Source organism: Equus przewalskii, chromosome 4, assembly GCF_037783145.1.
Source record: "Equus przewalskii isolate Varuska chromosome 4, EquPr2, whole genome shotgun sequence".
Taxonomy (NCBI): domain Eukaryota; kingdom Metazoa; phylum Chordata; class Mammalia; order Perissodactyla; family Equidae; genus Equus; species Equus przewalskii.
This window is the reverse complement of record NC_091834.1, coordinates 92,923,770-93,067,948: the sequence shown is the minus strand read 5'-3', so window position 1 is coordinate 93,067,948 and position 144,179 is coordinate 92,923,770. Positions and strand designations below refer to the sequence as shown.

The 144,179-nt window shown below is 41.0% G+C and overlaps 1 protein-coding gene and 1 long non-coding RNA gene across 2 annotated transcripts in view; one reads left to right on the top strand and one right to left on the bottom strand.

Moving 5' to 3' along the window:
* The window catches only part of LOC139082917 (uncharacterized), an 18,349-nt gene extending 5,807 nt beyond the window's left edge, over positions 1 to 12,542 (bottom strand). Inside the window, exons 1-3 of the long non-coding RNA XR_011539278.1 lie at positions 12,316 to 12,542; positions 11,646 to 11,886; positions 4,741 to 4,801 (exon numbers count right to left, since the gene is read on the bottom strand). This is a non-coding gene — a long non-coding RNA (uncharacterized lncRNA). The remainder of the gene's footprint in view (positions 1 to 4,740; positions 4,802 to 11,645; positions 11,887 to 12,315) is intronic.
* A 39,218-nt stretch (positions 12,543 to 51,760) lies between these two features.
* On the top strand, positions 51,761 to 143,765 carry KDM7A (lysine demethylase 7A). Its single transcript, XM_070616624.1, has 20 exons — positions 51,761 to 52,159; positions 92,285 to 92,370; positions 97,384 to 97,501; positions 99,768 to 99,928; positions 101,960 to 102,101; positions 102,410 to 102,596; positions 103,787 to 103,949; positions 107,412 to 107,499; positions 108,738 to 108,844; positions 111,861 to 111,952; positions 115,069 to 115,158; positions 121,507 to 121,716; positions 123,240 to 123,364; positions 123,577 to 123,731; positions 124,954 to 125,051; positions 125,539 to 125,687; positions 125,826 to 126,034; positions 127,429 to 127,514; positions 136,293 to 136,566; positions 137,226 to 143,765. The coding sequence occupies exons 1-20, from the start codon at positions 51,966 to 51,968 to the stop codon at positions 137,318 to 137,320; spliced, it is 2,829 nt and encodes a 942-aa protein (XP_070472725.1). The 5' UTR covers positions 51,761 to 51,965; the 3' UTR covers positions 137,321 to 143,765.
* Positions 143,766 to 144,179: the final 414 nt, after the last annotated feature.

Genomic DNA, 144,179 nt, shown 5'->3' with positions numbered 1-144,179 from the left:
CATGCATGTATTTCATAGGAGTAAGGACATTCTTCTCATAACCAATATCATTATCACACCTAAGAAAATTAACGATAATTCTATAATATCCAATCCATGATCAAAGGGATCTAATTGTCCTCAAAATATCTTTTGTAGATTTTTTTTTCATTTTGGTCATGATCCAATCAAGATATTTCATATTCGTTTGATTGTTACGTCTCTCTACTTTCTTTTATACTAAAGTAATCCACCTTTTTTTAAATGACATTAACTTTTTGAAGAGTCCAGGTGTTAAAGAAAAAATATTCTCAAATGATAGGGGAGACTTTATTCAAGATTATTGCAACAGTGGAGAGAGATCAGGCTGAACACTGAATACAACAAGGACAAGTGGGGATTTAGAGGCAAAGAGCAGGCTGAGGGGGTCAGGGGATAGAAAAGTACTAAGAGGAGACATCAAGGGTAGGGAGACTCTTGCCAAACTGCCCCAATAGGATTCTTGCTAAAGACAGGTCAAGGGCTTAGACATCAAGAGCGGGGTATGAGGAACTTGATCAGGTATCAGGGGCGATCAGATATCAAGGGTGGAGGGATGATTTAGCAGGATTCTTGCTAACACTGGCCTGGGAAGGCCCAAGACAGGCTGGGGACCAAGGTTGAGACCTAGTCAAAAGAGGGTTCAAATGAGCCTGACTAAAGTCTGGTCAAGGAGAGAGCAGACAGTTGTCTTGCCGTGTGTTTCACACTGTGAACTTGTCTATTTGAGTCCTCTTGGTGAAATTTAACTAGTGCCTCTATCCCCATATTTCCTGTTAACTAGAACGTGGGTCATGAGGCTTGATTAGATTCATATTAATCACTTTTGGCAGGAATAATTCATAGGTGGTATTGAGTATTTTGGATTATATCACCTCAGAAGATACATAAATGTTGCACTATTAGCGATGCTCAGTTCGATTGCTTGGTTAATAGGGTGATCACCAGATCATTCCATTGAGGGGGAGTTTTTCCCTGCGATAATTTGAAAGTCATCTGCACGTGATACTTTAACCTCATGTGAATATCTTACTCTCTCTTACTCTTTCATCCAATGGTTCTATTGATAATCTTTGCCTAAATCACTTATTTTATTGGGGGCTGCAGAATAGTGATTTCTAATTTCTATCATTTCTCCCATTTTTATTAGCTGATATTTCCTTTCCTTTCCCTCTTATTTTGAATATCACTATGGACACGTGGATTTTATCTTATTCATTGTGTTACTAATTACAGTCACATGCCACATAACGACAGATCACATATACGGTGGTGGTCCCATAATATTAGTACCATGTAGCCTAGGAGTGTAGTAGGCTATACCATGTAGGTTTGTGTAAGCACATTCTATGATGTTCACACAGCAACAAAATTGCCTAACAATGCATTTTTCAGAACGTATCCCTGTCATTAAGCAACACATATCTGTAGAGTCATTATTCTTTTTTTTTTTTTTTTGAGGAAGATTAGCCCTGAGCTAACATCTGCTTCCAATCCTCCTCTTTTTGCTGAGGAAGACTGGCCTTGAGCTAACATCCATGCCCATCTTCCTCTACTTTATATGTGGGACGCCTGCCACAGCATGGCTTGACAAGCAGTGTGTAGTCCACACCTGGAATCTGAACCGGCGAACCCTGGGCCACTGAAGAGGAACGTGTGAACTTAACCGCTGCACCACCAGGCCAGCCTGAGTTATTATTCATTTTGATGCTAAAATTGTTCCAAATTTGGCCAGTAAGACTTACTTCCAGCTAGATCCTATGTCTTTGAATACTTCCTCATCTTCTGGCACTGTCTGATGTCCCAGGCTCACTTTCCTGCCCCAGACTTGGGATCAGCCATTTCTCCAAGGGACGGAAAACATGGTCACCCTTCTCAATTACCCATAAATACAGGTTACACCTGTATTTAGAGGTTGCTTTAGTTTTATCCACTTAAAATAAGCTTAATAGTCGCTAATGTTCATTAGATGTTGTGTGCCAGGCACTGTGCCACTGTTCCTGTGCATCACTTCATTTACGTCACATACTAATTCTTTAAGGCAGATACGCTTACTTATCCGCATTTCACGGATGAAGAAACCAGGGTGTGGAGAAGTTAAGTAAATTGCACAAGGCCACTCAGCTAGCAAGTGGAGGAGTTAAAATTGGATCAGATCATTCTGACTCCAAAATCAAGCTTGCAACCACCGTGCTCAATTGCCACTTTTGCTAGAAAAAGAGAAAACTCCTTAAGAGAACTGAACTTTATAATGTCTACAATTTTTTTTTTAAAAAGAACAAAAGCCATGCTTTAAGATGATAGGCATTAAGCAAAATTTAAAGAAAGAAATCGTTGAGAAATCTGGTACCTTTCTCCTTAATTCTAAATTGCCAATAATCACAGTTTAGGATAACCTTGTGTCAGCCTGGAATGTGATTAGAAAGCTTTCTTACAACTCAACCAGGAGCCTTATCATGGAATGAATTGGAGCAGGGACTTTGGACCAAGTTAATGTTAAAAGCCTTTCAAGCTTCTCATAGCTACAAGCATTTTTCTCTGCTTCTCAGGTGGTCTATTCAGAGCCTAAGCTGGCCAGGTTAACGAGAGGGGTGGCTGGGGGAAGAGAGGGAGAGCTGCTATAAGTATGTAATTGTGTCCTGGTTCTCATCGCCGTCCCAGGGTGCTAGTGAAGGGGGAACTTGCCAAGTCAAGGGCTGTGACTGCTGGGAGGAAGGGGTCCCTGTTTCTAATCTGCCCAAAGGTGCCCTATGCGATCGCAGAGGCCCCATCTGAGTAAAGTTCTTCCTGTACAAAACTGACTGTTCCGGGTTCAAGGACGGGTGACTCTATTAACTCTTGATGAGAGAAAACTTCCTCCTCCCAACAGGAATTTCCAGTTGTAGTTAAGAGCCTAGGTGTAATCTGAAATTTAACTGTAATTACATTCACTTAGAGCGAAGGTCGCTCCTCGCAACCTGCCAGCTTTCTGCTTTCCTTCTTAGGAGGAGAGTTGCTGGACTTTTCCCCATTTTCTCCTTTTCCACCTTGACCTTAGGGTCCAGTTAAGCCTGGGGCCGTGTTTAGTAAGGAGCCTTAACCCAAGTCTCGGGCCTGTCCTCTCCCACCCTCTCCCTCCTTGGGTCTTTGCCCAGGTCAGGGCAAGGTAGCTGAGTACCCAAGGGTGGTGAGGGGTATTCCAGGGAGAGATAGGTGGGGACCCAGTAAGATAAAGAGGAAGAATAAACAGAAGCAGATGTGCCTTCTGTCCAGGTCCCAGCCCATGGAAAACAGGAAACTGGGATGGCAGCTGCTCAGAGCCTGTTTCCAGGGCTGGGCCTGCCGCCTCGGAACAGGAACAGGTGAGGCTTCTGGGTCCTCATCTCTCCGCTGGATCCTGTTTCCCTTCCCTGGGGACAGGCCAGAGGAGCTTTCCCTCCCTATGTAAACAAATCAAATATATTCACATTCTATCTATTATCAATGCCAATGATTCCTCTAAAGTTTAAAAGATACACACAGACAACCATTCTCACATGAACTACAAAGGTGGAGACTACAAACACACACACACATAAGCACAAACACAAGCACCCATCTAGGTTGAGATTACAAAGGTGACACTAATCCCCAGGAGTGATCATCCCCCAAAACTCCACAGTTATGGGGCCCCTCCAAAGGATGAGTTGTCCAAGTTTTGCTAAAGAGCTTTCGGGCCAGGGTAGAATGCGGGTGAACAAGAAAACCTCGAGCACCCTTTCTGGCTCTAGGATCCTCTGGCTCTCAGGGCTGTTTTAGGCTACCCATCCCCAACCCAGAAGGGATCAAAGCAATCGAAACTCTGGACCTCACCGGTGTGGATGGCAGGGGCTGGGCCTTATCATTCTACAGAAATGCTTCTCATGCACCCTGAACTGACTTAAACTTTTTCATTTTTAATATTACCTAAATATGTGCAAATTTAAGCCTATGTATAAACTCCTTGTGCTTATAAGTAGTCTATAGTCATAAAATTCAAGCAGGAAGGAAGGGAGAAGCCAGGGCTGACCCACCCACTCCTGCCTTCAGGAGGTCTCCAGTCAGGGCTTTTGTTTCTCCCACAGAGATCTGCTGGGACACACTGTGGTTCCAGCCTGTGCTGGGTGATCCCTGGGCTCAGGTAACACCGCACCCCTCCACCCCTCCAGGCTGGCAGTGGCGGTGACTTCCTGCTGTTGTTCACCTCTGGGCTGTCTCCCCCTCCGCTGTTTGGAGTCTTAGTTTTTGCATCCTGGCAAGTGCAAGGTCGGGCGGGAGGCAGCGTTTCATAAGGGTGGGGAGTGCAGGTGTCATAGGCAGGATGCCCCAGAGCCAACTCTAAGAGGGAGATTTCTGTGTGGAGAGTTTATTGGAGTATGCTCAGCAGCAGCAGCTGTGAGAGCGAGGGAAGCAGGACTGGGCAGAGGGAGATGCTGAAATGCAATGCAGCCCGGGCCTCGACCCCATGAGGAGCTCTGAAGACAGGAGGGCCCTTCAGAGTCCTCCCGATCTGAGGCCAGGGTGGGGATTTCAATCCACATGGTTGAGCTGAATTTGGGCTGCCCCCAGGAAGGGGCTAGTGTTGGATGTTGGATGAGGCAGCTCCCTTCAGGCAGGGCTATTCCTGGGAAGGGACTGGCTATAAACTGTCATCAGTCCTGAAGGGGAACCTGGGCAGAGGCCACAGCATCCGCCTCAGGGTCAAAGCTCAGCTCTGAAACTTACCAGTTATGTGACCGTGACCGAATTCCTTATCCCTGTTCAGCATGTGTTTCAGTTTCCTCATCTGTGAAAAGGGAAATTGTGAGGATTAGAGACTGTGTTCCGTGGGGGAGAGGAAGCCTCCGCCCCTCTGCTGGCCTCCCTCCAGGGAGCTGCTGTAATCTGTTTGGTCAGCATCCAGGACGCTGGCTCAGCCACATTTATGAGGGGTGGGGCTCCTGTGCGATTAAGGGTCGTGTGCCCAGGTGTGGCCTTCTCTCCCACTTCCTGCTCCCAGGGGCTGGGCGGACCTTGCTCTCCTGGGTGCTCCCCAGCTCTGGGGAGGGAACAGGAAGCTGAACCAAGATCCTCTTGCGGCCTGGCCTCCTTGCCAGCCCTGTCTTCCTCCCAGGAGCACTGGCTGGTTGAGCCTTTGCCTCATGAGGTCCTTCCGTATGTATGTCCTGCTGGTCTCTGCTTTGCCCAGAGCCCAGGACTAGTAACTTGTATTGTGCATGGATGACAGCATCCTGTCCATAAGACATGTCGCTGGAAGGGTGGTATGGGGAGAGCAGAAGTCAGGAGCCGGCTGACTTCAGGCTAGATTTAGCTGCATTTGTTCCATCTAGAACCCAGTGTTGACCTTCATGACTTTTCTTGAAAAAATGGATACAGCGACAATGGGCCTGCACTCCTTCATGGCAACACTTGACTGGAGCTGAGCAGTATCTCCCTCAGCAGAATTGTAGGAGTGGCCTTGACCCCGGTTTTATGGGGAAGTACTAATTATGTACTCCAGAGTCAGTCAGCCTGAGTTTGAATCCTGGATCACTTACTAGCTGTGGGACCTTGAAAAAGTTATTTCTCTGTGCCTCAGTTTTCCCATCTGTCAAATAGGACGATGAAATAATAGTACTCATCTTACAGTGTTGTTATAAGGATTAAACGAGTAAGTGCTTATAACAGCACACAGTATGATAGCTATTGTAATGACAACAGATGAGTTCCCATTGGGTAGAGTAGACATTTATGTAAAGTTTCCATAAACATCATTTTATTATCTTAGTGACCCCCAGATTCCCAGCAACAGATTATAGCTGGTCTAAGGAAACTTACGTTGGGAAAGTCACTCTTTCATTTATGAGGCCCCCTCCCCTGAGCAACGCAATGGTCCAGGCTGCCCAGGGCGTGTGGGGACCTCAGCTTCTGGTCTTGCCCTGCTCAGAACTCTATCTCGCCAGAGACATGAAGGGAAGCGCTGTGAACAACCAGTTTAGCTCCCTGCCAGCGACCTCCAAGAGCACATCTTGATATCCCAAGACATTCTCAGTCCCCTTACTAAATGGTCATGATTTATCAACAGCAAAGTCTTCCAGGGCGTTTCTGGGCATTTTTATTTCCAGCCTGACTTGCTGGAATTTCCATCACTCTGCTTGGGGTAATGAGTTCCAGGAGCTTCGTACCCACCAGGTGAAGCTGGATTTTCTTCTGTTATTCCTGAATAATTCTCTCAAGCTTTAAACAGAGCCCTCTGGTTCTAGTTCAGGATTTGGCAAAGGAGTTCATGACTACCCTAACCATAACATTCGTGATCAAACAGATGTTATTCCTTCCTAGCCTTTATCTTTCCAGATGGAACAACCCTCAACATATTTACTCTGTATTTTTATGGCAGCTTCCCTATTTCCTTGACAACTTTGGCTGGCCCTTTCTCTAGTTTCCCACTGTCTTTCTTGAGGTGTTATAAGCACATAGGACAGAAGTCTCTCCCCAAACACAAATTCCCCAATGCCACATTCTATTACACTCAGGTGCATTTCCAAGGACCACATGAGAATTTCAGTTCAATACATGCAAATTACAGCTATTTGGTTGAAGAGGAATGGAAAAAGAAGGGATTTGGAGCTGGTGAAAGAAAAGAGAGTGAAAGCAGCGGGCAGAGCAGAAGCAGACGATTTTGCCCTCGAGGTGTGGGAACAAAAAGGAAGGTGAGATCTTAGAACTCCAACTCAGAACCCCACCCCAGAGCCACGTACACAATCGTGCAGGAAGTGTCCTACCCCATGACACCCTCCAAGGCGGCAGGTGGGGGCTGCAATCCAGTCCTCACCTACTCATGGTGGTCCTGGGGGCTGGGCTGCATCAGCCAGAGGGGATTACCTTTTCCCGATTTGCATAAAGACACCTTGTGGATGGGCGGCAGCATCAGCAGCCCTGCCCATTTCTGTGTTGGTCAATATGGGGACAGCTGTGTCCCCTAGATAGGGAGGGCAGAAAAACCCAGGTCAGAGCTCAGCTCTGGGTCCTGATGTGCTCTGCCATTGTCATTCATCCAGTGAGTACTTATTAGCATCTACTAAGTGCCCAGCACTGTTTTAGGTGTTAAGAAGACAGCGTAAATAGACCAGACATGGGTCCTGCTCTCATAGAGAGGACGTTATAGTCAGGGGAAAGAAATTAACAAGGCAAATTTAGACACCAAAGCATCATAACAGTCTAGGTCAGGGGTTGGCAAACTATGGCCGTTGGGTCAAATCCAGCTCTTGGCCTTTTTTTGTAAGGCCCATGAGCTAAGAATGATTTTTATATCTTTAAAGGATTGTAAACCAAACAAACCCTTTAGAGACACACAAAGCCTAATTATCTACTATTTGGCCCTTTACATAAAACGAAAAAGTTTGCTGAGCCCTGGTCTAAACAGTGACTTGAGGTGCTAGGGTGGTGTAGCAGACCCTTCTGGCTGCCTCCCCAGCACCCATCCGCATCCCTCAAATACATGGTAGCCTTGAGATGTGGGTAGCCTGGGGCTTTAACTGCTTAAGCCTAATTAGGGTCCTTCCAGCAGTGACTGGTTCAGGGTTACACCAATCAGTGTGTGGGGTTCTCCTGGGCTAAGTGATTGCGTAGGTGAAGCCCAGGACTTTCCTTTGAGTGTTGGAAGGCAAGAAAGTGTCTCTTTCTGCACAGGGTGGGATATGGATGTGAGCCCATGGATTGCTGCAGCCATTTTGCTAATGTACAGGAGGTTAGCATGAGCATAAAGCTGACCCACCGAAGAGGGGAACACCCAGAGAATCACAGAGAAAAGGATCCAGGGACCCGAGCATACCCTGGCTGGAGCCTGATTTGCTTCTGGACCACTTAGTTCCACATGCCAATAATGTTTAAGTTAATTTGGATTTCTTGTTTCTTTTGACCAAAAACATCCTAACCGATATAGATGGTCAAGGAAGAAGGAGGTGATGTTTGAGCTGAGGCAAATGAGAGTAAAGATCTGGAGGAGAAACCTCCCGGGCAGAGGAAAAGGCAAATGCCAATGGCCCCAGGTGGGCATGAGCCAGGTGCACTTGAATAGCAGGCGGTCAGTGTGCCACGGGGAGAATGGGATCCGGTGAGGTAGAGCAGAGGGCTGGGTCTTGGTGGCCAAAGAGAGGAGCTTAGCTTTTGCTCTAAAGGCAACAGGAAGCCATTGTTAGTTTGTTTTTTAATTTTTTCAACTGATTTTTATTTACATACAGCAGTACAGTGCACAAAGCTTAAGGGCACAGTTTGATGAATTTCAGCACCCACACACATACACATATGTCTCTGTCACCCAGATCAAGAGTGTTTTCAGCCCCTACAAGCCATATATGTAATTCTAAATTTTCTAGGAGCCATATTAGAACAAATAAAAAGAAACAGGTGAAATTAATTTTAATAACGGATTTGATTTAACTCAATGGGTCCAAAATATTGTTTTAACATGGAATCAGTATTAAAGGTGTTAATGAGCTATCCCATTCGTTTCCTTACCAAGTCTTTGGAATCCAGGGTGCCTTTTACAGTGACAGCACACCTCAATTTGAATGAGCCACATTTCAGGTGCTCAATAGTCACATGTGGCTAGTGGCTACTGTATGGACAGTGCAGGTCTAGAGAGTAAGGCGAGATAAATGGAAATGAAGCAAATAGCATCCACTGATCAGAAGTCATGTAAGATGTAAGCCGCTGACCCTATCTCTGTTTAGAGTACCGACTTTTAACTTTCATCTTAGTGAAATTAAGTTCCCACCCAATCTCAGTCCCCTAGCCTTATGTTCCTCTAAGGTCTCAGATTACTCAACCCAGAATTTTCCCACCATGAGGGGTTTAGTTCCCTCTTGAGCTCTCTTATGAATGGAGTTGTCATTCTGCACATTCTTAGGCAGTAGGAAAATCTGAATGATACGTTCCTCATTTGACCAGTAATTCACCAATTTCACCCTTGAGTTATCTCAGACTTTTCAGATGGAAGTCATTCTGCATCTGTGGGTTGCAAACCTGGCTGGTCATTGGAATCACTTCAGAGTATGCAAAACAAAACGAAACGAAACAAGTAACACACATCCAGGACCTCCTGGATATCAACCTGGAGATGTGCTCAGCGACGTGCATTTTTAAAAAGCTCAGCAGATGACTGTGATGAACATTCAGCCTTGGGAAGCACCAAGGATTATCCACTTTGCTGAACAGGCCAGAGACTATCTGGCACCATGGCAGAGACACAGTGAGTCCTGGAGTGACAAATCCTCTAGGAGCAGAACTCTTTTCAGCAATGTCCTCATGGCCATGGGAGGGGTGGGGTGTTTTTGTTCTCTCAGGGCTGGGACGCTGGCAGTGGCTGAAGTGAAGGCTTCAGAGGTCCCCTTGGGTGTATCCTATTTTAGGAAGGCAGAGCCCGGCCGATGGGACAGGAAGAGGCATCTCCAGTTGGCAACCAATATGAGAGAAGATAGAGAGGGCCATGGGACTCAAGTTGGCCTGAGGGGTGTGGGTAAGGAGGACATCCACGGTGGCTAAGACATCCTCCTCCCCCTCATTGTGTTTTACCTCTGCTCTTGGCTTTTCTGGTGGTGACTCAATGGAATCTCTTCTCATGCATAGGTGTCTAATAGCAGAGCCAACCTGTGTTTCAATGGGACAATTGGAAAGAGCAATGACTCAGGAAAAAAAAGAAATTAACCCAGCCCTCTGGTTTTTATTTTAATTGCTGGGTGTGCCCAGGGCACCAGAATCATAAAGCAGGCCTGGTTTCCTTCCTTTGATGAATTTAAAGGGCCCTGGATTTGCAGTTAGGACACCTGGGTTCCAGTCCCAAAGCAATCACTAACAGCCTCACTGCCCCCACTGGTCAAATACAAGTAATAAGGCCTGTCTTGTAGGTTATAGTGATTACCTGATAAAATCGTTCATGTGAAAGCAATTCGGACGCTGTAAAGCACTACGTGCACAAGACGCTAACGTTTCTAGTAGGGAAATGACCCAGGACATAGAACAGCGGGAGAACCCTTCACCAGCTTCTGAGACGCTCAGGTCAGGAAGCGCGTTTCCTTCCTCTGCCCTCCTCCCTTCTTCCTTTGCCCCCTCATTGGCCACAGGGCGTGCGCCTTACAAATGGCAGGCAGGCGCTCTAATCCAAATGAATACGTAAATGAACGCGCTCCCGGTATTTTTGGTCCTTTATAAACACCTGTCCGGGGCTTCTGGGAAGGCAGCCCCCAAGAGAATGCTGTTGGCCCGGTCTCCAGTGGCAAATGTTTCCAGTGGCAATTCCTCCGCAGCCCGGCAGGTTTCCAGTGGTTTGGGATCCCCCTGCGTCTATCTTTCATTGGCTGACTGCTGCTGGGATGAGGAGAGACAGCCCTCTGTGGTTCACAGCCGAGAATCCCTTAGGGCTGCTTGCGCCTTCGCTGCCCCCTGTCCCCAAGCAGCCCGTGAGGGCGCGGTCCTCTTTCCCGCGCTGTCTGTCCCAGGCCGCTCTCCTAGTCCTGCCGAGTCCTAGGCCGGGCACCTAGAACCTCTGCTCAAATTGCCTCCTTTGGGAAACCTTCTCGGCTAATGGGCATCTTTCTGGTCCTTTACTCAGAGGCGGAGCATCTGGGCCTCCCAGGGCCACGCACGCGAGCTGTGCCTTTGTCACTTTCTCAGGCCCCGCACCAGCTGCGTTAAAATGCTCCTTCCTAACGCCTCTTCTCTGCTCCCGAAATACAGGTCGAAAGATGCAGTAAACTTCCTGGCTCCTTCCTGAAGAACGCCAAGGTTTAAACACACTGGGTCCCAGTCAACAACCGAATAAAGTGGAAAATTTTTTCATCACTTACAGAAAGTATTTTCACTCCGCAGGAACAGCATTTCTAGTTCCTCAGAGCAAGCTTATTTTAGCACCACCGAGCAAGAGAACACCAGGGCAGTTAGGGGCGCTTTCTAGCGGCTTCTCCACTCCCCCGCCCCCATTTCCCACCGGGCTGTCATTATCCCCTCGCCGCTCCGGGCGGCGAACCCCAAGGGCCAGCCTGCGCGCCCCTGGAGCTCCGGCCCCTCGGACCACGGGCCGCCGCCGCAGCTCGGGACGCCGGTTCTCGAGCCGGGCCGGGCCGGGAGCTCCGCGGGGCGCGGGGGTGCGGGCGGGGCGGGCGCTGCCAATCGCCGCGCGCCGCACGTGCGGCACGTCTCCGCGCCCGCTCCGCTCGGAGTTCCAGGGCTGGGGGGAGGGGGCGTCGTGGGGGACGGGGTGCGCAGAGGGTTGGAGGTGTGACAGCGCAGGGGTCGGGGCTTTGGTCGGGGGTCTGGAGATGTGAGCGCGAGGAGGTCCGGATGTTCGCAGGGGGCGAAGAGAGTGTGAACGCGCGGGGCTGGGGGGCTGTGTGGGAGTCTGGGGAGTGTGAGCTCCCCGGGGAACAGGGGCGGGAGGGTGTTATCGCGCAGGGCTGGGGGGCTGTGCAGGGGTCTAGGGGGTGCGAGCGGGCGGGGGCAGGAAAAGGTTACTCAGGAATGGGGGCGGTGCGAGCAGGTCGGGGATGAGCAGGGTGTGGAGAGGGTGTGAACGCGCGGGGGTCAAGGGGGATGCTTAAGGGTCTTGGGGGGCGCGGGGAGGGGCGGGGGAGCACGAACGCGCCGAGGGAGCCCACCTGAGGTACCCAGGGCCCACAAGAGGGTCCGCGCCGATCAGCCGCCTCCGTGGCCAGTTAGAGTGCCAGGAAACTCCCCAACCCGTTTCAGCCTGTCTCTGCCCCTCTCTGTCCATAAAAACTGGGCCATAGACGGGTGGGGAGGGGTCTGTCGACCTGCGTGTCCACCGCCAGCTTAGCCTCCTGCCAATCCATGGCAGGAGGGCAGGGCAGGGGACTCCAAATGCTGGGCCCAGAGCACCTGTTGAGGAGGAAGCAGACCGTTTTAGGCACCTCCTTCACCAGCGCTCCCTTCTCTCCCACAATCTCCGCCATCCCCGCTAAAAGAGAGGTATTTTTTTTCTGGTTGTGATTTTCAAACACAGAACCATCAAATGTGTAAGGCAAGGGGCGGAAGCCCAAGAATCAGGGCTGTCCGAGTGGACTTAACAGTGAGCAGACAGGAAGAGAGGGGACTCCGCCTGCAGGGGACCAGACGTTATTGATGTCCACTCTGTGACAGGGCTTCCTGCCTGCTCGTTAATGCACAGGGCGGGGTGGGGGTTAGGGGGCGATAGGAAGGCATCGGGACCAACACGCTACACACGTCTTCATTGTCGGGTGTCCTGTTTGGGCCCCGGCAAGTCCCACGTCCCAGCGTGGAAGCCAGCTGGATGTAGCTGTAACTCACTGTGAGTCCCGTGAGCTGTACTGCTGTTTACTCTCCTTAAAAGGCTGTAACAACTTCCGGAGGAGGAATTCCCTTTGAAGTGTGGGCAGCTTTTCTTCCTCTGACTTCACTATTGTCTCCTTTGATGTGGGATGAGCCAGGCTTAGCAGAGACTGGCTACCGGGACCGGCAGATCAAACGCCACTTCAAGTTCATCTCCACCAGGAGCATGTAGTGAAGGGCAGATTGAAATCCTCTGGAAAGAATCTCAAATTTTTCCATTTCCTGCTGTTTTTTTTTTAAATTAATAGAGTACATATTTTTCAAATGTATCAGTCAGTTCTCCATGCCTATGAAATTACAATGGAAAACCTTGGGCTAAAGTGCTCCACTTACGTTATTTCATTTAATCCTCACAACAGCTCTGTTAGGTAGATAGCATCCCCACTTTGTAGATGAGAAGTTCAAGGCCTGGGTCACACAGCTGGCTGACTGAAAGCCTGCCTTCTTGAGCACTGCCTTCATTAAAAGTTAATTGGATGAATCAAACCATGCAAAACACCACGGTGCCTGCCTGGCACACGGTAAGCACACGGTAACCGCACGATGAAAGGTGAGCTATTCTTCCAGTCACTTATCATTACAAATAAGAAACACAGAAGTTCTCTCCATTGCAGTGACAAGTTCTGCAACAACCGTCGGCAGCAGACCTTGATGCGTTCTTTTAGAAATGTTTAGGGTTTTGCTTTTCTCTGGTTAGAGCCATCTCCCAATGGTGTTGGGCGTGGAGTCCTGAACAGGTTGCCCCCTGACTAACTATGCAGTATGTCTTCCCCTAGAGATTTGCTCCCAGACTTGAGCTGTCCTTCCCAGCTGAAGACTATTATCACAACCATGCTTTTGGGGCCTCAGCTGGGTGCTTTGATGTTCATGACTTTAGAATGAAATGGAGAGTGTGTGTGTGTGCGCACGTGTTAATAACATGGATAAGGGAATTTGATTTTGTCTTAAAATTTCACAATCAAGTCAACATTATTTATTAAATCATTTACTTTTTAAAAAGTGCTGCTTTGGGGGTGGGGAGTGTCCTCTTGAAGGCCCCACTAAGTTAAGAGAGCTACTAGGAATAATCTGAGGCAGTGCGTTGGGGCTGTCCTGTGGACAGATGTGCCCTGGGAGACTCAGAAGGACAGCAGTTAAGCTGAGCTGCCAAGTTGGTTGTTAGCAGGACAGGACGGGGAGGAGGCAGGAGCACAGAAGGAATTATAACTGAGGTGCACGGCAGAGCCCCAGTGAGGGCCTCTCTTTTGTTAAAGGCTGGTGGGAGGCTGAGCACAGCCAGGCTTTGCTTGTAACACGATGAGATCGAAGAAGGTATAAAGAAGTGACACAGGGGAATAATAGAAATGGTAACAAATGGTATTTATTGGATACCCGTTATGCTCTAGGCTCTGTGCCAGGGGCTTCACATGCTTTATGTCATTTAACCCTATGAAGTAGATTACTATTATTATTCCCCCTTTACAGATGGGGAAGCAGTCCCAGGGTGGTTAAGTCACCCAATATTACCCCACTAGTCAGTGGCCCAGTCAGGACTCCTGCTCTTGGCTGTGTAACTCAGCTATGTGGGAATGGAAGTGTTTTGCTCTTTTGTGCTGAGATTCAGTTTATAATTCTTGTCGTGGGGAAAGTTAGGGACTTCCTGGTCTGACTCCATCTGAGAAGACACTTTTGAAAAGGAGTTGTCTGAATCAGAGAGAAGAGGAGAAGGGAAGAGTCAGATGGCCAAGAAGGGATCAATGAGAGGAATTGGGACAAATGACACAGTGGGACAATGCAGTGATTGGTATCATTGTTGGGGAGGAGCAAGAGTGCCTTTAGTGGTGTGTGATCAGGGAGAAATAAAGAGAGATGGGACCTTGGCTACATTCAGTAAGCAGCAGCAGGCAGCGAGCTCATGGGTCGAGGTGTCAGAGGACAGGGTTCACACTAAGACGTAGGACCTGCAAGGTAGTCAGTTTGTTTCAAAGCATAACAGTAACATCTCACAGTTTTAATACAGTGTTATGGGCTGAATTGTGTCCCCTCTTAATTCATATGTTGAGGTCCTAACCCCCAGTACCTTAGAAGTGACCTTTGGGAATAGGTTCATTGCAGGTGTAATTAGCTGTTAGAATGAGGTCACACTGGAGCAGAGTGGCCCTGATCTGATCTGACTGGTGTCCTTATAAAAACAGGAAATTTGGACACAGACATGTCAGCATGAAGGGATCAGGGTGATATGTCTGAAAGCCGAGGAAAGCCAAAGATTGCTGGCAAACCTCCAGCAGCTGGGAGAGAGGCCTGGAACAGACTCGCCCCCACAGCCCTCAGAAGGAACCAGCCGTGCTGACACCTTGATCTCGGACTTCTCCAGACCTGTGAGACAATAACACTCTGTTCGTTAAGCTGCTCAGTTTGTAGCACTGTTGCGGTGGCCCTGGCAGACCGATACGCGAGGCCACATATCTGATGGCTACTCTGGCTGTGATTGGGCCCTCAGATTTTTGGAATCTTGCTTTGTAGAAGCTGAGAGGACATGTTTTATATAAAATGATCTCCTCTCTCTTTCTAACAGAATGATACATGTACACAGTTTAAGAAGTGGAATGGAATAAATACATAAACATTGTAGTGAAAAATAACAATGGCCCTCATCCTTTACCCTCTACGCTCTCTCCCCAGAGGAAGCCGCTCTCAACTCTATAACCTTTCTCCTGGTATTTACTTCCCTTTTTCCAAGTAATGTGCTTCTATTACTATTTCTTGATTTTTTGGGTTTGGACACTGCCTGTTGACTTTCAACCATGATCGCTGAGGAGTTACTCCCCCACCCCGTGTCCCTGTATCACAGTATTTAATGAAATGATTGGTGGTCACGTCATTAGGACTACACTATTAGACATATGCTATTAGACTCTTGTCCTAGGGGAAGCTGGCAAGCCACCATTCATGTCACCTACGTGCAGAGGTTCACGGTTCTGGTTTGAGCATGTTAATCATCTGCCGGGCTGAGCCAGGTCTGAATCCAGGGGTGCAAATGACTGGAGAACTAGCAACTCCTAACCTCACTCCTATGGAAATTGGTGTTTTTGTTGGTTAGGTTTTTGGGGAGGAGGGAGCAGAGATTTGCCAAAAGTTTCTTGCAGGAGATTCTGAGTGGACGAGAGTGGAAGGTGCATTTTCTCCTCCTAGACACGGAATCAGCACCGCTGGGTCATGCAGAGTGTGGGGGCTCCAGGGCATAGAAGCAGCCCCCTGGTCTGGAGCTTGGCAGCCTCACCACAGGCACTGTGCCATTAGCAGTGGTGGTCCCCAGGCTCCTACTGGTGGTTTGGGGGCTCTGGACCTCAGCCAGAGAAACCAGGGCAGAAGAAGGACACACTAATGGCTGGGACTAATTAGGGGCCCCTTTTGAGGACTCCCTGAAAGACCTGGGGGAGACTTTGCAGGGGTGGGACTGAGGACCTGCATTCATCTGGGGGCTCAGGATGATTGTGATTTGGAGTAACCATCTCAAGAGGATCTGATTTCTACCCTGGGCTCCTGGAAGCTGAGTGTACACGCATGTTTTCTTCAGAATGATTCAGGGAGATAGGCAAGGTATTTTTACTCCTACTTTATGGATGGGACTCAAAGTCTCAAAGAGGCTTATATCCTTAAGTGACAGAGGTGCAATTAGACGCCGGGTCCAGTGCTTTTCTACTTCCATTGACTATGAAACTCAAGTTTCAGGAAGGGAACAGGGGACATAGCTCCATTGTACAAGTTACTGGTCTTAGGTATGAAGTATTTATTACATTCACTATGGGCATCACATTTTAAGGGCAACAAGAATAGACTCGAGCACTCCCTAGACTGAAATAAGCTTCTTGAAAACAGATCAGGTCTGTCCTTTTCAACGTTATATCCCATTGCCCAACAAGACCTGGCATGTAGAAGGTGCACAATAATAATTTATTGGATGAATGAATGAATCCTGGGGATGATGAAAGACTTGGAAACCAAGTCCTTTAGGAAGGAGTTGGAGGAGCTGAAAGCATTTAGGTAGGAGAAAAGCACAGGAGAACTGGCTTCAAGTATGAAAAGCCACAGTATGAAAGAGGGATCGGATTGATTTGTGTAACTCCAGGGCAGAGCAGAGACAGCCCAGGGGGCAGGACAAGAGCCAGTGGGCAAAAGTTAGAGTAAGACCGATTTTGGTTCGAAGTAACAAAAAAGTTTGCAAGAATTAAAACTGTCAAAAATGAAAATGGAATGCTTGGAATGACCATAAGCCGTGGCGGTTTGTAAAGGAAAGACTGATTTGGGAAGGAGGTTGAGCTGTAGCCCTTGCAGCCGAGTCTACAGAGAAAACAATGCAGCCACTTAGTGCTGGAGAAGCCAGGGGTCCATCTCCCAACTTGCTCCCGGGAAACCAGGCTGTTGTGGTCTTCACTGGCCCTTCTGTCTGCCCCCAGGAGGAGCCAAGGACCTTTGGCCTGTCCAAAGGGACCCCATGAGCCTGTCCATACTGCAGAGGCACACACAAAGAAACATGAACAATGTAGGTGGTGCCCGACCACAGTAGGGCAGGGTTCCTGGGGAAAGGTACTGAGGATCGCAGGACTGGTGAACAGGCTGTGTCAGCAATTGAGGGGGAAGGCGCCACAGCCAGGGGGTGTGAAAAGGAGTGAAGACATTTAGAATGTCTCTACAGGAACCACAGGACTCCTTGGCTCACTGAATGTGGGAGAAAAGGACAGAAGGTTGAAAATAATTCTGAATTTTCGTGTCTAGTAGTTGTATGTTCACAGAAGAAATCGGGAAGGAGAGACATTTTAAATACAGACAGTGAGATGCTGCTGGAGAGAGGCCTCGCATGAGCCCAGGGTCTGGGGGAAAGGGTGGAACTGTGAACCACTGCGGTATTTGGAACTCGTCAGTAAAAATTGGAGAGATGAAGTCTTGTGGAAAGAAGAGCTCTGTGTGAAAGAGCTGGAGAAAGAAGATGGAGCCTGAAGAGCGTGCAGGAAAGCCACACTGTCCCAGAGCTTTAGGACACATTCTGTTTTCCTTCAGTACTTTCTTACACACAATAGCTTTTCCATTCTAAGTTCACAAAGCTGGTGTTTTCCAACGGCGGCACATGATCTCCTGGTCTGATTCTCCCTGAAAGCAGAGCCCGAGAAGAGGACTTGCATGCAGGTAATTTATTTTGAGAAGAGATCCCAAGGAATAGGAGAGAGGATTGGGGAATTTGAGACAGGAAAGGGGAAGATCAATCCAATTGGCTTTGGGTAATGGGGTTCAGTCCTGCTGGGGGGCCTTCTTTTTTTTTTTTTTTTGAGGAAGATTAACCCTGAGCTAACATCTGCTGCCAGTCCTCCTCTTTTTGCTGAGGAAGACGGGCCCTGAGCTAACATCCGTGCCCATCTTCCTGTACTTTATATGTGGGACGCCTGCCACAGCATGGCTTGCCAAGTGGTGCCATGTCTGCACCTGGAATCCGAACCGGTGAACCCGGGGCTGCCAAATTGGAATGTGCGCACTTAACCGCTGCGCCATGGGGCCAGCCCCCACTGGGGGCCTTCTGAGGAGCCATGTAGACCATGCCTAAGAATTATTCGCCCAAGTGAAGGGAGAGGAGAATATCCACTGGTTCTTGTTTCTTGATTGTCAGAAGTTGTCCCCCAGTGAGTGGGTTCCTGCAGGTTACCAATTCCACACGTGACAGCAGAGAAAACCCAGGGCAGAAAGCAAGAGATATGGGGTGCAGCTGAGGCAAGGTGTCATAGATGACACCCCCATGCAGCTGATGGCTGCCGGAACAGCTGTAGCAGAACGAAGATGTAAGGATGATGTCCCATTTGCATATTCAGCATCATTGGTGGGGGGGGTGGGGAGTGTCTCCCTTCTCAGCGCTAACAGCAGCAGGAAGCAGAGTTCTCTCTGCATCTTCCACATGAGGATCCCCAGTGTTGCCCCTGCACATGGTAGTATGCTCAGGGTGGTGGGCGAGGGTGCCTCTCATCTGCCTCCAGACCACCACCAACGTGGCTAATCTCTTCCACAGGCAAGAATCCTCTGTTGCCGCCTTTATAATTGGGATGGTTGCAAATGTCATAATTAGTTGACCTTGCCAGGAAGTAAACTTCTTTTTGACTCAGTTTCATAAGTATGGGGACCAGTACAGTCCTCCCTCCCACTCTCGTCGGCTTCCCGGACAGCTGGGGTGGACGCTAAGAAGCTGCCGTGTGTCTTCTTGCTGGTGGGTACAATTTCTGCATGCCACTTCACTCCTGGCACTGGGGCTGGGGCGGGAACGATGGTGTAGTGCTCGAGAGACTGGGCAACTGCTGATCTCAGGGGCTGCGTTTCCTAAGATGCTTCTCACCAGTGGGAACTGAATGGAAATTTCCTACACTCTGGTCTCTTCAGGCGAGGCTGAATTTATTGCTTTAATGGGAAACTCTTTACTAAAGTCTCGAGGATCTCATTCTAGCTATTTCTAATCACTCTTTTGGATTCTAATCTCTTTATATTTACAGATTTGTTTTGTCTGACTCACGGCTACTAAGCGTATTTTTACTGAGTTTCTTTGGACAAGGTTAAATAGTCTCTTTTCCTGACTTCATGTGATTTTCAGTGACCCCTGTTTGGAGTTCATAATCTCACAACCTCAGGGGTTTTCTGAGGTTAAGAGAAAACAGCAGCTCGAAGGCTCAGGAAGTGGTTGTGCTTTTGGAGTTCTGGAAACAGCCCAGGACGTAGACTTACAAAACCTTGATGAGCCTGTGTGAGTGGCTCGGGTGACCTGGTCCTCCGAGGACTGAGTAATGCTGCTAGGCTGGCCTCCTGCCTTGGGAAACTCAGCACCCAGGGGCCTCGAGAGTGAATGGAAAGCTGCTGGTTATACCTTTCCAGGCCCCAGATATGCATTCCAGACCATACGTTTAGGAATTATCCTTAGAGTTCAGAGAAAATAGTTGAAACCGTTCCTGATTTACGTCAACTAGTCTAGACCACTATCGGCCACAGCAGCAGCTTAAACAAGGTGTGTTACATTGTTTCTCATGTGCATAGTCCAGTTCTATCAGGTCAGCTTCACCATCATCAGAGACCCAGGCTCTTTCCAGTGCTCTGCCCTCTCTGAGTGCCTCATCTTCATGTTCCAAGTCGATGGCTGGAGTTCCAGCCACTATATCTGACTTCAAGCAGCAGGATACAGGAAAGGGAGAAGGGCCTATACCTTCTTTTAAAGAGACTTCCTGGGAGAATCATACTGTACTTTTGCTTACAACTCATTAGCTAGCACTTAATGGCAAGACCAGGTTGAAGGAGGCTGGGAAAATTAGTCCTCTAACAGAGTGCAATGCTACTCTGAGTAAATTTGGGGTTCTGTTACTGAAGGGGAGAAGGGACATTGCTGCTGGGTTGGGTAGGCAGCGAGCAGTCTCTCTGAGAAAGCTGGATTTAGTAGCTGTGAAATAAACAGGTTACTGGGATTTGTAATTCACCTAACTCTGTGTGACCCGAGGCAGGTCACTTTACTTCTTTGAGTTTCAGTACATGCATAAAAAAATGAAGTTAGACTTCATGACCTATAGCTATGATTATTAATTAAACTGTGTTCCAAGAAGTCCTGGGGTTTCTTAGAGGTGCCTCAGAGGTCAACGGGAGCAATTAGAGCTCAGACACACAGGAGCCCGAGCCAGACCAGCTCCTCTTTTATCTGCTTTGTTACGTCACCACGGATCTCAGCAGCTCTAAAGCTCCATGGCAGGAGAGAAACTTCAGGAGCAATTGTGAAAAGTTTCAGCATCTCAGAGAAGCAAATTGGACACGTTATGTAGGCTCAGGTTTCTGTGGTTCAGGATGCGTGGGATGTGTTTCTGTAATTCTGAAAATTCAGAGAAGTGTCAGAAAAAAAAGCTTGGTCATACTTACATGATTTCATAGGTAATCAGATATAATTTTCTTGACTCAGGACCATTAGAATATATTTCCCAAGGGCTGGAATGAAGAGAAAATGAATTTCAGAATAAGATCCAGGCTTGCTCTGCCATTTACTGCTTGTTACTCAATCTCTTTGAGCCTCAATTTGCTCATCTATACAGAGGGATAATGGTGCCTACTCTGAGGGCTGCTGTGAGAATTAAATGTAATCAGATCTGTAAACTTCGTAGGCTGTGAGGAAACATCCACTTCAAAGTCACCCATTCATCAGAGGGTCCCACCCAGGGGTTAAGGTAGAGTAGAAAGGCCAGTCTTAATGGTTCAGCCAATCAGTTCCCAAGGTTCAAAATAAAAATGATGACGTTGGAACCCTGGAGCATCACCCTGAGTGGTGTCTGGGCCCAGCCCCGATCCCATGGGGTTTGTTGTTCTTTCCAATGTGCGATGCCCTAGAACCAACCACATCCCACTGCTATGGTTTGCCTTCTCCCCAAATCTTCAGTTTTTTCCCTCTTTACTGGGGTTTTCTCCTCCCCATCAATTAAATATTGTGAATCTTTCCCATCTTAAAACAGATCAAAATCCTTTGTGCCTCTAGGCTGACGACTCTCGCACCTATGTCTTTCCTCCTTTCACAGCCAAGAACTTTGAAGGAGTTGTCTACACAGGCTGCCTCTCCTTTCTCCCCACCTCTGCTCTCCTGGCTCACTGTGAGCGTGTTTGTGCCAAATCTGCCCACTGCCACTGCCCCTGCCAAGGTCATGAACAACCCCAATAACCAATTTCACTTCTTATGTGGCCTGAATGTCCCTAGTTCCTTTGGTTTCCTGAGGTTATTCTTTAACAAAGGACAGTTCAGCACGTAGGTATAAGTAACACGTATAAGTGTGGTATGAATGCCAATATTTCTGAGGATCACCCCACCTCAGAGGGGATATGGGTGTGTCTTTAAACTCTTCCAGTCTTCTCTCTGAACTCCTGCTCCCATCCCCATTCCTGTGTCAGGAGTCAGCCCCATTTCTGGGGGCTGCCCAGCTCTCTCTGATTTGCATCATCTCCAGATACGAATACACCCCTTGTCTTCACACCCAAAGACACCACTCACCCAGTGCTACTGAGTGAAAGAGACCAATATTAAAGTCTATAGATGCTTCCAGGGAATTACAGCATAGAAGAGAAAATGAAGAGCACCAAGCATTCGCTCCCACATTCCTGAGGCCCGCAGCCAGAGGCTCCATCGAATCTCTTCCTAGCAGCCTCTCTTCTTGGCCACTGTCTCCTGCTTTGTTCCTGGAGCCTCCTTGCTCCCTACATGGAATTTCCTCCCATATTTTAGCTTCTTTTAGTCTCAAGGCCCATCCCAAAGTCCTCTCTCTGAGGTCACTGGAGCCCCTGAAAATAACCCCTTACTCTCTAGGCTGGGAAATTTCAGTTCCCTTTTGATTTGACTTTCCTTTTCAGGTGAGGGTGGGGGTGGATGCTGGGGGGTGAGCTCCCCTTGTACTTACCCAGTGGGCCCACAAGACCCCTTCTAAACCAAAACACGTCCACACTGGGCCTCCGCCTTCAGCCACACAAAACCCTGGCAGAAATCCTGAAGCCAGCTTTTCTTTCATGCAATCAGTGGTTTCAAAGAATATTCTAGGCTTCCCTCCCCACCCACAGTGCCTGTGGAAGGACGGTGGAGATCTTCTTGAGAGCAAACTCCCAGGTTGTGGTTTGTCTTGTGTCTCCCTTACATTTATGTGGCCTTTCTGCAGCGGTGACCACAAACTCCTGCTTGATCCTCTCCTCCCTAGGCTGTTGTCGCATCACAGTCTCCTGTTTTTCCTCCCATCTCCGTGATTACTCTTTCCATCTCCTCCCAGGGCTCCTCTTCTTCTGTGTTTTTCTTTAATTTCAGACTTACAGAGATCTGTTGCACAACAATGTAAATATGCTCCACGCTACTGAACTGTACACCTAAAAATGGTTAAGATGGTAAATTTAATGTGATGTGGTTTTTACCTGAATTTAAAAAAGAAAAAAATGATGTTATATGAAGGCAGAGTTACACCACAGAAGGGAAGGGTAGAGGTGGGAGTTGAAATTCATAGAGGAACAACTGACAAGACAATTTTCAACTCTATTTAATAAATATTTAGCATTTAATACACACCTCAACATAATTTCAGACTTACAGAAAAGTTGAAAAGAATGCTACAAAGAATTCTGGTACAGCTAAACCCAGATTCCCCAAATGTTAACATTTTGTCACATTTGTTTTATCCTTGTCCATCCACCTATCATCTATCTATCTAATTACTTTTTTCCTGAACCACTGATGTTTCCTAAAAAGTGCATTCTCTCACAGAGTACAATGATCAAAATTAGAAAAACACTGATAGTACTATTGCCTATATTGACTATAAACTTTTACTTCAGATTTTGCCCCAGTCATGGTGACATTTCCAGTTTCCCATTTTGAATTGCTCTCTCCTTGAGTTTTCACACGTGAAATCTGGAGTGCTATCCCCCACCTGAACCCATTCACCAGCTCGTCCATTCAGGATTCAGCTTGGACTCCACATTACTCACTGCGGGAGACTTTCCCTGCACCCCTAGACAGGGGATATGTGCCCTTCCCAGGTGTTCTCCCAGTACCTTGAACTTGCCCCAACCCTACTGTGACACTGTTGAAATGGATTACATCTATTTTGATGCCTTCCACCAGGCTGTGAGCTCCTCTAGTCCAGGAACCATGTCTTGCCCATTCCCTTTTGGGAAACCTCAACTAACACATTATCTGGCTCTGAAACACATGCTTCGTAAACATTTGTTGAGCGGATAAGTGGGTGTGTGAGTGGAAGGGTTGGAGGAAGGCAGGGCTCTGACACAGCTGCAGGGTTTTGTTGATCTAGGGAAAGAAACCAAGACTCTGGCAACTCAGAGACTTGGGTTCTGGGGACAGGGTGATCAGTTCTTGGAGTGCAGCTCTCACAGGCCTAGGACATCCAGGAGGAACACTGGGAACAAGACGAAATATTTCAGAGTGCGAAAGACTTAATTAAGGCAGGGCACTCATCAGATATCCAAGGTCCCGGTGACCCAGAAGGACTGGGTTTCCAAGTTGCACTTGACTCCAAAGGAACAGGTTTTCAAGGTCCAGGTGACTCAGATAGGGTTGGGCACCAGAGCTCAGGAGGAGGGAGTGCCAGGTAAGAAAACAATCAGCAAGGTTTCTGCCCTGGTGGCCAACCACATGGCCGAAACCCTCCATTGACTTGGCAGCCAGCTGAGCCTACAGTTTCCTAGGGAACCGAGGGCCAATCTGTAGTGCAGCTCGGCATGGAGCCGGGGACAGTTTATGAGGGCCAGATGGCCAGACTCTGGGCGTAGTCAGAGTTGCAGGGCGGGCGGCTGAGGGTCTTGGGGGTAGGACTCAGCACTAGGGCTGGGAATGTCTGAGGAAGGCTAGAAACTCACATGGGCCATGTAGATGAGGGGCGTGGGGACAGGTGAGGCCTGGAAATGTACATCAGTGTTGGCAGTTAGGAGAGTGCAGAACCAGAGCCTGGTAGCAATCTGGAGCCAGGGGTCATTGGTTCTAAAAGTCAAGATAAGAAAGTGAGTGGGAGTGACTACATGACTGGAATGTGGGTCAAAAACATTATTCACCCCATGAGAGCAGGAATCTTGTCTCTTTTTCTCTGCTGTATCCATACTGCCTAAAACACGACCTGGAACAGAAGAGTCACGCAGATCAGACTGAGAGCCAGAATTAAGAGGACTATTGAAGGACAGGGTTGATCGTGGCTCTTTCAGCCCCAGGAGAGAGAGTTCTGATAAGAGAACTGACTATACATCTTTTAGTTTATTTACTAGGATTAATACTGAAGTGAAGCACTGTTGGTAAAAAATCATAAGAAATTAACATGTAAACAGTCATAGTACTAGGCAGAAGGTACTCTTTGCTGAGGGCTGGATCTCCAGCCCCTTGGACACCTAACCCGGGTGTGAGGAGGTGAGGCAGCTCCCCCAGGATACCCTCTTGCTAAACAGACCTGGGGCAGGGAGGGGGAGTCAGCGGGAAGCTGAAGGGCCAGGAACTAATCGCTAGACCTGACTTGTCCTGAGAAGGCAGGAAATGACTAAAACTGAACCAATCACCAGACATTTTCTGTCTTGATCTTACTCAGTAGATACATAGGGTAAGGGAGCTCAGAGCATGCATGCAGATAGTCTGAATTAGGCTGAGTTACATAACAGGGAGGGGAAACCGTTTGTCATATGTGGTTGGAGATGGGCACAAAATGCTCCATCTGTTGGATTTTTTTTCCCGAAGGGAGCGAAAGCGGGGATATAGATGCATCTGGGCAGTGATCTGAGGGCTGACAGACAAGCGAAAGGGTCTGCACTGCTCACAGTCAGGAATGTGAGCTGGAAGTGCAGGCAGTGAAACCCTGCTATGGGCAACAAGGGACTCTGGACTCTGAGGCTCCTGGGAGCTCTGGGCAGGAAGCCTCTGACACACATGAGATGGGGCAGCTCAATGCCTATAGGTAGGGAACAGGGAGATAAGTTAGAGAACTGAGCAGACCAAGTACTAGGTCAGAGGCAGGTACTAGGTTGGAGGCAGGCATGAGAAGGCAGAAGAAATGGCAGGTTCTCCTACCACCCCAGAGCCTGCCCCTGGTTCCTCATTTTCTATAGTATCGTAAGTGACTGCTCTTTATGGGTTCCAAGGCTCACCATCACCATCATCATCATCAAAGTACCATTTACTGAGCACTTCCCACTTGTTCGATGACCTCACTTAATTCTCACAAAATGCTGTGAGGCAGGAACTGTTATGAGGAAACTGAGGCTCAGAGAGGTTAAATGACTTGCCAAAGGTTTTTGCTACTAGGTCATTACCTAGTAAGTGGCAGAACCAGACTTTGAGTCAAGGTCTAATGGACTCCAAACTCTGTAAGGTAGGCTGGAAGTTAGGAGCACAGACTGTGGAAATAGACTTGCTAGTTGCGTGGTCAGGGGCAACTCTGTGACTCAGTTTTCTCATCTGTAAAATGGAAATGATGGTGATAATAGAACTGCCTCCTCAGATACCACTAGGGAGAAAGTGAAGAACTATAAAATACCACTGCTTAAGCAGTAGCATTGCCTGATGTAGCAAATAAAAATACAGAATGCTCAGTTCAATATGAATTTCAGATAAACAGTGGATAATATTTTAGAACAAAAAGTCTTGCAATTTGGGACATACTTATCTTAAAAGTTACTCTTTCTTTATCTGAGATTCGAATGGAACTGAGCATCCTGTATTTTATCCGGCAGCCCTATGGAGGAGGCTCCCCAGGCTGGCCTTGACCCACTGCCCAGCTCGTTTTGCAGGACTCTCTGCTCTAGGGGGGCACGTTGCCTCCCTGCCTCCCTGCTTCTGGTCCTGCATGTTCATGCCCCCATGCCCCCTCCTTTCCTTTTCTCCTGGTCTCCAGGCCGTTCCTTCCTTCAAGCCTCCTCCTGGGGGTCTTCTGCAGTCTTCACGGTGCTTCCTCCTGACAGACCACATTTAGAGTTCCTATTGCATAATTTAGCCCGACTATGTGGGCCAGGTGCCCTTGTTCTTGCAGGTGAGTGAATCTGCCCTCTCTAACTGGGCCCCATGCACCTATCAGACAGGGCTCTGTCTTGTGTGTCTGGAGCATGTACAGGTTTTGGTAAATCTCTGCTGTGTGAGCAGTTGCAGAAATGGAACTGATTCCTGAGGGAGCCACTTCTATTTTCCTAGCCTGGCCGGGGTCTCGCCATCAGAGTAAACCAGAAAGTGACGTCTCCAGAGTACCTCTAGTCTGCCCTCCCACCTCTCCAGCCCGCAGCCCCGTTTCACTTCTCTTCCCCACGGAGGGGAGTGGCTTGGGCAGAAGTTTGTTTTTTCTCAGCTGAGGAAGTAGCACCCAGAGCACCTCCCTTCAACGGCAATGAGGAAACAACAGCCAGCCCAGAGACCCTTAGAACAGAACAGGAGGTGAATGCCAACAAAGACGCTTGTACACCTTTGTCACACCTCATCTCAGACAGTATTAGGTCTGTGCTGAGCATCAGGGCCTTCCTGGCTTTTCTTCCCCTGTCCCCTGGGCCAGGGTGGAAATACCGTGTCCTTGGATGGATACACTGACCCTTGATACTCTGTCCTTCCTGCTCCAGTCCTTCTCTTCTTCCCTGGCCAGGTGTGGGCCCGTGCAGAAGCATGAGTCATAGGCTGCCCCCACCTGCCCCCAACACTGGCCGTGCTACATTACTAAAGCCCTGCTTCTCAAACTAGGGGGCCTGAGTCACGAGGAGGGCTTGTTAGAACACATATCCCCAGGCGCCACCCCTGGAGTTTCTGATTCAGTAGGTCTGGGCTGGAGCCTGAGAATTTGCATTTCTGTCAAGCTCCCAGGTGATGTTGAGGCTGCTGGCCCAGGACCACAGTCTGAGACCCACGGCACTAAAGTTTCCGGGTCAGCAGGAGGTGAGGTTCTGAGAGGCGCTCTTGACCCTTAGCTCCTGATTTTCAGCGCTCTAGGAAGACAGGGTATCCCAAACCAGGATGACAGTGCTCTGCCTGCCCATTTATTGTGGCTGGCATCCCTGTATCATGGAGGACTTTAGATATGGTAATTGCAGGCCCCGTTGGTAATCCTATTTGAGGAGGCCTTCAAGAGGCAAGGCATTGTGAGGGATACTTAGAATTGGAAGCGCAAGGCTTTCCCACAACGTGTTTATCATCCAGAGTGGAAACAAAATGAGAAGTATCGGTAGTTATTGGTCATTTATTATGTTATCACTTCCCTCAGTAGTGGGTTCTGTGGGTGCTCACTCCCCTAGCTGCTGGGAGCAGGTGACTGATGGCTCTTGGTTGAATCCCTTTCCAGGAATTGCCCTCCTTGACCTTGCTCAAGGTCACCTCCTTCCCCTAGGACAGCCCACATCCACTGGCTGGTCAGTGCTTGAGTACATTCTGGACATTGAAGGACTATTGCAGCTCCAGAGATGCCTGTGGGGGAGCTGCGGCCTTTGTTGTGACCACATCACAGCTCAACTCCTCCCTCTGCCCTGGTCTGCTTCCTTCACTCCCCATCAGCGATGGCTCCTGAGGGCATTCCCAGTAAACTTCCTGCAGGCAGTGTCTGTCTGAGTCTGTTCGCCTGTGAACCTGAGACATCTATTTGTCCCTAAATCTGGGAAGCTGGTACAGAAGACAAATGCTTCTAGAAGTCAGAGGAGGGCACTATGGTCAGAACCTGGTGTTCATGTGGAAGAGGAAGTGGATGGGGCAGTGATGGGGTCTGATTGCTTTTTCCCACCCTGTATGAGCTGGCTCCTTGCTCTGAAACCCTAGGAGCCCGCTTGGAGGTTGGCAGCTTGCTCTCTCCAGGACTTGGACCCAGCCCATCTGTCCACTCCCTTCCACCTGGACTCCTGTTCCCCTCACATCCTTTGTTACACTATACAGCCATGACCTTTTGTCATCCCCATAAAAGCCACTTGCTTAGATGCCATCTTCAAGAAGAGATATAAAGGAAAGAATGCCTGGAAGAAAAACAACACTGACACAGCAGTGAATCTTGGAAGCCCCCTCACCCCCATAAGGTACTCTGAGAGTTTATGGAAAGCAAAGTTCTTTAAAGTTAAACATGAGGTGCCCAAAGGACTTCTAGATGTAAGGATCACTGTCCTTATGAGCATGACTTCTGGGTTCAACTTGGGGAACTCCCTGAAGGGTGGAAGAATAACAGCTCGGTGCCTAGTAGGCATTCAACAAATACAGATGGCGGGAGAGAATGGACAGGCTAGGCTGAGCATCTCTGTCACTTGCTTCTTAACAAACAACACTGATAATAGCAGCTAATTTTGAGACTGTAAAAGCATTCCCACCATGTTTCCATGAGGCCTTTGGGAGGAGTGGCCCCTGATGACTTCAGAAGCCCCCAGGCCCTACAGAATATGAAAGAAGAAGGGCTATCTGGAAAGTGCATCTGGAAAGGAGTCAGCCTGAATGTCATCCCCCGAAAGCTTTCCTAACCCTCCCACTAATGGGCAGACTTATCCTCTTCTCCCTTTGGACGGGCACCATCCTCAAGGACGCTCCCTACAAACGCTTAGTCAGACGCCGCTCTTGTAACCGTTCAGCACACGTACTCCTTTATGTTCTCCCTCTCGCCCAGCCTGTGAGCTCCTTGGGGCAGGGGCCATGTGTATCTTTATGCCCCTGAGCACAGTGCTTGGCACACTGCACGGACTTAATATTTATTGAGTGGACAAATGACATATGTTTGTTCTAGAAATAATCTGGGATGGGAAAGATAAGGCAATTAATTTTAGTTTGGACAAAATTTCATTCTTCCAAAATCCTTGAAGGTGATAAAAATGAAACAAAAAAGCAAAAATTTATGTCAGCAGCAGCACACAAAACAAGACTGATTAGAGCCATGGCAAAAAAAGAGAGATGTTCTCCGTGAATCTGGGTTTGCTTTATTCTCGGCTCCCTTTCTGGAAACCAGGGCTTTCTGTATCTTTTTGACACAGTGGAGGACACTGCGTGCAGAGAACATAATGACTTTCTTTGTTTTACTCTAAGGCTGACTTTCTCCCCAGTTCTTAGATTTTGTCAGATTCTCCTAAATAGGCAAAATCTGACAACTTAGTTTCCTTCAACATCCTGTAGCTCCATTCACAACGAGAAACCAAAGCATATAACAATAAAGTCAACCATAGGTTTATAGTTAATGCTTGAGTAAGCTGTGCTTTTACAGCTATTATATAAGGCATTCTAAGAGCAAGTAATACAGAGTACATTTTAATGTTCCCAAACATCAAAGTGATTTCAGTCTTTTAAAGGGCATTTCTGTATTTTCCCCATTTAGTATATTTCTCTTTCCCCTAAGTTTCCCTGTTCCCTTTTTTATTTCCTAGAAACATTTGTTTCATCATGGTTTCATATTTCCATAACAATCTACAACTCTACCCCCATAATTTCTTTAAACGAAACCAAATAAAGAAACATGCAAGGAGAAAGTTCTGGAAAATAATAGCTCATATTTACTGAGATTTACTAAGTACCAGGGACATTCTAAACACTTTACTCCTTGCCTCACTGAATCTTCCCAACGACCTCATGAGGCAGTGGTATTAATCTCAGCGCCACCTTGCACATGAGGGGCTTGCCCAAGGTCACACTGGTGTTAGGTGGTGGGGCAAGGGTGCAACTCTGGTCTGTGCTGCTCCGAGCCTGTGCTCTCAGCTACCATAACATTCTGCCTGCCTTCCATGACCGAGAAGAGAAAGAGGGGAAATGGGGCTCTTGATTCCACCTATCAATGCGAACTGAGTCGCGATTCCCATGTAAGATGTTCTCCTGTGTTTGCTGAGCCCGTTTGATCTGAGGCTGCTTGGCTGTCTCCACCTCAGGATCACTGATGTTGAATGTAGAAAAAAGAACCTGGTTCTCTCTCTCTCTCCCTGTATTCTGTTGCTTTATATTTTTGGGCTTTTTATTGGATTCTCATCAAAAGAGAATTTCTTCTACTTCTGCTTGGTAGACACTTGAACTTTCTCCTCCTCTCCTCCCCTGCTACTCCCAGAGAGCCACCAAAAGCAATTGAGAGGTCAGAGGTCAATGGCAGGAGTCAAAGGACACAGCCTAGTCCCCTAAACAATGGTTGAGGGTCAGACAATTGAAAACTGACAGGGTGATAAAAACTTCTGCGTCTGTGAAGCAATTAATTGGACTCCGTCCCTGTGGAACGAGGGCAAGACACCTCAGATCCAGCATGGCCTGAGCTAACGAAACACTTTGCTAAGGTGAACCCATCAGGGAGAGACCAAGCTTTCCAGGAAAAGACTTGGCTTCCCAGAGACCTTCTATTATCTCACTCATATATTCCACTCATGCTTCGAACCGTATTCGTGGTCTGCCCGCTGTGAGCAGGACACAAGGAGGAGGGAATGAAGGGCATTTTATCCATGAGGTCAGGAAACTCAGGATGTCCCTTTCTCCAGCAGGGTGTCCTGGGCCATCGCCTCAGCAGGGCTGAGCCCCTGTGACCTCTCAGATCTCTTCCCCTGCCATCCATCAGCCGTTTCAGACTAGACTCACTTCGCCTGCTACCAGACACCCTCGCTACTTTCCTTCCCTGGATGGGGAGTAACGATTCTTCTGGAAAGAGAGGCTTGGGGCCTGCCAACTTAGGGCAACTCACTTCTCAAGAGCTGATCAGCTGGGGCTCTATAATCAGACTCTGGTTGTCTAAACTCCTTAAGTAACCTTCCGAAGAAGCCGCTTCCTTGTTAAGCAGCCACATCCACCTGCTCAGCAGTGACTTGCTTCCCACTTAGGAGTAAACGGGATTCTCTGAGAATTCTTGTGCGTGTGTGAATTCACTGATATTCATTCAAAAGAGTTAATAATAATAACAATAATAGTAATAATAAATATTCATAAAGAGAGTAATATATTCATAAAGAGAAGATTATTACAACAAAAAGTGGGACGTCATCTGTGAATTGGGTTTTTTCTATGTATTGTTCTGTAGTCAAAAAGTTATTTGTGGGGGTTGGCCTGGTGGTGTAATGGTTAAATTCACGCTCTCTGCTTCCACAGCCCGGGGTTTGTAGGTTTGGATCCCCAGCGCACACAGGACCACTTGTCAAGCCACGCTGTGGCAGTATCCCACATAAAATAGAGGAAGATTGGCACAGATGTTAGTGAAAATCTTCCTCAAACACAAACAAAATAGTAAAAAATAATAAAAAATAAAAAAAGTTATCTGTGATAAACAGATTAATTTTAAAATCAGAAAATAAAAATTCTATTTTATAATATTATTGATGACTTAGGTGAGGAAAGCACTCCTGAGAGCACGACATAGGGACAGACTTCCGCTTCTAGCCATAATGGAGCAACAAGGGCCAGATTTACCCTCCCACCTAAAACAATTTAAAAACCAGACAAAATATATGAAAGAACAGTGTTCAGACTTCGTACAACAGGCAATGCAGACAATGATACCAGACAGAAGAGAAATACGTGAGGGGCATCCTGAAATTCCTCCAGGTGGTACCTGGGGTGAGTTCGAGTCTGCAGTGTGGGGAGGAGCCCACACAGAGCCCGTGGTGTCCGAGTTGAGGATGCTGACGTCAGACATGGGGAGAGGCTGTGATGGTTAATTTTAAGTGTCAACCTGGCTAGGCCACAATACCCAGATATTTCGAAATGTTTCTGTGAAGGTATTTGCTATGAACGGAATGTTTGTGTCCCCCCAAATGCACGTGTTGAACCCTCAGTTCCCAAGGTGATGGTATTTGGAGGTGGGGCCTTTGGGAGGTCATTAAGTCGTGAGGGTGGAGCCCTCACGGTGGGATTAGTGTCGTTATTAGAAGAGACATGAGAGAGATGATTTCTCTTTCCCTGCTGTGTCAGGATACAGCAATAAGGCCTCCATTTACAAACCAGAAAGTGGGCTCTCACCAGAAACCAAACCTAGACTTCCCAGCCTCCAGAACTATGAAAAGTAAATGTTTCTTGTTTAAGCCACCCAGTCTATGGTATATGATATAGCAGCACAGGCTGGCTAAGGCAGTATTTTTTGGATGGGATTAACATTTAAAACGGTGGGCTTGGAGAAAGCAGATGGCTCTCCACAACATGGGTGGGCCTGGTGCAATCAGTTGAAGGCCTTAAGGAAAAGATCTACCTTGCCTGAGGAAGAGGGAATTCTGCAGCAGACTTTGTTTAGGCTTGAGCTGCAATATCACTCTTCCCTGTGTCTCCAGGTTGCCAGCCTACCCTGCATATTTTTGGATTTGTATGTACATATTTGGATTTGTATATATATGTGTATATATATGGATATGTATATTCATGTATACAATTCAGGGGATGATGGGGATCCCCTGAAGTCTCTTGAGCAGGGCAGTGGGGATCAGTGAGGCGCTTTAGGACGATGCTGCAAGCTGAACTGGAAGAGTGAGAGGCTAAAGTTTGGGAGACAGTTCTTGGGGTGGGGACTGCAAGAATCCAGGCATGTGGTAGCAAGGGAGGAGGGGATCAGAGGCAGCAGGTCAATGAGAAAAACAATTTTAAAGAAAGAATTCATAGGGCCTGCCGAAGACTGTTTCTCATTCATTTGACTGGTGACGAGGGTGTGGAAGGCAAGGATTTAGGCAAGGCCTAAATAAAAACCAAAGACGATGGAAGGTGATGCTCGCGCAACTGGAAGATGGTGGTGGTTGCAACAGGAATGAGGAAGTGAAGCAGCCGTAGCGTGGGCGGGGGGTGGTGTTGGGGGAGATGAAGACTGAGGTGGGTGGCAGGAGCTTGACACACTGAGGGCTGAGCTCTGGAGGTGGTGGGTACGGAGCTGCGAGCTGCAAGCTGCGAGCTGGGCATCTGGGGGTCATCAGTGCCGAGGTGAGAGGCTGGAAGGCTCTGAGGGGCGCTCTCTGAGGGGAGAGGAGGGTGTCTGCAGGGTTTAGAGAGTGGAGAGAAAGAGGAGTCAGCAAAGAAGCCCAGCCCACGGTAAAGGTGATGCAGAGAAAGGGCTGTGCAGACGTTAGTCGGTAGAATTACGAGGAAAACCAGGGGTGCCACAGCGGACGCGGAAGAACACTTCTTTCAGAGTGGGTCATCATCGCTGTCGCTAAGCGCTCCTCGTTTGGCATCGAGAGGCTGTGGTGCCGCTCCAGGAGCCGTCTCAGTAGTGTCCTAGTGGTGCAAACCGGAATACCAGGGATTGGAGAATGATGGACAACGAGGAAACAGAGGCTTCGAAGTTCCCTGTGGAAGAAGGGGACAGCCAGGTCAGTTCTTTGAGGAGTGACAGGCTCAGGAGCAGCTTATTTAGAATTCTTTCTGGTTTTTTGGTCATTTTCTCCAGGTCAGTCATTTCTTGAGCAGTTACTGCCGTCAGACACTGCTAGGCAGTGCACAGGGAACCCCTGGCTTGTAGGAACAGGGAGAGAGGGCTTGACGGGGGGCAGCAGAGGAAGGATGCACAAGCGAGTAAGGGGGATAAGGCACAGATTAGGGGTGGCAAGAAGACAGAAGGCAGGGGTTATGTAATCACTTGAGGAGGGCCAGGCTGCTGCTTCTGAGTCTAGAGAAGACCCAGAGACAGTCTGGGAGATGAAGCGAACTCAGAGGGTGGACGATGTGTGGCCTCCATCTGCCCTGTGGCTCTGAGGCTCTCTAGCAAGCCTTTCCTGCCTTGGTCCCAGGCACTTTGGCCTTCTCCCTGGGGACTGTTTACTGAGTCCTCATCGCTGCTGTCTGAACTCGTGGCCCTGCTCTGCCTGTTCAGCAAGGACTATTTGTTGTTCTCATGACAGAGGGCAGTTTCTGGCCCTACGGTGGCCCAGGGTGGGAGGAAAAGGTATGTTTGGGGCCGGAAAGAACTCCTCATTGCAAAACATCCCTTGGGATGTGGAATTTAAACTTTTGTCACTGACGGGGCTTTGCTCCTCATTTTCCTGAATGACTCAAATGTTTGCTTCAGACAATGGCAGAGTGTATCTTGCTTGAATCATTGGATTTCTGTTATTTTTGTAAGATGTGGGTGGGCAATATGACTCAGTATTTTTCCAAGAGATGTGAAAATTATATTGCCTATTTTGGATCATTTCATGCTGAGATCTGGAACATTTTTCTTGAATTTCGAATCTTGGAGCTTGGGGAAGTTTTGTTTTTGTTTTGCCTTTCAGTCATTTCAGATCTTTCTCCAGATAAAATTTTAAAGGAAAAGCTATAGCTCTAAGTTATGAAATATATATATATATATATATTGAATTATAACTTATTCTTTATTTTTAAAATAAAAGCTTTACTAAATCTAATGGTGTGTTTGCCATCTTGATTGTGAAAAAATTGGAGGATGTGGGACTAGTAGAGTGTTGAGGGTCACCTAATTCAAAACCTTATCTGGGGTGTGCACAGCCTCAGACTAGTCCTGCAGCTTCTGCGTGGGCACCGCTCTCTGATGACTGAGTTCTGTCTGAATGCGTCAGGTGATGGAGAGCTCTTTGGGTACCAGGCAGTACCGCTTCTGCACAGCACTTTCACACCAGACTAAAACCTGCCTCCGTGTAACTTCCAAACATGGGCCCTCGTTCTGATCCGTATTCTTTGTGAATCTCCACTGACTAATTCCATAATAAAGTGATATTTGTTAAAATACTGCTCTATTTTCCTTTTTGATAAATCAGGTCCTTTTCACTATTAATGCTAGGACAAGAGGCTGAGGCGTAGTGTCTCTGGGACACTAAGGATAGTGTTATGGGATGAACCATGTCCCCCCAATTCATATGTTGAAATTCTAACACCCCTTCCTCAGGATGTGACTGTATTTGGAGATAAGGTCTTTAAACAGATGATGAAGTTAAGATGAGGTCTTTGGGGTGTGTCCGAATCTAATCTGACTGATGTCCTTATAAGAAGAGGAGATTTTGGACACATAGAGAGACACCAGGGGCATGAGAGCACAGAGGGACAACCATGTGAAGAGGTGGCAAGAGGATGGCCATCTTCAAGCCAAGGAAAGAGGCCTCAGAAGAAAACAAACGTGGTGACACCTTGATCTTGGACTTCTGGCCTCCAGAACAACGAGAAAATTAATTTCTGTTGCTGTAGCCTCCCCGTCTCTGGCATTTTGTTGTGGCAGCCCTAGCAAACTCATGTAGATTTGGCAACTGAGAATAAGACAGATATGCCACAAGGACGGTTGCTTTCAGATAGGAAGACTGGAGGGGACAATGTGAAGTTCTTCCAGTGTGAGTGTACAAGGAGCCCACCCAGTGACACCAGGGCAGAGTGAGGAGAAGCATGTCAGATGCTAGTGCTCTCACTGTCCCCAACCCCACTAAGGGGCAATGGAAACACCCAGAAAGTTCTAGAGCAGAGGCAGATTTAGCATGAAGCTAATGAAGCCCAAGTTTCAGGACCTTTAACTTGCTGGATCTTCTTCCTGTGTCTTAAGAGGGGTCTTGGCAAGCTGTTCACGTAACCTTGTTTTTAAAAAATTTGCAAAAGATATTTTAACCGCAATTGGTTGAAACTAGTGCCTCTTTCCACTTCGACTTCCTCTCTATCATACTTATCCTCCTGTTGAGTGGCGTAGGAGCGGCCACAGGCACGTTGGTCATCCAGCTGAGGGAAATTTGAGTCGGGGTTTCCTTTTGTTTGGGTTTTATGGGACATATTTATGATGGTGGGAGTCAGATCTGTGTATAGTTATGCTATGGCTGGCTGTCCTGGAGGGAAAATGGCCACCAGGCAGTGGTATAGTACCACAAAACGTTTAGCAACTGGCTTTGTAATGTTTGCGGATTTCTCCCACAGTGGCCTATTTCAAGCTGTCAGTGTGACATCGCTGTAAGTAGGGTTGGGAAGAGTTTACACCGTTATATAGTATTTGTGCCTTATGAATACAGTAGATGTAAATAACCTCAAGAGCATAGTAATAGTAAAATGTTGTGAAATAATTGGGAAATGATGTTTTGAGTATTTATTATGTTTGTTTTTAGTATTATTTATTTAACTGTACATGTATATTATTTAATTTTCTTTTAGAGATGAAAGTTTTGTTTGTTTGCAGGGGAAGATTCGCTCTAAGCTACCATCTGTTGCCAATCTTCCTCGTTTTTCTTCCCCTTCCCTCCACCCCCTGCAAAGCCCCAGTACATAGTTGTATATTCTAGTTGTAAGTTTTTTTGGTTCTTCTGGGTGAGGTGCCGTCACAGCATGGCTACTGACAGATGAATGGTGTGGTCCCACACCTGGGAACTGAACCTGGGCTGCCAAAGCAAAGCACACTGAACTTTAACCACTAGGCCATCAGGGCTGGCTCTATATTATATTAATTTTTAATAATGGCTATGTTTAACAACTGCCTCCCAAAATTCCTGAAAAGCTAACAATCAGCTCTTGTGAATCAGAACAAGCCGGCGCCATCATGCCACTGTATACCAGGAGCACCTCCGCTGCTGACTTTACTGACTCACCCTGGTTGTGACGTGAAGGTGCAGGGCTAGACTTAGGAATTTGATATGAAGTATGTGAATAAGGGAGAAGGTTTTTAAATAGATGGAGCCAGCAGCTGGGCTGTGGAAAATTCTTTCAACCATCAGGTATGTAAATTTTACACAAACGAGTTGGTTCTCATCAATGCCTAATTAAAACAGAAGTTCTTGCCTGTTAAGAAGATGTTTAATAATGCAGTGTATAGAATTATAAATGCTCCATATATTTAAAAGAAAATTTGATGGTGTATTAGTTATCTGTTGCTATGTAACAAATTACTCCAAAATACAGCAGTTTAAAACACAAACACTTACTATTTCACAGTGTCTGTGGGTCCAGAATCTGGGTGTGGCTTAGCTGGGTCTCTGGCTCAGGGTCTCTCACAGGCTGCAATCAAGGTCTCTGCTAGGGCTGTGGTTGGCTTGATAAGGGGCTTGATTCTTTTCCAAGCTCACTCAAGCAGCTGTTGGCAGGATTCAGTTCCTCAGAGGTTGTTGGACTGAGGGCCTCAGCTCCTCACTGGCTGTTGACTGGAGTCCTTCAAATGCAAGAATCCTGTCATTCTTTATGCATTATATATCCTGATCTGGACCAAATAACTTGATCTGACCATACGATTCAAGCCTCTAGTGCTCGGAGACTTTAAAAGTAGCTGGTCCTCCTCTGTGGAAAGCTGTTGAATGAAGCCTGTTTCTGCTTGAGTGAGTTAACCTTGCTACTCACAGTGTGGTCCTCAGACTAGCAGCATTATATCCCCGAGGAGCTTGTAAGAACTGGAGAATCTCAATGCCCCCCTCAAGCCTACTGAATCAGAATCTGCATTCTCACATGATCCCCAGGTGATGCGTGTTTATATTAAAGTTTGAGAAGCACTGTGATCTCCTACATCTCAGAGTTTTCTCTTGCCATCTTATTCAGAATAAAAACCAAAGTCCTTCAAAGAGCCAATAAGACCTGTGCGATTGGCCCCCACTCCTTTACCTCTCTTATATCATCCCTTAAGATGCTCTGTTTTTCTTTCTACACTCCAGCCTCCTTGCTGTTCCTGGAACTTACTAGGTACATTCCTGCCTCAGGGCCTTTGCACTGACTATTCTGTCAGGAATACTTTCCACCAGGTATACACATGACCACTCACTCATCACTTTCATGTCTTTAGTCATTTAGTTACTTTCTCGGTGAAGCCTTCCCTGGTCACCCAGTCTAAAACTACCACACATCATCCTCCAGGCCCAGACATCCCTTGACCTTTCCCGAATTGAAATTTCTTTCAAACTTATCACCTAGGATGTCAACTTCCTATGCTAGGATACAAGTTCCATGAGGACAGTTTTTTGTTTTCTTTTACTTTTAGAAGTTCACTGCTGCATCCCCAGCTCCTGGAAGGGCATTGGGGCATCATAATATATATTTTTTTTGCCAAGGAAGATTTCCCCTGAGCTGACATTTTGTAATTTTTTGTATGTGGGTTGCCACCACAGCATGGCCACCACTGACTGGTGTAGGTCCTAGCCCAGGATCCAGGCTGGGGTGCCGAAGCAGAACGCTCCAAACTTAACCACTAAGCCATTGGCTGGCCCCCCAGTAATGAGTTCTTTTGATCTATCAGTGTATTAACCAGGAAAGAAAGTCAAGTTCATCGAGCTGTTCTGGCATCTGCTGATCCCCATCTCTCTCATTGCCTTTTTGCTGAAGTGATTTTTAATTATAGAAATAATGCATGCACATAGCAAAATTAGAATGATACAGAAAAGTGTAAAATGAAAAATACACATCACATTCCCTCCCAAACTGCTTCCTAAGTTCCACTGCTCAGAGCCCCGTTGTCAGGATTTGCTGTCTTAAATTTTATGGTGGTTATTATAGAACCCCAAATAATTTGCTTATACCTTTGTTTCTTGACTTATCAATATAGAAAGTGTCTACTAATTCCTTGCTATGAAAATGAAGAATTTAATACATCTATAATGCTGCCTACTTTCCATAACCAGTTTTTATTAGATATATGATTTTAGCTCTTCTCTGGGATGTTTTACAATTTTAAATAAAATACTAAAACTTTTATTTCTGGATTTAACATATTCAAGCAGACCCTATTGACTCTCTGCTATGATAGGTGAGGAAACTGGCATAGCTTCATTTCCTTTCTTTTCTCATCTGCCTCTCATTTCTTTATTAGACTTTTCTTTTTACATTATCAAGGTTTATAATATTTACATTCTGTTCTATAACCATAATTATAGTTTTCTGTGTTTCAACTATAGATTGATTCCAAGAATGAAAATCATTTAAAAATCCATTTTGGGGGGGAGGGGTGAAATGGTCAAAGAGGATCAGAAGGTGCAAACTTCCAATTATAAAATAAATACGTCCTGGGGCTGTAATGCACAGCATGGTGATTATAGTTAATAATACTGTATTGCATATTTTAAAGGTGCTAAGAGAGCAGATCTTAAAAGTTCTCGTCACAAGAAAAAGATTTTTAAACTATGAGTGGTGACGGATGTTAAATCTAGACTTATTGTGGTGATTATTTCACAATGTATTGAATCATTAAAAATTTTTCGTAATAAAAATCCATTGCAATATTATAAATATTTAAATATTATTCACCATTGAACCAACAATGATTGGCTCTATAGAGAAGGAATGTAATTCCATGCCATTAAATCTTTGAAACTTAAAGAAAAATCACTTGAATATCAAAATCTAGTGTATCCTCTACTTTCTTTTTATCTTCCTTTATTTCTAGGTCATTCTCAGCTACCTCAGTTTCTGGTATTTCGAACCATTTTATTACTTGGAGTCCTGATTCATTTTTTTGGAAGTTCTTTTTGTTTGAAAGCTACTCGAATACTTTTTTCATGTAGGGTAGGTGTCAAGTAAACTTTCTAAATTCTTACAAGTCCAAAAATTTGCCCTTCTACTTAATTGACAGTTTGGCTGAGTATGGAATTTTAGATTCAAAATCTTTGCTTCTTAGAATTTGGAAGCAGGGCTGCCTTCATTGGCATGAGACCTGAGTACTCCAAGAAGGAAAGTGGCATGAAATACAACTAGCATTGATAGCTGAGAATGACCTGGAAATAAAAGAAGTACAAAGAAAATAAGAGGCCCTGTATTTAGAAGGACCCCAGTTTGGTTTAATGCTCTGCTATCGCCATCTTGAAATTCTTAATAAATTTTTATCATGAAGTCCTTTGTTTTCATTTTCACTGAGCCCTGCAAATTATGAAGCTGGCCATGCTTAGAAAACATTCAGGCATCTAGCAATGTTGATAAGTCTGAAGTCAGCCTTATTCTTATTGCTTGGTAGGTAACATGCTTTCTCTTTCCGGAAACTTTCAATATACATACACATATATATTTTTTATCTGAATCTTATTCTAGATTTTCACCAAGATGGACGTAGCTATGGGTCTTACTGCACTGCTCTGGTTTGGCACTCAGTGAGCCCTTTCACTCTGAAATCATTCATTTCATTCTTAAGCTTAGGGAATTTTTCCCCTATTATTTCTCTGATTGTTTTCCCCCTGTTGTGTTTTCTTTCCTTGCAGAACTTCCATTTGATGGATATTGGGCTTCCTTCATGTTCTATGTCCCAATTTTCCTCACATATCATCTATTTCCTTGCCTTTTCGCCTTATATTATGAAGAGATGTCCTTAGGTTTATCTCCCAGATCACTAATTTGGCCTTTAGCTTTGTTCATTCGTTACTCTGCTCATTCACCTTTTGTTTTTTGCTTTGGCAGTCATATTTTTTAGGTTCATCTAGGTCTGAGGAACTCTGATGAACTCTGAAGGCTCCTTTATCATAGCAGCTTGCTCTCGTTGCTTGAAATTTTCCCTCAAGTTTCTCTGAGACTGCTTATTAGAATTAAGAAAAATGCGTATTTCTCTTATGCTCCTGAATTATGCTTCCTCTAGGTGAGTTGTTTCTTTTTGTGTTTGTTTTTCATGTTTGTCCTTCTCTTTTATGCTGTTGATTTTCCTCATATGCCTTTTTTGTCCCTTCATATTTATAATAGAAGTTTCTGTGTGTTAGTATATAGCTGGTTTGGGCCTCTTCTGCAGCTTATTGACGTGGTTCTTCCCTGAATGGGAACCCTGACTGTGGATTTTAGGTAGGTGGGTGAGGAGTGTTTACAGGCATTCTCCTGGTCAGGTATGTGGGTGGCAGGCCAGCAGGTTGAGGAACTCCTCAATTATCAAAGTAAGAAGGAGTTTATTCTAGCAGAATAGCACCTTAGTGTATTTCCATCCTTGTCTTTTATTGTTTCTTCTCTTCCTTCTTTTTCCTGGCATCTGTTGTGGAGGGAGGCCAGAGTTACCCCAAGCTCTGCTGCGTTTCTCTCCCAGTCCTCAGCACCCTTATCAGGAACCTTCCTTTAGAGAGCAGGTCTAGCTTCAGCCTGGATCAGTGGTTCTCAGCGCCGGCCCAAAGAGCAGCCTGAGCATCACCTGGAAACTTGTTAGAAATGCAAATTATCTGCCCCACCCTAGACCTACTGAAACTGGGGGTGGGGCTCAGCAATCTGGGTTTTAACAAGCCGGAAAACAAGCCCAGGAGTTTGACAGCCGTTGGCCTAGGGCAAAGCCGCTGATGCCAGCAGCTCCGTTTCTGAGGTAGAGAGGGGAGGGACACCTGTTCCGGAGCTTCAAAGGAGTTCCGTAATGAGGTGCCCTGATGATTGTCCCGTGGCTCACCCCTTTCCTTTAAATGTGTTGACTGGGGCTTGAAGCTTCTCTGAGGCTTTCTTGGGAAGACCCACAATTACTTTTGGTGTGGTTTCCCTTTCTCTTTTTCAGTCAATCAAATCCCATCTGGTTTTTAAAAATTAGCAACTTCGTCATAATAATACAAGGATATAAGTAATAAATCAAATAGTACAAATGACTTAAATTGGAAAAAGCAGTCCTCTGCTGACGTCACTAGTCCCTCACTTCCCACGATGCCACCCAGACCCATTCTCTACTGGCAACTACTCTGAACTCTTTCAGCCACTTTTCTGTTATTTAACTTCGTATTTCTAAGTAAAATACTTACAAGACTATTTCTCAATTTGTCAATTTTGGACATGACCTATTGACTTCCTGTTGTTGTTATTGAGGATTTAACTCATTCACCCATCCACCCCCTCTTCTTCTCTTTCCAACTTCTAAGTACAGTTATAGTACAATTTTTTAAAAAACCAGTAGTCACAGTTTAAATAGGATTCACTACAGAGCCCCATAGTAGACTCTGATTATTTCCTTCCTCCTGCAACTTTAGTTTGTCCTAAAGTTAAAATCAACCTACTTTTTAAAACTTGTTTTTCTAAGTGCTTATTGATTAATTTTTTCCCAAATGTGCCAGTATATCTGTCACACTCTCATCAGTCTTTTTCCTAACGTTAAGAAGACCATTTCAAGGAGTCTATCAGTTTATTTTTTTCCTAAAGATTGGCACCTGAGCTAACATCTGTTGCCAGTCTTCTTTTCTTCTTCTTCTTCTCCCCAAGACCCCCCAGTACATAGTTGTATATTCTAGTTGTAGGTCCTTCTGGTTGTGGCATGTGGGATGCCGCCTCAGCACGGCCTGATGAGCGGTGCCATGTCTGTGCCCAGGATCCAAACTGGGGGAACCCTGGGCCACTGAAGTGGAGCGTGCAAATTTAACTACTCCGCCACTGGGCCGGCCCCCAGTTTTCAGTATTTTTTAATCCCTGGAGCCCTTCCTCCTTTAGCCTTCTGTCCCCCTCTCCCTTCTGACAGGCTCCTCCAGGCCTTCAGCTCAGCTGGGTTTTACCCTTCTCCCATGTGGCATGAATTTTAGCAGGAAGTACTTAAGCAGCTCAGGATCAAGTCATCCTTCCTTGAATTGTTCTTCTGAGTCTCAACCTTCTGTCCTAGTCCCTGTGATTAGGTCATTCTTTTGATATATCCAAGACAATGTAAACCTAGTACTTAACTTTGTTCTTGCCAGTCTCCTTGCCCAGAGAAGTCACCCTGTCCCTAAACTCCAGTCCCATGACAGGGGCCCTCATAGACTCTCACAGACTTCCTTGATGCCAGTGGGCGCCTCTGATTCTTGAGCTTATTATCCCTTGGATTTCACATTATTTGGCCATCTTCAGCATATAGAGGAGAGAGACTGTGAAGTCATATGGACCTGGGGTCTAATCTTACCTGCTCCTCCTGCTAGCTGTATAACTTTAGCCAAGTTAAGTCTTACTTTCCGAATTAGAAAGGTCCGAGGATCATAATAACACTCTTATTAAGATTGTTGAAGGGATTAAATGAAGTATATGAAGCATCTAGGATATTTCCTGCACATAAAGACTAGCTCTATTCTCTGTTCTCTACTACCTTGTCTCTGCTCCCACCACCAAGAGCTATTCTTGCATTGTCATCTGGTTTTACTGTTTCCTTTGGACAAAGTGACCCTTCATGCATCTGCACATGAGTCTGTCTCTCTAGCACCATGTGCCTCCGCCTCTCCCATCCTTTGATACTCCCCTTTGGCCCACTCAGAAAGCTAACTCTAGTTTCAAATAGAGAACCTTTCTAGTCCTCCTTATCCTGCTACAAATCAGTGGGTCAAATCAATACTTAGTCCCATGTACCATCTTTTTTTGGCAGAGAGTATTTTCTAGCTCAGAGACATGTTCTGATAAGAGAGATGAAAACGAAATAGATCTTGAGCAATTTTGCTTTATCATCTGTCAATATTACACCATCTGCCTCAAGCGTCATGCCTTCACCTTCCTTGTTCTTTTTCTCACTCTAAATATAGATTAAAGGGTCCTTTTAGTTGTTCTTCACTTATTTTGGCAAGGCCCAGCTTATGTTAAGGTCTTTAATCTTCCTCATACCTTTTATATGTCTGTGCTGCAATTCTGTATTTGTTCTTGACTGAACGTCCCTTTCTTCAAGTCCTCTGAAAATCTGGGCTTTTCAGGGCTCCTGGTACTTCATGATTAACCCTTTGCTCACTGTTTTTACTCCTGTAAATTGAAAGTTTCTTAAAAGGAGGAACCATTTTTTACATTTCTTTCATTTTCCCCATGGCATCCAGCATAGTGCCTTACATGAAACAGACTCTGTAAAATCTTATTAAGCCAACTTATTTTTATTACACGCCAAAGTAATTCTTTTTAGTGTTTTTGTTAAAAGCATCTTTAAAGCTATTCTTTCTCAAACATATAGGAATGTAAACTTCTTTTCCATAACTGGCCCTGAATGTTAAGGCTGAGTATACATTAATTACTATTTAAGTACTATTTATTACTATTTAATAATTACTTAATTATTTTTAAGTACTTAAGCAGAAGATAGCTGGGAATTCTAAACTCTATCTCCTGTACTATGAAGAAATATTTTCAGTGGTATTTTACAGCTTTGGCACAAGTAGAAAACAAAACTAAAACTTCACACTCCTTTTGGTTTTATGTCAATTTCTTAATTAGAACCTATAAAGTAATAAATCTGTGAGGCAATAAAATTAAGAGGCAGGACTCACAATTTCAATAATCTACAGACTTTATAGGCTGTAAGTTGGTTATTCATAGGCAAAAAGGTTTATAAAACATATATGAGGAATTTAAAGACCATAAATAATATCTGAACTTATTACATATATATTTAATGCTGCAATTTTCAGGTCACAAATGAATTACTTGTCATTTGAGTTGAATTTGAAAGAGATTTTATGTGTATGTGTGTGTGAGAGGAAGATTCATCCTGAGCTGACATCTGCTGCCAATCTTCCTCTATTTTTTGTATGTGGGATGGCTCCACAGCATGGCTGATGAGTGAAGTATGTCCATGCCTGGGATCTGAACCGGCGAACCTGAGCCGCCAGAGTGGAGCTTGTGAAACTTTAACTACATGGCTATGGGCCAGCCCCTGAAAGAGATTTCTAAAAATATTTGTTAACTGATCATTATGAGTGACTGCTGATTGCTATTAATCAGACATGAGGCTGAATCACTCCTGAAATAAGAATGGAAACAAAATTTATCAAGAATTTGTCCGAGAGCCCGCTCTGATTGCCTGGTGGTTAAAGCTCAGTGCTCACTGCTTTGGCAGCCCGGGTTCCCTTCCTGGTCATGGAACCACACCACCTGTCTGTCAGTAGGCATGCTGTGGCAGCGGCTAACAGAAGAACTAGAATGACTTACAACTAGGATATATAACCATGCACTGGGGCTTTGGGGAGCAGGGTAAAAAAGGAGGAAGATGGCAACAGATGTTAACTCAGGGCGAATCTTTCCCTGCAGGAAAAAAAAAAAAAAGAATTTGTCAAGAGATGTTGCCATTGCCTCTCATTCAGTCCCCTATAAAGATACACACCCAACCTCATTTACCAGTAAGTACTACCTTAATTATTTGACTTGCTTCTTATAACCTGAAAAGCCAAACCTAATATATATATAGATTATATTTTTTATACTTGAGGTGGGAGTAAAACTTCCTTATATTGCTTAGAAAGTAAAATTTTTAATATTTCCTAAATAGGGACAGTGAAGGACATGGAATTTCTTTCAATGTTTGTCTGTCCTTTAGGACTAAACATCTCTGATCAACCCCAGTCTGGTTAGATGTCCCTCTTACGGCCTGCCACAGCTCTTCGTGTTTTTCTCCATCACAACACTGGGCATATGTGTTACAATTTTATATTTACTTGTTTCTCTCTTTTGCAGTAAGAGCCCACTGAGGACAGGGAATGTGTCTTTTATCCCTATATTCTTGGCAACTACCAGATGCATATAATAGACACCCAATAATGATGAATGAATGAATAGATGGATGAACAAGTTACTTTACTTTTAAACTTAGCCAAACCCTCAGGCTAATAACAGGTACACATACATTCAGACATAGACATGCATAATTTTCCAGACTTAATCATTATTAATAATATGTTGCTCACCTACCAGGTATATCTTCTTAAACTGCATCAAAGTACCACAGACCTCAGAACGGGAAACCATGAGCTCGTGCCTGTGTAACTATGTTTTAGCAACTGGGTTGGTATTTGAAACGTGGAGTTTTTAGGTAATGTACACAAAGTGTTTTGATAGACCAAAGTAATATGTAAATTCAAAGCATTTATGATTATGGGATAGCTCTAAACTCTAGGCCTCTGAAAGATAAAACTTTTTGTTTAATTTTAAATTTTAAATAGACTTCATTTTTTAGAACAGTTTTAAATTTACAGAAAAATTGAGAAAATAGTTCCGAGTTCCCATATGCAATTTTCCCCTATTGTTAACATCCTACATTGGTCTCATACATCTGATACAATTGACAAACCAAAACTGATACATCATCATTAACTAAAGCCCATAGTTTATTCAGAGTTCCTTAGTTTTAACTTAAGATCCTCTTTCTTTCCCAGGATCCCATCTAGGGTCCCACATTAGATTTAATTGTCAGGTCCCCTTAGGCTCCACTTGATTATGACAGTTTCTCGGACTTTCCTTGTTCTTCATGACCTTGTCAGTTTTGAGCTGCTGGTTAGGTACTTTGTAGAATGCCCCTCTATTGGCATTTGTCTGATAGTTTTCTCATGGTGGGACTAAAACACAGGTGGAGCTTTTGATAAGGAGACACAGTCTAACACAGTGGTTCTCAACTTTTTTCTGCTTCCACACCGTCCACACATGTGGCACTAGGCCATAAGTAACTTTTCTCATTAGATAAGGGATGGAGGTTGGGGACAGAGTGGTAGAAGCATTTAGGAGACTTTCTGGATGTTTGTATATATAGTCTAAAAAAGTGCCCCTCCCTATTCCTATTTGGAAGGACCAAATTTTACCTCCTTATTTCATAACCCATTTGGGTTGTAAATTTCAACAAAATAACGGTCCCATAGCACTTTGATCCCTGGAATTCAAGTGTAACTCTAGAAGGTATTATAACAAGAAAATAAACTGTAGAGATATTTAGAAAAGGAAATCATCAACTACATAATACTTCTGAACAGACTCAAGAAAAGGGCTGTATTTTAAAACTTAGGAAAAATTTCAAGAATACAGAAAAGTTGAAAGACTAGTACAATGAATTCTCATAGACACACCATTACGTAGATTCAACAATTATTTATGATGGTATTTGCTTCATTAATCTCCATCTCTCTCTTCCTCTTTTTATTTTTTTGCTGAATCTTTCAAAGCAAGTGCTGACAACATAATGCTTCATCTTTAAAACCTTAGCATGTGTCTCCTGAAAATAAGGACATTCTTCTACAAACCACAATACTTCATCACACCAAAGGAAATTAATGTTTCCTTAATATCATCAATACCCAGGTTATCTTAAAATGTCCCCAATTATCCCCCAAAGTGTCTTTTATAGCTGATATTTTTGGAATCAGGATCAAGTTCATGAATTATATTTGGTTATTTTCTTAAGACTTTTATCTAGAACAGTGCTCCTCCCTTCTCCTGTCCCTTTTTTAATTTTTTGGACAACTTTTTAAAGAAACTAAGCCAATTGTCTTGCGGAATGTTTCACAGTTTGGATAGGTCTTCATTCTCTGTGGTATCATGCAACTAGTTGCTCTACCTCCTGAATTTCCTGTAAACTGGAAGTTAAGTATAAAGGCTTAATCACATTCAGGTTAAACATTTTTTAGCAAGAAACTTCGTAAGTGATGCTGTGTACTTTATACTGTATCCCTTGATGAAGTACGTAATGTCAGGCTACATTTTTAATTTATTTTCCTTGCTTATGTCACATCTGCTTTGCCTTCATTTATACTGCTTCCTCATCACTGTTTTATTCTTTGATTCGCATTTTGGTTGAATATGTTCAACATGATGACAGTCTTCCTTTAATAACATCTTAACCTTGGGCTGTCAGCTAGCTCCTGGGGCAGAAGCAAAGAAAATCAGGCTGAGTGTCGACAAAGCTGCTGAATTCTGTGTGTTGGGGTCCTACCTTCTCTCCTGGCTTTCCTTCCCAGCACCAACCATGCACTCCCCCTTCAAAATCTACCCTCCCTGGGTGATGCTTTCCATCCAGACGTTTCCTTTCCCCTTCAGCTCTGTAAAATTAAAATTTCCATCTTCTGATTACAACTTTAGGCTCTAGTTAATCTGTTGAACAGGCTATTGTGAGGGTCAAGTAGTATATATGAGAGCAAATCACTGTCATTTAATGTATGTCAAAGATTCAACAGAGCATTTCCAAAGCATGTTTGTTCTGTGGGACATTAATGGCTATTAGGAAAAAAGAAAACCCCAACAACTTAAGAGATCAAATAACTTTGGGAGATGGTGAATCAAAATTACACAGGTTCCAGGGTCTTTTTTTGTTTTTTTACTGTAGAAGGCATAGTATGTGGCTTTGTCCAAACTTAGTTAACTATGGAAACCGCTCAGTCCCCAGAATATTTCCTAGTGTTAGTGTTCCACAGAAATCATCATCAACGGGATACTCCTCACACCTGGCATATCTGTACTTGTTCAGGAGCCTTCCAAGGATAGAGGACCCTGCTTACCCCTACCTTTAAGGGATGCCTCTATAAGTGCAATGTTATGCACCTTGGCAGGCTGATGAAGAAAACTGCTTGGTGGGGCCCGTCTGGTGGTGCAGCAGTTAAGTCCATACGTTGTGCTTTGGTGGCCCAGGGTTTGCCGGTTCAGATCCTGGGTGCAGACCTACGCACCACTAGGCAAGCCATGCTGTGGCAGGCGTCCCACATATAAAGTAGTGGAAGATGGGCATGGATGTTAACTTAGGGCCAGTCTTCCTCAGAAAAGAGAGGAGGATTAGCAGCAGATGTTAGCTCAGAGCTAATCTTCCTCAAAAAAAAAAAAAAAAAAAACTTGGCATAGGTAATTTCTTTCGGGATCCTCAAATAGCATTGCATAGGACAAATGGTCTATTACTTTCATTACTAAAGAGATGTCCAGACCTACCAATAAATATTCTACCATTTTCCCATCTTTTGTTAAAATATATTCTAATTATTCATGTCTTTCCTGCAAGTATGTATAGCCTTTGGAAACAGGCTCCTTCAGTTTCTGAATTTGTAAGAAGGAAAGTAAACATTCCCTAGGGGAAAAAAAAATTATAGGCACTGACTGAAAACCTGAGTAACACACAAGTAATAGGCAAATTAAATTGTCTGTATCTAAAGGAACATGGTACAGCCAGAGGACTGGGAAGATGGGTTTTGAAGAAAAAGGAAGGAGAGTGAATACTAAGGAAGGAATAGAAGACATGGTCATGGAAAGAGACATGTATTGGTAGTTGCAGGAAGCAGAGTTCTTAGGTTGGAGCAAACATTCCTTTTCAGAGAAGTGAGGCTTCATGGACAAGCGGAGTGTTAAAAACAAACAAAAGCACAGCTTAGATTTGATATGAAAATTAAGAAAGATCTCCTGCAGGTACTACAGTACCTGCAAAGAAGGAAGGCAGAGGGAGTCCCACAGTCACCGCCAACTACTGCCGCCATGGAGCTGAGTGTCTTTCTTCAAGATATTTTCTTTCTGAAATTCTCTCCCCCTTTTCTTTTGCGATAATATTCTCCTAGTCTTCTCTCCTAACTCTCTAGGTGCTCTTCAGTCCTATTATTATTAATACACAAGTAAAACAATAATTCATAATTATAGCTAACAGCTATATGGGTTATTATGTACTAAGAATTGTGGCCAGCATTTTCTTATCTCATTTAATGCAGCCAACCCTGCGAGGGAGATACTCTTATCATCCCCATTAAAATGAGAAAACAAAAACCCAATAGTAAGTTGTCACAAAGACAGGAGATGGTGGAGCCCAAGCATATGCTCTTAATTGCCACGCATGGAGCTCGTCACTAAAATTTTGGCATTATTCAGCCAAAGTTCAGAGTTCCAGCCTTCATCCTTCTTCTCAAGGTCAAATCTTTAGGTTTACAATTTCTTTAACCTTTCCTTACAGATTTGTATGCTTAAAGTGTTTTTATTCTTGCTGATTTCTTGATGTACCTTTAAAACTAACTGCATTTCCAAACTGGAGACTCAACTAAGTAGATTAGGCAGAAATACACAGAAGTGATGCTAGTATTTGCCTTATTGGATCCCATCAGGTGGTGCATGATTTCGATTTTTCCCACTACTGATGGCACTTGATCACTTGATTAAGATGGTGTCTGCCAGACTTCTCCACTGTAAAGTTACTCTAATACCCTTTGTAATTAATAAGAATTTTGTGGGGAAATAATTGGAAACTATGTAAATATTCCAATCCTTTTCAAACTTTATGTTTATTTATCTCTGTATGGTTTTCTATGCTGTTCAATGGGTTATAATACATTATCATTTTTTATTTTGAAGCTCAATTTTTCCCAGATTTGGCCAGTGGGACACAAGTTGGCCTGTGTCCTTTTGACATGCCCCATTATTCTTTGAGCATGTCTTTATTTTCTGGCACAACTAGAGGCTCTAGGCTCATTCTGTACTTCTCTTCTCCGGTCCTGGAATGAGCCATTTGCCAAGAAGAAAAATGAACAGAAGAATATTATTTAGAAGCCAAGACCTGGTCTAGATGAACTCATTGTTTCATGTCACTACTCCCAGACCCTCTCAGTGGACAGAGTATGCATGTACTTCTACACCTGTATCTATTTCTATTTACAGAAAGAGACGCATACTTCCATTACCAGTCCACTACCAAAAGGTTCATGCCAGCTTTCTTTCCATATCTATAAATCTCTTCCTCAACAGTGAGAAATCTGGCTCCCATTTTCCTTAATATATTTACTTATTAGATCAATTCTCTTGTACATAACTGATCTCCCATCACTGCTGCTGCTCCCTCCTCTGCTTGTCCACCCTCTTCACTCCGCCCATGCTGACATCCCAAGGCCAGGTGGCCCCTCCAGCACGGGGAGGAGAACACCCCATACCAGGCCACTTCCTTGTGTAGATGCCCTCCTCACCCCGACTCCAACATGACAGCTTTGGCTGTCTCCCCTTCCCTGACACAGGGCTGTGCTGCTCCCAACAACACACATCCTTTACAAGGTACTTTAAAAAATCAATTCTCTCTTTTGCTTGTTATAAAATCTCCGTGAGGAAGAAAATTTTTAGTTAAGGAAGGTATTACTATCCATAATTTTTCTTTGAACAGATCTTCAAGGATCTAGTTCAAGAGATATGGAGTGACTTGCCGAAGGTCCCACGGCTTCTATAAAGTGGAGTCTGAATATAGGCCTCCTTGCACACCACCAATCCACGACGCCTCTAAACATACGCCAAAATTATAGTAACTTTTCTTTTTTCTCCAGTAGAAATACATTTCAAACTCACTTTATGGTCAACTCTGATTTCCAGGTGTTTCTTTTCCTGCAAAATATGTGCCAAGCAGTGGTGTGGTAGAAAAAGCACTGGATACAGAATCAAGAAACTTAAACTTTAGCTCGAGCTCAGATCCGTGAGACTGCAGGCAAGTCACTCGCTTTTGTCAATTATAAAAGGACGTTAGAACAGATCAGCGATTCTCTGCCTGGGGCTTTTCCCAATGACAGAAATGCCTGAGAAATTCAGCTACAAATATCTAATTCAATAATCCTTAACGTCCCTTCCAATTCGCATAGTTATGATTTCAAGGCAATTTTTCTCTATTCAATATTTGTTAGCTCTTTTTACTATCTCATTTTTCATTCAAAAATATTTATTAATGGTCTATTGTGTGCCAAGTACCGTAGTATCAGGTTTTTGTAGTCTCCCTTGTCCGAGGTGTCACCGTCATTTAGAATTTTATCCCTGTCTCCTAAACTTGGGACTCGAAAGCATTCGCATGTAAGTCATGTTAGTTATAAACACGCCGGGGTCCTGTCCAGTCCTTTCCCCACCAACCATATTTCAAAGCTGGTCCCTCTTGGCTCACAGACATTAATGGCTTCCTCTTGGGAACAAGCTTCTTCACCTAACAGTGGCTGCATCAACACTCATTTCCTAACCGGTCGGTGGAAATGCGGGTGGGACGTTTCCTAAGTTTGAATGACTCCCCAGCACACCCCTGCATCTCAGCAGGTCATAACCCGCTCGGCGTGCTGTTTACTCTCGGCGCGGACCCAGGAGGGCGCGGGGTGGCTGTTAATTGATGTAAGATTCTCCCCCCGGCGGGAGGCGGCCCTGGCCGGGCTCGAACTTCCTGGGTCCCCTCACCGCAGCACAGCCGCAGCGTGTGCGGCTTCTCACTGCGCAGGAACTTCCCCGGCCTCGGCCGCGCTCAGAAACGCCCGAGCCGGCTCTTCGCACGCGCCCGCCGTGCTCCTCCCGGGGCCGCGCCGCCGCGCCGCCGCGCCTGTCCTCAGACGGCCTCTGCCTCCCTCCGCCTCCCCCGCCCGCGTGCCCTTCAGCTGGTCCCTCAGCCCGGCAGACGCAAGGGGAGCAGGGCGCGCGCCGGCAGCCGGACGACGTGCGCGAGACGCACGGCCCCGCGCGGAGCGCCGGAAGGAGCCCGGCCGGGGCCCCGCGCGTCGTGCGCGCGCCGCCGCTCTCCGCCCGCCGCCCCCGTCCCCGCCCCCGCCCCGGCCCGCGGCCTCGCGCGCGCGCACTGAGGCGCCGCCGCCGCGGCTGCTGCTCCGGCTGTTGCAGGAGGCGGCGCTGGCTGGCGGCTGCGCTCGCTCCAGTCGGCAAGCGGAGCCGCGAGCGAGCGTGTGTGTGTTTTTTAAAGATGGCCGGAGCGGCGGCGGCGGTGGCCGCGGGAGCAGCAGCTGGAGCCGCCGCGGCAGCCGTGTCGGTGGCGGCTCCGGGCCGGGCCTCGGCGCCCCCGCCGCCCCCGCCGGTGTACTGTGTGTGCCGGCAGCCGTACGACGTGAACCGCTTCATGATCGAGTGCGATATCTGCAAGGACTGGTTCCACGGCAGGTAAATAAACCCCCTGCAGCCCCGCCGCCGCCGGCCACCGGCCGCCCCCGCCGCCGCGCCGGCCGCCCGCGCCCCCCTCCGCCCGGCCGCCGCGCCGCGCCGAGCGCCCAGTGGCCCCGGCGCCGAGACCCCGGCCCGGGCAGCGGGGGGCGCGGGGCCCCGGGCTCGCCGGGCGCCGGGCGGGCTCACGGGGGCTGGTGGGATCGCCCGGCCGGGCGAAGAGTCGCCACAACAAACGGGAACAAAGGGGGCCGGCCGAGAAGTTGGCAGGGGAGACCGGGGCGAGGAGACGCGGCCGGGGCAGGCGCCGGCGGAGGCGGCAGGCGGAGCGCCGGCCCGGTTCGCCGCCCCTCATCGCGCCCGCAGCCCGGCCACCGCCCCGCCCGGAGCTCCCGGCCGGAGTCGCCGGCTGCCCGGCCGCCCTGCCCGGCCGGCCGCCGCGCCTTCCTTCCGGGCAGCCACCGGCTGTCCCCAGCCCGGGGTCCCCAGACATGGCCCTCCTCCGCTTCCTCCCGCGGGTCCCCGTCGCGCCCCCTTCCCGGGTCTTTATCAAACTTCCCCGGCCGCGGGGCGCTGGGACGGGGGCAGCGGCAGCGCCAGCCGGGCGGGCTCCGCGGAGTAAACAGAGCAACAGATGAGGCATCGGGGACTTGAAAGATGCCAGTCGGAAGTTCGGGGCCGGCAGGGCGGCTCGGACCGTGCTCCCCGCGCGCCCCCCGGCACCCGTGGCCGGGCGGGTGGAGCGGACGGCGTGGGCAGCGGGGCCCGAGGGGACAGCCTCTCGTCCCGACCCCCCCGCGCCGCCGCTCAAACTTTACGGAGTGAAATTCCCATTGCCCGAGGGGCCGGCGACAGCCGGACGGCCCGGGGGTCGCGCCCGGGGGCCTGGTGCGGGCGGACCGCGCCGGCGGTGGGCGCTTCGGGGCGGGCGGCGGGGGCGGCGAGCGTCGCCCTATGCCGCGGCCGCCGCCTGCGTTTTGGGTTTGACGTTTGTGAGAGCTCGGGCCGCCTCCGCCGCCAGGCCGCCGACTCGTGTGTTTTGTAATCAAAGTGTGAGGCTAATAAAGGGCGGCGCCACAGCCTCTTGACTCCGGCGTGGGAGGGATTCGCAGGCATTTAAACAAAGAAACTAGTTGGGGTTGGGCTCCCAAAGTCCTTATTTGGGTGTTGTGGCAAAGCCTGCGGTCACCTTTAGGTGAAGCAGGTTTCCCGAGACCGTTTGGTGTTGTATCTTGGCGAGAGTACGCTCGCGGGTAATAGCAGATATGGTGACTGTGATTGTAGGAAGTGTCCTTTGATTGACAGCAGGACATTTAAATACAGCCTCCGCTCCCCCTCCCCAATTTTACAGAAACACTGCACGACCAGGCCAGATGTCTTAGTCTCCCTCTACTGGCCCTGGGAGAGAAAACCATTTAAATTACAGCGTTCTTTTCAGTGTTTAGTGCCAGGTACAGTTAGTTTTACTTAATTTTCAAGCGCAGTTAGTGTTACTTAATTTTTAAGTTGCAGAATTTTGACAGCAACAACAGAGAAAAAAAACCCCAAAAAGCTGTCACTGTAAAAGAAGGACAGCGTTCTTGTTTTATTTATTAGATAATCTTTATTAGTCTGGTTTATTCTTGGGGAAAAGTATTACAACCTTGCCACATGTATTTAAGAATAAATTACCCAAAGTTATTCTTTATTACTACAAACCGATGTTTTTGTGTATTTTGATTATATGTAAAACTGACATTTGAACCTACCAAATCTTGCCAATTCTATGTGTACATTCTCTGTTCCTATACTCTAGGTAACCAGAGTAGAGATTATCCAAAAATCTAGGTTACATACAGAATAAAACCAGAATCCCTGGTGATTATGTAAATACTTATTTTTTTCAAAGAACTATTTTAGATGCATAAGAGTTTTGTCCCGTTGTGCAGTGTAGAGATTTGATAGGTTAGTAAATTTTAGACTAGAATTTTATTTGTCTTAATTTAGGTAACAGCACTATAACCATGAAAAACTGCAGGTAGTTTATGGAGAATTTTGTAATACATTTACGTATAAATTTGAGAACAGGAGAAGTTGAAGAGAAGATAAAGAGGGCGTCAGTGAAGGAGGGCAAGGGAGGCCAAAATAAGCATGCTCTGCTTTGTCACATAAATTTGTGTGGCTTCCTGTCTGTGGAAGTGACCCTGAAATATGTGTTTTTGAACCCAGGGTTTTTTTGACCAACAGTCTTGGAGAATTTAATGTAGCTCGGATGTCAAAAGCTAGAAAATTTATTGATAATGCCCTGCCATGCAAAAGCAGTATCTTATAAGCAAGTTTAATTCTTAATGAAGTATTGGTCATTTGAGCCCTGTATCTTTTGCCTGTGATCAATATTTACTCTAATGTTTATTGTACCATGAAATGGGTGATTTAATTATTAAGCGAATATCATTTGCTTAAGTGAGAATTGGCCCCTAAAGTACTAAGGTATAGTTTTAATCCCCCAGCTTAGCTTTCCTTTGGTTTCCAGGGGTGATGCATCTGCAGAGGAGGAAGAGGCTGTAGGAGGGTGGTACAGAGAATTGCCTTTACCTGGATAAATTCTTGATAATTTTATTTCTTGAAGTAGAAGAATTCTTTAAACTCAAGGAATCAGTGAATTTTGGTATCAATTCGGGTTTACTCTGCCTGGAGTTTCTGACATCTGGAAATCTGAAATGTTTTTGCCCTAATTTATCCTGAGAGAGAAGGAGGGCCCTCCCTTGCTGCTTTTCAGCCAGGCAGCAGAGTGGATGGAACCAGCTTCCTCCAGGTTTGAGGTTGTTGAGCTTGGATTGCATCCTTGGCGTTCAGGAATTCCCATCCCTCAGTCTGCCTAAGCCTTTTTTGTAAGCGAGAAGGTTGACATCCTTCTAAACAAACCATTGTGAGCATCCCTAATTATTTCCTTAGAATAAATCAAATCAGTTAATGCATTTAAAACACTTAGAAGAAGATCTGGCACGTGTTAAGTACTAAATAATAAGTTGCCTTTAAGTAGAATTATTGGTCACAGGGCACAGATATTTTTAGGCTTCTTGTGCCCATTGCCTGATTGTCCTCCAGAAATGTTATTCCAATTTATACTCTCACAAGCAGTGCCCACTTCTAGTTCCCTGCATCCTCACTATTGTAAGGTACTATTAACTCCCCACCAAACCAAACAAACAAAAACTTTGCCAATGCTGATAAGTGCATATTTCCACCAAAAGACGTGCCGAAGACTATTCATGGCAGTACTGTTCATATTATCCCCAAACTGGGACAACCTAAATGTCATCAACAGTAGATTGGATAAATTGTGGTATATTCATAAAATGGAATGCTACTCAGCGATAAAAAAGAATGCACTACTGTATATAACAGCATGAGTGAATCTCGCAGATATAAAGTTGAAAAAAGTCAGACACAAAAGCATATGCTGTTTGATTCTACTTATATGAAGTTCAAGTACAGGCACAATTGGGTGAGAGAAGCCAGACTAGTCCTTACCTCCGTGGGAGTGTTAACTGAGAGCAGGCCCGAGAGCGCTCCTGAAGTTCAGAGGTTCTGTATCTTGATCTTGGGTGGTGGTTACATGAGAATATACGGATGTAAAAGTTCACTGAGCTGTATGTGCCTGAAGATTTTTTAAAACTTCATTTTAATGTTTGACGTGTACTTCAATCATTTAAAAGTTTAAAAAATTAAAAATTTACCAGTTTGGTATCTGATATACAGTATTTTGTAGCTATTTTGTTTCTTATTCCTGACTTTGATGGATTGCCTCCTGTGTTTATCATTAAGTATGATGTTGGCTTTGGCCCAGGCTTTGCAGTAGGCCTGGCGCTGTTCTTGGTGCTAGGAATATAGCAATGAACAAAACAAAATCCTTACTCTCTTGTAAGGTATATTCTAGCTAGGGAAGATAGATAGACAAACATATATGACAGAAGAAAAGAAAAATTGAGTTAGAGGAAGAGAGAGGGCTGGGGGTAATATAGGGCTTCTTTCATATCACGTGATTATGGAAGACCTTGAGAAGGAGACATTTGAATACAAGAATATTTTGGATTTTACTCAGAGCAAATGATATATTTTGAGTGGATGAGTAAACATTTTAACTTAACTTTTAAAAGATTCACTCTGGCTGCTGCTTGGAGAATAGACTGGAGGGAGGCAGAGGTGACAGGCAGACCAGTAAGAAGGCTGTTGTCATCTAGGCGAGAGACGATTTTGAAAGTTTGAGTCAGTTTTGGTAATTTGCACATCATATATTAATTTTTATTCCTGAAGCTTGAATGAATGAAAAGCTTAGTTTATGAGAATAAAAGAATTTTATCTAGAATAATGCTGTTGGGTAGGAGTTTCTCAGGTACTCAATCTGGAGGCCTGGAACTCACTCAGATGCTTATTGAGTGCTTTATATAGCAAGTGCTAGATACTGTTCTGATTGTTTTAGATGTATTAATTAACGTCTGATTTTCTAATTCATTTAATTCTCATAGTCACCTTGCTGGATAAGTGTTATTCTTATCCCCATTTTACAGATGAGGAATCTGAGGGTTAGAGGTCAGTAACTTTCTCTGGGTCACAAAGCTTGAAGGTCACAGAGCCAGCATCTGAACTCAGCGGCTGACTCCAGGGCTCATGCTCTCAGCCAGTACCCGTGCTGGGTCTCTCTTGCTCCTTGTCTCTCTCTGTCCTGGGGAGTGCAGGTGGAACAGATGCCACAGGGTTCCAGAGAGATATATCCGTAAACATCTTACCTTTGTTTTTGTTCTTTATTAAGATTATTGTCTTTAGAATAAATATGTTAAAATGATCATAACTGCCTTGGGAACAGTATTTATACAATATTTATTTGAAAAGTATTATAATTTAACTGTATTTTCATCCTGGTTATAATGGATTTCTTATTGGAGTGTATTTTGATTTTTTAAATTAGGGATGGGAATTATTTTAAAAATTTTATATACATTTTCCCTTAATGATGAAGTCTTTTGGAGAACATAAACTTATTAGGTGAACATATGTCTCCCTGTAAGAGAACAAGAAGCCTGTTTACTGAACTTCTCAATATCTTCTTTTTGATATGACCCTTTATCATAGGAGAATCTATGAGTATTCTTATGTGTTTCACTTATAAGAGTTTTATACATATATATTCAGTTTTGCTATTTGAACAAAATATGTTGTGATATAGGAGTCTTATGCTGCTTGGAGGCATTGATGTATAGTTGTCCCATCAGGCTTTTTTTTTTTAAACCATCAGTTTGGGGCAGATTTCTGCTTGGTATACTCTCATATCCTCTGTTCTTAGGAATGACGTTGAGTCCACTGATCATCCAAGGAGAAGAATGCCTTTATATGTGATGATCTGAAGCGGGGGCTGGAGAACAGGAAGAGAACAGGTGGAGAGGAATTTGGTTATAGAGCAAGCTGTGGTTGGTTTGAGCAGTTTAAACTCCGCAATAATTTGCACAACTTTTGAACAGTTGGCCAGTGCCGATCGTGCTGCTGCTACCGAGTTTCTGATGCTTTTTGAAAGTTACCTTTTGTTACTGTAGTGATTGTTAACTTACGTTTCCATTAATATTAATGTTATACTTTTCCTGTTAATTATAGTGTCAATTAATGGTAACTTGTGTGATTTTTGTCTGTGTTTGTGTGAGCCCTGGTTCCTTTTATTGGAGAGTGTTTTTCAGAAACCAAGGTCTGGCACCAGGTGGGCTCATTGCTTCTTGGCCTTCTCAGTGGACAGAGCTAGGAAATATACTGATCACACATTATGCACATCTGCATTTGTTTCTGTTCTATCTGTCTGTATATATTAAAAACCGTAAGTTTTCATAATAATACCTTTGATTCTAAGCCAATACCACAGGGTTCATTTTAGCCTTCCCTCTTTCCTTACTTGTAACTTTTTCATCCAACAGTGAAAAACCCAGCTCTCATTATCTACAGTATATTTATTTGTTTGTTCAATCCTAGGATTTACATAAAGTAGTTCTAGAATTGCTAACCGATACCCTTGTCATAAACAAATTTGCTGAGTAGAGTACAGTATTTTTTTATAGTTCTTTTTGTCTTTAGTGTTATAGTATCTAGTCAAAACACTGTTTTCCGAAGTTAACTTAGGTTAGCCCCCCACCCACGTCCGTCTACCCCGCCCCTGTAGTGTATGTCATTTATTTGTAATACAGTTAGGTTTATTTGTTACTGTTTGTATTGCATTTTGGATTCCTCCCACATCTTGGTTGGTTTTAATTGTTGGTTTATATTTTGAGTATGTAAAACATTATTATGGTTCTAAGAAGTCGGAGTTATAGGAAAAGGTATGCTCAGAAGTGTCACGCCCTCTTCATTTCCCCTATACCTTTCCACCCCTTTCCCACCCACCTCCTACCTCCCACTAAAGAGAAGTAATCAATCTCTTTAGTTTCTGGTTTATCTTTCTGTGTGGGTTTTTTGTTTTCCCACAAATGAGCAGATGCATATCTACTTTCTTTACACAAAGGACAACTTATGATAAATATTCTTCACTTTGCTTTTTTTTACTTAACAGTATGTACTGAAAACCGCTCCATATCAGTTCTTAGAGCTCTTCCTTGTTCTTTTTAACAGCCATATAGTACTCCTTCATGTGGATATACCCTGTTTCATTCATCTATTCTGCTGTGTATGGGCATTTAGGTTGTTTACAATATTTTGCAATTACAAACAATGCTATAATGAATAACCTTGTGCATATGTATTTTCATATTATTGGAAGTATATCTTCAGGTTCATTTACTAGAAGTAGGATTACTTGGTCAAAAGATAAGTGTTCGTGTTGTTTTGGTAGGATTACCAGATTTCCCTCCAGAATGGTTGGACCGGTTTGCATTCCCACCAGCAGTGTGTGAGAATGCCTCTTTCCCAGCATTCTTGCCGTCAGGATTTGTTGTCATATTTTTAATCTTTGCCAATCTGATAGGTGAAAAATGATATCTATGTTTTAATCTGCATTTCAAACAAATGAGTTTGAATAACATTTCATATATTTGAGGGCCATTTTCCTTCTTTTTTTCTTCTTTTTTTGAGAATCGTCTGTTTATATCTTTTCCTAATTGTGTCAGGTTTTTTGTCCTTCATCCCTCAATTTTTAAGAGCTCCTTGCATGTTACGGACATTTGCCCTATGTGGCATATATAAGTATTCTCTCCCAGTTTGTAGTTGTTTTCATTTTGTGTATGATGATTTTTATTTGCTATGCAAAGTTTAAAAAATATCTATGTAGGGGCCAGCCCGGTGGCATAGTGGTTAAGTTTGCGCGCTCTGCTTTGGTGGCCTGGGGTTTGCAGGTTCAGATCCCTAGTGTGGACCTACACACCGCTCATCAAGCCAGGCTGTGTGGGCATCCCACATACAAAACAGAGGAAGATTGGCACAGATATTAGCTCAGGGACAGTCTTCCTCAAGCAGAAAAGAGGAAGATTGGCAACAGATGTTAGCTCAGGGACGATCTTCCTCATACACACAGACACACACAAATCTATGTAGTCATATTTTTCAATCTTTTATTGGCTCTGGATTTTGAGTCATAATTAGCAAGCCTTTCTCCAAGGTTAAACAGGATTTGACCTGTTTTCTTTTAGTACTTGCATGGTTTTATGTTTTACATTTAAATCCCTTATCCATTTGAAATTTATTCTCATATATGGTATGTAATAGGGATACAATTTTTTTTCTAAATGGTTGGCCAATTGTTCCAGCATTATTTATTAAAAAGCCTCTATTGGCCCCAGTGATCTGATGTGCTACCTTTATCATATGCTGAAATTCTGTATGTACCTGAGTTTGCTCCTGCACTTTCTGTTCTATTCCACTGATCTGTCTGTTCATTCATGTACCAGAACCACACTGTTTTAATTATGGAGGCTTTTATAGTATGTTTTTTAGGTCTGGTAAGGCTAGTCTTAAGCTTGTGGTTATTTCTTTTCAGTATTTTTCTGCATTCTTGCAGGTTTATTTTTCCATATGAACTTTAGTAGCAGTTTGTCTAATTTCATTAAACAGTGTGTTGATACTTTATTGGTATTACATTAACCTAATAAATTAACTTAGGAGGAACTGACATTTTTATAATGTTGAGTCATTCTATCAAAGAACAGGGATGTTTCTTTATTTAAGTCTACTTTTGTGTCTTTCAGATATGTTTAAAACTTTTCTTTGTATATATTTTGCAGATTTGTTAGTAAGTTTATTTCTAAATATTTAATTTTGTTTGTTACAATTATAAATGGGATTTTCTCTGCCATTTGCTTGCTGATTGGTTATTGGTTGTGCATATGAGGACTTGATTTTTGAGTGTTAGTTATATCCTGCTCTTTTACTGAAAGAATTGAGTGAGTTGTATCATCAGCTCACTAGAGGTTCATATCATATGTGAATACAGATAGATAGTTTTACTACTTCTTTCCCTATTCTCATGCCTCTAAATGACTTCTCTTATCTAATTGCACAGGTTTGTACCACTAGTACAATGTTGAATAGTGGTGGAGAGTGGATATTCTTCTTTGTTCCTAATTTTAGTGGAAATGCCTCTATAATGTTTACTCATTAAATAAGATACTACATTTAGGCATAATTTATCATATTAAGAAAGTATCCCTTAATTCTGTTTTCTTTTTAGTGTTTTTATCATGATTAGATGTTGCATTTTGTTAAAGACTTCTTCAGCTCTGTGGGGAGAACAATGCACGGTTCATCCTTAGATCTGTTGATATGCACATAACATATTTTTAGGTGTACCTTATCATTAGCTGCTATGAAGAACAGCCTCATGGAAAAATATTCTTCACCATGCGGTTCACTACTGGATATTTAAGTTGTATTCTAGTGATGCTTTGTACCTAAATTTAAAAATATTATTCTCTAAGTTTAAAAATAGTTCTGCCTTTGGTAGTTTTCAGTATAAAACAAAATTGGCAATATAAGTGACGTAGAGGAACAAATAAACACTGAGCAAGTAAATGAACATAATAGGAATCTCTAAAGCATTAACGATCTGGGAATTTCTCTAAAGCAGCATCTTCTAACCTGTGTTAGACCCATGGCTTTATGGTATCCTGGGAGTTCACTTCTTTTCATTTATCCTTTAAAAAGACAGTGATTATTTTCCTTTCATGATGGATTGGTTTGAGTGCCTCTGAGTGTATATGAGCAAGCAAACATGAGATAGTTAGTGGACATCAGCTGAAGGTTCTCAAGATGCACTTACTGGGTTGGTTTGTCATTCAGCTGAATGCTGCTAGCTACATGATGGTCTTAACTTTAATTCTAATTTTTGTGTCTTTTAGAGAAAATTTCAAATGTGTACAGAAGTAGACAGAATAGTATAATGTGCTCCTAGGTAACCATCACTCCACTTCAGGGATTATCAATTCAAGACCAATCTTGTTTCATTTGCCAGCCCCCACTACCCTTGCGCTTGGTGTTACTTTGAAGCAAATTCATGACGATATCATTGTATCTATGAGTATTTCAGCACCTATATCTATAAGATAAATCCTCTTAAAAAAAAAAGGTAGGGGCTGGCACCTTGGCATAGCAGTTAAGTTCTCATGCTCTGCTTCTCTGGCTCAGGGTTTGCAAGTTCAGATCCTGGGCGCAGACCCACACACCGCTCATCAAGCCATGCTGTGGTGGCATCCCACATACAAATTAGAGGAAGGTTGGCATGGATGTTAGCTCAGGGACAGTTGTCCTCAAGCCAAAAAGGTAGATTGGCAACAGATGTTAGCTCACGGCCACTCTTCCTCACGGGAAAAAAAAGCAAAAAAGCTGCAGTACCTTTATCACAACTAAAAATAATTGACAATTCCTTTGTATTATCAAATATTCAGGGTTAAAATGTCCAATTGTCTCATAAATGTCATTTTTTTTAACTATTTGTTTGAATCAAGATCCATGTAAGGTCCACATGTTGTGATTAGTTGATACATCATCTGAGTCTCTTAATCTGCAGCAGTGATTGTCAGCTGGTTGGGATTTTGCCTCCCCAGGGGACACTTGACAATGTCTAGAAACATTTTTTATCGGGGAGGGGGCTGTTCCTACTGGAATCTAGTAAGTAGAGGACAGGGATGCTGCTGGACATCCTGCACAGCACAGTCCCCACAAGAAAGAATTAGCCAGTCCAAATGTCAGTTGTGCTGCTGTTGGAAAACCCTGATCTGTAGGTTTTCCTCATGTCTCTCTTTTTTCTCTTGCAATTTATTTGTTGCAGAAAGTGGTTGTTTATTCTATAAAATTTCCCACTTTCTAGATTTTGCTTATTACATCCCTGTAGTGTCTTTATGTTCCTCTCTTCCCTGTAAATTGGTAGTTGAATCTAGAGAAGCTTGATCAGAGTCAGGTTTTTTCCCCAAGAATATTTTATAAGTCGGTGGTGTAGTCTTCCATCAGGAGGCATACAAAGTCTGATTGTTTCTCCTTTTGTCATATTTGCTGCCATTGCTCGATGCCAGTAGCTATTCATTTATTCATTAGTCGTTGCAAAATGATGATAATTTAATTATAAAATTCCTTCTTCATTTATTAGTCGAATACTTCTATAAAAAGAAAATTTCCTGGGGCCAGCCTGGTGGTGTAGTGGTTCAATTCGTGGGCTCTGCTTTGGCCCAGGGTTCGCCGGTTCAGATCCCAGGAGTGGACGTATGCATGGTTTATGAAGCCATGCTGTGGCAGGTGTACCACATATAAAATAGAGGATAATTGGCACAGATGTTAGCTCAGGGCCAATCTTCCTCAGTAAAAAGAGGAGGATTGGTGGCACATATTAGCTCAGGGCCAGTCTTCCTCAAAAAAAATTTTTTTCCTTCATCTACTGCTTTGGTTACCTAATGGTACAGTTTGTATAGGAGAGGCAGAATTACATGCTTGATACTTTCCCTTTATCACTAGTTTTGAAAATAATTGGCTCATTAGCATCCTCTGGTTATTATTTAAAGGAAAATTTTAATGTATAATATTTACTAGCTTTAGGCAATATGTATAGAGAAGTAAAAAGACAGATACAAAATAGGGTTCATATCTCCTTTGACCACATAACCTGTAATTTAAAAAAACAAAAACAAAAAAATCTAGTGAGAAATTCAAGCAATGTAGAAAGATAAAGAGATGAAACCTGAAAGTCTCTCATCTCCTTCCTCCAGGCCCCTCTCCCCGGCCGTAAACACTGTTAAGTTTTGAGTTTCCATCCTGAAGGAAGGGGTTGTCATACTGTATACATAATTCTATAGCTTGCTCTTTTTAATTTATTAAAATATCCTGGAGGGCTGGGAGAGCTTTTCATATCAGCATATACAGATACCTCATTCTTTTTAAAAGCCGCCTAGAATTCCATTCTATGGATTTACCGTAATTTATATGGTTCTCTGTTGATGGATTCTTCAGCTGATTCCTCTCTCTGTTTCTAGGCTGCAGTGAATATATTTTTTGTGTGTTTATCTTTATGATGAGCATTTGGGTATCCTCAATTTCCTAGTATCTCACATTTTGAAATTGTTTTCCTCTGTAGCTGTATTTTAAAATTTACATTCTAAAGGGACTGTTGATCAAAGACAAGGAGCATAAGGAGCGCTGATTCTGAAATCATAGTTTGACGAGCTTAAACATACTAACTGTGCAGATTTAGGATACTTCTTTACCAAGGCTATAAGTTGAATTCATCTGATAATTCTAACACATCAAAAATCAATGTTAGAGGAAATACAATGACATATCCGATTTGTCTTTTATCATGAGGGGGAGGGACAGAACACTTTCAGAATGTTTTCTGGAGAAGTGCTGAACTTCTCTTCCCTTGTAATTTAGAAGTATTCTTTTCCTTAAGCACGAAACACAGGAATTTCAAACATCTAATACTGATTACTGTTTATCAGTTACTAATCATAACTGTCTGACATCATGTGCAGTAAATCATGAAATGGCAAAAGTTGGGGAACCTATAGCATTGTATAATTTGGTGGTTTTTATGTGCAAAAGCTGTTGTCAGATAAGTGGTCACTGTTTGACAAAGAAATTGGAATGTGGTCCACTGTGGTCCTTTTGATTTATACAGTATCTTATGGATATTTTAATATTAATAAATATAGAAAAGAAGATAAGATGGTCTGGAGATCTGCCTGGAGATATTCCCACTGCCCAGGAACCTCATATACTATTTAAAAAGCAAAACACATGAACGAAAGTCAGAATAACGAAACAGTTTGGATAGCATCCTAACCGATCTAGAAAGTGACAAAGTGTGGGACACAAGGCACCCTGAAAGCAGAGGCTTTCTGGCCAATTCCCATCAATGACTTCAGAAATTTTCTGTGGTGACCACAAGAGAGCTTTTTCCCCCAGAGACTGGTTTGTGGGTCATGGGTTTTTCCTCTTCTTTGTGAACTCCCACAGTGCCTCACCTGTCATACACGCTCCACGATAGACATGCGGTCGATCCTTTTTGCTTTACTACTTTATGAAGCAATCTTGGGGTATAAACTGTCTGCAGATTAGAGAAGTTTTAGTTTTTTTTACTTAATTTAACTTGCCACAGTCTGACTCATGTTCCTCTCTTACGTTCTTCCTATTTCAGTACTTTTTTAAGGCTCATTTTCTGTGTGCCTGGTTCTTTGAGTAACTTTCTTTTTTTTTTTTGCTGACCTGTCCTAGTTTTTTGTGTATCACAGGACCAACATTTCCTTAGAGCTCATGATTCCTGGGAGAGCAGAGTTCCTTCTGTTTGATTTAGGAACTTCTTTGGTCAAACCTACTTTTCTAACCATCCACCTGCCGAGTAGTCAGCACTTGACTCTTCTCCCCTCATTTTCCTGTTCTTGCCTCTCCCTTGTGGGGTCCAGCCCGTGGCAGGAGACATCAGATTCCCTGATCTGAACTTGCTCTCTCAGTTTTCTCATTCCTTGACCCCCTTGTTGGACTTGATTATCGTCTGAAAGCTCCAAGGTCTTGCACACACCTCTTCCCTCAGGATCACGTTGTTGGGGCTGCCCCTCTCTTAAGAGTTACCCAGGGAATCTATCCACTTACCTCCTGCCAATTGCAGGGTGCTCGTTTTCGGCTTTACTCCTGGCCCCAGGCCTGCTGCATGGTTCATTCACCAGCTCCAGCGCTCTGAGAGGTTCTTTCGTTTCTTTGGACAGGACAGAGGAAGACTGTGGTACAAGCTTCTTAGGGCTTTAAGATCAAGTGATGTTAGGATATGAGTGACTTTTCTTCCCTTTCCATCCCTTCCTGTCCACCACATCAGTGATTTTTTATTTCATTACCACTGTCACATTTCAAGCTGTCATTGACCACCATCACAGTTTCTGCCATATCTGTGTAACACTTGTAAGATTTATTAATATTTTTCTTCTAAACAACTTTAAGTGCATTGTCGTTTTTTAAATTTGGTTCTGTCCTAAAGAGAGGTATCTGTTAAATCACATGTTTCTGATGCTTACTACATATTTTAATGTTTTTGAAAAAAGATGTATTTATTGAGGTAAAGAGTCTTTGTCATATAAAATATGTGCATGTAAGATTGTCAGAAGAGTGATGGTGATTGATAAAAGGCTAATAACAGACACAGGGAAAGGGTATAGGGTTCTTTAATGGCAGTAGAGTATTGAAGAACTTGGCTAAATGTGAATGGCTGTACAAAGCAGGAGGCCCAGCAGAGTTCGTCCCATTGGCAGGACAAGCTGCCCTGGCCGCCAGTTCTCATAAACATGCCCTGTTGCCAGTGATAATGCCATTTGGGAACTGGATCCCATCGGGTCCAGCCATTCTCACAATGATGGTGGTGTTGGGGTTCTCTGGATTCCTCCCTATTTTGTGGTGACCTTGTCTGCCCAGCAGCTGTGAGTTAACTACTCACAACCTCAGCGTATTCCTTAGTATTCACGGTGAGGTTAGGTGACTTCAAGATCAGCTTCTCAGACGTACCATCTTCCTAGCAGGCCTCAAGCCTACTTGATGTCTGTTCCTCCAAGTATGTATAACTCTATGCTTTTGTAGGCCTTGAACCAGATCAATAAAAAGTAACTAGAACGTTTGTACACATCCACTGGAAAGAAGAAATCCTTAAATGAGTAAAAGTAGCATATCTTTTTAGTCAAAATAGCATATATTCTTGAAATAAATTTAGAACTTTTTATTCTAGTCGTTTTTGAAGTTTCAGTGCTATACATCTTGCATTCAGCCATTTATATGTGAGCCACAGTTGCCAAAGTTTGCTTTAGTATGGCGCGATCTATTTTCAGATTTAGGAAATTTCTGGAAATGTAATTTCAGAAAGAAAAGGAAACTGCTCAGTCATTGGAAATTATCTTTACGTGTATTAGTTCCCACCCTCTTCTATCTGTTCAGTACATGACTTCAACATGTGCCCACATCATGTTTTCTCATTAGCATGCAAATAGTATATAACCTTCATTAAAAAAAAAAACCCAACTTCCTTGACCTGACATTCCCCCTTCAGCTGCAGCCCCATTTCTTAGCTCCCTTTATAGCAAAATTCATCAAAAGAATTGTCCGTATTTGTTGTCTGCGTTTTGGGGGGTTTTGTGTTTCCTCTCTCTCTTGTTCTAATTAATAGATTAATATAAATTATATTATAGACGATAATCAAGTCCCTTATATAAATTGAGATTATTACAGTAACTTTCTAAGTGGTCCCCCTCCTTCTGTTCACTGAAACCAGAGTGGTACTTATGAAATGTAAGTCAGGTCATGTGACTCTCCTTGAAACTCTCTAAAGAATCCAGTCTCACCCAGAGTAAAAGCCTTGCTGTGGCCTATAAGAACCTGCACATTGTCCTTCCACTCTGTCTGACAACATCGCTTCCCGCTGCTCCCTTGCTCATTCTTGGCCTCTTAGGTCAGACTTGCCTCAGGGCCTTTGCATTTGCTTTTACTTCTTTTAGAGCATTCTTCCCTCAGATACCCCAGGGCTTGCTCCTACACATCCTCTAGGATTTTTCTCATTGTCGTCTTCTCAGCAAGGCCTTCCCTAACTACTCTAACATAAAATAGGGTGAAATAGGTGAAGGGGATTAAGAGGTATAGACTTCCAGTCACAAAACAGATGGGTCACAGGGATGTGATGTACAACACAGGGACCACAGTCAACAATATTGTCATAGCTTTGTATGGTAACAGTTGGTTACTGTCTTATCAGGGTGATCACTTTGTAATGTATATAAATATCAAATCACTGTGTTGTACATCTGAAACTAATACAATATTGTATGTCAACTATACTTTAATTAAAAAAATGTATGTATGTTTAGGTGAAAGGACAAAGTAGGACAATAAACTTTTAAGAACTTTTGTTCCAAAAAAAAAAAAAGAAATGCAGTCATTATAGCCACAAATATTACTTTCTGTTGCAAATGAAAATTATGTTCTCATTAAAAAAATAAATATGTAAAATAAAATAGAAATTCCCCTACCCTCTGGCATGCTTTTTCCTCCATAGTACTTGTTACTCTAGGACAATGCTATGTGTCTAATCGTTTTTCTGTCTCCCCCAAATAAAATGTAAACTTCAAGAGTGTAGACATTTGATTTGTTGATTTTATCACTGCTGTATTTCCAGTGTCCTGATAGTGCTTTGAATGAGTGAATGGCTGAGCCATAGGAGGCATTTTGGGTTTGTTTCACAGTACCAAGTTCATGCCTTGATGAAGGGAAGAAGGTGATGTCAAGTGTGTATTTTACCTATGTACACTATTAGGGCATTTTAGACAAATAAACTAATATTATGGCCCACATCTCCACCTGCCAATATTTCTTTTCCTCCCTTTCACCTCCCGCGTTGTACTTTGCCTTCTAGGTGTCTCTTCCTGACCTAATCTCTTCTACCTATCCTAGCCTCTTTTGTTTTCCTTCCTCCTTCTCCGAGTCACCTCCTCCACTCCTCCTTCTGTACCCTTCCTCTATCTTTCCCTCACCCCCCCAATACATAAGTGTAATTTAGAGTAACACTTTCCTCTTAAGCAAAAGTCTCTGGAAATACCATGGTGATCACCATGATTTCTTCCTTTATTTAAAAATAGTTCCTAAAGTGCTACTTTCTCTGTGGAACTTCTCTTAAGAGAGCTAAGATATCTTAATCCCTTTTGTCTAAAACACTATTGCCCTCCTTCCATCTGCCCCACTTTTCATTCTTCTACGTAATGGTTCAGTCTCACAAGAGATTCGAGGTGGCTGAGCCTACCATGGTTCAGTCCAGAGCTGAGGCTGCCCTCAGTAGTGGGACAAAATTTGTCGTGAAAACCCGTCAATTTTAGGTATGTCTCTGGAATGCATATATAATAAGTTGCTAGAAATGATTATTTTTCCCTCCAGAGAATTGCCAAGGTCCATTGATGGTTCTTTCCGTCCTACACAGATCAGCTGTGGATTTCCTCATCAAGTTAGACCAATTTGTCTTTAACTTTTGTTCAGGAATTAAGTATTAAATATTACTTATTAATTAATATAATATTACTTGTTAGTGTTATTTACTTAATCTATACCTATTTACCTATAATAACTTTATTTATTATATATATTTTATGTATATGTTCATGTTTATGTTCAGTATTTATCCCAGAGAGGATGGAGGAATGAACAATGGAGAGAAGAGTGAAGAACACCGCGAGTATTGAGATGAATATATGTGTACAAAGAATGAACGAGTTAGGTGTATATGCATCTTAGTTTGAGTAGACTAGAATTTTACATATGTAGCAGGGTTTGTAGGAGCCCCATACATATCCCCTGGCTTTCTTTGTTTCCATCTCTATTTCTGTCTCTATCTTTATCTTTATCTCTTGAAGATTTCTTGCTGAAAGCACTTGAGACTTGGCCTGAGGGCTTTCTCTGGCCACAGGAGCTCAGCAGCTTGCCTTTGAAGCTGGCTGGAAATGCTAGGGAGTTAATGCCTCTGGGATGGCCATCAACCATTGTCTATTGGGAGATAGTGGATAAATACCTACTTCCTCTTTCCTTTTGTGGGACCATGCTGAAGCCCCTTCTACAGTCTTCCAGATGTCCCCAAAGGAGTATACGCTCATTAAGTTATCCATTATGGCTTCCTTCCCGTCCCTGCCGCACTTTTCCACTCCCCTACCAGAGCTTCCCAGGATCACCCTCCCGTATGAACACCTGCCCTCAGATTCATGTGTCAGCATCTGCTTCTGGGAGACTCCAACCTAAAGCATAGAAAACTATTAATGAGAAGAAAAATGGTAAGCGAGAAATGCTGGATTTGAAAGTAGAGCTTGGATTCCATTTATTAAGTAGCAGATAACAGAGTTTTTACATGATAGTCATATTTGTGTATTAATACTTGTATAATAAATCTGCTTTCATTTACTTATATCCATGTGCAGATGCACTGGGAACGTGACTTTCAAATTAGAATATGAAAGCTGCTTACCTCATTGAGTAGTTTTCTGGTCCTGCTACCTGGAAAAGATGTCTTGCCTTGAAGTTTATGTGTGATAGAATTTTAATTTGAAGCTGTTTTTTGCTGTTTTATTTCTTTTTTCCCTTATTCCTTTCAAATCCCTTCTTTTTCAAAACATTGGAAACATTCCATAGGAGTAAGTGACCTTTAGCATGGGAACAACTGCGATTAAGTGTTAACATTTCACGGATGCATTAGCATGTAAAAAACTAGCAACCACTTTGCCATTTTTGGGGAACGATATGGTCTACTTTAAGATTTTCCTGTAACTGAGGGTTCTACTTGTGAAATGTAGCTAAGTGTCCTCAGAAAAGTTACTCAGGAGATAAAATTCTTTATATGTCAACTATTTTTAGAAGGATTTTGACAACTATATTATTCTCTTCTTCATAGAATACTACACTATTTAATTTTGATGACTAAGCGTCACAAACCTTAGTTTTCTCTGCTGTATGGGCTGTTGGCATATGTTGGATCGTTTGCCCCAGACCAGTGGGCGTTTATTGATAGTGTTTCATCTCCTTCCTTGCTATACTTGCCTACTGTCTCTTATCTACTTTGGCCAGCCCTGACGGTTGCTTCCAATTTTCTGTGGTTTTTTAACTGGAGAAAAACATAAGATTTCAGTGGGAGAATCAGACAACACTTCTTAAATTGCCCACTCTGTCATTCTGATACATTGGTGACAATATGGTGGGCTTAACCAGGAAGGGAATCAAGCTATGCAAAAGAGATTTGGCAAATATCCCTTAAATAGGTCTGGCAGGCAAGGTTAGAGTTTTTGAGGTCAGAGTGCTTGTGCTGCTAGATAGTACCTTTGAATTCTTACTCTGGGACAGAAGCTCTTTCTGGTGAGCAAGGATAGTCCAGGCTCGTAGGTAATTTTACCCAGAAGACAATCAGATGGCTGGTGTAGAGATATTGTGTATTTTCCTTATGGAGATCGTGTATTTTGATAAAATTGTCAGCTCTTTAAGGTAAGGGTACTCAGTCTTTAGGCTTGAGTCTAGAGAATGCCGTATAAATACTTGTTATATTGTGATAAGGGAAATTGGAGACAGACATCTTTAGGTTTCTCTCGAGGTTAAAAACATAGTTTAAAAAGTTTTAGTGTGTTATCAGTTATTGACTTATTTGTTCGTATGTGTTCCAATAATATGTGCGGTAAATGCTTGGTAATGCTGTCACTAATTTGGTATCCTGTGTTGTTAAGAGAGTGGTTTTATAATACACTTACTAGTACTTTGTACCAATTATGAAATTGTAAAACATTATTTTTTCAGTTTTGTAAATTTAAATTGTAACAGTTATAATTATAAAAACATTAAGTTTATAATAAACTTTTCACAGCTGGTGAGTCTGAACATTAACTTCTAAAACACATTCCCAAGGTGGAAAACAATAGCCCCACGAAGTATTTCATGAAAAAAAACAAAAAGAGAAATACCTGAGGTTGATTGCGGTATTTAACAATTATACTAGGTCCCCATCTTGGAAATGCAAAGTACACATCAACTTGTTGAATTCTCTGAGAAGTGCTGCTGGTAAATAAAGTGATTTGATCTTAGCCCAGCATCTCCCAGTCTTAACTGACTATGGAATCTTTTTGTGTGTAACCTTAACTCCTGTGGAACAGTTTAAGAAATGCTTTTTAGAGAATGCCATGTAAGCAGCCCTCACTTAGCATGGCTCTGATACGCACACATTTCAGTTATCATGTAAAGGAACACTGTTTATCTGCTTACAGCACTCTGACACCAGATGTATGGGTTTTCCACACCAAGCAATTCTTCAGTACTCTGCAGACGCCAACTGGGTGTCCTACAGTTTAATTTACTTCTGACACTAATTACCTGGAGTTAGTGCAGACCTCACAGGTTAAAGGCTCAGTCCCACAAGACTGCCCCCCTGCTTCATACACCGATCGCAAATAGTAGGTTCCTAGGATACCTACACTTCTATCCATCTTGGCTACAAATTGGGGGTTCCCATGACCACTTCTTCAGGTTTCATAGTTTGCTATATAATGACTCATAGAACCCAAGGACACACTTTACTTAGTAGTACTAGTTTATTGTAAAGGATATTATAAAGGTTACAAATGAACAACCAGATGGAGAAGTACATAGGGTAGAGTCTGGAAGGGTTCTACTTGCAAGAGATCCTGTCCCTTTGGAGTTCGAGATGTGCCACCCTCCTGGCGTGTGGATGCGTTCACCAACCCTGAAGCACTCCAAATCCCTTCATTTAGAGATTTTATGGAGGTTCCGTTACGTAGGCACGATTGATTAATCATTGGCAGTTGCTGATTAGCGCAATCCTCAGCCCTTCTGCCCACCTCGGAGGTTGGAGGGTGAAGCTGAAAGATCTAACTCCCTAATCACATAGCTGGTTCCTTTGGCAACCAGCGCCCACCCTGAAGCTATCTGGGAGCCCACCATGAGTCACTTCATTAGCAGAAACTCAGGTGTGATTGAAAGGGGCTTGTTATGAATAACAAAAGATGCTCCTTTCAACCCTACTAGTCAGGAAATGACAGGGATTTTAGGCACTCTTGTGCAAGGAACCAGGGACGAAGACCAAATATATATTTTTTATTATGTTACGATATCAGCATGGTTTGGTTAAATAACAGTAGTCCTCCGATAGCATGATTCACATTTTAGTCACCATGATATATTAACTGTGCATAAAGTACAAACTTTGCTGCTGCCTCTTCAGTATGCAGATCAGCAAATCAATGTGTAAATAACAGGTGCGCATCTGTTCTTTAGTTTACATGCACACAGGGAAGCGTGTTGTTGTGCTGCCTCCTTGTGTCCCAGTGATAAACCCACATGACAGTTTACAAAACTGGGTAACCGAAAGAGAGAAGTGGCCAATAAAGATGAAAGTTCAGACAAGAAAAAAAAGTGATGATTCTGGAAATGATTTAAATTGAGCATAAATGGAATAATAAAATAACTGATGGTAAGAATGTTGACATTGCCGCCATTCAAGAGACTCTGCATATGCAGCCAGGGGCACTTAGTGAAGGCAGACTTAACGGCTTAATGTTTTAAATTACAGTGTACTAAATAAATATTAGTTTTACTGTTTTTTTTTTCATTTCTCTGTACATTGTAACTGACAGTGTTTTTAATGTTTTAACAAACATTTTTAAAGGTCAGGAAACAGTTGTTTTCCCATTGATTATTAAGATGGCTTTGCATGGTTTCAATTGGCATAGTTATTTTTATGGTCCTGCACTACCACACAAAGCCAGGACTGCGTGTATTTTTCTTACGTTTGCTAATCATCTATCATCTGACCTCTAGTGGAAATTAAGAAGAATTAGAAAATGGACTTTGAAGAACGTATAATAAATTATGTTTTGAATGGCTCTAACACATAAATAGGTAAAAAGTCCTTCCTACATATTAGGCTCTTTACATATTGCCCTTACTTGTATGATTGGAAATAGGATGGTCCACTGTTTGCTGTTACCTTTTCTGGACAACTCAGACTACCCATTTTACTTTTTACTTTTTTTTTTAAGCATTTTTTTTTGTTGACTTCATAATAGTTTACATCATTGTGAAATTTCAGTTGTATGTTATTTCTTGTCCATCATTATATAAGTGCTCTCCTTCACCCCCTGTGCCCACCCCCCACCCCCTTTCCCCTGGTAACCACTGAACTATTTTTTTTGTCCATGTGTTTTTTTATATTCCACATATGAGTGAAATCATACGGTGTTTGTGTTTGTCTGGCTTATTTCGCTTAGCATAATACCCTCCAGGTCCATCCCTGTTGTTGCAAATGGGATGATTTTGTTTTTCTTTATGGCTGAGTAGTATTCCGTTGTATATATATACCACATCTTCTTTATCCAGTCATCGGTTGGTGGGCACTTGGATTGCTTCCATGTCTTGGCTATTGTGAATAGTGCTGCAATGAACGTAGGGGTACATATGTTACTTTGGATTGTTGATTTCGAGTTGGATAGATACCCAGTAGTGGGATAGTTGGGTCATATGGTATTTCTATTTTTAGCTTTTTGAGGAATCACTATACTCTTTTCCGTAATGGCTGCACCAGTTTGCATTCACGCCAGCAGTATATGAGGGTTCCCTTTTCTCCACTCCCTCTCCAACATTTGTTATTCTTAGTCTTAGTGATTATAGCCATTTTAACGGGTGTTAGGTGGCATCTTAGTGTAGTTTTGATTTGCATTTCCCTGATGAGGTTAGTAATGTTGAACATCTTTTCACGTGCTTCTTGGCCATCTGTGTATCTTCTCTGGAAAAAGGTCTATTCATATCCTCTACCCATTTTTTGATCAGGCTGTTTGTTTTTCTGTTGTTCAGTTGTGTGAATTCCTTATATATTATGGATATTAACCCCTTGTTGGATATATGATTGCAAATATTTTCTCCCAATTGATGGCTTGTCTTTTTGTTTTGAACCTGGTTTCTTTTGCCTTGCAGAACCTCCTTAGTCTGATGAAATCCTACTTGTTTATTTTTTCTTTTATTTCCCTTGTCTGAGAAGACATGGTATTGAAAAGATCCTTTTAAGTTCGATGTCAAAGAGTGTACTACCTATATTATCTTCCAGGAATTTTATAGTTTCAGGACTTGTCTTCAAGTCTTTGATCCATTTTGAGCTTATTTTTGTGTATGGCGTGAGATAATGGTCTACTTCCATTCTTTTGCAAGTGGTTGTCCAGATTTCCTAACACCGTCTGTTGAAGAGACTATCTTTTTCCCATTGAGTGTTCTTGGCACCTTTGTCGATTAGCTGTCCATAGATGTGCGGTTTTATTTCTGGGCTTTCAGTTCTGTTCCGTTTATGTGTGCCTGTTTTTGTACTAGTACCATGCTGTTTTGATTACTATAGCTTTGTAGTACATTTTGAGGTTAAGGATTGTGATGCCTCCAGCTTTGTTCTTTTTCCTCAGGATTGCTGTAGCAATTCAGGGTCTTTGGTTGCCCCATATGAATTTTAGGATTCTTTGTTCTATTTCTATAAAGAATGTCATTGAGATTCTGATTGGGATTGCACTGAATCTGTATATTGTTTTGAGTAGTATGGACATTTTAACTATGTTTATTCTTCTGATCCATGTGCATGGAATCTCTTTCCATTTCTTTATGTCATCATCTATTTCTTTCAATAATGTCTTATAGTTTTCGTTGTGTAACTCCTTCACCTCCTTGGTTAAATTTATTCCTAGATGTTTTATTCTTTTCGTTGAGATTGTAAATAGAATTGTATTCTTGAGTTCTCTTTCTTTAAGTTCGTTCTTAGAGTACAGAAATGCAACTGATTTTTGTAAGTTGATTGGGTACCCTGCAACTTTACTGTAGTTGTTAATTATTTCTAATAGTTTTCTGATGGATTCTTTAGGGTTTTCTCTATATAAGATCACATCGTCCTACAAACAGTGAGAGTTTCACTTCTTCATTCCATATTTGGATTCCTTTTATTCCTTTCTCTTGCCTAATTACTCTGGACTAAACCTCCAGTACTCTGTTGAATAAGAGTGGTGATAGTGGGCATCCTTGTCTTGTTCCTGTTCTCAGAGTGATGGTGTTCAGTTTTTCCCCATTGAGTATGTTGTTGGCTGTGGGTTTGCCGTAAATGGCATTTATTATGTTGAGGTAATTTCCTTCTATCCCCATTTTATTAAGAGTTTTTATCATAAATGGCTGTTGGATTTTGTCAAATGCTTTCTCTGCATCTATATGATCAAGTGGTTTTTATTCCTCATTATGTTAATGTGGTGTGTCACAGTGATTGATTTGCAGATCTTGAACCATCCCTGTGTCCCTGGAATAAATCCCACTTGATCATGATGTATGATCTTTTGATGTATTGCCGTATTTGGCTTGCCAATATTTTGTTGAGGATTTTTGCATCTATGTTTGTCTGTGATATTGGCCTGTAGTTTTCCTTTTTTGTGTTGTTTTTGTCAGGCTTTGGTATCAGAGTGATATTGGCCTCATAGAATGTGTTAGGAAGTGTTCTGTCTTCCCTAAGTTTTTGGAATAGCTTGAGAAGGATAGGTATTAAATCCTCTCTGAAAGTTTGGTAGAATTTTCGAGGGAAGCCGTCTGGTGCTGGGCATTTATTTTTTGGGATGCTATGATTACTGTTTCAATCTCTTTACTTGTGATTGGTCTATTCACATTATCTATTTCCTCTTGATTCAGCCTTGGGAGGTTGTAAGAGTCTAAGGATTTATCCATTTCTTCTAGATTGTCCATTTTGTTGGCATGTAGCTTTTCGTAGTATTCTCTTATAATCCTTTGTATGTCTGTGGTGTCCTTTGTTATTTCTCCCCTTTCATTTCTAATTTTATTTATCCGAGCTTTCTCTCTTTTTTTCTTTGTAAGTCTGGGTAGGGGTTTGTCAATTTTATCGTCTCAAAGAACTAGCTCTTTGTTTCATTGATCCTTCCTACTGCCTTTTTTATTTGAATTACGTTTATTTCTGCTCTGATTTTTGTTATTTCTCTCCTGCTGACTTTGGGCTTTGTTTGTTCTTTTTCTGATTCAGTTAGGTGTAGTTCGAGATTGCTTATTTGGGATTTTTCTTGTTTGTTAAGGTGAGCCTGTATTGCAATGAATTTGAGTTGTGTAGTTTTTTATGTTGTGTTTCTTTGTTTTCTCTTTATTTATTATTTGTGTCTCTGTTCTGCTTTTTTGTTTAGTGGTTACCCTAAGGTTTGTATTCAAAATCTCATAGATAAGATAGTCCATTTTCTGATGGCCTCTCATTTCCTTAGACTAAACTGATCCAGTCCCTTTCTTCCTCCCCTCCTAAGTTGTTTTCCATCTTGTATTGTGAATTTTTGGTTCAAATGACAAGATTATCTTTGTTTTTGGTGTTTTTCTTCCCTTTATCTTTAATGTTGTACTTGAGTATTTGCTAACCTGTTCTGGTGTATAGCTACAATTTTCTGATTTTGTCTGCCTATTTATCTCCTTACTCCATGCTTTGTAACCCCTTTCTTCCCCTTTTTTTTTTCCAGGTATGAGGGCCTTCTTGAGTATTTCTTGTCGGGGGCGGGGGGGGGGGGGTGGGTCTTGTGGCTATGAACTTCCTTAACTTTTGTTTATCTGGGGAAGTTTTTATTTCTCCATCGTATCTGAAGGATATTTTTCTGGATAGAGTATTCTTGGCTTAAAATTTTTGTCCTTCAAAGATTTGAATATGTCATTTTCTCTCTGGTCTGGAGATTTAGTATAATTTTTGATACTGCTAGAGGGCGTGGCTTTGTTCTTTCACATCCTGGTATTATTTGGTAGCAGTTACTACCTATCGCTACTGGGTGGGGGTCAAGAGCCGTGTATTCTGAGCCCTCTGTGTTCTGCCAGGATCCCAGGCACTGGAGCCAGTGCTGGGAAGGTGGTGGGGAGGGGTGCTTTCTCCTCCAAGCTCTTGCAGGCTTACTCGCTCTGCTCTCACTGTCTCCTCTCCTGGGGTGTTGGCTTGATGAGGTCACCCCTGTGATAGCTTTCACCCCGGTAGGGCACTTCCCTCTCAGTTGTGAGGGACCTTGGGGATCTTTGATTTTCCTGCAAATGGGCATCCCCACTCCCCTTCCTTCCCTGTCAGAGGCCACATGCAGTCCCAGATTGCAGTCTTTTGGGGAGGGAATGAAGTTTTCTCTTACCCCATTCCACCTCCTCCAAGAGGGGGCTCCAGCCTCTACACCCTCTGGCATGTGACTGTGTGGGTCTCTCAGACGTCTTGTGTGTTTTGTGGATGTCCCCTATTTGAATATGAATGTCTTTTTTGTTGTATCTGGAGGGGAGAGATCACAGAGAGTACTCATTCTACCATGATGATGACGTCACTATACCCACTTTGCTTTTGATGGATACTTCTGATTTGTAATTATCTTGAAGTTCTTTGAGGTCTGCTGAGTAATACATGAGATTCCATGGAGGGATATTTATTATGGATTATGTCAAGATTTCCATAGTCCAAAATCCAACTCTAACTCATCCTTCATCGAGAATGAAGAACCCTACTAAGGATGTTAAGTAGTCCCCTTTAGAATGGTACCTTAGTTTCTCTCCCAGCAGAAGGTTCTCTAATATGAATCCTTTCTCTTGGCTTAGCTTAGAATGTGGCCTCTCCCCTTCAAGGCAGGCACTGAAGACTGTTTACAAGAGGAGAAAGGTTATTAGGGAACTAGATCGACTTAGGCTGACTCCTGTCCTTTGTAGCTGGCTCTTTGCTAAGTATCTTCAATATAAAAGTTTATGACTTGCTGTTATCTTTTATCCCAGGGTGTGATGTCTTAGCCCTGAATATATTAAATCTTCTGTAGGTGTCATTAGACCCTAGAAAACATAGCTTTCCTTCTCATACTCACAGTGGGAAATAACACCGTCAACCAGGTTGAAATGTTTCTGATGGCTATTGGTTTATCTTTTAAAAATCTACTTATTTCTATTTATAATTGATTGAATTAATGTATTCTTTTAATAATTACCCTACTTGGAAAATCCAGTTAAGATAGGGACGCTTAGGAGCTATATGAAAGGAAAACAAAATAAATGGACATAATTTGTAAATTTGTAATGAATGGGGACCCTTTCTGTTCAACAGGATTATACCTGTGACTGAACCTAAACAGTCAAGAATACTGCATCCTATTTCGTTGACAAAAAGTATGGACACATCAAAATAAGACCTCAAAAGGAGATTCATCATTTATTTATTTTTCCCCCTCACATCCATTTTCTACTCCTTTATATTTGGAAATTCATATTTAATCAGGCTTCAAGATACTAACCCACACTACCGCCTCCTGATGTGCTTGGAATTCCTGCTTTGGTCAGTCGGTAAATATTTTGTGAGCATCTGGTATGTAATCAGCTTTAGGTACGTCTGTGGGGAATAGGAAATTCTGAATTATTAAATATTACTCATATCTTTAAGAAGCTTAAAGTCTAATTGGAGTGACACAGTTTTCATAGGAAGCAACTGTGAATAAGGTATTGTGCTAGCCTCTATGCTAGGGTTTTCGATCAATGGTTCCCCAAAAGCCATTTCTCTGCTGAGCTGGCTGCAAATCACCTGGGAAACCTGTTAAAAATAAAGATTATTGGGCCCTACCCATCAGCTTTTCCCCATAGATCTAAAGTGGGCCTCAAGAATATGTTTTTCTTTTTGAAAATAAGCAATGCACAGTACAAAAGGTATAGAAGGTTATATGGTAAAAAGCAATGCTCCCTCTCTTTCCATTCTGCATCCTTTCAGTTTTCTTTCCCAAAGGCAACCACTTTTACCAATTTTTTGCGTATTGTTCCAGACATATGCTCTGCATCTACAAACTTGTATGTGTGGTTGGTTGGGGAGTGGAGGGCATATTAGACAAACTGTTCTACACCTGGCTTTTGTTGCTTTACAGCATTTCTTAGAGATCTTTCTATATCTCTTCCTGCAGAGCTGTCTCATTCTTTTTTGAAAGGCTGCCTTGTAACAGCTTGCAAAGGCTCTACAGGGGATTCTAATGTACAGCCAGATCTGGGAGTCACAAATAGATTGTGTTATGGGAGTTGAGAAAAAATTTTCTTGAAATGTTAATTCCTTAAGTCTTGCATTTCACAGCAAGGAACTGGACTCAGCAAACATTTCATGTACTTCTAGATTCAGGTTGCTTTAGAACAAATTTTTGCATGTTTCTTCTTGCTATGTTATTAGGTGGAATTTATCAGTCAAAGATACATGAAGACAGTAGTGTACATACTGATAACATGCTTTAAAATTCCTTCCTTTATTAACTTAAAGACATTGCCAAGCAATCCTTTATAAAATTGCTGCTATTTATTCTTTATCATCATGGCAAGTTTTTTCTTCTCCAAGATGAATTACAAAGTTCTTAAATTCTCACATAATATTCCTTTTGGGATGGCATTTATTTGCTATTTCACTGGTTATAAATAGAAGTATAGTCTATCTCCATGGAATAGCAGATCTGCTGGCATTGTTTTCATTATAGCTTTCCTTAGTCTCTATAGACATACCCCATACATAGCTAGACAGGCAGAAAGTAAATTGCTGAAGAGGAGTAAGAGAGTATTAGCTTGAGATGTTGAATGGCTAGTGGAATGACCATTGGATGGTGAAAAGCAAATATATTTAGCTTTTTAGATATTTTAGAAATTTAAAACACCTTTTCTTTCTTTAGAACATTCTAATAGAAATTATTACCTTCGTGGGGGAATGGTTGTTTTTTTTAATTTGTAAAGATCCATTTAATCCATTACCCATTTACATTGCCTACTCTGTCCTAAGATGTCACTTAGTGACAAGCAGAACAAATGTGTTTTCTGCACTCAAGAAGCAAATAGTGTAATGTGTCAGCATGTAAATTATATTTGATGTATGTATTTCACATAGTCATCTTGGAACAGGTTTTATTTGAAGCTTGTCAACAGGATTCTCAGCTTTTTAAGGGGTGCATTTTGTACCAGTGAGCGCACCTATTGGTTTTTCAGTCCCCTTATTCTCCTCGCATCTTCTTTGTTCAATTCCTTTTTATATTGTCTTCCTCCCTCACCCTTATTAACATAGATGTTCTTAGTCAGCTGGTTGGAAATATCTCTGAAAGCCCTGGGACAGTTGGAAGCACGAGCCAGCTGTTGGAGGTAGGAAAAGTGTCTAATATTCTGAGATTATTATGAACCGAAGGAATTTGGTTCAGAGTGTACACTTCATGCAAAACCCTTGTTAAATATAGTTAAGCACATAATATGACAAAAAATAGCTTTAGTGTGTCAAAAATAAAATCTTCACAAAAGTTGAAATATGCTCATACTCAGCTTATAAAGAAAAACAATTTTATGAAAATAGTTTTATATGTCAGCAAGAAAATAACAGAAGTTGAATTTTTCTGAACCAAAGATTTAATCATAAATTACCAGTTTGATTTTCACTGAAAATATTTCATATGTGCAAATTATAAATTTTTACTTTAGCTGATATCTGGTAATAAGGTATCTCAGGGTTAAAACACTGCATAAAATGTAATTTAAAAGTGAAAATGCTTATTGGCATCCCAGTACTTTTCGTAGGAATTTTAACCTATTAAGCCAATACTGGTTAGTTAAATAAAGTTTTTGGACCAGCAAAACCATTGTTCTACAGTTTCATTCGAAGCATTTTATGTATATTAACTTAATGAATTTTCTTAATAACGCTTGGAGGGAGATACTGTTGTTGTCTTCATCTTTATAGATCAGACAAAAAACAGACAGGCAAAGTAAGTTGCCCGAAGTCACACAGCCACTAAGTGGAGTAGCCAGGGTTCTAACATAGGCAGACTGACTTCAGAGAACTCAACCATCGAAAATTAATTAAAAATTGAAAGCAAATTATCTTTTCCCCCCTTTAAGAATGGCCATTTGAGTGTCTAGTATGTGCTCTGAAGAGACGTCATTGAAGAAAAAATACTAAGCCTAATTAAAGTCAACTTTTCTGCTTAGGCTCAAACCTCATATAATAAGTCCAGAGCTATATGAGCTGTGAATGGTACCTAAGAGAAACATGATAATGTTAATGGCTATCATTTATTACTTAATGTATTTACAATACCATTGCTTGCTGTATGCCAAGCCCTCTGCTGTACGTATTTACATACGTTGTCCTATTTACTCCTAGGGGAACTCCTGCTCAGGGAGATTAAGAAACTTGCTTAAAGTTAAAACCTGCTTAAAGTTAAAACCTGCTCAAAGTGAAGCTAGAAATCAAGCTAAGCCTTTCTAGTTCCAATATTTATGCATTCCACTGAAGCCAGTTGACCCTTGTTTATGTGGTGGCATGGAACTAGGTTGGGTAGGCCTTGCCTGTTTATAGCTGTCCCAACACATCAATGACCCCAGAGTTATGATATGAAAGGAAATATGGAGAGCAGGTTATAAGCTATCCTCTGTATTCTTGGGGTTAATTCACCTCAAAGGCCGCTCCCTACCCCCTTGGATGATGTTAGCATAGGGCTTTGGAGGGGTTGCATGATGACTCAGTCCTCCGCTAATGAAGAAATTGAGTAGTTTGGCACTTTGGGTAAGAAAGTGAACTTCTGATACACAGGTGAACCCTTGTACTGAAGCAGAATTTAAAATGAATGAATTTTATTACCACAGCCTTCTACCGTCTAAGGAAAGATGAAAAATCTGCTAATTCATATGTTGAAAGATCTTTTCCTTCTTACCAACTGTTGCCTTTAGTTCCTGTACCAAATTCTTAAAAAATTCAAGCTGAACAGAATTTTTTTTAAGTTGCTTGTAACTTTACTACACAGTATCAGTTTTCAGATAAGTTTTCAGCACAGTTAAAAATCAGCAGAAATTTACTGGGGTCATCTTGTTGAGGGGGCACTGTACTTGGTATTGAGAGAAGTCTTGGGCTCAATTCAGGAAAGAGAGTACCTAAAATAAGTCAATATTAAACATAAATGAGTAGAAATGCATATCAGTAAAAGGTTGAAAGACTTTCTGTGGGATGAGCCCGTGACGTTTTCCCAAGGAGTTGGAATTTGAGTGGGGCTTTGAAGTCGAGGTAATGTAAGATTGCTTGGTGAAGAATGGGTGGAGAATTTGAAGCAAGAGGAAGATCTGATGAAGTTCACTGACAGTAAGATCTTAAAGAATTTGGCCTCGCACTCTCATAACAACGGAGTAGAGAAAATAAATGGGAGCATTATCCAAGAGGAAAAAAGAGAATGTTTGGCAGATCCTAGGGAATTCTGATTAGTCATTAATTCAATTCTTTTCTCGTCAAGTGTCAAAAATAATGCCAGCTAAGCAACAATTTCAGAAGGTTAAGACAATAGAAAGTGCTAAAGTTGTCACTGTCCCACTCGCCAAATGGCAGTGGGGCTGTTCTTCTATAGATGGAAGCTATTCAGCAAAGGTCAGATTGTCACCCCTATAGGAGATCACCCCCTACCCCAACACACACAATGGTATAATAAACTTTGAACATTTTGCTGTTAGGAAAAAGTGGGGTGATTTGTGTATGAAGGAAAGTTTTATAAGAGAAGTACATGGAGTGAGAGAGACTAAAGAAGAGTTGAAAGTGATTTTTACGAAATTTGCTTTCAGAATTTTGCATTTTGTGTGTACTGCTGCATTTACTCTTAACACGTCTGTCATAGCTACATTGATTCTAGAATTCTTTTAACTGGGGGCATGTGAAGGGTGGAAGAAGTTATCCTTCCCTCTGAGAGAGAAACTGAAATGTTTGTAGTAGTTCCTTTTAGTGCCCTTCAAAGATCTGAAATAACGTTCTTGGTTTAGGAACATTTAGTTTTTATGTTTAATTTGATTTTTAAAAAAATTTTATATGATTAATTGAAAGGATTTTTTTCATATTTACTAATTTATCAAATTTGTTTTTACTGATTTACCAAATTTACTGTTAAGTTCTGAAATTTTAAAATAAATGTAGCTATAAATGTTTTGCCAGTTAATTAGAATTGGTGGAAACCTGAGGACATCACAGACATTTTAGTGTAGGGGGGTATATGGGTGAGAGTCGGGGTAAAGAGTAGAAGCTGGAGAGAGGAACTGTGGATCTTTGAGGATTATTAGCCAAGTTTTGCCCAAAGCATCCTTGATTAATTGGGGTGTCCCTGTCTTCTCTTTTTTCCCTAAACCTTGTGGGAGTCACCCTTGTCTGTGTATCTTAGATATTCATAGATGTGTTTATGTTATATGCTGGTCTAGGTTTTCCAGGACGCATCTAACCTTTTTTCTCAATTCTTTTAGTGTAACCATCACTTTTTAAGAATGAGGAATGTGGCTATAGTCAAGGTTATGAAAAGAGAAACCATGAGTTTCTAGAAGTGTCAAGTTGGTTTCTGTGGCCTTGAGTTTCTGTTCTGATTGGAGTGTAGCACCTATTACTGACACCTAATGAACCTGACTGTCAGAGGGAAGTTTGGTTTTAAACTCTGATTGAGTACAGAGACACCTCTCATACATCTTCTCACTTATCTATGGTGACCTCTTTTCTCCATCTTAGCCGCCTCCTGTTATTACACTTGTACTTTATCACTGTTGTAGAATATACTACCTTGGAAATTTCGAATTCTGAACATTCCACTCATTGTGCATAATCTCTGCCCCTTAGAGAGCCCTTGCTCAAGGCCTTCCACTGAGTCAGTGCTCGGAAAAACACATTGAGACCTCTGAGACCATCTTGCCCTTTCCTCACCACCTTCTCTCTTCATGCCCCTTTTGTCCAGCTCAGATTTCACGGTCCATCATTATATTAACTTCCTTCTAAATATCTTCAACTCCCTTTCTGGTCTTTGCCTACAAAACCCCAACTCTAGAGGGACCCAACCTCCTCCTCTGGGCCTGTACTGTGTGATGGAACATTGTTGAAAAAACAAAAGCAAATCACACCACAGTGCAGAAATGGTTTCGCTTGGAGTTTGTGATCACAGACCTCAGGTGGACTTTCAAGACTTATGAGCAATGTTACTGTGTTTTTTCGTCTTTCATTCTTCAGATCTTCAGATCTGTTTTGTACTTTCTTTCCTCCTACCTCTCTACCACTTTCCATACTCAGCTGTTTATCTCACCTCAAACTAAGCTGAGAAAACAGAAGCCTTCAGACTGTAGTGTGATGTCCAATTTATCTATTTTTTCTTTTGTCCCTTGTGCTTTTGTTGTTGGTTCCTAACTTAAGGCCATGAAGATTTACTCCTATGCTTTATTTTAAGAGTTTTATGGTTTTAGTTCTTACATTAAGATATACAATCCATTTGAGTTAATTTTTGTCTGGTGTATCGTGGGGGTCCAAATGCATTCCTTTGCATGTGGATTTGTCTCAGTACCATTTGTTGAAAAGAAAAGACCCTTGTCAAAAATTGGTTGGTCCTAAATGTAAGGGTTTATTTCTGGGCTGTCATTTCTGTTCTGTTGATCTGTATGACTGTCCTTATTCTAGTACCACACTGTCTTAATTACTGTAGCTTTGTACCTAAGTTTTGAAATTTGAAAGTTTGTACCCTCTATTCAATGATTTTTAACCTTTTATTTGGGCTTGAGAAACTCTTTAGGGTATCATACAAAAAAACAACATGGACCCTGGACATTGTACATAAATAGGTAGAAAATTTTGTGTAGAGTTAGTTTTATTGGATTGGGAATTCATAGTCTTTCAGTTAAAAAAAAAACTTTTTAAACAAGTAGCATTTTCACCTTTTTCTTTCTGTGGAAATAAATGAAGTAAATCTAAACTGGACAAATAAAGTAAATTTCAGTTTTACTCAAAAGTAAATTGCAGTTACTCGGTTCAGTTACGTGGATTGAATATTCAAATGGCAGTGTCTCGTTAATTTTGACAACTGGTTTTGACTTTTTTGTCTTGATTGCAGCGAACTCTACTCAGACCCTCAAAGACCTTGTGGTGGCAAATGTACTGGAGTTCTCAGATAAGAGTTGGCTTGTTTTGGGGTGTCTAAAGATCTCTAAGATTTCTTGTTTTTGGTATTTTGTTGTGCTTGTTGGATTACACATTTCAGAGTTTTTGTTTGCTTAATTTTTTTTACATGATTGTAGATAGAATTTTATCCTTAAAAGTATTTTAATTGTAAAATAACAACACAGAGAAGTGTCTAAACTAGGGACCAGCCCTGTAGCCAAGCAGTTATGTTTGTGTGCCTCCGCTTCAGTGGGTCGGGGTTCACTGGTTCAGATCCTGGGCACAGACCTACACACCACTCATCAGGTCATGCTGTGGTGGCGTCCCACATAGAAGAACTAGAATGACTTACAACTAGGATATACAACTACCTACTGGGGCTTTGGGGAAGGAAGAAAAAGGAAGATTGGCAACAGATGTTAGCTTAGGCCCAATCTTCCTCACAAAAAAAAAAAGGGAAAGTGTCTAAAAGATAAGTGTCCAGTTTAATGTATAATTACAAAACATACACTCTTGTAATAACAACCACCCAGCCACCCAGGACCCCAGGACACATCTCCACCCCCGTCCTTTTCGGATAACAACTCCCTAGAGGAAACCATGATCCTACTGTTATGACATGATCCATCCCTTCCTTGCTTTTCTTTCTGGTTTAATCCCTAAACACTGTGCTTCATCGTTGCCTGGTTTTGAACTTTATGCATAAATAGAATACACTGTATATATTGTCTCTCTCTTTTTTTTAACTCAGTGTTGACTCGTTCATAGAATTTGTGCATTTAGTGCATGGGGCTATAGTTATTTCATTTTTATTGCTGTATAGAATTCCATTGTGAGAGTATACTGTAATTTATTTATTTTATTGTCGACAGACTATTACAAATAATGATTCTGTAACCATTCCTGTATAGGTAGGTATCCTGGTGCACATGTGCATGAGTTTCTCTAAGATAGATTTACCTAAAAGAGAAATTGCTTGGTCATAGAATATGTGATTCTTCAGTTTTGTTGCAAAATTATTTTCCAAAATGGCTGTACCAAATTTATTCCTGCCAGCAGTATACGAAAGTTCTGTTGCTTCGTATTATCTTCAACATTTGATATTATCAGACTTTTTAGTATTAGCCAATTAGTATGTTGTTGTATTGTATTGTGGTTTATAATTTGTATTTCTCCCAATTATTAAGGAGGTTGCACACTTTTTCCTGTGTGTATCAGCCACTTGAATTTCCTTTTATGATGTGCCTATTCAAGTCTTTTGTCCCTTTTTTTTTTTTTTAAGATTTTACTTTTTCCTTTTTCTCCTCAAAGCCCCCCGGTACATAGTTGTATATTCTTCATTGTGGGTCCTTCTAGTTGTGGCATGTGGGACGCTGCCTCAGCGTGGTTTGATGAGCAGTGCCATGTCCGCGCCCAGGATTCGAACCGACGAAACACTGGGCCGCCTGCAGCGGAGCGCGCGAACTTAACCACTCGGCCACGGGGCCAGCCCCATGTCCCTTTTTCTATTGACTTTTTTTTCTTATTCATTTGTAGGAGTTTCTTTATATGCTGGGTATAATTCCTTTGGTGGTTATGTGTATTATAATATCTTCTCCCAGTCTGGTTTATCCTTTCATACTTTATGGTTTAACGAACAGAAGTTATTTTGTATGATTGAAGTTACCAGTTTTTTCCCTTATGTATAGGGCATTTTATGTTTTGATTAAGACAACCTTTCCTGCCACAGAGTCATAAAGATATTTTCATATTATCTTATACAACCTTTAGAGTTTTCTTTTCATATGTGTTTAGGTTTTTAATCTACTTTGGAATGAATTTTTATGTTATGAGATAGGTGTCTAATTTCATTTTTTCCTCCATACGAATATCTAAAAGGTGTCTCAGGACCTTTTATTGAAAAGTCTGTCCTTGCTGTGGGCTCTGCAGTGCTTCCTGTGTTATATATAAATGTCCACACATGCCTGGGTCTGTTTTTGAGCTCTTGCATCTGTTCCTATAACCTTAAAATAAGTCTTGATACCTGGGGGCAGGAAAAGCGCTCTCCCAAGAATGCCTTGTATATTCTTGGCCCTTTACATTTCCACATCAATTTTAGAATCAGCTTGTCAGGTTCCACAGATTCTGATTTGGACTAAATTGAATCTATAAATCAGTTTGAGGAGAATTAATATCTTTGCGATATTGAACTTCAAATCTGTGATCATGATGTATATCTCTGTTTTTATTTAGGTCTTCCTCAAAGTCTCTTAGTTATGTTTTGTAGTTTTCCTTATGAGGTTTTACATAGTTTTTGTTAAATTCCAGGGTACTTGACATTTTTAATGCAATTGTACATAGTGTTTTATTTCACTTTTTAGCTTTATATTGTTGGTATATGGAAATATGATTACTTTTTATGTGCTGATATTGAATCTAGCAACCTCTCTTTTTATTGATTCTTATAATTTATCTATAGGTTCTTTTGTATTTTTTGCATGTGTAACCATAGCATTTACAAATGATAGCTTTGTTTTTTCTTTTCTAATCCCCTATACCTTTTTAATTTTTTTTTCTTATTTTACTATACTAGCTAGACTCTCCAGGATAACGTTCACTAGAAGTGGTAACGTCAGACATTCTTGTCTTGTTCTTAATCTCAAAGAGACCACTTTCATGTTATTTGTATGGGATTTTTTAGAGGTACCCTTTACCAGATTACGGAAGTTTCCTTCTGGTCTTAATTTTCTAAGAGGTTTTGTTTGCTTTTTAATCATAAGTAAATGCTGAATTTTATCAAGTACTTGTCCTGCATTTTTTTAAATGGTCATAGGATTTTTTCTTTTAATCTGTTAATGTGGCAAATTTGACTGATTAAAATTTTTAGCATTCAGACCACCTTGCATTCCTGAGATAGACCAAACTTGATATTTGGTATCTTCGATCGTAAATGAAAACAGCTTATAATTTTCCTTTCTTGTATCATCCTTTCCAAGTTTTAGTGTCAAGGTTACGCTATCATAAACTGAGTTAGGGAGTAAGTCTTTTTTTCCTAGTGTCTGGTGCAAATTTTATATAATATTGGAATTATTTGTTCCTTGAGTATTTGATAGAACTTGTTTGTGAGACCATATGGGACTGGGATTTTCTCATGGGACAATTTTAAAAATGACTAAGTAACAGTTACAGAACAATTCAAATATTCTGTTTCTTTGTGATTCACATTTCCCTGTCTTATCTATATTTTCTAATCTCTTAGCATAAAATTGTTCATAATACCCTCTTTTACATTTAATGTCTGTAGAATGTATAGTTTTGTCCTTCTTTTCAGTCCTAATATTGGTTATATATGTCTTATCTCTTTTTTCTTAAACTTGCTGGAGGTTTGCCAATTTTGTAGGTCTTTTCAAAGAATCGATTTTTGGCTTCAATGCTCTATTGCATGGTTGTTTTCTGTGTCATCAGGTCTGCTCTTTTATTTTTCCATGTTTTAAGTTCATTTTGCTATTCTTTTTGTAACTTCTTGAGATAGATGCTTAGCTCCTTAATTTCAGCCTCTGTTCAATTCATGCATTTAAAGCTATACATTTGTGGTTGAGTGGTTAAGTTCACGCGCTCTGCTCCAGGTGGCCCGGTGTTTCATTGGTTCGAATCCTGGGCGCGGACATGGCACCACTCATCAGAGCACGCTGAGGCAGCGTCCCACATGCCACAACTAGAAGGACCCACAGTGAAGAATATATGACTATGTCCTAGGGGGCTTTGGGGAGAAAAAGGAAAAAAAGAAAATCTTTAAAAAAAAATAAAGCTGTACATTTCCCTTTACATGTTTTTGTTATGTAGTATTTTTCATTAGTGTTCAACTTAAAATAATTTTCAGAGTTTCATTATGATTTATCTTTTGATCTGTGCATGATTTAGAAGTTTATTCCTTAGTGTCTAAACACATGAAGATTTTCTAGTTAACTTTCTGTCATTGATTTCCAGCTTAATTGAACTGTAGCCAGAGAATTTCTGATTTTCAGACCTTCAAAATTCAGCTGTGCCCAGTGTTTGGTCACTTGTTATGAATGGTCCATGTGTGCTTGAAAAGAATGTGTGTTCTGTGGATGTTGGATATAGTATTCTATAAATGTCCGTTAGGCCGTGTTTTTAATCCTGCAGTAAAAAATATTTTATATTTCATAGATTTCTGTTTTGCTATCAGATACTAAGAGAGTTGACAAAATCTTCCCTACAGTTGTTTCTGTTATATCCTCCTGGTATATTGAAATTTTTATCATTGTAAAGTGAATGTGTTTATCTCATTATATTTTTTGATTTGGAATCTGTATTGCTTAATATTAATATAGATGTACTTTCTTTGGATTACTCTTTTCATGGTATTTATTTACCCATCCTATTACTTTCAGTCTTTCTGTATCCTTGTTTTATGTGTGTCTCTTAAACCAGCAAATTGTATTGTTTAAGTCCACCTGCATAATCTGTCTTTTAACTGGAGCATTTAGTCTATTTGCATATAAGATAATTACTGATGTATTTGAATTTATACCTCCCTCTTATTTTGGTCTTTCTGTTTCTTTTTCTCCCCTCCTTTTTTTGTTGCTGAGGAAGATTTGCCCTGAGCTAACATTTGTTGCCAATCTTCCTCTTTTTGCTTGAGGAAAGTTCCCTTGAGCTAACATCTGTGTCAGTCTTCCTCTATTTTGTGTGTGGCTCGCTGCCACAGCATGGCTTCTGGCCAGCGGTCTTGGTCTGCACCCGGGAACCCAACCTGGGCCACAAAGCAGAGTGCGCTGAACTTAACTGCTAGGCCACAGGGCAGCCACCCCTGCTTTTTTAAAATTGATTTATTTTGTTTTATTTTTTTTCTACTGGTTTGGAAGTTATGCTCTCCGTTTCTGTTCTTTTAATTGTCTCCCAAGAAATTATAATATGAATTCTCAGCTTATTATTGAGGTCTCATTTAATCACTACCTTTCTTTCCTTCCAGTATAAGTGCCTTAGGACCCTGTAACTCCATTTGTCCTCTCCTGACACAAATGCTACTGTTGTCATCTGTTTTAGTTCTTTATATATTTTTAAATCTCACTTGACATTATTTTGTTTTGTGTAGTCAGTGTTCATGTAAATTTACCCACATATTTATTACTTTCCTTAGCTTTTCATTTTTTTCTTGCATCTCAGCCCTCTCTGTGATCATCTTCCTTCTGCCAAAGGTGCGTCCTTTGGCATTTCCTTTACTGTGAGTTAGCTGGTGGTGAACTCTCAGTTTCTCAGTGTCTACAAATACTTTTCCCCCTTCCTTTTTGAAACATGTTTTATCTGAATATTGAATGCTAGGTTAATAGATATTTTAGGTTAGTAGATGTTTTCTTTAAGCACATTTAAGATATTCTAATGTGTTCCAGCTTCCATTATTGCTTTGAGAAGTCTCTGATCCTTGCAAGTAATATTTTTTTCTTCTCACGGCTTTGAAATTTTCTTACTTTTGTTTACTGCAATTTTACCACGATGTGGTTAGATGTAGATGTCTTTTTATTTGTCCTGCTTGGGATTTGTTTGGTTTCTTAAATCTGGATCAGGATGTTTCATTATTTCTGGAATTTCTTACCTGTTATCTCCTTATTATGTTGCTTCTGCCCCTATTTTCTTTTCACCTTCTGAGGCTCTGATTAAATGTATGCTATACTTTTTCATTTTATCTTCTATGGTTCTTATCATCTCGTTTGTATTTCCCATCATCTTATTCTCTCTGCTACATTTGGAATAATGTGACCACCATGCAGTTCACTAATTTTCTCTTCCAGTGTTACACCTGAGTTACTGATGCCACACAATTCTGTGTTAGTTCTGCTTTGGTTCTTTTTCAAGTACACGTTGTGATTGTGTTTTTGTTCTGTAATGTTTTGGGAGTGCAAACACATAAAATTTTACCCTAATAAAAAATTTTACCCTAATAAAAATGGGGAGTAGCAAAGCTGCTGTGGTCTTTCTTTAACTATTCCTGTTTTCAAGATGTCACTAATAAGTTTTTTCAGTCACTAGTTGGTTCCCTTAAACTTTATTTTTGTTTAAGTGCCACTGCTGTATACTCCATGGGGTGGAGAGTTCCAGGTACAGTGATTCAGACTAATTTAACTGGTTGGTTACTTAGAGCTATGAGATCTAAAGCAGAGCTGCTAGCACTCAGTGCTCTCACTTTGTCAGTGATGTTACCCAAACTTACTAACCACCTCTAGCTGATGACAGCGATATGTTAAAGTTAGGTGGTATTTTTGTCTACTCAGTTGTCGTAACAAAATACCTTGGACTAGGAGGCTTGAACAACAGAAATTTACTTTTTCACAGTTCTGGAGGCTGGATGTCCCAGCCTGAGGTCCAGCAGGGTCGGTTTCTGGGTAGGGCTGTCTTGGCTTGCGGATGGCCACCTTCTCTCTGTATATTCGTAGTCCTTTCCTTGGTGTGAGTGTAGAGAGAAAGGGAGAGAGAAAGAGATCAGGAGCTCTCTGATGTCTCTCTTTTTTTTTTTTTTTTTTTTGGTTTTTTATTCTTTTCCTTTTTCTCCCCAAAGCCCCTTGGTACATAGTTGTATATTCTTCATTGTGGGTCCTTCTAGTTGTGGTATGTGGGACGCTGCCTCAGCGTGGTTTGATGAGCAGTGCCATGTCCACGCCCAGGATTCGAACTGACGTAACACTGGGCCGCCTGGAGCAGAGCGCGCAAACTTAACCACTCGGCCACGGGGCCAGCCCTCTGATGTCTCTTTTTTTAAGGACACTAATCCTGTTAGATCAAGGTCTCACCCCATGACCTCATTTAACCTTAATTACTTCCTTAGAAGCCCTGTCTCCAAGTACAGCCACACTGGGGTTACAGCTTCAGCATATGAATTTTGGAGGGACACAAAGATTGAGTCCATAATAGGTGACATTTACATAGTGGTCGAGGGTCTTATGGCTTATAGTTACGTTGCTTCTGATGTCTCTACTACTGCTAATAGGGAATCACTTCCCATGCATTTGGGTGTATTTTCCCCCACAATTATTCAGCAAGTATGTAGGGAAGAGAATAAAATTTATCCTTGCATATGTTTCTGTACTCTACAAAGTTTGTTGGTGAGGTTGTTGTACGTTTCTCAGCTAAATTCTAATCAGTCTATTATAGTTAAGATTTTCAACTTATTTACATATTGGCTTTATTTTTGTTTATCTTAGCTGTGTTGGAGTAGAAGAACATCATGCTGTTGACATTGACCTGTATCACTGTCCCAACTGTGCAGTTCTACATGGTTCCTCCTTGAGTAAGTACTAGAAGCTTACATAAAAATTGAAGTTTAGAACTTAACGTGTACGTGACAGTGCTTTAGTAATGCTTTGACTAGTTATATGATACCCACCTACATATAAGAACTATAGGAAAGATTTTTCTGAAGATATTGAGAATGCAGTTTTTGTCTGAATTATTAAAGAACTTATAAGCCAAAAGATTAAATGAAAAAAATTACTATTATTCTTAGTTGCCAGTGCAGAGCCCCCAAACTCAAGTACATATTTTCAAAGCTTTCAATTAGAGAAGTCTGATAAAGTAAAATTTTTCTGATTCTGGAAACTGTTTCATCTCTTTATAAAGTAAAAAAAACATGTTTCAGTAGTATTTGAGACAGTGTACAAGATGAGACTTTAATGCACACACATGCATTATATTTTTAGGAGAAAATTAGAGCAGTGGTAGTCTGAAATTGTACTTCTGTTTTCCACGTATGGTTGTCATGTTGAGTGTGGCCTGGAGTCCCACCCAGCCGTCCTCTGTGCTTGACACCACTCCCCTCCGGTTCCCGTCCAGGTCTCAGTTCCTGTCCCGAGGAAGAGCGTCTCTGTTTGCACTCTTTTTTTTTTTCCCTAAGGGGTGAAGGCACAGAGAGGGATGCTCACTCGTCCTCTGGACTGTACCAACATCACATATAAAATGGTATTTATTTTTAGCCTTTTACAAATGCTGCAGAAGAATAGATTGGAATATTAATTGTCATTGTACAAATGTGAGAGTAGAGAAAAGATTTAAAAGGCTTTGAATTATGTGATAACTATTTCTTTTATTAAAAATTTAGACTGCAAACTAGTATTTTTGTATTCATGAAACTAAAGGGGAAAACTGTAGCCTTAGTCATTTTAGAACTGAAAGAAACCTTTTCCTGAACATACCTCGATACACACTTGGGTCAGATGTAGGTAACCCATACAACCACTTTATTTTGAATGCAGCTTTTTCCTAGTACTTTTTTTTTTTAATAGAAATTTTGTTCTGAGGTTATAGGCAAGTAATTTTTCAAAAGAGACTTATTAGCAACTGACGGCTCGTCTGTTTTGTTAGAAATATTAATAATTTACCTAGTTTCTTTGTAAGAGATTTAGAAACTTCAGCTATATGTGAATGCATTAAAATATTTCATTGTAAAATACAGATTATCTGTTTTGTTAATTACACAGTATAAAATTTGAGGTTAGCCATTTGGTAAAATTGTAACGTGTATTTGTCGTAACTGTTTTTGATGATTCTTATTTTGTGTAGCACTGAAGTATGTAGTGTATAACTTGAAATAGTTATTGACCAAGTGTAATTCTTGGAGTAAGTAAATAACGCTGGGTTATTACCTCAAGAAGGGAAATAGAACTAAAATTTATAGCAGTTTTAGTTTAGAATTTAAATATATAATCCCCAAATGAAATAATTTGAATTTAATTTCTATGAAATATTAAGTGGGTTACTACTATGAGGCAGAATAATGTAGTGTTTAAAACACTACTGCATGTGATGCGCTCTGTTTTTTACTTTTCCTATATGATTTAACTTTTTAAAAAGCTTGTCATGCTCACTAAATTGATTTCACAGTCCATAACGGATCATGACCTGCACTTTAAGTAACGATGCTTCAGAGAGAAGCTTAACTATCACATGGCCTTTCATATGCTTCTCTTCTTAAGTAACGTAGGATCAGGCGTTGGCTATCTTCTGGGCAAAAGTCCAACTCTGAGTGCCCATAGGGAAAATGCCCAAGATCAGTAATCGGTTTTATCTTGATTTAAGGCTCACCTTCCCCACTCTCCACCCTCCACCCCCAACTTGGGAATCACTTTTGGTCCCTTCCCCTCTGCTATTAAGCCTCTCTTGCCTGCCACTCGGGCAAGAGAGGGTTTCTTATTCCTTTCAGAGTTCCCCAGTAATCCTTATTATAGATGCCATTTGGACAGTAGAATACCTACTTAATATGGTGAATTTAGACTACCCTCTAATGGGAATTAAGGACTTTATTTGAGGGCAGGGATCAAAAAATAGCCCAACACTTAAACACACATTCTCAGTGCTCCTCAGGCACATGCAATCCAAACTCAAAAATTTCTCTCCTTTCCTTATAACTACTACTAGAATATTCCTTCACTGACTTCCTTCCTTTAAGAAACTCAGTCAGCTATTGCAGTGGCTGGTTCTATGTGTTAAGCATGTTGGGCCCAACAGGGCAGTTGTAGCCTCCTGTCAACATCCTGCAAGTCAGCAGTTTAAAAGCAAACAAAAGTAAGTGGCAGTTTATTGGGTGCCCCAGGCACTATGCTAGGAAGTACCTGACTTATGTTATCTCCTTTGATATTTATAACACCTTGGTGTGAGAAAAATTACCTGACTAGCTCTTTCCTATAGCTATGTGGTAGAGCTGGAGTTCAAACTCCTAGGTGTCCAATCCCAAATCTGTTTAAATTCTAATCTGTTCTGCCAAAATGAAAATTAAAACAATGTAATATCATAGTTTACCTATCAAATGGACAGCTTTCTCTTTCTTTCTTTCTTCTTAAATGATGATCCTCACTGTGACCCAGGGCTTTGAAATAGGCTGCTTATATATACTGGTAAGAATGTGAGTTACCCACCACTTTTCTGGAGCCCGTTTTGCAATATGTAGCAAGTATCTTAAAAATACTGAACCTTGGGACTGGCCCCATGGCAACATGGTTACGTTTGGTGCACTCCACTTCAGTGGCCCAGGGTTCATGGGTTCAGGTCCCAGGCGCAGACCCAGACCACTGGTTGTCCGTGCTGTGGCAGTGACCCACATACAAAATGGAGGAAGATTGGCACAGGTGTTAGCTGAGGGTAAATCTTCCTCAAGTGAAAAAAAAACACAACTGAATCTTTCTTCTAGCACTTCTAGGAATACTAGAAGGATTATCCTGAGGAATTAATGGGGGAAACAGATTTATGTATATGAATATTAATCTCCACTTTGTTTGAAGAAAAGTTCACAATGTACTAAGTGCTTAAGAATCAAAAAAGGACCGCTCCATGGCCGAGAGGTTAAGTTCACATGCTCTACTTCAGCGGCCCAGGGTTCACTGGTTTGGATCCTGGGTGCAGACCTATGCACAGCTCATCTAGCCATGCTGTGATGGCATCCCACATAGTAGAACTAGAATGACCTGCAGCTAGGATATACAACTATGTAATGGGGCTTTGGGGAGAGAAAAAAAGAGGAAGGTTGACAATAGATGCTAGCTCAGAGCCAATCTTCCTCACCAAAAAGCATACTTAAAAAAAAATTGGATAACATTTAAAAAAAATTTAAAGAGGACTGTGATCTGATCTGTCAACATCAACGTTTTAAAATTCTAGGCTGCCTTTAAATTGCTTTTGAATATTTAGTAAGGAGAAGATACTCATGATATAATACAAAAAGGTAAGCAGGATAACATCATGATCTCAGTTGAAAATAAAATGGGGTTATGTATCTATATATATGTAGAAAAAAAGCCTGGAATGAAATACCCTTGAATTTTAGAGTGATTTTAAATGAGAAAAAGTAATACACAAAGGATGCCTTAATGATATTTTCCAGGAATGTTACTTTATGATTCTCAGTTTTTCCCATGAGATTTTTTTTAAAATGGAGTTTACTCTCTTTCATATTGAGGGTCTGACTGCCATAAATTACTTGGGAATCTTGTTTTAAACTCTTAGATATGAACAAGCCTGATTTCTACCTCTATTGGTTATTTAGTGTGACTTCCCTTTACCCATGTGAGGATCCAGTATTATTTTATCCTTATGATCTTTGTAAGGTGATGGTTGGAAATAACTTAGATTCGTAGAGTTGCCCCCCACAACGTTTTATTACGAAAGTGTTCAAACATACAGGAAAAGTTGAAAGAATTTTACAGTGAGTACCTCTAAATGCGCCATCCAGATTCTACTGTTAACATTTTACTTTATTTGCTTTACCATGTATCTGTCTGTGTAACTACCCTGCTATCTACCCATGTATCTATCTTATTTTTTTGATTCATTCTAAGTAAGTTGCAGACATCAGTACATTTCCCCAAATCATAGAGGTTTTAGGCTTGAGTGATTTTCAGACTTAAAAAAAAAAGATGTAAAACTGAAATCTTACATTGATACCACACAAAAGATGTGTAGGTGGTGCCACCCTGGTGGAGAGAGGAATAAGGTCCCGTGCTCCTCCTGCAGCCTCTTCTGCATCTTCCCCTTTATTAAGGGTTCCTCGGTGCAGTTTGAAAAATAGCACTCATCCCCTTTATTTCCACATTGAGGAAACTGGACCCAGATGTGTTAAGTGACTTGCCCAAGGTTGCAGAGTAAGTTATGGCTGAATCAGGAGTCAAATCCAAGTCTCCTGATTTGATTACGGTGACTGTTCAAGACTGTAGCCTCCCACGGCTGTAGAACCACGGGATCTTAGCATTAGAACTAACCATAAAGTTATTTCTTCTGTCATCCCATTGGTCTTCCTTTAATTATTATGCAGTCACCTGCTGTTCTTTGTGTCAGTGTAACCATGCTTATTTTGGGAATAAATCTTGACATAAAAGAGAAAGGAACTGTGGTGTTAAAATTGATTTCTGATGTGGGATCAAAGGCCCTATCCTGGGAGGATGACTTGGATAATCCATAAAAATCATATATGATGTAATGTTCTGGTGAAAATTATGATTTTAAAAAATTGTGAGATTTTATAGTATGTATAGATCTGGATATTATAAAAGACTTTATCTGCTAGTTTAAATTCCTTGATTTAACTTCAAAATTAATTTGAAATAAAGAGTAGATTTTTAAAAATCCACAGTTAATTGCCTATAATTGCACCATTACATGAAGTAAAATTTACTTCTTCAGTCTGGAAATGTATTAAAAAAATGAATGTTTTTATTATACTTAGAATTGTTATTTATGATTATATAGAATGTAATGATTAGAAAGTATATGATATCACCAGTTACCAAAAAAAGTGTTTTTTAATCTAAAAATCCAGTGAAAAAGAGGAGGAACTGGCACAGGCACGACTACACAGAAATTGATGATGGTTCCAAACCAGTGCAAGCTGGAACAAGAACTTTTGTTAAGGAATTACGTTCTCGAGTCTTCCCAAGGTATGGAAACTTGTTCTGACCGAAGAAAATTTAAGAATGTTACCTGGTAAAGTGACATTATCTAAAGCAATATTTTCAGACTTCCGGTTGCAACCCATTGTTGGTCTCAATCAGCTTTTTACCTTTCTTTTTTTAAAAAGGAAATAGAAAAGAAAATATCGGTACATTGCAAGTAATAGGAGTAAATAAGCATCGTTTCTTGGAACCTTTGTTATATGTATGTGTACTGGGTCACTATGTAAAAATATATTTCTTAACTGTGGATCCCAGTCCAACAAGTTTGAAATACACTAATCTAAGGCCGTTGTTCCCAGGACTTGGTTCCTTATCATGTGCAGCTGCTGTTTCTCTTGCCCTTTCACCTCACCTGCTCCTATTTTCAGTCTATTGTTTTCTTATGTTGTTTTCATATCTGTCTCCACCCTAGGTCTACCAGAAGTACCCACAACCACTGCCCAGCCTCTCTGGTGGCAGCAGAACTGGGCTTTTTGACTTTTTAAAGATAATGGAAAGTATTTGAGTTCTCTGTGGCTCAAAGACAGTCAGAAGTATTATGCAGTATTTAATCATGCTGATTCTGATCATGTCCTGCTCACTGCTTGATGTCTGTTTAAAGTGATATTGCTTCCTAGTCTCTTACAAGATCAGATCCAGGCTGCTTACAGAGGGGAAGCACAATTTAAATTTAAATCACAGTATCACATGCAGCCTATTGTGGAATTACTTCAGATCCCGTACCTATAAAACCGTTGCTGTTTCTTCACAGTCTTTAGGATTCCTCTCTGTCCCCCTCCCCCTTAATCTTTAAACAGAAACATAAATGATAAGCAGCTACATACTGTTGGCTCCCTCAGGTCGACTGAGAAGGAAAACGTGAAACACAGTGGTTTCCACTGATTTTTGTGATATTAAAGGCCCTATTGTCAAATATTCTCCTTTATCAGTTTCAAAGTCATTGGTTGAAGAAGTGATTGTTTTCCTTGATTGGTTTGGAGCCTAGGGCCAGGTTTTCAGCCTGGGTCAATGGGCTGGCTTTAGAGAGACCTGTGAGTTCCCTAAAACTGTATGAACAATTTAATATCTACGTGTGAATGTGCATTTTTCAGGGAGAGGAGCCATATCATTTTTTAAAATAGGTTTGTGACCCAAGAGTAGGGTTAAAAATCCTGGCCCAATGATTCCTGTGGATTCTCTGCCAAAGTAAACACAAATCAGAGCTGGTTATAGAGATGGTCACAAATGCCCAAATTGTAATTACCATTAATTAAAAGTCTTTGGTTCTATTTTGTTTAACTCTGTAAACCTTCACATCATTTAGAACCATGGTAGAGTGACAATAACTAAATTGCACATACTTGATGTGATTAACACAGAAGTGTATCAAATGAAGTGAATGGGTTATCTTCCCCCTCCCCTATTTTAAGACTTATTGAGACCCTTATCTACATAAATAATATTTAAAACATTTATGTATGTAGATATATGGATGTTTATATGCATCTAATTTTCAAAAACTGATGTTAATCATCAGAGAGGGCAGCTGGAGGTTCAGCAAGCCTTTTTAGTGGCTTAAGGTGACTGCCTATTAAAACTTATTAAATACTGGTCCTAACACATCATTTAAATCAGGAGTTCTCAATTGGGGCATTTTGGGCATTTGTCTCAATGGGCAGGGACCACGGATGCTCGTCATCCTCCAGTGTGCAGGACAGCGATGAATTATTCAGGGTCCTTTGAGACTTTGAAATGTCTAACAGATATTTATGTAGGATTTTATAGCCAGATAAAATCCTGTCTGTTTCTACGTACTAGTTTTTATTCTAACGTACCCCCTACATTTTGCTCTTCTGATTTCCTGCACAGCCTGTGTTAAGTGGCTTCTGTGTTACTTCTTTTAAACTAACCACTCATTGCAACTAATTGTAAGCATCTCATTATTCTATTCTCTCTTCTAGTGTAGTTTACCTGAACATTTACATATTGAAATGTGTAATAAACTAATTTTTTCTTTTGTTATAGTTAAATCATTCTATATAATACATAGATGTTTTTCTAATTATATGTATTGGAGTAATTATTTATGAATTTTAGGATAGTAAAAAGGGCTATATAAAACATTTGTTATAAAAAGGAGAATGAAGTATGATGGGTTGAGAACCACAAAGATAGATAATAAGGCAGTATATGAATTGACCCATTACCAGAGTATTTTTTTTTAACTGAACTTATCGACAAAGATGACATTTTACTCTTGTATTTTCCTTAGTGCCGATGAAATCATTGTAAAGATGCATGGCAGCCAGCTGACACAAAGATATCTGGAGAAGCATGGATTTGAAGTCCCTATTATGGTCCCCAAATTAGATGATCTGGGACTCAGGCTCCCTCCACCTACTTTTTCTGTTATGGATGTGGAACGTTATGTAGGTACGAACTTGATTTCTTTAAGTACTTAGGAAAACTTGGTATACGTAAAAATGATATTGTCCTAATAATGTTAAAAGTTGAATGAAGACATGTTAATAGTTTCATGAGTCAGGAAAAATGAAACTCAGTATCATGTATGTTGAAAATTATTTTTTCTCAGCAGACCTATAATTGTCAGAAAAACAGAACGAAACGTTTTACCTCTTGGTATTTACTCAGCCTCATTCTGCTGCATTTTTGTTGTCATCAAATTTTCTGATACTTGCTTATGAAAAACTGTTTACTGAAGAGTAGCTACAGATACCAGAAAGAAGACCCTCGGAAATTGGATTGGTTCGAGGCCTCTGTAGCATTCAGGTGCAGGATTTCTAGATCCTGCTTTAGTGACCTCCTGCTGCCTAGATAAAGACTGCAAAAAAGAAGTGAATATTTTCCAACCTATTTTTATATTTTTATATTAACAACTTGGTGATATTGCCATTTAATGATGACTGGACTTAGTTTGCTATTTTGAGGCCCAGAAAGGCGTAAGAAACAAGGGGGGAAAGCCTTCATCTATTGTAATATTGTTGACATTTTCAGTCATTTCGTTCATTTTCATCATGGTTTTTATAAACTGTCTCCATGTAGATCTCATTTCTTGTCAGCAATGGAGATTATTTGAGGATTAGATCTCAAATCTACCTTGACTCAAACTGTATATTCACTACAATATGTTATTTCCTGAGCATGAACTATCTAAGACCTTGTCCCTTTACTGAGCCATTGGTTGACGGTTCTCATTGATAGCTGTTTCACTGAGGAAATCCAATTAAATGTCATGATTTCACATTCAGCTAATTTTGAATTATTTGATAATGAGGCTGAGGTTTAACCTAAACCTGTTTGCGTAGATAGTACTGTAAAATAAATGGCTAGTGTGATAACGGTCATCTGTCACTTAACAACAGGGATACGTTCTGAGAAATGCATCATTGAGCGGTTTCGTCGTTGTGCAAACATCATAGACTGTACTTACACAAATCTAGATGGTATAGCCCACTACACACCTAGGCTGTATGGTACTAATCATAAGGAACCACCATTGTATATGCAGTTCAGTGTTGACCAAAACATTGTTATGTGGCATGTGACTATAAGTATAGGAAAAAATATCCAGACTACTTGATAGCTAACTTTTTATCACTGCAGAATACTTCAGTTAACAGAATTGTCTTGCCTCCTAAGTATAAAGTAAAGTCTACTAGGCAATACTTTCTTAACTTATATAAAGTTATGTTAAAGTAAGAAAATGGCATTTGTTTTCTATTTCAGATTGATTAAGTATTGCCATATTTTGAATTCCACCTTATATTGTAAAACTGATGACTCTCCTTCCTAGGGTGATAGTTCATGGTGTACTAGCAATACCCGTGGTTTTATATGAAAATTGTAAATTAGTCTCAATTCAGAACTCATTTCACAGACACAAGTATGAACTGATTTTTCTTGGACCAAAATATTAGAAGAGAAGACCCTACCAGGCAAGCAGAAATTGATTATCCTGGTTAACTTGTTCACTAATTTCCCAATGACTGATCGGTTTTTCAAAATGATAGACTGAGAATCTTAGGAGCGTAGAAGTGAAGGGAAGAGTCAGTCTCCTCATTTGATGCAGGAGGAAATTGAAACCCAGAGCATGTGACAATTTCCACATACCAGTATCATGCATTTTTGCCATTATGATCTTCACACAAGAAATCGTTGGTATATAGAAGGGTTTGTAAACATACAAGTTTTTACACTCAATGTTAATTATGCAGCGCTCTCTTAATTGCTTTATTCTTTCCCCCAAATACTGTCCCTTTTTTCAAAAGTTCAGTTGGACTCAAAAAGTGAGGATATAGGAAGAATCTTTGTCTAGGCTATGTAGTTTTATAGTTGGCTTAAATTATCATACAGAGTAAATATGGTCTTTAAAATATTTTTGTTTAGGGCATCTATTGATATAACTCTTAAGCCCAATGATAAGACTATAATTTTCCTCTGCAGGTGGTGACAAAGTGATAGATGTCATTGATGTGGCAAGGCAGGCAGACAGCAAAATGACACTTCACAATTACGTTAAATACTTCACGAATCCTAACAGACCGAAAGTGTTAAATGTGATCAGCCTTGAATTTTCAGATACAAAGTGAGTAGTTCTGGCCATTTTGGTGTAGCCTTCTGACTGTTAGCTAAGTGTAGTTAAATGATGAATTTGTTTCAGTAAGAAACATAATTGTGACTTCTAAAGTGGTCCAGTGATAGCAATGTTGTCCATTTGGCTTTGGCACACTCAGAGAATATTTAAAAATAGTATGAGTTTTAAACTTTAAGTGTTGTTGTTAACCTTAAGTTCTAGTTAATTTCTTGGTTTGGGTTGAGATGGGAGATGCAATTTTAAGAAGTTGTAATTTGCATGATGTGGGGTGTGTATATTTGTGTGTTTGTTTTTTAAAGGATGTCTGAATTGGTGGAGGTCCCTGAGGTAGCCAGAAAACTTTCCTGGGTGGAAAATTATTGGCCAGATGATTCAGTCTTTCCCAAGCCATTTGTTCAGAAATACTGCTTAATGGGAGTTCAAGACAGCTACACAGATTTCCACATTGACTTTGGTGGAACTTCAGTTTGGTACCATGTCCTCTGGGTAAGATTCGGGTATTTCTTTATTCTCTTGTTGACAAAAGCATGTAAGTCCTATTTCCCCAGCGGTGCATTCATTTGCTGTAAATGACATTTGTAAAGAGGGAAGTTTTTGTCCTTTTTAAGTAGGATTTATCATTTTACCTTTAAGCATTATGGGTTTTTTTAACCCAAGTAGAGGAGGAGTCATGAGTTCTTAATTTATGTTTAGATTCTTTTTTTTGCCTCTGTCTTATAAGTTGGTCTCTTTTAGCTTTTGTCTCTTTGTTTCCTCTTCCCCCTAGTCAATTATCAGTTAATTCCTGAATCAAACACCTGAAAAGGAGCAAAATTACAGTAATAATTTCTTCTGTCCTTCAGATTAGGCTAGCACAGCTAGTTGGATAAGTCAGGAATGCCCATAAAAATACTGATTCTTCTTGGCAGCTTATATTCACCGTGCTTTATCTAAAACTGCACTGTTCAATACTTGTGGCTAAATTTAAATAATTAAAATTAAATATGATTTAAAATTCAGTTCCTCAGTTGCACTAGCCACATTTCAAATGCTCGGTAGCCACATGTGACTTGTGACTGCTCTGTTGGATAGCACAGATGTAAAACATTTCCATCATCACAGAAAGTTCTGTTGGACAGTGTTGATCTAGAACTAAATCTCCGTCTGTGTCAAATGCCTGTGCCTCAGCCATGCTCTGCACTATATTTGATGCTGTGTCTTGAGCTCCTGTTCCTTTTCTCCCTGAGAAAGCAAAGTGTTAATTCCTTAAAGGGAATTTATTTACAGGTCTTTAAAAATAATCGTTGTATTATATATCTTAGAAGAAAAGGCAAAGGTGGCTGAGATGACTCTCTGCAAACTGGGTCCTGTTAACATGTGTTTACTTCTATACCTTGATACTGAGATCAGTAGGATGTTTATGATTCTTTACCTTCCTTTCTTGTCACTATTTCTCCAACACTGCTTTATTGACTTCTTGTCTTATTTGGGAGGGGGAACTTTAGTTCCTGTGAAGATGCTTCTGAAAAGCAATGGCTGTTGATCAGGTATGTGAAAATATGTCTTTCTGAGCCTGAAAACATCTGATATTTATCTGATTTAATTTAGATCATTGTATTGGGAAATTTCATCAATGTAAGCCATTGTAAGAGTATGGCTTTTCCTTGTTCAAAAATAGTGTGATTACTTCCTTCTAGGGTGAGAAGATTTTTTATTTAATAAAGCCAACAGATGAAAATTTGGCACTCTATGAATCCTGGAGTTCATCTGTGACCCAGAGTGAGGTGTTCTTTGGAGATAAGGTGGATAAATGCTACAAGTGTGTGGTAAAGCAGGGACATACCTTGTTTGTTCCTACAGGTAAGGTTTTAATCCCATCCCCACTCCCTGTGGTTGATATTTAGTTATATGGAGTCAACTTCTAATTAGAACCTCTGGCTTTAACACGTTTGGAAAGTAGCTTTGCATAGCCTGAGAGGTCTTTCTGATCTTGGACTTTTTACTGCTTTGTCCCTTAGAAGGCTTCTCTTGTAGTTAGGACTTGTTTTGGCATTGTGTTTTATGTCATTTGCCTTCATTTTTATTTCTATTCAGATAAAATCCACATGCCATAATATTCACCCTTTTAAAGTGTACAATTTGGTGGTTTTTAGTAGATTAACAAGGTTGTGCAACCATACCACTAATTCCAGAACATCTCATCACCTCAAAAAGAAATCCCATACCAATTTGCAGTCACTCCCCGTTCCCCCTCCTCTGAGTCCCTGGCAACCACTAGTGTCCTTACAGTCTCTGCGGATCTGCCTGTTCCAGACAATTCATATGTAATATGTGGATTATGTGGCCTTTTGTATCTAGCTTTTAGTTAGCATAGTGTTTACCAGGCTCATCCATGTTGTAAGATATCAATACTTCATTAATTTTTGTGGCCAAATAATATTCCATTGTATGGCTATATCACATTTCATTTATCCATTCATCAGTTGATGGACATTTAGGTTGTTTCCACTTTTTGGCTATTATGAGTAGTGCTGCTTTGAAGATTTGTGTAAGTTTTTCTTTGGAGGTATGTTTTCATTTGCTTTGGTTATATACCTAGTAGTGGAATTGTTGAGTTATATGGTTTAATGACGTTTAACTTTTTTGAGGAACTGCCAAACTGGTTTCCAAATGGCTGCGCCACTTTGCATTCCCACCAGCAATGTACATGTGTTCCGATTTCTTCACGTACTCGCCAACACTGTGCTTATCTTTTGTATGTTTGCCATTCTAGTGGGTATGAAGTAGTGGTATCTCATTGTGGTTTTGATTTGCAATTCAATAATGAGTAATGATGCACTGAGCATTTTTCTTGTGCTTATTGGCCATGTGTATATCTTCTTTGGAGAACATGTATAAAATCCCTTTGCCCATTTTTAAGTTGAGTTTATTTGTCTTTTTATTATTGAGTTGTAAGTATATATTCTGTATACTAGACTCTTAACAGTATATGTTCTGTATACTAGACCCTTAACAGATATATGATTTGCAAATGTTTTTGCAAATATATTCTGTGGGTTGTTTTTTCACTTTCTTGGTAATTTCTTTGCACAGAATTTTAAAATTTTAATGAAGTTCCCCTCAATTTTAACTGGTCAGCCAGCCCTCCACTCCTGTCAAAGGCCAAGCCTGCTGTAAGAATCTGGGCTGCTGTCTTGGGACAGTTAGGAGGCAATGGGTATGTTTGGAGGGACCCTAGGAAGGGGCGGAGTACCAGCCTTAGCTCTAGCCGCAACTGTAGGTGCTAGGTGTGTCATTTTGAGACATGGCTGAGTGTAGGGTATGATTTGGGTGACCTTAATGGCTGCAGAGTTCCCAGGGATCTGTAACGACAGGCCCTGCTTTCTCGCCTTGCCTCTGGTGTAAACAATAATAAATATGGGTTGAATAAATAAATGCCTAGAACTATCAGAATTCATAAATCTAGATAAGTATCAGTATTTTCATTGTGAATGGTCTAAGCTCCTCCCTTAAATCCTCTTCTTGGTGCTCCTTTCTGTAACAAATATTTTGTTACGCCCTCTTCAAAATCTTGAATTCAAATTCCTCGATAATATAAACCTCCCATATCAATAATTCAAAAAAAGCTGATTTAATGACCTAACTAGAATGTAAAGAAGAAATTAAGAGGTAATTTATGATAAAATACTATTTGAAAATGTGCCTGCTCAGGCACAGCAGCATTAGAAGACAGGATGAAATAGTTAAATGCGTAAGCTGGCAAATCAATACAGAGGTGCGATCGGTAACTCAAATTCTATAGCCTTGGTGTATATTAATGGTTCTCAAACTTCGTTGAGCATTAGAATCATGGAGGGCTTATTAAAACAGATTGCTGGACCTCATCCGCAGCAGTTCTGATTCAGTAGATCTGAGGCGGGCCTGAGAATTTGCATTTCTAACATGTTCCCAACTAATGCTGGTGCTACTGATCTGGGGACAATGCTTGGGGAACCACTGCTATAGATAGATGTTGTGATTTTTTTTTTCCCAAGGTAGTTGGCAACTGATAAATTTCCGAATAAACTACAGTACAGTTTTGTTCAACTTACAGAATAGTTGTATTCCTGGAAAATTGTGCCAAAACCATCAAAAAATACTTTGTTTACATATATAATAGAGTTATAGTTTCTAGGCTCAGACAGTTAATGACGGATTTGGTACCAATTTGAATGCCCAGTAGAAATTCTAAAGTCCTGAGTAAAGCAGGACAGTTTCTTACTGTGTGGAATTGTCCTGCATTGTTGCACCTCTGACTGTTGCTCATGAAATGACAGTAGTGCCCCCTGACCATTAGGATAATCAACAAAGCCCCCCAAATTTTCCAAAACATCTTCTACAGGCAATACTGCCTCTATTGAGAACCACTGATCTCTAGGATTTGCAGCTGACATAGACTTCTAATTTGTGATTTCAGAGTCAAGCTCATGGCTTTGTGCCTTTGAGCACACAAATGGGTATCACTTGAAAGTCAGTCTTTTGAGGAGTTTTTTGATATTGTGTCACAGCACAATGAGGGATCAGAAGATGAAAAGTATAAAGACAATGGGATCTATTTTAACAGCTAATTTTTACATGCAAACGTATGTGTATATATTTATTTATATTTATGCAAAGTCTATGTTCAGTCTATGCACATTTCTTTCAAAAGTTAGGCATCATCTCTTAGAAATGATTCTCACTTTGAAAACATTTTTATGGGAAAACAAGACATCGTTGTGACTGCCGACATTTACATTTATAGCAGCATAACCCTCCATGATGAAATGTAGATGATCTACCTTTACCTTCTTGGAAGCAGGTCTCCAGTTGAGTCTTTGGTTGATCCTCCTCTGCTTGATCCCTAAGGGTACTCATTTCAGGATGACACTAGGGAAGTAAAGTGCCAGCCAATCCCAGTGTTTGTTTAATGGAACTGTGCTTGCCTCATTCCAGCCAAATTTGACTTGTCTCAGAGTGAAATCTTTGATGTAAACTTGGATTGTGTTTTTAAACTAAAATAACAACCACCACGAAACCTTTACCTATCCTGTACTGTGATTTTGTCGATTGGATCAATGTGTTTGTTTCCTCAAACTCAGCACAGAGCCTGGCATGTAATAGGCATTTAATAAATACTTGGATGAATGAATGTATACATTGTAATAGACATTGACTTCTCTAGCGCTGGAATGTGAAGTATACTGATGTTCCTATTTCCAATTACTTATTTTCCAGGTGGATGTTGTATTTGTTTGATTTAGATATTGAAAAGTCACTGATGTGTACTTTGAACTATTTCAGGGTGGATTCATGCTGTGCTCACTTCTCAGGACTGTATGGCTTTCGGGGGGAACTTTCTGCACAACCTTAACATTGGCATGCAACTCAGGTTTGTGTCCTCAGTATTTAAAGGATCTTTTGTCCTTTCTTAAATAGGACATTGTTTAAAAGTTTCAACATATTTTAATTGAGATCTCGTGGAGACAGGCCCTGAGAAATTACTAGGAATAGGAACTTTTAAGAAAATTATTGTCTTAACATTTTCTCAGGAGGACAGCTTGATGCATTTCAAATCTAAAATAAAAAGAATAATTGAGACTAAATATCTCCCCTCATGGGCTGTCCTTTGGCTATTTTTACAGTGAGGGAAATGAACTAAATCCAGTCAGACTCAAGTGTGACATATGGTGCTGGGGACAAGCAACCCTAAGTTAGGAATGCTGTCAGAATACCTGCTTTATTTTTGCCATGGGTACAGGATTATCAGCTGTTTCCCCTTCTGTGTGAGAAATTGTCCTTTGGGTAACTGTTGCCCTGGTGACCTAGTGAGAGTAGAATGTTAGGAGGCACCATTGCTTGTGGTAAAGTGCTCCTGACTGATAAACTGCGTCAGGACTGGGAGAACCAGAAATACCTAGCAGGAAGCCATATCTTTGGGCTTTCCTGAATGTGGTGACTCTTATAACTTGCATGCCAATGGGGAAACCCAGAAGCTATGCATCTGTGGAGTTATTGCAAGAAATACTTGCTTTTACCGGGCCTGAAGCTTTAAGCCAGGGCAGCTCCCACACCTGCCAAGTGGGAATCTTGTCTCTTTATAGCTGAGCTGTCCCTGGGGGAAAGATGACTCTTGTCTTCTCCAGTATGGACTGCTGCAAGGACTCCCATAGACAACGAACACCGTACCAAGTTGTGGTTCCTGTCTTCTCACCTTGGCCAGTGCCAAGAGTGGTCCTGAGCTCGAATTCTTAGTAGAGCCTAAAGAAAGCTCCTTGAGTGGGTGTGGCAGTGCTCTCTAACACGTGGACCTATTTCCTAAAGATAGTGTTTTATTTATTTTGGTGGAACCGTTATAAAATTCCTCCTGTTAAAACTAGGATACAAATCCCAAGGTGTGATCTTTTTGAAGGCCAATGTAATTCTTCAGTATATTGTCAAATTTGTTAATGCCACACCTTGAGAAGATCCCAGTTCAGTCTTATGCACATGTCATTAAGTAGCATACAGTACTTGATTGGTCTTATGTGTCTATGACCTGCTCATTTTATTTTCCTCAAGTTAGTTGCCCCCATTTAACTTTGAAATGCTAATATTAAAATTAAATTTCTTCAAATTTTATTTATTTAGGTGTTATGAGATGGAAAAAAGGCTGAAAACACCAGATCTTTTCAAATTCCCGTTCTTTGAAGCCATATGTTGGTTTGTAGCCAAAAACTTGCTGGAAACCCTGAAAGGTAATTAATAATCTGTACATTTTGTTCTATGATATGACGCATGATGTTTGTAAATTTACTAAAAGCCACTGATAGAAAGAGAGGCCCTTTTAGTATAGTGTGGCTGTTGCCCCTATTTTGTTTTTTAAATCCATGATTTCCCCCGCCAAGAGCCTTTTTAGCAAATTAGAGTCTCTAGTTCATAGCCTTGAAAGTCAGATGTGTGAAGAGCTGCATCACAAGAGCACAGGTAGTATTGGAAAATGTTCATTCCACCTGGGACTCTGTAGCCTCCACACATTGTCAGGATGTAAAAGTGCCTCACCCGCAAAAATGAAGTTTACTCCAGGAGGCTGTTACCTAACATGTGTTCCCAAACATTTGCTTTAAAAAATTGAGTGGATGTTTTCATGTCCTCAGAGAATCAGGTAGTGCCCGTGCCATTACCTTCGTGACCATTATGCTAGCCAGGAGAAGGCACTTGTTAGCACAAACCAATTGAATGTCAGGCTGTGAGTCTGCAGTTGAAGAAAAATGGGGTTTTAGGGGGATATCCTTTTATTTAAACTTGAAAGCTACCCTTTTTATGTAAAATTTCAGATCTTGGTGTTTTATCTTTTGGTTTAATAATCTTTGAGCAGTCAAGTTGGAGACTGAATGTCACTTCTACTTTTATCCATTTTTTGCTTTTCATGCACTGTTGTGCCCATGAGAATACAGTTCATCGGGTTTTTGTGTTGTCTAACTTTTCTAGTCAGTTTGCACATAGTGTTACTATATTATAATTAACTCCCAGGAGAACACAAATAAACAGATGAAATAGTAAAGTCTATTCTAAACATTTGTTTCTTTTTCCATTTAAAACTTACGCAACGCAAGAAGAAAAGGTAAAATGAAAAGAAACAACAAATAGCCTGCTTCCCAGGATAGCATGCACAGAATTAAATGATAAAACTCATTTATGGTTTCTTTCCTCAAAAAAAAGCAAAAAACAAGAAACCTCACTCTCTTTGGAAGGAAGGAGCAGTGGAGGCTCATCCCACCCCTTTTAGCACAGTGTAGAAGCAGATGTCTTGACGATGGTACAGGTGTTTACAGTGGAGGTAGGATCCCATGGATGCAGAAGAACAGGTGCTTTCTGCACAAGACCAGTCTCTGCTCCAGAGATGTATCCTTATCTTGAATCCCTGACTCTGTCAGTGTTTTCAGGTATTGTTCTTGGCTATAGAATGTCACAGTGGACCATAGGGTTGCCATATATAGTTTCCAGTAAAATACTGGACAGTAAATTCATAGTCGTCTATCCAAGTAGAAGCCTAGAAAAATAGCAATACATAAATATTTAATAAAAACACTTATAAATATCCTTGTTTTCTGGAAATAAAACCTAATTACTGAACCCTCCAGATAATATATTGGCAATTCAGTACTCAGAAAGTTGAGAGCATTTTTTCCATGTTTTCTCATCTCGCGCACACACACACACACACACTCCTGGGGTGATGCTTTTCCCCTAATGTCTAACAGGGGCTCATAATCAACTTCTTAGAATAAATTAAGAATTTGTCTGAAAGACAAAAGCTTACTGTTCCTCTTGTAGCCACAAACAGCAAATTGCTTGGTCTTAGGATAACGATTTAGCCTTTGTTTAGGCCATTGCCAGTTCAGAAATACTGAGGTCTGATCGAAAACATGACTCTGTACATTAAAGACTTTTAAAAAAAGATTATAGTAAGAAGATGTTTATAGGGGCCAGCCCCGTGGCTGAGTGCTTAAGTTTGCACACTCCGCTTCAGGGGCCCAAGGTTTTGCTGGTTCCAGTCCTGGGCGTGGACCTACCACTGCTCATCAGGCCATGCTGGCGCAGCGGTCCACATAGAAGAACTAGAAGGACCTGCAGCTAGAATATACAGCTATGTCCTGGGGGGGCTTTGGGAAGAAGAAGAAAAAAGATATTTGTACATCAGATTTTAAAATGTTTTCATTTCACCAGCCGGCTCAGTAGAGGATACCTGGCAATCCTAGTGAGTTAGTGCAGTCCTGCTGAGGCTAGAGCCAAATGACCATTCTGTCAATTGCCACCATCCTAGGCATCCATCCTGGAAGCAGGAATGGTGGTCTTGTTTCCCTCTATTAGGTCATTCTTTCATCCCTGACTTTTTAACTTTCCACTGTGGCCTGTTATTTGACAGCTCTCAGAATGTTAAAAGGCTTATATGGTGGGTTCAGTGAGGGTGGATTGTATGAAACAAGTCTTAATTGTGTTTAGTGTCAGTAATAGTAAAACAACCAGTTTTGGATTTATGTAAGTAAATTAGCCACTGGGCAGAAGTTAAATCTTTTGCTTTTGCTTCAACTTACCTGAATTTTAGACCACATCTAATGTATTTTGCTCAAGTTTTATGTAATCAGTTTAGTTTAAAAACCCAGAAGAAACATTTGTGTGTGAGTATGTATTTACCTTTACAATAGTGAAATGTGTCGTGCACACAGTCACTTGTACCAGTCACACACCGCATACACCTATACTCTTGTACGGTTTAAAGAGTTGTAAGGCTATCTCTCAGGTCACCTCTGCCCTAGGGAAACAAAAACAGCCTTGCCAGTACATTATAAATGCCCAGTTATTTTTCCCATCGCACCCTCTTCCTTCCTTTCTAGAGAGAACCACTAACCTGACTTTTGTGCTAATCCTTTTCTTCAGTTTTATCACCTATGTCACAAACTGAAATAGTTTAATTTTGTCCATTTTTAGACTTGCTATGAATAGGTTCAGACTCACGTTCTCTTGTGACCTATTACTCAGCGTTATGTTGGTGAGCTTTCTTTTAACTGGAGCATTTAGTACAACTGCATTTAATGTAATTTTATTTCTTTTTTTCCTGCCTTTTCAGTCAATTCTTGTTTCTCTTTTTTCTATTCTATTAATTTGGAAGTTACACAGTTTGATATTTGGTGGTTACTCAGAATCTACAGTTAATCCTTTTGACTTCAGAACATGTTAACTCCTTTCCCTACTCCACTTCCATTCCCACAGAACTGAGAGAAGATGGTTTTCAGCCTCAAACTTACCTAGTACAGGGAGTGAAAGCACTGCATACTGCTTTAAAATTATGGATGAAAAAAGAAGTAAGTAGTTTTCTTCAGTGAAATCATGATTATTTTTTATATTGGCAGTATTGGAAGACAGAGTCCTCATGCTGTTTTGGCAGCACTGTGAGTGGCCGTAGTACAGGGACTGGAAATCCTGCTTTAAATACAACCTGCATTTTATTACACAGTATACGCAAATATACTGGTTTATGTTTGTATTTACGAGAATAAAGTAGGTATTTCTTTAATCTTGAAAAGAAAGTAATTCAAATGTATCTAGGATATTGACTAAGAAATGAACATGTAGGTATAGAATAATAATCAATAACTTTGAGCTCTCATGGTGTGCTGACCTCTGTGCTTAGTGTTTATATACATAATCTCATTTAATCCTCATAGCAACTATATGAGGTTGGGGAGCTTTGGTATCCCCATTTTACATATGGGGAAATTGAGGTTCAAAGAGTTTAAGTAATTTGCTCAAGATAACTGGTAGAGCTAGGACTTAAGACTAGGTCTCTGATCACAAAGCCTGTGCTCTTATCCCTCTGCTAGACTTACATAAAAATAAAGGAAAAGGGAGGTCAAGGTTTAAGCAGGAGCTTTCCATTTTCACTAAAACGTAGTCTAGTTGTTTGCATTTGAGTCCCATCCCAGATCTCCATTTGGAATTAGTGCACCCTTCCCTTATGCTTCCATAGCATATTTCTTGTGCCAGTGGACTTAAAAGTAATGTCTGTAAAGTGATATATCCCTGTCCCCTTCACTAGGTTTATGAACTCTTTGAGAGCAGGGCTTTCTCATCTTTATTTCCCTCCTGGAACTTGACACACGACACTTTAGTAAGTGTTAAGTAGGTGAGATGATGAAAATATATTTCCATGCTAATTTCTTGAATGTCCACTTGAAATAAAAATCCTGCTCTTAAGAGATATTGGGAGACAATAATTAATAGATTACCCTCCCAGTGGCCAGGTCAGTGGCGCAGCTGTTAAGTGCACACGTTCCGCTTTGGCTGCCCGGGGTTCACTGGTTCGGATCCCAGGTACAGACATGGCACCGCTTAGCAAGCCATGCTGTGGTAGGCATCCCACATATAAAGTAGAGGAAGATGGGCACGGATGTTAGCTCAGGGCCAGTCTTCCTCAGCAAAAAGAGGAGGATTGGCAGCAGTTAGCTCAGGGCTAATCTTCCTAAAAAAAAGAAAATAGATTACCCTCCCAATGATTTTGTACTCCCTTTTGCTTTATCATTGCTTCGTACCCACTAGAGCAAGGCACTGTGGAAGCATTCAGAAAAATAAAAATCATATCTTCCAGTATCAAAGACGTCATCATCTAGATGACAAGTAAAGGCACAAACAGGTTACAAAACTATATAACAAGATAAGATCAAAGTGAACAATGTTTTGCAAAAACTATGTAATTCTTTTCCTGCTAACGGCTTTAGACAAGTTGTTGTCAAACTTGTGTGTTTATCAGAATTGCTTTTAGAGCTTTTTAAAATAAACTCTCAAGAGATTCTGATTTAATAGATCTCAAGTAGGATCTGAACCTCTGTTTTTAACAGAGTTTGTTGGTTTTTTTGATAATACAGTAAAAATTCATCAATAATAAATATTGTTAATTCATTACATTTGAAGTACACATTTAAAAGCATGAAATTTGCATTGAACTATCTGTTAACCTTGCTCTAAGATGGGTGGTGGCTCAGCATAGTGGTTAGGAGCATGGACTCTGGAGTCAGATGTTTGGATTCAGATCTCAGCTGTGTTACTAGTAACCTACTTAACCTCTGTGCTTCCATTCCCTCAGTTGTAGAATGAGAATAATCGTAGTATCTCTGTCATAGTGTTGTTGAAAGGATCGAGTTAACACTGAAAAAGTACTTAATATCTTGCCTGGCACACTGTTAGCACTTAATGTTACTGTTGCCATTAGTTTGTTTTAACAAATTTTGCAAAGACCAAGGAGAGGATGTAAAGCAAAAGTAAAATCTAGTATTGTTCAGTGCATCTAAAAAATCAACATGGGGGTTGGCCTGGTGGCGTAGTGGTTAAGTTCATGCACTCCACTTTGGTGACCCGGGGTTCCCGGGCTCGGATTCTCAGTGTGGATCTAGCACCGCTCATCAAGCCATGCTGTGGTAGCATCCCACATAAAATGGAGGAAGACTGACACAGATGTTAGCTGAGGGACAATCTTTTTCAAGCAAAAAGAGAAAGATTGGCAACAGATATTAGCTCAGGGCCAATTTTCTTCACACACACTCAAAAAATCAAAATGTTCTTAGACACAGAGATTAAAATTTGGAAATAGACATTGTAAATAATGACAGTTGTTTGCAGTTCAGTAGATATGGTAACTCACCAGTTAATTCCTCTTTCCTATTGATGTGATCTTCTTCCTGTTTTGTTTTTGGCTATTAAAAGAAAAAAGTTTACAAAAATTTATTCAAATTAGACTTCCCATGAGAAAATAGGATTTTTATTTTATGAGTTTTTTTTAATGTTTTTTGAGTGTGTGTGAGGAAAATTGGCCCTGAGCTAACATCTGTTGTCAATCTTCCCCTTTTTGCTTGAGGAAGATTGTCCCTGAGCCATCATCTGTGCCAACCCTCCTCTATTTTGTATGTGGGACACTGCCACAGCATGGCTTGATGAGCGATGTGTAGGTCCATGCCCAGGATCCAACCTGTGAACCCCGGGCTGCCAAAGCAAAGCGTGTGAACTTAACCACTACATCACTGGGCCAGCCCCGAAACTAGGATTATTTTAGTGCCTGTGTTCGCCCTTACAAATCCTATGTATGATGAATTAAATGTTAGGCTTAATTAGTTACTTTACTAATTATAGTAGTAGGTAGAATTACAGTAGGCTTTGAGGTGTAGAGTAGAAGGTTACTTACTCAAAACAGAGCAAAATTCACTGTAAGACAAGTCCACCTTTAACTCAAGCTAAGAGGATTTTATGAGTTAATAAGGATCTCCTTAGAAGGTATTTTCCCAACTACATGAACTCTGAGACCTGGCTTATTAGCATTTGACTATGTGTGTAAAATTTAGAGAACCCAAAAATTGGTTTAGTAAGTTAGTTTTTACATATTAAAGTGTAAGTAACTTTGGTTATCTTGTCTTTGTTAATCCAAATACAGCTTGTATCTGAACATGCCTTTGAAATTCCAGACAATGTTAGACCTGGACATCTTATTAAAGAACTTTCTAAAGTAATTCGAGCAATAGAGGTAAGTATAGAAACTATCATGTAAATCCTTGGTTACTGTCTGCTTTGAGAAGCGCTGGATCTACCACCACACTACAAACATTTGAAAACCCTTCTGCTCTTAGAAGAAACAGAATGAGCTGCGTCTTGGAAGGAGTCTCAGGTTTTCAGGCTTCTGAAGTCCTACAGGGAAATTTGGAATATGGTATCATAATGAAGTAATCAGGAAGCAGTTACCAGGTTACTTCAGGTTACTCCCAAAATAAAAAATGCACAATAAACAAAACTTTCAGATCCCATTCGTTTCCACTATGCAGAGATGAATACCTATTAAGCAGTTAGAGAAGGAGAGAAAATGTAAGGTGAGTGAGTAGAGCTAGGGGAAGCTGGGTTGGAAGCAGGGATGGTATTAGTGGGGTGGGGCAAGGAGATCCTCTTGACTGAAAATATTAGAGCAACTTGGTTAGGTAAAAGCCCTTTGATAGAAGCCCATACAGTATGAGATTAGGTGTTTTGATTTATTAATTAAGAGCTGTTCTAAGTATTACAGAAAAGGGGTTTTAATTAAAGTAATTCTTCAAGAAGGTGATTCTGTTATTGTCTAGCTTGAACTGAAAGGAAATTAATGGACGAATGAAGGCTAACTACTAATTTAACAGCTTAGATTAGGGCTGTGTTAAGAAAGGTGTGGGTCTGTATAAAAAAATTATAAATCTTTGCTAAGGGAATTAAAACAGAACTTGAATAAATGAGAGTGTCACTTAGAAATATGTAAATTCTAAATTAATACTACAAATTTAAAACAGTAAAGTATACCTGGAAGAGTAATTGGACAAAAATAGCCTACAAAGTTTTTTTTTTTTAATTGGAGGGTAGGGAGTACAGAAAGCAGCAAAATGGCCAGTAGAATAACCTGCAAAGAAAATAAACAGGTATTTCACTAAAGAAGAAATAGAAATGGCCAATCTGATAAAAATATGAAAAATATTCTCAATATGTGAAAAAGTATTCAACCACATTTTACCAAATAATTTATGATTTCATATGATCATTTATCAAATTGGCAAAGATAAAATTGCGTATTCTTGCCCTGCTGGTAGGAAGTATAAATTAGTTTATGCTTTCTAAATGGCGTATCCCTTGACCTAGCATTTTCACTTTAAGCCGATAAAATAAATAAGAGGATTCCAGTTAAACTTGGTAGATTGACCATACCTGCTTACCACTATCACCTCTTAGAACCAAAGTGATAGTAAGAGAATCAAAAAGAATCCCTGAAGACAAAGAGAAGAACGCGATGAAGACTCCAACCAAATTTTGGAAGCTGGAAAGCAGATGTACAAGTGGTAACTGATTGAGCAGACCTGAGAGAGCTGAAGCCTGAGTGGGCAGTGGGAGGAGGCCAGAAGCAGGTCTTGTTTGTGCAGTAGAACCTTCAGAAAGGTTAGGGACGCTAGGACTCGCTGAATACGAGAGTGGAGGTGAAAGTGAAAACAGGATTGATTAAAGGTCTATTTAAGAAGTGAATGGATCTCTAAATCCTTTCCTTACCACATGGAGAAAACTCGAGGTTTAATTATTTGAGAGGCTGAACTTGCAACTGGACTTCGGGACACTGAGCCCAGCTGAGGGAGATGGGTACCATACTGAAAACGAGAGGATTAAGTGACAGTCTACATAGTGAATGATTCTTCCACATGGCTCCCCAAACACTGGCAGCCTGGCTTGTACCTCCCAGGCCATGAGGAAGGTCCTCTGATACAGACAATTTGAAACCGTCCAATGGAACAACCCAGACAGGTTCCTACAGTGAAACCCACCCGTTGACAACGCCCCACTCACACAGAGCTCCCAGTTAGCTTTTTACTTTTTACATACAGTGAAATGCCAGATCATAAAAGTACAGTTTGAGTTTTGATAAAAGTATACAGCTGTATAACCAATACTCCAATTGAGATGTGAATCATTTTCATCACCCCAGAAGGTCCTTTCTTGCCCACCTTCTAGTCAGTCTTTGACTACCATAAGCCACCACTGTTCTGACTTCTATTGCTATCGTCATAGATTAGTTTTGCCTATTTTTGAATTTTACATAAAGGCAGTCTTACAGTATATACTATTATATACCATTTTTGTGTCTGGCTTCTTTCAACATAATGCTTTTGAGATTCATCCCTGCTGTTGCGTGTGTCAGTAGTTCTGCTTCGTTGCTGAGTAGTATTCCACTAAATGAATATACCACAATTTATTTTCCATTTTTCTGTTGATTGATATTTGGGTTATATGCAGATTTGGCCATTATGGATAAAACTGTTATAAACAACCTTGTATGTCTTTTTGTGGTAAATATATCTTTTCATTTTTCTTGGATAAATATGTGGGAATAGAGTTATCAAGTCATCGGGTAGGTGAATTTTTAATGTATGAGAATCTGCAAAGCAGTTTTCCAAAGTGGTTGTACCATTTTACACTCTTACCAGTAATGTGTAGGAGTTGTAGTTGTTCCACATCCTTGCCAATATTTGGTGTTTTCAGTCTTTTTAATTTTTGCTATTCTAGAGAGTATGAAACATTATTTCATTGTGATGTTAATTTGCATTTTCCTGAAAGCTAATAATGTTGAGCACCTTTTCATGTGCATGGCTATTTGTATATTTGCTTTTGTGAGGTATCTGTTTTTAAATTTTTGCCCATTTAAAAAATTATGTTGTTTTTGGGGCCAGCCCCGTGGCCAGGTGGTTAAGTTTGCACACTCTGCTTTGGCGGCTCAGGGTTTCACTGGTTTGGATCCCGGGTACAGATGTGGCACTGCTCATCAGGCCATGCTGAGGCGGCGTCCCACACAGCACAGCCAGGACCTACAACTAGAATATATACCTGTGTACTGAGGGGCTGTGGGGAGAAGAAGAAGAAGAAAAAGAAGATTGGCAACAGATGTTAGCTCAGGTGCCAATCGTTAAAAAAAAAAATGTTGTTTTTATTATTGATTTGTAGTTTATTATATATCCTGAACACATATTCTTTGTCATTTTGCTTGCATTCTTTTATGCATATATGTATATATAGTGACTATTTACCCACTGCCTGTGGCTTATCTTTTCATTATCTTAATGGTATCTTTTTATGAGCAGGAAGTTTTAATTTTGAAGAAGTCCAATTTATAAGTTCCTTTTCTTTTATAGTTAGTATTTTTTTTTGGTATGTCTTAAGAAATCTGTGCCCACCCCAAGGTCTTAAAGATACTTTTTTTTCTCTAGAAGCTTTTACATTTAGGTAAATGGCCAATCTTGAATTTTTCTGTATATCATAAGGTGATAAATCAAGGCATTTTTGCCCCATATGTTTATTTAGCCTTCTTAGCACTATTTCTTGAAACCAATTAGCTTTTTAGTGCTTCCCTTTTAAAATGCTTAGAGAGCCAAGAAGAGTTTTGAAGACAAAGAACAAAATTAAAGGAGAAACGAAAAAAAAGGTATTCGAAGGAAACAATAAACAAATAAGTCTTCAGCCCAAAACCCAGATGTAATTGATAGCCTCAAGAGAGGAAGAAGTAAATATGGCCTCCATAATAAAAGAACAGGAGGCTACCACAAAGCAACATTCAAAGCGAAAGAAGAAGTGTTGTTGGAAATTGGAAATATAGTAGAAAAAAGTTTAGTAGAATGGTTGGAAGATAGAGTTGGGAAAATCTCCCCGTAAAGTTAAAAACAAAGGACAGAGATAGGACAGAAAAGTTAGAAGGTCACCATCAAAATAATAGGAGCTCCAGAAAGAGATAACAGAGAAAACAGGGAGAGGATTATTAGAGGAATAATCAAAGAAAATTGTTTTAGAATTCAAGAACATGTCTTGCCAGACTGAAAGCCCTACAGAATGCCCAGTACGGTAAGTGGAAAAAGACCTATGCCAAGGTACATCATGGTCAAATTTTAGACTACATGTAACCAAGTATATCCTATAAAGCATTAGGGAAGGAAGTATTATGGGTCATATCGAAAGAATTGGGAGTCAGATTTCTCGATAGTACCACTGCAGCCTGGAAGACAATGAAGTGAAGTCTTTAACATCCTGGGGTGAGGGAGATGCCAGCCTTCAAGTGGATATTCAGCCAAGTTATAAGTCAAATATGATAGTAAAATAAGAATGTCAAAGAGGCAAGATCTCAGAAGTTTCCTAAGAGGAAACTCTTAGAGGATGTGCTGTTCCAAAAGAGAGGGAGTAAACCAGAAGAGAAGGGTCCCTGGAATGCATTCTTCCAGCAAACCCATCCTAGAGCAGTGAACACAACAAAGGCCCTGCCCTCATGGAGCTTAGTAGAAAGAGGCTAGCCGCAATATTTTAATGTATCAGGAATTGACAGGTGCTATGAAGAAGAATAAAGCAAGAAAAAAGGATAGGGAACGACAACCAGAGGTGGTGGTGGGGGTTGCAGTTTTATGTGGTGCAGTGGGAGCAGGTTGGGAAAGGTCTTCGATGACATGTGCAGGCCCAGAGAGCAGACAGTCCAGCAGGGATCAGGAGAATGAAAGGCTCCGTGTTTGTTGTTCATTTGAAATTCAGATTTAACTAAGTGTCTTGCGCTTTATCTGGCATTTCTGTCCAGGAAGGAGGTCTCCAAAGAAAAATATAAAACTGATAAATTATCTAATGTATTTGAGTGTTTATATTCTTCTAGTGGAGAATTTTGGGATCAAGTAGAGATAAATACAAAACAAAACAGGTGGAGAGTGAGGCAATTATAAAGTTAAAGGAAAGTCAAAGGGTATAAAAGAAAGGAAATGTAATAATAGTATGTTACTTGGAACTGGATTATAAATAATTTTTACTGAGTCCAATTTAAATTCTGAACATTGGAGGAGGAGGAAGTGTGTGTACATTTAGGAGAGGTGTGCAAGGATTAAGACTTTATCTTGCATAGTAGGAATTCAGTGATATATGAAGCTGAAAAACCAAGAAATAACAGTTTAAACATGTTATTTTGAAATTTGGGGGCAAATAATTGAAACAGCAATGAGAAGAAAAGCTACAAGAGATGCAGATGCTGGGTATTTACCCAAAATAATTGAAACAAGAACTTGAACAGTACGTGCATGTTCATAGCAGCGTTATTCACAGCAGCCGAAAGGTGGAAGCAGCCCAAGTGTCCATCACAGATGAATGGATAAACAAAATGTGGTGTATACATACAACGGAATATTATTCAACCTTCAGAAAGAAGGAAATGCTAACACATACTACAACATGGATGAACCTGGAAGATACTATGTTAAGTGAAATAAGCCAGTAACAAAGGAACAAATATTGTATGCTTCCACTTATATGAATTTCCCAGAGTAGTCAAATTCATAGAGAGAGAAAGTAGAATGGTGGTTGCCAGGGGCTGGGGGTAAGGAGGAATGGGGAGTTAGTGTTTAATGGTTGCAGAGTTTACATTTGGCAAGATTAAAAAGTTCTGGAGATGGGTTGTGGTTGGACAGTAATGTGAAATGTACTTAATGCTACCCTACCAAACCCACTTAAAAATGGTTAAAGTGGTAAATTACCACAAATACCACAAATGGTATACGTTACCACATATGTTATATGTTACAAAATTATGTTATGTGTATGTTACTACAATTAAAAAAAGCCTTAGAGACGGTTGCCTCTGGAGAGTGGGAATCCGGATGGGAAGAGCAGACTGCTGTTTTTCATAATGTGCTCATAAAGTGTTAGTTGGGTTTTTTTGATGAAGAAAATTCTCCCTGAGGTAAAATCCATTGCCAATCTTCCTTTTTCTTTTTTTTTTTTTTTTTTGCTTGAGGAAGATTAGCCCTGAGCTAACATCTGTGCCAGTCTTCCTCTACTTTGTATGTGGGATACCTCCACACTATGGCTGATGAGTGGAGTAGATCCATGCCCAGGATCTAAACCCACAAACCTAGGCTGCCAAAGTGGAGCACACAGAACTTTAACCACTTGGCCACGGGGCTGGCCCCATAAAGTGTTAATTTTTAAAACTACATTGATGTATGACTTTGGTTTAAAAAGCAATTAGTGATTTATGCAAATATGTATGTGAAAGAATGTTCATCATAGGAAAAAACTGGAAGCAGCCTAAATAACTACCAGTAAGTTTTAGCCTTTAAATTAGCCTTTAAACACAGCCTTTAAAATGATACTGAAAATCAAGGAAATGTGTTTACAGTATATTACGTGGGGGAGAGAAGGGACTAAAAGTCTCAACAGAGCTGTTTGAATCCAGTGATTTGGTCTTTTTTTTAATCTGATTAAACTGAATGGTTTTTGTTTACTAAGATAGTCTTAATGGCTGATTGTTAGGTATGTATGTGGCCTTGTCATAAAAATACTCTGAATTTAATTCTTAAAGGAGGAGAATGGCAAACCAGTTAAATCTCAGGGAATTCCTACTGCGTGTCCAGTTTCACGATCCTCAAATGAAGCAACTTCCCCATACCATTCCCGACGAAGGATGAGGAAACTTCGAGATCATAGTGTCCGCACTCCTTCCAATCTAGACATTCTAGAGCTCCACACAAGGGAAGTCCTCAGAAGACTAGAGATGTGTCCGTGGGAAGAGGCAAGTATTATGTCTCATGATTACGAAAAGAGACTCAGTTGTTCCTGAAAGTTCTTTTGAAGGATAATGAAAAGCGAACAGTCGGGCCATCCTGGTTCTCTGACTTGGCTTAGGGCTGTGGAGTCAACAGTACTTGGGCCGTGACAGGGCCTTGCTTCAGCTTTCTCGGCGTCAGTGTGGAGTAGGATGAAGAGACCTCCTTTATTTGCTGACGTGTTTGAGTGTTTACCAAATGCCACATGCTCTTCTAGGCTCCAGGGAAGATACCAGAGTGAGAAAAACTTGAGTCCCTGCCCTTGGGTAGCTTCCATCTTAGCTCAAGTTGGAAGGATGGGAGACAAAGAGACAGACTAAAATAATATAATTTCAGAGGACGAGTGTTAGGAAGGAAGCCGAAACAATAAAGCAAGAGAATAAAGGGGCAGGGGTGGCTGGCTACTTTAGCTCTGGTGGTCAGAGTGCTTCCAGCATTTGAACTGACATTTAAATAATGGAAGAAATTGGATGGATACACAGATTTGAGGAAAAGTGTGTGGGCAGAGGGAAGAGTAAGTGCAAAAAGCCTGTCCCTGACCTGACAGCATCAGCATGGTTGACTGGGAGACTTAGAATAAACCCATTAAAGTCTGAGAAATGCTGCCTAATGGACAAAGAGGAGGAGGAGTGGGGCAGTAATGAGATCAGTGTAGAGCCTTTGTAAAACATGGTAAGGAGTTTGTGGTGAGAGCTGTATCATCCATAGTTTTACATTTTAGTAGAGGATAGGCAGTAATTTAAAATGAATAAGATAGGGATATCTCTGGATTAAAATATTTTTAAAAGTTACATAGAAATTAGAACTTTCTCAAATATTTTAAGTTTTATGTAATTGTATTTATACTATTTTAAGCTTTCGTTCTTCTAAACCTCCTTAACTCATAGCCATCTGGGAGAAGATTGAGCTTATTATGAAAGGTTCTTTTTATTATTAAAGAAAAAAATTACCACAAAAAGGGAATATTCTGTATTAAAAACCAGCTATTGTTGTGCCTTTATGTCACATGGTGGCCTTTGTTCCTATTGATAACAGTGTGGTGACCTATAGGTTGCTGACTGTGTCTGGTGGGCAGACTAGGGGTTAGGTCAAGGATGGGGTGACTGGGGAGGACCCAGTTGCTAGCCCTTCAGCAGGAAGAAGCAGAGAAAAGAGAATTAAAGTACATGATTGCAGTGCTTCCCCAGCTCGTCAGCTTTCTGCAAGAGTGAACTGTCTTTGAATTTGCTTTATGCAGATTTTACATTCTGCTTTATAGAATGTGTTTTATGGTTAACGGCCCTACAGAAAGATGAGCCATATTCATGCTTTGGTTTTAGGAACCATTTAGCTTTGATGCCACACCACTGCATGGCACTAGCCTGGGCAGGTGCCCAGCACAGCTGGGGATGCAGGGCCGTGGGGGGAGGTGGTGGTATACTGTTTTCCTTTAGTCAGGCAGGTATATTTGAGGGCGGAGGTTAAGTAAGTTCTGTTTTTGTACTTTAAGGATATCTTGAGCTCTAAACTCAATGGAAAATTCAACAAACATCTCCAGCCATCTTCCACAGTACCTGAATGGAGGGCGAAAGATAATGACCTACGATTACTGCTGACAAATGGAAGGATAATTAAGTATGTAAAGTAGATCAAAGTGTCAAACAGATTTGTTTTCAGTCGATTTCCTCTGTTCATTTAATCCCTAGGCCATACAATTTGCACACTTAATTGAAATATGGGGAAAGTGTCTCTCTTCTCCACTCTCTCTGTAAATTAAGGGGGAGGGTATACCATTTGGCTACATAGTTGCAGTGTTTTCTGACTTGGTTATTTTTCTCTGTATACAGAGATGAGAGACAGCCCTTCGCAGATCAAAGTCTTTATACAGCGGATAGTGAAAACGAAGAGGATAAGAGAAGGACAAAAAAGGCAAAAATGAAAATAGAAGAGATTTCACGAATAGAGGGGATGGAGAATGAAGAATCTCAAAAACCACTTAAGAGTATGTTTGTTTTAATGGTCATTTTAAAGGTCTGTTCATTACTAATGTGATAATATGTAAAGTAACTTGGTAATTTTAAAGTTCTTAAATTTGTAGCAGGATCGAAAATTTTTGTCTCTAAATACTCTTTTGAGAAATCTGAAGTATTTCTGAGTAGTTTATTCATCAGGGAACTGCTGACTGTGAATGCCAAGTGAAGTGTAGTGTCCAGGGAAGGTGCTGCTGATGACGAGGATGTGTGCTGGTCAGTGACACCCTCGTCTAGTGACAGTTTTTGCAAGAGTCACATGAAAGCTCATGCATTTTATGGGCCTCTAGTCCAAATAATAAAACAGTTGCAAGTTTAAAACAATTTCATCAATAATTTTAGCTAACATGTATGTGGTTTTCAGAATTAGGAGACGTATATAATTGGCTGATCTGAAGCTATTAGTAATCCATGTGCTGTTTTGCTTTATTGCCTATTGACAAGAAGGCCTCTACTTGGTTATTAATCAGTTATTATCAGTGTCACAAATCGTAACACCTCCTCCTCGAGATTTTTTTTTCAATAGTCTTAATTTCTCAACATTTTTCAGGGCCTCCATCTACTTTTCTATTTTAAAAAGTAGTTAAATATTTTGGTACTTGACAAGTAAATATTCCGGATAATTAGCATCATTTAGTCCATGTTGAATAGCTCAATTTCCAGGTAAGTTTAGTATTGCTGTAGTCAGTGATTCTGCGTTTGCTCACATGCTGGGGTAAAGGCAGCTAGTCAATAGGATTCATCAAACGGTTGCCACGTGGTAGTGCCGCGTGGAAGAGGGAGGCAGTGGTAAAGCCTGGTTTACAAGCTTGTGGAATTCACTACCTATGTGAATGCTTTCTAGGTTTAGGAGAGTCATCTTTTTGTTTTCTGTTAAGAGAAATTATGCAACAGGGAAAGTAAAAAGCATCTTGTAACTAATTTTACTGTTGGAGATTTTTTTCTGGAAAGAAATGTAACATGGTCAACCCACCCAAATAAGGGATATATGATCATGTTCAGTAAATACCGTAAATGTTTTAAGAATCTTGATCAATTAGGGAGGAAGTCCTGGGGGAAGAAAGAAATGATGACGAAAGCAGTGAAAAAGGATGGAGCAGGCACAATGAGACCTATCACAAAGCTGGACAGGCTTTAGATGTCACCGTGGTCATAAAAGACTTTCTGTTTTTCTCTCATCCTTTCCCTTCTCAGGGTTTTTTACAAGTGTAAAATCAGAACTCAGGAATCGATCATCAGAATATTCTGATATTTCTGATTCAGAAGACTCGGGACCTGATTGCGCTGCACTGGTATGCCCCAAACCCTGTACCTTGTGCACTGTTTGATGGAAAGATGAACACCTGCTTTCCTTCTCGTAGAAGGAAAGTGAATGACAGCTCTTCCCAAAGTCTATCCTATGCCCTTTGTGGCCCAGTGTCTTCCTTATAGTGGTAATTACACGCCCGTACGCATATCGTTGTGTGACTACTTACATTTGATAAATGTAGCTTTGGTCTGCTTTTGTAAAGGGTGGAGGGAGATATTGTTCTTATGTTTCTCATATTTCTCATAGGTTATTTATTTTGCCTTAAAGAAAACCTGTACTGTGTTCTTTACTGAGAAATTATGTTACTGTAGTTACTAGAGATTTTCAGTTTTTCATATGAAATACAGAAATAATTCTGTGATAAGATTCTAACTTTCCCTAGATAGATAAAGTGGTTTTGATTAGTTTGTACAGACTTGCTCAGATTTCTTATTGTAGGTTCGTTTCTGTTTAATTGTTTATTATCTCAGAAAAATAATTTTACCACTGAAGAGTCTGAAAGTTCAGGTGATGAAAAGAAACAAGAAATAACGTCAAACTTTATGGAGGAATCTAATGTGATGAGGAGCTTCCTTCAAAAGAGCCAGAAGCCATCTAGAAGTGAAATTCCAGTTAAAAGGTAGGCTTGCTGGTGGTAGTAGTCTTATGTAATGTTGTGATATAAACGACATGAAAACATTTTTTTAGTTTTAAATTTTACCAAAGATTTCCTTAGAATAAATAGACTCCTTTTTTTCTGTGATGATCTGCTCTTTAGGGAGTGTCCTACCTCGACGAGCACAGAGGAAGAAGCTATTCAGGGCATGCTGTCCATGGCAGGGTTGCACTATTCCCCATGTTTACAGAGGCAGATACAAAGCACAGACTGCAGTGGTGAAGGAAACTCCCTCCAGGATCCCAGCAGCTGCCACAGTAGTAACCATGCAGTTAGGCAGTTGTATCGTTACGATAAACCAGTGGAATGTGGTAAGAAACATAAATTATCAGTCTCTAAAAAGTAACATATGACCCCCCACTTAATAGCTCTATAATCCTCGTTGAGGTTAGAGATTATGATAAGAACTGTTCATTGCACATCTGTAGTTGGAAATGGTGTTAAGCATATTGGCCAAGAAATACATAATGTTAACAAATGTAAAACAATGATGTTAACAAATGTAAAATACAAGTATGTAAAATGCAAGTATAAGAACTAAAAACGTAAGTTAACAGGTTAAGAGTTGTGTTCACTGGCATAATTCTACTATTGCTGTTGCGAGACAGTGTTACTTCCCTTTCATAAGTTGATCAGGGTGGAAGGAATGTTTTGGTGTCTTAAATGCTCTGCTAAACTGGAGCAATCAAAATCAACCCTTTTTCCTTTTATGGGAGAGGAAACAAGTTTTGAACTCTTTCTGACTGAAGATATTCTCTCTCCTACTTGGAAACAAAGTATTAGCAAAGAGAGAAGACTCCGTGGCGATATCAGTGATGCCACCTAGTGTTTTCTTTTCTGCGCCTTTAGGGAAAAATTTTGTTTCCCTGAAAGCCTGAGGAGGATTGGGGAGAAGATGGTACTACATTAAAGCTGAGTGCCTATTATAGAAGTTGTGTTCATTCCTGTCTTAATTGTGTCCGCTACGTACCACAAGCTTGACATTATTTCACTTAACTCTTGAAACAACATTTTGATATACATAATACAACTTTTACATGTAAACTAGAAAAGGTTTAGTGAAGTTAATTTAACTTGCCCATACTTACAAAGCTGTTATTCAGTGGTATTGGAATTTGAACCCAGGATCATCTAATCTCAAAATCTTTGCATATTGTTTAAGAGGAAACTGAGGTTTAGACAGGTTAAATAACTTGCCTGAAGATGCATTGGTAATGGAAGAACTCAGATTCACATCTGGTTTGTCTGACTTTTCACTACACCATTCTATCTCCCTGTAATCTCTTGGGTCCCTTGAAAAGAAAGCTTCTATGGAAATACTACTACAAAATTCAGGCAAATGTATGTCTTTATTCTATATGGGAAAATATGCCATTTTTAGAGACAGTGTATTACATTTGGTTTTACATCTACAACAGATGGCCATAGAATTTGACTCTAGATCTTCCGGCATCTGACATAAAACCTGTCCCATAAAGACGGTCTTTGAGAGAATTGAAAGAATTAACATGTTAGGTTGTGAGCTGGTGACTGGCAGAGGGAAAGGAGTGTGCTGAAAGTGTATGAGTAAATACCTAAAGAGTTAATGTATTAATTTTTTAATAAAATGTCAACATAAATTTGCTTTCAATTTTAAGCATTAGGCTAACTCTGTTCTTTATAATCAACTTTGTGCAGAGGTAATTTAACTAAAACTTCTCTTTAGGATACCATGTCAAGACTGAAGATCAAGACTTGAGGAGTTCTTCCTGGGTTAAACAATTCGATACAACTTCCAGATTTAATCTTCAGGTATATTCAAGGTTTTAAACACTAAAAGGAGATTTAGAATTGTTATTAATTCTGTTTTTGCTTTCTTTTTTTAAACTGCAACCAGTGTTCAACCATTAGATCTGGAAAGCTAAAAAATTACAGTTAAGTGCACATTTGAACAACTATCCATTTTTAGGGATTCTGGTATAATGACTAGTGCGAAGCTCATGGATGGAATGTGATCTTGAAAAGAAAAGCTTATTCAAGGAAGTAGTTAAAAACTCCTGGCTGCCACCACTTTTAGGTTATTTCTGGCTAGGATGAAACAGAAAAGAAAAAGAAGAAGTACTATGACCATCTCTTTTTAATCTCTGACATTGTTTCTTGAACATTTTTAGACACTAAATTTCTTTGAGAATTTGATGACAGTTACGGACTCTCTTTCCAGAAAAATGTTCATCCATAAACACTGATGTTTGCTTACATTTTCTTATGGTGCCTCGCCCCCACCCCAGACCATCCATTGACTCCATCTTAAGAACCCCTGCTCCAAGAGAAGACACTTGGTGTCCTAGGATCCTAGCGTATTAATGCTTAATCCAAACAAAGTGAATCCAAAGTAGCTTTTTAAAAAACCAAAACTTTGCCAGTAGCACCAAACAAGGAAAGCAATACGACCTTTTGCTGCAAACCTTGGAAAATGACAGCCAAAGAATCAAAATTCTCGTGGGACAGAATGAAGTCCCCAAATGTCCCCAACCTAAAGCATACTTTTAGTAGTGGACTTATGGGTGGTTTTAATTTTCTTCATTTGGCATATCTATATTTTCTAAATACTTATCAATTACTTTTACAAGAAAAAGAGCCAAGTTATTTTTTTAAGGCAAAGTTTTGTGAGTACAAGTTCTTTTAATAGAAGGATATGCTCCAGAGTCAAAAGTCAAGTAAGAAATCCCTTAACTATTAATAATTCAATTATTCAGTGTATGATTTTATAGTGCCTCATTGGTCATAAAGTTTATAACTAACTAGCATTATAGGATTCAGTATTAAAAGTAAGCTATTATTTAAATCTAGCTGTTGCTTTTATAATTGTCTTTGAAAATAAAGTAGTAGAGGATAAATGACTAGCAAGATCTCCTTAGAGAAAATCTAATTTATTTTACCTGCTAGAGAGGTATTGTAGAGAGGCATGTCAAATCATAATTTAAAGACTAATTTAAAGCAAGTCTGTGTTTAATGTTGTTTTTTTTTTATTAAGATTATGATAGATTACAACCTTGTGAGATTTCAGTTGTACATTATTGTTAGTAATGTTGTGGGTACATCACTTCACCCTTTGTGCCCTCCCCCCACCCCTCCTTTTCCCTGGTAACCACCGATCGGTTCTCCTTGTCTATATGTTAACTTCCACCTGTAAGTGGAGTCATATAGAGTTCGTCTTTCTCTGTCTGGCTTATTTCGCTTAACATAATACCCTCAAGGTCCATCCATGTTGATGCGAATGGAACAATTTGGTCCTTTTTTATGGCTGAGTAGTATTCCATTGTGTATATATACCATATCTTCTTTATCCAGTCATCAGTTTCTGGGCAGTTAGGTCTTGGCTATTGTAAATAATGCTGCGATGAACATAGGGGTGCATGGGACTCTTGGGATTGCTGATTTCAGGTTCTTAGGATAGATACCCAGTAGTGGGATGGCTGGGTCATAGGGTATTTCTATTTTTAACTTTTTGAGAAATCTCCATACTGTTTTCCATAGTGGCTGCACTAGTTTGCATTCCCACCAACAGTGTATGAGGGTTCCTTTTTCTCCACCACCTCTCCAACATTTGTCACTCTTGGTTTTGGATATTTTTGCCAATCTAACGGGTGTAAGGTGGTATCTTAGTTCTTAGTTTTGATTTGCATTTCCCTGATCATTAGTGATGGTGAACATCTTTTCATGTGTCTATTGGCCATACTTATATCTTCTTTGGAGAAATGTCTGTTCATGTCCTCTGCCCATTTTTTGATCGGGTTGTTTGTTTTTTTGTTGTTAAGCTGTGTGAATTCTTTGTATATTATGGAGATTAATCCTTTGTCGGATAAGTAGCTTGTAAATATTTTTTCCCAATTAGTGGGCTGTTTTTTTGTTTCAATCCTGTTTTCCCTTGCCTTGAAGAAACTCTTTAGTTTGATGAAGTCCCATTTGTTTATTCTTTCTATTGTTTCCCTCATCTGAGGAGTTATAGTGTCCGAAAAGATTCTTTTGAAACTGATGTCAAAGAGTGTACTGCCTATATTTTCTTCTAGAAGACTTATTGTTTCAGGCCTAATCTTTAGGTCTTTGATCCATTTTGAGTTTATTTTTGTGAATGGTGAAAAAGAATGGTCAATTTTCATTCTTTTACATGTGGCTGTCCAGTTTTCCCAGCACCATTTGTGGAAGAGACTTTCTTTTCTCCATTGTACGCCCTCAGCGCCTTTGTCAAAGATTAGCTGTCCATAGATGTGTGGTTTTATCTCTGGGCTTTCAATTCTGTTCCATTGATCTGTGCACCTGTTTTTGTACCAGTACCATGCTCTTTTGATCACTGTAGCTTTGTAGTATGTTTTGAAATCAGGGATTGTGATGCCTCCAGCGTTGTTTTTCTTACTCAGGATTGCTTTAGCAATTCGTGGTCTTTTGCTGCCCCATATGAATTTTAGGATTCTTTGTTCAATTTCTGTAAAGAATGTCCTTGGGATTCTGATTGAGATAGCATTGAATCTGTAGATTGCTTTAGGTAGTATGGACATTTTAACTATGTTTATTCTTCCAATCCATGTGCATGAAATGTCTTTCCATTTCTTTATGTCAGCGTCAATTTCTTTCAAGAAAGTCTTGCAGTTTTCATTGTATAAATCTTTCACTTCCTTGGTTAAATTTACCCCAAGGTATTTTATTCTTTTTGTCACGATTGTGAATGCGATTGAGTTCTTGAGTTCTTTTTCTGTTGATTCATTGTTAGTGTGTAGAAATGCTACTGATTTATGTATGTTGATTTTATACCCTGCAACTTTGCTGTAGCTGTTGATTGTTTCTAATAGTTTTCCTATGGATTCTTTGAGGTTTTCTATATATAAGATCATTTCGTCTGCAAACAGCGAGAGTTTTACTTCTTCATTGCCTATTTAGATTCCTTTTATTTCTTTTTCCTGCCGAATTGCTCTGGCCAACACCTCCAGTACTATGTTGAATAGGAGTGGTGAAAGTGGGCACCCTTGTCTTGTTCCTGTCCTCAGAGGGATGGCTTTCAGTTTTTGTCCATTGAGTATGATATTGGCTGTGGGTTTGTCATATATGGCCTTTATTATGTTGAGGTACTTTCCTTCTATACCCATTTTATTGAGGGTTTTTATCATAAATGGTTGTTGGATCTTGTTTGAGATGTTATTGAGGATATTGAGATGATCATGTGGTTTTTGTTTCTCATTTTGTTAATGTAGTATATCACGTTGATTGACTTGCGGATGTTGAACCATCCCTGTGTCCCTGGTATAAATCCCACTTGATCATGGTGTATAATCTTTTTGATGTATTGCTGTATTTGGTTTGCCAGAATTTTGTTGAGGATTTTTGCATCTATGTTCATCAGTGATATTGGCCTGTAGTTCTCCTTCTTTGTGTTGTCCTTGTCAGGTTTGGGGATCAGAGTGATGTTGGCTTCATAGAATGTGTTAGGGAGTACTCCATCTTCCTCAATTTTCTGGAATAGTTTGAGAAGGATAGGTATTAAATCTTCTTTGAATGTTTGGTAGAGTTCTCCAGAGAAGCCGTCTGGTCCTGGACTCTTATTTTTAGGGAGGTTTTTGATTACTGTTTCTATTTCTTTACTTGTGATTGGCCTATTCAGATTCTCCATTTCTTCCTACTTCAGTTTGGGGAGGTTGTAAGAGTCCAGGAATTTGTCCATTTCTTCTAGGTTGTTCAATTTGTTGGCATATAGTTTTTCATAGTATTCTCTTATGATCCCCTGTATTTCTTTGGTATCTGTTGTGATTTCTCCTCTCTCATTCCTCATTTTATTTATTTGAGATTTCTCTCTTCTTTTCTTGGTGAGTCTGGCTAAGGGTTTGTCGATTTTGTTAATTTTTTTGAAGAACCAATTCTTTGTTTCATTGATCCGTTCTACTGTCTTTTTAGTTTCAATATCGTTTATTTCTGCTCTTATTTTTATTATTTCCCTCCTTCTACTGACTCTGGGCTTTGTTTGTTGTTCTTTTTCTAATTCTGTTAGGTGTCGTTTGAGGTTGCTTATGTGAGCTTTTTCTTGTTTAGTGAGGTGAACCTGTATTGCAATGAATTTCCCTCTTAGGACTGCTTTTGCTGCATCCCAAATGATTTGGTATGACGTGTTCTCATTTTCATTTGTCTCCAGATAATATTTGATTTCTTCTTTAGTTTCTTCAATAATCCATTGTTTGTTCAGTAGCGTGTTGTTTAGTCTCCACATTTTTGCACCTTTCTCTGCTTTATTCTTGTAGTTGATTTCTAGTTTCATAGCATTATGATCGGAAAAGATGCTTGATATTATTTCAACTCTCTTGTATTTATTGATGCTTGCTTTGTTTCCCAAAATATGGTCTATTCTTGAGAATGATCCATGTGCACTTGAGAAGAATGTGTAGCCTGCTGTTTTTGGATGAAGTGTTCTATATATATCTATTAAGTCCATCTGGTCTAATTTTTCATTTAATTCTATAATTTTCTTGTTGATTTTCTGTCTGGATGTTCTATCCATTGGTGTTAATGGGGTGTTGAGGTCCCCTACTATTATTGTATTGTTGTTGATGTCTTCTTTTAGTTCTGTTAAGAGTTGCTTTATAAATTTTGGTGCTCCTGTGTTGGGTGTGTATATATTTATAAGTGTTATGTCTTCTTGGTGGAGAGTCCCTTTTATCATTATATACTGTCCCTCTTTGTCTTTCTTTATCTGTTTTGCTTTGAAGTCTACTTTGTCTGATATTAGTATAGCGACACCTGCTTTCTTTTGTTCATTATTAGCTTGGAGTATTGTCTTCCATCCCTTCACTCTGAGTCTGTGTTTGTCTTTGGGGCTGAGGTGTGTTTCCTGGAGGCAGCATATTGTTGGGTCTTGTTCTTTGATCCGTCCTGCCACTCTGTGTCTTTTGATTGGAGAGTTCAATGCATTTACATTTAGAGTGATTACTGAAATGTGGGGGCCTCCTGCTGCCATTTTATGTCTTGTTTTCCAGTTCTCTTCAATTTCCTTTGTTTCTCGTCCCATGGTTTAGTCTGTTCTGATGGAGAGCTGCTACTCTCTGTTGTTGTCCTTCTACTTATCTCCTTTGCTCTTGGTTTTGAAGCCCCTTTCCTTTTTTTGATTTTTCAGGAATGAGGGTTTTCCTGAGCATTTCTTGAAGAGGAGGTTTTGTGGCAATGAACTCCCTTAATTTTTGTTTATCTGGGAAAGTTTTTATTTCTCCATCGTATTTGAAGGATGTTTTCGCTGGGTAGAGAATTCTCGGATGCAGGTTTTTGTCTTTCACATTTTTGAATATATCATTCCACTCTCTTCTAGCCTGTAAAGTTTCTGCTGAGAAATCTGCTGATAGCCTGATGGGGGTTCCTTTGTAGGTTAATTTCTTCTGCCTGGCTGTCCTTAGTATTCTCTCCTTGTCGTTGACTTTTGCTAGCTTCACTACTATATGCCTTGGGGTTGGTCTACTTGCATTGATAAAGTTTGGAGATCTGTTGGCTTCTGTCACATGAAGTTCCATCTCTCTCCCCAGGTTTGGGAAGTTCTCAGCTATTATTTCTTTGAATAGGCTTTCTGCCCCCTTCTCCCTCTCTTCTCCCTCTGGTATACCTATAATCCTTAGGTTGCATCTTCTAATTGCGTCAGATAATTCTCGGAGAGTTTCTTCATTTCTTTTTAGTCTTAGTTCTCTCTCCTCCTCTGCTTGCAGCATTTCTATATTCCTATCCTCCAAATTGCTAATTCTTTCCTCCATATTATCGGCCCTACTGTTCAGTGCGTCCAGATTTTTCTTAATCTCCACTATTGTGTTCTTCATTTCCAGTATTTCTGTTTGGTTCTTCTTTATAGTATCGAACTCTTTTGTGACATAGCTCCTGAACTCATTGAGTTGTCTATCTGAATTCTCTTTTAATTCATTGAGTTTTTAAATGATGGTTGTTTTGAAGTCATCATCATTTAGGTTATATATTTCATTGTCTTTGGTATTGTTTTCTGTGTGTTTGTCGTTTTCCTTCTGTTCTGGAGATTTAATATATTTTTTCATATTGCTTGATGGTGTAGATTTGTGCCTCCGCATAGAGATAGAGTTTAGTTACTGCTTCCACTTGTTTCTACTGGTGTGGTGAGGGGACAGCTGTTTATACTGCACCAACCAGGAACCCTATCAGCTGTTGCTAACTGGGCCTGGGCCCCTCCTCACAGTCACAGTGATCCTGTGGGTTCCCTCTTCAGCTGTGGGGGCTGTCACAAGGGGGCTTCAGGCTGCTGGTCCCTACTGTTGCAGACCACCTAGACGTGCTCCCTCCTTAGGGTCTGCAGCGGTGTTATGGACTTTCCCAGCGGCCAGGGGCAGGATCACTTATATTTGCAGCTCTGTCACTGTCAGCGCCCACAAAATCTCACTTGTCCACTATGGGTCACAGCAGAGCTATGAGCAGCTTCTGCAGTCTGTGGTTAGCTCACCTAGCTATGCTACTTTTGTCCCAGGGTCTTCCAGCCTTGTGGTTGCCGGGTGGGTGCTCTCTCCTAGTGCTGTGCAGAGGCTATCACTGAGGCTGCTGTGAGACTGTAGAGTTTCCCCTTGGGCTACGGAGCCGGGCTGCTGGAACTCCACCCAGCCCCAGTCCTCTCCCCCAGGATCTCGGGAAGCCCCTTGCCCTGTCTGGGGGATAGCCGGAGACCTTGAGTTCAGTGGCAGCTGGCCGGCTGCTGCCCTGCCTGGGATTCTCCTCTTCGGGACCCTCCCAGTGTTGTGGATGCTGGGCGGGGCCTCTCCACTAATGGCAGGTAGAGACTTTGGCTGCTGCCCGGACGGAACTCCAGAGTTTCCCCCCCGGGCCGTGGAGCCAGCCGCTGGAGCTCCACCCAGCCCCAGTCCTCTCCCAGGAGATCTCCGGTAGTCCTGAGCCCCTCCCGGGCGAAAGCCCGGTCAGTGGAGCTGGCGGCGGCAGCTGGTGGGCTGCCGTGCCGTTTGGGATTCTCTCTGGGAGCCTCCCGGCATTGTGGATGCTAGGCAGGGCCTCTCCACTAATGGCAGGTAGGGATTTTCCCCACCGCCTCTGGTGGGTAACTCTGGAGCTTCCCTCTGGGCTTAGGTGTAATTGCGGGGGGCTTAGGTAGGGCTCTGGTCACCTGTTTCCACCGTCGCTCCTCTGGCGTGCGCTTCCTCCTGCCCTTGGTCTGTGGCGATGTTCTGGGGGTGTCCGCTGGAAGAAAGCCGCTTGCAGGTACTAGGCTGTTCGGGGGTCAGGGTCGGAGAGTTTTCCCCTATCTCCACCTCCTCCCGGAGGGAAGTCCATCCGCCTTCCGATGTATAGCAGCGTGGGTCTCTCAGGCGTCCTGAGATGCTATATGGATATCCTTTGTTAAGCGAAGTCCAATGAATGTCCAATTAGTTGTAGATTCGAAGGGGGAGAGACAAAGAAGACTACTCACGCTGCCATCTTGGATCTTCACTCTTAATGTTGTTTTTAAAACTTATTTGAGGGGCCGGCTCTGTGGCCGAGTGGTTAAGTTCGCGTGCTCCGCTGCGGCGGCCCAGGGTTCGGATCCTGGGCGTAGACATGGCACCACTCGTCAGGCCGTGTTGAGGTGGCGTCCCACATCCCACAACTAGAAGGACGTGCAACTAAGATATACAACTGTGTATGGGGGGGGTTGGGGAAATAAAGCAGAAAAAAAAAAAAAGATTGGCAACAGTTGTTAGCCCAGGTGCCAATCCTTAAAAAAAAGAAAAAGAAGATTGGCAACAGTTGTTAGCCTAGGTGGCAATCTTTAAAAAAAATTAAAAAAAAAAAAACTTACTTGACCATTCCAGAATCAGAAATTTATTTTACATCACGCACCCCCCTCATAAAACTAGTTTAATGAAACATCACATCTGCAGTATGCTCTTTTCAAGTTTGTGTTTTCCTTTCTCTTTTAATTGTGGTCATGACTGTCTCTGTTGATTTCAAGACCCACCAATCAGTAGCACTTCATTTGTTTTGTTCCTGACAGTTCACTCAGTAATCCTAAGAGACTGAAGGAAGAATTGTTAGAGGAAAACCAGACTTGGGGCTAAAGATCTAGGGATTTTTTTAACAAACAACTTAAATACAGTGGAGATGAACCTTACAGAAGTTAGGTTCTAAAAAAGATGGTACGTTGCACCATGAAAGAGATATGGGAACTGTGACATGCTGAGGAAGTGGTAGGTCCGCATCTCATCCATGTGTTCCTTCCACAGCACGTGGGAGCACGTGCTGACTGAGTTCAGGAGGCTTTGTTTAAGTTATTCATATTCTCTCTATATATTTATTTTTATATATATATATTTTTAACATTTTCTTCTTGACTCAAGTTATAATGCAACTTCAAGACTTGAATCCTTCTGAGCTGTTATGTTTTGGAATGAGACGCCCATCATGAAGGGGTGGTCTTCTGTGGCTACTACATGTTAAGAAAACCAAAGTTTAGTAGTCTATTTCTTCTATCCCTTGACTTGCTAATGCATAGAGAGGTTAAATACTTCACTTATCTTAAAGGAACTCTGAAAATTCAGCCTTATTTCCTTCTTCCTCCTTTAGGATCTAAGTAGAGGCCAGAAATGCATCAAAAAGGAAGGTTCATCAGAAATCAGTCAGAAGGTACAAAGTAGGAATTCTGTGGACAGCAGTGGCTCAAGCCCTCAGAATGGAAAGTATACGCAGAATTCAAGCTTGATTTCAGGGGCATGCCAGATCAGTAATGGCAGTATAAGCCCAGAAAGGCCAGTTGGTGAAACTTCCTTTTCAGTGCCCCTTCACCCCACCAAGAGACCTGCGTCAAATCCGCCACCTATCAGCAACCAAGCAACGAAAGGTAACTGTTACCTCTTTGTAGGTTAAGTGTATTTCTGACTCGGTCTGAGGGTGGTAGTGGCAGTTTAGATAGACATAGTCTCTCACTCAAGTTGCTTACAGCCTGATGCATTACGGACAGCATGGTCATTGCGGTATGCACAGGTTACTGTGAGAACAGAAGGAGGATTCCTCAGTCAACCCTGAGCATCAGGGCTTTCTGATCAGGCTTTCTGGAGGAGGAGGTAGATCCTGAAAAGGATGGTAAGGGGTTAGCCATGCTGAGTTGGGAGAAGTGACAGGACAGACAGCATTGAAGGCTAAGGAAATAGTATGACCTATGGCACAAAGGGGAGAAACAGTCCATGGGGTATTTATGAAACTTCAGGCAGTTTTGGTGCAGAAGCACAGTTTGATACAGGATATGGTAAGAGCTCATGCTGAAGAGATGGGGGCATCACACTGTGGAAAGGCCTTGTAGGTCTTGTGAAGGAGGTTGGCCTTGATCTCTCGTGTGACCAGATGGAAGGGTTTTAAACAGTGGAATTCCAAGATTGTGACTTTGCCCATTCAGAACACTTAAAAGGCTGCCCTGCCATGTTGCTCTCCCTAAAGTCTTCCAGGTGCCATCTGTCAAGTATGACTTTCATTATGATTTACACTGTTGTTGGTGTTTTATAGGTAAACGTCCAAAAAAAGGAATGGCAACAGCCAAGCAACGTCTTGGGAAGATCCTTAAGTTGAACAGAAATGGCCATGCACGTTTCTTTGTGTGATGGAGCTGCTGCTGTGGCCACTCTTCCCTTTGGAGACCAGTCTTGGGGGTGCAGGAGCCTGGAGCTTCCGCTGTGCCCCCGCCTGAAGCAGTCTGCATGTACAGTAGAGAACACTGCCTGAAGAACAACGTGAACCGATGCTGCATTTTCACTGTGCCACACCCACTCAGCAATAACCGTTTGGACCTGGTGGGGGGAGAGGAAGAAGGAGGGTAGAACCTTAAAAAGAGACCTTGAACTGGAAAGGGTCTCTTGTCAGGGCTTGAATTTCATTTTGTTGTTGGTAGTGTCTTGATTTATTTTCAGTGGTAGGGTAAAGAATTATCAATAATTTATTTAACAGATTTTTTTTTAAAGTTAACAGCTTTTAAATTCTTTCTTTTTTAAGCTATTTATTTGGAAGATTTCTGGAGAAATATCTCACTAATTTAGATTTAAGAATGTGAAGGTTTTTAAATTATTTTTGATAGTGTGTGTGTTACATGTGGGGAAGAGCCACGGTAACAGTAACTAGTCTGGACTCTTAAATTTGATATTCAGGTTAAAGTCTTAAACAGGGATTTGATGCATTAATTATTTTAAATTAAGATGTATATGAAAATCATTTTATTTTATATATTTCATGTGTTTTTTATAAGCTATTAGCTTCGCTTTTGCTAACATCCAAGGTGCATACTGTTACCCAGGTTGGTTGATTACCTTATACCCCCCCTCCCTCTGCACTCCCCAGCATTTTGTGACGACACAACAAGACTCTTCTCTTTGCAGGGAAACACTTTCGTAGCCAATATGTAGGAACTACATAAAGATCCCACATTTCTCATTTCATTTGACATTGCAGTTTTCTTCTAAATATAACAATAGGCTTCTTGCTTTTTCATTTTTTGCTGATATCTGGGTCCCAAAGAGAACAGCTTTAATATCTTTTTCCTACTTGTGGGAAAAGTATTATAAGTTTGGTTAAGTTGTCATGTTTGTAGTTTTTCAAATACATTTGTAACTACAGAGGGCCTTCTTCATACTGCTGGTGTTGGAGGGCAGGACCAACACCTGCCACAGAGGTTATATTTTATGATGCTCTTATTCTGTGTACCTAACTTGTTGGAAAATATGAAATATGATTTGACTTAGTATATTCAAATCTGCATAATAAGCCGTAATCTAATAGGACTATACTATATTAAGTTGTATAGAAGCAAGCATGTTGGAGTAGATCTTTTGGGTGTGTGTGTGTGTGTGTTTAGCTTTTTATTTCTTAGCCTTCTAAAGAATTATCTCAGATATACGGATTTGGTGTAATATGGGTGCTTCTTGCAGTTTCTTCCATCTATCCCAACTTAACCAGTACGTATGGAGGTTAAATATCTGGTTGAGCTTTAAGGAATCATTTATCTCCTTTATGCAGTTTTTACTAAATGCCAGTTTTCAGTTGCTCGTAATAGCTTATATTTTCCATTCCCCTCCCCCCCCATGGCATAAAAATAAGTGATTTCTGAGAGTGGGATGGAGATATTCCCAATCCTGACAATAGAGCATTTTACAAATTCCTACAAAGAAAATATAGGCAAATAGGATAAAATTTATTTTTCTGGAGAAGAAATGTGGCCATTTTATAGATTTTTCTTTTTTTTTGCTCAACAAAGTAGTGGGACTTTCCCTTCTGTATTAAGTATCACATGAAGAGCTAAGAAAAAAATCTATACCATCGTCTTTCATGGTTGCATTCAAATGTGTAGTTTCAGAGAGAAATATTTCTTACTTTATCTTCATTCCAATATTTCATGGAATAAATATGAAATAGCTTATGAATTAGCCTTTTTGGTCCAAGTGACTGGACCAAAGTCTGGGTCTTATCTGGGTGTCAGGAAGAAGAATTATTATGGAAATACTAAACGTCTATAAATGGCCTACTTAAACTCTTCTACACTAGGCCAAAACTAGTTAGGAGATGGGTACAGTCAGTTATTTGATTGATCGTTGGATCTCAAGATGTCAAAAATTTGGGTTTGACTAATTCTCCCACCTTCCCCACACAATATATTACTGTGATGTTTTAGTTTTCTGTAGACACTGTTTTAGTGTTACAGTACACATGTTTTTTGTTTTGGTTTAAGAAGTAAAAGTTATAATTTCTTTTTCCAGCTACATCATCATCTGAGTTCTTTTGTTTTCTTTGCATTTTTCACAGCTCTAAGTATTTTTAATTACCTTACTTTTTTTCTTTAGCTATAAAAATTAGAATAAAACAATTTATTCTTATGAATTAAAATTGTGGCCAGTGTCCACCCTGTGTACTTAGGCCGGTAAATACTAATTTTAAGTAGCCAGTATGTGGAATTTTTAAGTGAAGGTACTGTGGATTTGTTTTTGGCAGTTTTAGCTCATTACTTGGCTAAGTTAAAAAAAACTTCCAGTAAGGTAATATAACCACTAAAACAGAATACATGTATCTTTTTCTGAGTTGGTAGAAATTCAGCCACTCATCCAGTGACTTTCCTAGTCAAACCTCTTGTAAAGGTCCTTGCTGTGATGCATCCCTTTATCTCAAGGAAATGCCTGAACTTGGAGGTGACTGCAGCCCATATCTGGACTCAACTGTAATAGACAACGTTTCGTCTTTCCCTCAGTCTCATTTATAAACAGTACTACCTACAGACACTGCAACTTAGGAAAACAGCAGTAGTGGCATTTAGCTAGTTATAAGCAAATAGAAATAGATAAAACAATTATGATTTAATATATGCAATTTTAATTGTAGTAGTAGATAATTTTCCTGTATTGATTCAAATAAGTGACTTCTGTTCACTTAGTATCCACTGTACTGTAATTCATGATGTCACATCATAATATGCTCTCCAGTATTGATTAATGATGTAAACAATACAAACCTGACCATTTATAATAGTTCAGTATCCTAGAAATCCATTGAACTTCACAAGCAGTTAATTTTTAAAGCAAACAAAATTGAGAATTCTGACCAAAATCATCTTATAAACTCAGAGAGAAAACAAGCCCATCTTTATCACTACTTAAACACTTAGCTAGAATACTGTTGTATTTTTTAATAATCCTAATTATTACCTTTTTAATGAACTCTATTCATATGAGATCAGCAGGTATTTCTCAAACATCTACTATGTGCCCAACACTACTTAGTATTGTGGGGGAATATAAAGTTGAAGTTGTGGTCTCTGCCCTCGAAGGTATCTTCTCCAGGACATAAGCAGTATTATTTTCACTTCTAAGCACACTTAAGCAAAAGAGGACCCATTCATTGGAAAAAAAAAAAGGCATAACTTTATTAGTTTCAACTGAGATATACTATACAACTATAGAAATGGAAGTATAAAACATTTTTAATTTTTAAACTTTAAAAAATATTTCAAAAGCTAATAATTTCATGTTGGTAATAGAGAGGCATGGTGTAGCATGGAAGGGAGCAGAAGACCTGGGTTTTTGTCCAAGTTTTGCCATTTATATATCAGCTATGTGACCCTGAATAAGTCACTTATTACCTCTGAGCCTTAGTTTTCTCATTTGTAAGTGTGGATAAAAATGCAGTAAAGAAAAGTATTCTTTAATCTATTGACACTTCATACTTGCAGAGACCTTATCGTTATTTAATTTACAACTAGTAATTAATGAATGCACATTTATATGCATTTTTAAATGAAAACTGCTGTTACTCATAAAATTTATTTCATATTAAATATATGCCCAGAGCATGCTACCTAAAATATCTGAAGAATCTCTAACAAGGTGCTGAATTAAAATCAAAATCAGTGGTTGAAGTGAAAGAAGAAGAAGTGAGATAGTTTATGGATAAGAGTAGAATGTTTATCCTCGAGTAACCATTAAGACGATTTCAAGTAATTGGAAGATGGACTTCGGTTTTTCTCAAGAGGAGTTAGGACAGTAATGCTCCACAGATTCTGCATACTCTTCAGGCACTAGATAAAAGGAAAATAAGTCATGGAATTAAAATGATTTACCAACTACCCATGGAACTAGGGGGAAAAAATAAGGTGGTTAGAGAGCTGGAAGTCAACAAAGACAGCTCAGGTTGGCTAACAACGCTTGTTGGGTAGAGAGAGAACCCACTGGTAATGGAAGAGCAGAGGCTCAACTGGACATCTTCAAAAGAAAAGATTCTTTCTGTGGTGATAAGACTACTCCCCAAGGAGTCGATGAGTGAGTGTATGGCCCAGTACACTCCTGCCGGAAGTAACTATTGCAGTGTATAGGCATTTTATGATTTCCTATTAAGAGATGAGGGCTTCATAATGTAAATCTGAAATTTTTTTAAAAATTCATTTTTCTCATTAAATGTTAAGCTAATTGCTCCCTCCAAAAAGAGAAGCTGAAGATCACCAGTCATTTTCATATGCCTTAGACCTTCATCTAAAGCAATCTTGAGCCTCAGATCTTTAGCTTAGGAAAAGAGTGTCACCAGTAAGTAAGGGAGACAAATGAAACCCAGATAGGGCAGTGACTGGGCCTGGGTCACAGTGGATCCTAGACCTCTGGTACTCGCTTCCTAACACAGCCCCTGTTCTGTGATTCGGCAGCCTCTGCTCTTCCTGTGGTGGCTGATATGCTTCCTAGAAGCCAGCTGGAAAGAAGGGGAAGAAGGGAGATACTCACTACATTGCTGTTGGACGTAATGTAATTTAATATGTAGCCTTACTAAAAGCCCTTCCCTTATTTTAATTTGTTTTTCAGTGAACATTGTGCCATAACTCAAATATTTGATATCCCTTACATAAACAAATTTTTTAAATTATGGTCATTAAGAAGCAAATGCCTGTTTCCAAAGCAATTAGCTTATTGTGATTGATTGTGGTTTTACTGTTTTGTAGTATTTTTTTTTTTCTTTAATGGGTAGGGGAAAATAATACTCATTTACCTGCATTCTACCCCTTAGAGTCTCCCTCTCACCTTTAGTGCCCTTTCTAATGTCCTAAAGCTTTGTCTTAACAAATGCAACATTAGACTTTTTTGTTAAAACCTTTTTGAAACTATTCAGTGATTCTTCCAACAAGTTTATCCACTCTGCACTATTTCACTAATAAACCCTGGCTACCACGTAGCCCTTGACCTCCAAGTAGTTTACCTATGCAAGACCTGTGACATTCTGAACTCACTTTTCTTTATTTCAGAAAGCAGTCCTAAATGGAACTTAATCACAAAGATAAGCCTTGCCTCCACCCAGTTTTATTTTGGCCGTTTCCTTTTCAAAATGTCAGCTGTTTTCCCTCAAGATTTTTCACCAAAACAATGATCATAAGTGCTGGAATATATAATATTTTGCAGGAATAAAATAACCCAGACATACTCTTATATTTCTCTGGTAGCTTTTGTTTGGTACCAATTTACCAGCATTAAGTGTAATATGTGAGTTGATTCCTCGCCTAGAATGATTTCTTCCCTTTAAGATTCATAAGTAGCCTTTTATTTTTACAAAGCATACATATAACTTCTGCATTATAGTCAGGGACCTACGGTGTAACTTTCTAAGTGAACCCCAAGGTTATTTTATCTTGCAAAAGAAACCTAAACCAAACTAAGGGCCTTACATTTATGGTTAGACTGAATCAAAAGCTATAACCTCAGTTTTTCCAAAAACAGCTTCTGACTGCGAAAGCAAGTCATGCGGTTGTTACCAGGTATGAAATAGCACTGACCAGGAAATGCACACGCATCTTTGCAGGCTGTGTTTCCTTCCGAAAAGACTTTTCTACTTTTAATATAAATTAAGCCATAACAGTTTCATGCTGTGGAAAGAGGGTGAAAAGGTTCATTTTAAGAGATTATATAATATGAATGTTCACCTTTACTGTGAAAGGTCTAACTTTGCCAGTGCTTCAGCAGGTTTGATTTGGTGGGGCGGGGGAAGAGGGTGGTGATGGGAGGGGTAGTATTGGTTTTAGGAGTTTTAAATCTGTGAAATTTGAAAAGGGGACAGTTGTTGGCTATGGTATTTACTAGTTTTGTAGTAATGTTTTGCTAGCCTGACTGACTTTCCTTAACTGATTTTTACGCCCATGGTCCAAGGCAACTGTTTACCCTTTCTTGTTTGGGGTGTCTGCGGAGTAGTGTCTTGTCTGTTTGTATAGGCAGTCAGTGTGTGTGCACATGTGTGTCCTTTGAATACAGAAGCACACTGTGTGACAACGGAGTGGGGTGTGGCTGGGAAGTGGGATGCTGAAGCTTTAAGAGCATTTTTTTCCGATTCATAGCAGTATTTCCCATCTTTTGCCTGCAGGCAGGGAAAGTGTACAGTATTTATTTCATTTCTGTTTTAAATTTGTAAGTCTTTAAGTAGCTTACATTGGTTATTATAGGGGAGGACAAGTGACTTGTTTAAAGTTGTATTTGGTATTCTTACTTTCCAATTTCTGTATTTTAAAATATTAAAATTAAAATTGTATTACTTCTGTTTTGATTTTTTTTGGAACTCTGTGTTTTTCTTTTGCTCATTTTGTTTGAAAGTATAAATGTTGAAAGTTGTATAAAATGTGTCTGAAAGAAAAAAATCTGAATTCTATGTCCAATTCTGACTTTCTGTTCCCTTTTTCTGCTTATTGGAATCATGGGAGAATTATTTCAGAATGTGAAAAATTGTGTCAAACTTACGCTCCTTGCTCTTTCTGAGGACTTAAATGTGGAAAGTAGTGTGTCTTATTCTTTTATTGGATGTGTTGCTGGAGAAGCAGTTGCTGAAAGAGAGGACAGAACACGAAAGGGCAATTGGCAAGATGAGGCTGTGCTGCAGCCACGGCTGCGGGTGCTCGCTGATGGACATTTAAGGGCACTCGTCCCCAACCTGGGCGCCCACAGATATTTATTGAGCACCTGC

Coding starts and splice junctions, on each gene's coding strand:
- KDM7A (XM_070616624.1), top strand. CDS start 51,966: ATGGCCGGAGCGGCGGCGGCGGTGGCCGCGGGAGCAGCAGCTGGAGCC. Junction 121,717..123,239: donor AGATGTGTCCGTGGGAAGAG/GCAAGTATTATG, acceptor TTGTACTTTAAG/GATATCTTGAGCTCTAAACT. Junction 123,732..124,953: donor ATCTCAAAAACCACTTAAGA/GTATGTTTGTTT, acceptor TTCCCTTCTCAG/GGTTTTTTACAAGTGTAAAA.